The 137,605-nt window shown below is 45.9% G+C and overlaps 2 protein-coding genes and 1 pseudogene across 2 annotated transcripts; all 3 read right to left on the bottom strand.

Moving 5' to 3' along the window:
* Positions 1-4,990: 4,990 nt before the first annotated feature.
* On the bottom strand, positions 4,991-36,256 carry LOC147122698 (uncharacterized). Its single transcript, XM_086009420.1, has 6 exons — positions 36,115-36,256; positions 35,975-36,014; positions 34,751-34,839; positions 10,094-10,239; positions 8,883-8,980; positions 4,991-8,763 (listed from the first exon to the last, which is right to left on the bottom strand). Exons 1-6 carry the CDS (start codon positions 36,227-36,229, stop codon positions 8,601-8,603), a joined length of 651 nt encoding a protein of 216 aa, XP_085865546.1. The 5' UTR covers positions 36,230-36,256; the 3' UTR covers positions 4,991-8,600.
* Positions 36,257-72,405: 36,149 nt separating this feature from the next.
* Positions 72,406-95,508, bottom strand: LOC147122697 (cilia- and flagella-associated protein 337-like). Its single transcript, XM_086005266.1, has 7 exons — positions 95,472-95,508; positions 90,449-90,553; positions 88,580-88,637; positions 88,430-88,475; positions 81,438-81,497; positions 72,722-72,884; positions 72,406-72,428 (listed from the first exon to the last, which is right to left on the bottom strand). The coding sequence occupies exons 1-7, from the start codon at positions 95,506-95,508 to the stop codon at positions 72,406-72,408; spliced, it is 492 nt and encodes a 163-aa protein (XP_085861392.1).
* Positions 95,509-95,965: 457 nt separating this feature from the next.
* On the bottom strand, positions 95,966-137,167 carry LOC147122696 (cilia- and flagella-associated protein 337-like; annotated as a pseudogene).
* Positions 137,168-137,605: the final 438 nt, after the last annotated feature.

Here is a 137,605-nt window from a genome sequence, read left to right as displayed (position 1 = left end):
AAAAAACTCAAGCAAATTTGTCAAACATGACTTCCTCTTCATGAAACCATGCTGAGTTTGTCCTATTAAATTATGTTTATCCAAATGTCCCGTTACTGTCTCCTTAATAATGGACTCTAACATTTTACCAACCACAGATGTTAGGCTAACAGGTCTATAGTTTCCAGCCTTCTGCCTACTACCCTTTTTAAATAAGGGTGTTTACATTAGCAGTTTTCCAATCTGCCGGGACCTTTGCTGAGTCCAGGGAGTTTTGGAAAATTATTACCAATGCATCCACAATCCCTACCGTCACTTCCCTCAAGACCCTAGGATGCAAGCCATCAGGTCCAGGGGATTTATCCGCCTTGAGTCCCATTATTTTACCAAGTACCACTTCCTTAGTGATTTTAATCATATTTAGTTCCTCCCCCCCAAGAGACCCCTGTTTGTCCAGTGTTGGGATATTCTTAGTGTCCTCTACTGTAAAGACTGATACAAAATAATTGTTCAGCATTTTTGCCATCTCCATGTTTCCCACCATTAATTTCCTGATCTCATCCTCTAAGGGACCAACATTTACATTAGCCACCCTTTTTCTTTTTATATAACTATAGAAACTTTTGCTGTCTGTTTTTATATTTTTTGCTAATTTACTTTCATAATCTATCTTCCCTTTCTTAATCAATCTTTTAGTTATTTTTTGCTGTCTTTTAAAGACTTCCCAATCTTCCATCCTCCCACTAGATTTGGCTACCTTATATGCCCTTGTTTTTAGTCGGATACTATCCTTAATTACTTTACTTAGCCACGGATGGCTATCTTTTCTTTTACACCCTTTTTTCCTCAGTGGAATATATTTTTTTTGGAAGTTGTAAAATAACTCCTTAAATGTACACCACTGATCATGTACCGTCTTACCCTTTAATCTATTTTCCCAGTCCACTCTAATCAATTCCGCTCTCATACCTTCATAGTCTCCTTTATTCAAGCTCAGCACGCTTGTTTGAGATCCAACCTTCTCACCCCCTAATTGAATATGGAATTCAACCATGTTATGATCACTCATTCCATGGGGATCCTTTACTAGGACATTTTTAATTAATCCTGTCTCATTACACAGGACCAAATCTAAGGTTGCTTGCCCCCTGGTCGGTTCAGTTACATACTGCTCAAGAAACCCATCCCTAATACACTCAATGAACTCATCCTCAAGGCTGCTCTGCCCAATTTGATTTGTCCAGTTAATGTAATAATTAAAATCCCCCATAATTATAGCTGTTCCCTTATTACAAGCCTCAACTATTTCCTGATTAATACTCCGTCCAACAGAGTTGCAACTGTTCGGAGGCCTATAGACTACACCCACTAGTGTTTTTTTCCCCTTATTATTCCTTATCTCCACCCAAAGTGTTTCACTATCCTGCTCCTTTGACCCAATATAATATCTCTGTATTATAATGATTCCTTCCTTTATTAACATAGCCACCCCACCTCCTCTCCCTTCCTGCCTGTCCTTCTTGATTGTTAAATAACCTGGTATGTTTAATTCCCAGTCATGGTCACCCTGTAGCCATGTTTCTGTAATGGCCACAAGATCATACCCATATGTCGTTATTTGTGCCGTTAACTCATTCATTTTGTTACGAATGCTACGTGCATTCAGATAAAGAACTTTCAAATATGTTTTGTAACACTTAGTTCCTGTTTTTTCCCTTTTTAGTACTTTACTTTTTACTCCATGCCTTCTGTCCCTTCCTGACACGTTCTGTTTTTTAATTCCCCCACTGCTACCTAAGTCTATGACCTTCTCTGTTGTCATTTCTATTATTTGCTCTCTAGAAACCTCCCCCCCACTAATTAGTTTAAAGCCCTCTCTACAGCCCTAGTTATATGATTCGCCAGGACTCTAGTCCCAGCACTGGCCAAGTGGAGTCCATCCCAATGGAACAGCTCCCTCCTATCCCAGTACTGGTGCCAGTGTCCCAAGAAGCAAAACCCATTTCTCCCACACCAGTCTTTGAGCCACGCATTTAACTCTTTAATTTTATTTATCCTAGCCAAATTCTCTCGTGTCTCAGGTAATAACCCAGAGATTATTACCCTTGAGGTTCTGTTTTTTAATTTGACCCGTAGCTGCTCATACTCCTTTAACAGAACCGTCTTCCTTGTCCTATCTACGTCGTTTGTACCAACATGGACCACGACAACTGGATCCTCCCCCTCCCACTCCAAGTTTCTTTCCAGCCCAGAAGAGATGTCCTTAACCCTGGCACCGGGCAGGCAACACAGCCTTCGGGACTCCCGCTCTTGACTGCAGAGAACCCTATCTATCCCCCTAATGATACTATCCCCTACCACTACAACATTTCTTTTTACTCCCTCCACTTGAATGGCCCCCTGTACCACGGTGCTGTGGCCAGGTTGCTCATCCTCCCTGCAGTCCCCGCTCCCACCCTCACAGGGAGTAAGAACCTCGATCCTGCTTGAGAAGAGCAAGGGCTGCGTCTCCTTCAACACTACATCCTGGATCCCTGTACCTTCCTCACTCATAGTCATACCGTCCTGACCCTGACCACGGACTACATCTGCAGTAATTAACTTCATAGGTGTGACCATCTCCTGAAACATAGAGTCCAGGAACTTCTCCCCCTCCCTGATGTGTCGCAGTGTCTGAAGCTCGGTCTCAAGCTCTTTAACATGGAGCTTGAGTTCCTCTAGCAGCAAACACTTATCGCAAATGTAATCACCGTGAGCCTCAATGGGGTCCACCAGCTCCCACATTTCGCAACAGTGACACATCACCTGTTCACCCATATCTATGTAATTAATTACATTTATTATTATTAGTTATGAAGGCCCTCTGCCCCGATGAAGATGATACTATTACACCACTATTCAATAGGACTTACCAACTTAAAGGAATAAAAGAGAAGGAAGAAAACCAACCAACCAGCTGATCACCAACCTCCTCCTTGAATACTGTCTCTGGGGCCTGTTTGGTTGTCTCATCTCGCTTCTCCACCTCGGCAGTGCTGTCTAAGCCTGGGAGTGGGGAAAACAGAACAAAAAACACACCCTCACCTCCCACTTGCCCGAACTCTCCCTCTTACCAAACTCGAGCAGCACTCAATGCACAGCACTCCGTGCAAGCACTAGTCCCGCCCCTTTTATACCCAGATTCTACTTCCGGGTTAAACTCCCCAACAGTTTAATATACATTTAAAAATTAAACACACTTCAAATAATTAACTTTTTAACACACTAAATTTGCCTGTGCCAAGTCAATTTTGGTGAAATGTTTCCCTCCGGATAGTGAGGCGAAAATATCTTCTATCCTCGGAAGAGGATACTGTATCGTGTGAAGGACCGGGTTTACAGTCACCTTGAAGTCCCCACAGATGCGAATTTTTCTCTGTTCTTCAGATTTATCATTATTCAATGTTTTCTTCATGACCGGGACGATGGGTGTTGCCCACTCGCTCCAATCTACCTTGGATAACACGCCTGCTTTTTCCAAATTCTCCAGCTCTGCCTCGACTGCTGGACGAATTGCGTATTGCACCGGCCTTGCCTTAAAAAACTTGGGAATTGCCGCATCTTCCACTTTTATTGAGGTGGTGACGCCTTTCAAGGTTCCTAGTTCCTGTTGAAACACTTCTTTCGCGTTAGCCAAGATGTCTTTTAATCGTTCAGGTATGACGTCATCATCATTTTTTTTCTTACTGGTCACTGTCAGTGCCTGAATGGAGTGCCAGTCTAAACGTATCTTCCTGATCCATTCACGCCCCAACAACGGTGGACCACCATCTTGCAGAACGTATAAATACAACTTCTGTATTTCCTTGCCGTTGTATACAACAGGCACCTTTATTTTCCCTCTGGGGTATACTTTCTGCCCCGTATATGTCTTCAAGATAATGGATGTGTCTTTCAAAGGTATATGCGAAAATAGCTGCTCGTAATCCCGTCGACTTATGATGGTCAGAGCTGATCCTGTATCTAGCTCCATTTTAATTGGGGACCCCGCTATCGTGAGGGTAACCCAAATGGTCTGGTAATCTTCTTTGGCAATTACATTATGTAATTTGAGACAGCTTAGTCTCTTGTTTCCGGAGTCGCTATCGCTCTTCTGGTCTTCGGAGCTACTGTCCGTCATCATTTGTACCTTTCTGTACTTTTCCTTATTGATTTTTTTTCTGTCAGTGGATTTTTTGTTTCCAGATCGGCATATACGTGCAATGTGTCCCATCTTTCCGCATTGCCTGCATGCTTTGTCCTTGAACCAGCAGTCCCTCTGGTCATGGATGGATCTGCTGCAGCGATAACATCTCTCGAAACCCCGTGTCATTTCATGGGTGCCGAAGTCCTGTGGCTTTTGCTGTATCTCTGCAGCTCCTCTTGCTGCTGCTTCGTATGATACAGCCACACTGAAAGCCTTGTCCAGTGTCAAATCTTTCTCAGAAAGTAGCCTTTTCTGTGTTCCTTCACTTAGGAGACCGCAGATGAATTTGTCTCGTAGAGAATCTGCCAGTCCTGCCCTGAATTGGCAGTGCTTTGACAGCTTTCTTAATTCGGTGAGGTAATCAGCGTTACTTTCATTCTTGTGCTGATTCCTCCTGAAGAATTTGAATCGTTCCGCTATCAGCAGCGGTGTTGGGTTTAAGTGCTCCTGTAGGGCATCAACAATCTCCTTAAAATTCTTGTCCATCGGTTTGGCTGGAGTGATTAAGTTTCGTAACAGCCCGTATGTCCTTGCGCCCATCAGATTTAGAAGTACCGATGCCTTTTTATCATCCTCTACTTCATTTGCTGTGCAATATACCTCCACTCTTTCCACATGTGTGGTCCAATCCTCTATATCACTATCGAAAGCAGTAATATTGCCAGTCTTAGGCATCCTGAAAATCAAAAATGGCGCCTCCCGCGCTTTCCTTTCTTCCCTGCCGAGAAAAAATGGCGCCTCCCGCGCTTTCCCGCCGCTGCCGCTGCTGATAACACTGTTCTCCGCGGTTTTTATTTACACAGATATTTTTAATAGTTGGAGACTCGTTCCCGCCGGACTCTCTGGGACTTTTCCCTCCCTCTGCTTGGTCCGAATGCCGACCTGCTTTGCAGCGCCGGCCGTCTCCCAAGTGTTCCACCCTCCGTCTCTGTTTGCCTCCGCCTTCCGACTCGCTGCTCGGCCCCGCTGCAGAGCCACCCGATGGAGCCCCAGCCCGCCGCCCAGGAAGGATTAGTGCAGTACCTGCCACCAGCCTGGCTAGCTGGTGAAACCACAGGTTTTTTTTGGTTTTTTTCTTCGACCTTCTTGAGGTGCTGCCGAATTGCAGGTAAGTCCGTTTCCAATTCGTCGCCACTGTTGTATCCGTGTGTTAATGGAGACACGGAATGCAGGAGTTGGTTTAACAGGTGTTTACTGAACAAAGTCTGGAGGTGAACTAACAGATACAAGATGCTATACAGGCTTATATACCCGAGTGGTCACTACCGGTATTACAGTACACAGGGGCTCTTAAAGGTACATACACTACAATTGGCAAGTTTGGTTAAGTGGCAAATTAACTTAACATAAATGTGAGGTTATGCACTTTGGTAGGAAAAATAGAAACATCACCTACACAGAAAATAAACTGAATGGGGTAGAAGAGTAAATGGATCTAGGGATACAGGTGAATAAATCATTAAAAGCAGCAGCAATGGGATTTATTTCTAGGGATATAGAATTCAGAAGTAATGAAGTTATGTTAAACTTGTATAGGCCACACTTAAGAGTACTGTGCACAGTTCTGGTCTCCATACTATAAAAAGGACATGGAAGCACTGGACCAAATGTAACAGATTTACAATGATGATACCAGAAGTGTGAGATTACAGCTAGTGGGAAAGGTTGAACAGGTTGGGGCTTTTTCCTTTAGAAGAGGGAAGAACTGATTGAGGTCTTTAAAATTATGAATGGGTTGGACAGGGTATCTGTGGACAATGTTTCCACAATCACAATTGTGCAGTGTTTGTTTGTCTCAGCCAGGTAGTGGTAAAGGTGCTCACTTTCCCATCCCTAGCCACCCTGGGCTAGGGATAGGAAAGTGAGCCAGTGTCCCTTTCAGCTGATCTAACATTCATCTATTTAAGGGGAAGCTAGATAAGCATATAAGGGAGAAAGCAACAGAAGGATGTGTTGATGGGATTAGATGAAGTATATAAGAGCCACTTGGCCCCTCGAGCCTGCTCTGCCATTCAATAAGATCATGGCTGATCTTGGGCTCAAAGCCACTTCCCTGCCCGCTCTCCATAACCCTTCACTCCCTTATCTTGCAAAAATGTTCACTTTTAGGAGAAAGTTGCTGAGTATCAATTCACTCAAAAGCATAAAAAGATTCTGTACAATATTTCAAATGTTTCCATGAGGTTCTACTCAAAGGTTTCTATTGTAGGAAAATGACCTTTTTGAAAACATCAAAAGACAAAAGATGGTATTGTTTCCTTCTACTAAATGGGAGAGCGCTTCAAACAAAAAGAACTCTCCCAATACTTTCCTTCCACTTTAAGACCAGGCTAAATCCTGCATCTCTACTGAATTCTATGGGGAATAGGTGGCCACATTTGCTGCAGCCCACAGAACTGATTACTGCACACTAACATATTTTGGTTGGCATATGCTTCTGCTCATTCCAATAGCAGAGTGACTGGGAGATGCGTTAAGAACATAAGAAATAGGAGCAGGAATAGGCCACTTGGCCCCTTGAGCTTGCTTCGCCATTCAATAAGATCATGGCTGATCTTGGGCTCAAAGCCAGTTCCCTGCCCACTCCCCATAACCCTTCACTCCCTTATCTTGCAAAAATCTGTCTTATCTCCACTTTAAATGTATTTAATTACCCAGCCTCCACGGCTTTCTGTGACATAGAATTCCACAGATTTACGACCCTCCGAGAATAAATTCCTCCTCATCTCAGTTCTAAAAGGGCGACCTATTATTCTGAAACTATGCCCCCGAGTTCTAGATTTCCCCACGAGGGGAAACATCCTCTCTGCATCTACCTTGCCGAGCCCCCTCAGTATCTTATATGTTTCAATAAGATCACCTCTCATTCTTCTAAATTCCAATGAGTATAGGCCCAACCTGCTCAAACTTTCTTCAGAAGTCAACCCCCTCATCTCAGGAATCAACCGTGTGAATTGTCTTTGAACTGCCTCCAATGCAAGTATATCCTTCCTTAAATAAGGAGACCAAAACTGTACGCAGTACTCAAGGTGTGGTCTCACCAATACCCTGTACAGTTGTAGCAGGACTTCCCTGCTTTTATACTCCAACCCCCTTGCAATAAAGGCCATCATTCCATTTGCCTTTCTGATTACTTGCTGCACCTGCATGCTAACTTTTTGTGTTTCATGCACAAGGACCTCCAGGTCCCTCTGAACTAGCATTTTGTAATCTCCATTTAAATAATTTGCTTTTTTATTTTTCCTGCCAAAGTGGATAACCTTGCACTTTCCCACATTGTACTCCATCTGCCAAACGTTTGCCCACTCACTTAGCCTGTCTATATCCCTTTGCAGATTCTTTGAGTCCTCTGCACAACTTGCTTTCCCACCCATCTTTGTATCATTGCAAACTTAGCTACATTACAAGTAGGGTGAGAGGAGGCTCGTATGAAGCATAAACAACTGGCATGGACCTGTTGGCCTGTTTCTATGTTAATATTTGTGAGAGAATCCAAAACTAGGGGCCATAAGTACAAGATAGTTAATAAATCCAATAGGGACATAAGGAGAAATGTACTTGCTCAGAGAGTGGTTAGTACTGTATGTGGAACTTGCTACCACAGGAGGTGGTTGAGGCAAATAGCTTGGATGCTTCCAAAAGGAAACTAGATGTGTACATGAGAGAAAAGGGAATATGCTTGAAAGGCTGAGCTGAAGTAGATAGAATGAGAGGAGACTTGTGTGGAGTATAAATACCAGCACAGACTAGTTGGGCCAAATGGCGTGTTTCTGTGCTGTATATTCTATGTAATCTCACGAGTGCTTTTCAGTCAATCTTTTGAAAAGATTGCGTGGTGCATGCAAAATTATAGTATCCAGTACACACAAGGGATCTATTATGGTACCTGGATTACGTATTGTTTAACTAGATATTGGGCAGCAAAGCTACTGAATGTGAGGTATGCTTACAGAAATGACTAGAGATGTGGAATTTGAGAGAATATTTAGCACAGACCTGAAATTTGTAAAACAACATGAATATTTTGACTTTTGGAAAAAGCAAACCACAAACTAAGGGAAGGTGAAGATATTTTGGAATGATAAACCACTAAAGCTAAAACTCTGATTAGGTGAAAAGTTGTACAAGTTGCTTTCAGTGAACATTGAAGTGATTATGAACATCTTGCATTTGGTCACAATCCTAACTATTATAAAAGATTTAAAATTATGAAAATTAATTTTGTCTTGTTTTAGCCATAATGATTTAACAGACTCCATCTAGAAATCCAAATTATTCAAGCAGTAAACCTTGGAACGTATCTACAGTTATTTAAAATGACGAGGACTTTTGCAGCTTATAAATGCAGCTTAAACGTGGTGGCATGTCCCATTTTTGTTTTGGTGTTTCAGAGCTCTTAAATGGTGGTGTCAAATGGGTCGGGGAGCTCTGCTGCTGGATCAGGCTTGTGGATGTTCATGGAAATGTCAGCCAACTCATGACAATGCAGTGATTGATAAGCAGTCAGTCTTCCATAAATTTGTTGTTTTTCAATGTGCTTCAGCCTTTGTTCATGTAATCTAAAAGAAAAATCAGCTAAGATCACACTTTCTATATTTTTAAATGCTAGGGGAGGTCCACAATGGCCATGTTTCTCATGTTACATCTAGGAAGAGAATGGTGTTTTGTATACAATTACCTCCTTTTCACAACTGAATCCAACTGTTCTAACTCCCTTGCAACTTCTTGATATTTCATTTCGAGTAGGAACAGTGCATCTTCGGATTCACTTTCAACCTAGATCAGGTAAAAACATTGTTTAAATCAAATTCAGGAATTGGTCTGCGCTTGGCAATGTACCAATAATTGTACCTTCATGTATACATACCTCCAACTAACTGGTGCATCCAATTATTAAAATCTGATGTGCAAATTTGATTTGATCTTCCTCTCTAAGTTGCTGTTCTTAGCCACATTGTTGGAGGGGAGGAGTGGTTATATTTCCAGAGCGTGTGACAAATGTATCACATAATTGTTTAAGAGTAGCTGAGGTCAAGACTTAAGTTGCTTAGTCGGCGGGAGAACATTACTTCCTAACCTGCATGTTTTGTGGGCTGTGTAAATCTCTTTATGGATGAGTGATTTCATTGGCTGTTTTATCCTACAATAGAATCTAATATCTGTTTTAGCAAAGTTTTACAATTTGGTATTTGTATATAAAATTGATTAAACTAGTGCATCATGTTGCTAGTGCTATCAACATTTCATTCATGTAGTAATAATGTAAAAAAAATTGTAGAACCCATACCAACCCTACCTTTTAAATGCAAAACTAAAATACAGCAGAGTGTTAACCTATATACAATAAATCATTGACAGGGAGGGGTGGGGTGGGGGAGGATGCAGGGGAGGAGGAGAAGAGAATCAGTACCAGTAAATGGCATGACCATCTGATCCTCACTGTCTTGGTTCCCCCTCCATGAATAAATAGACTCCTTCAGTCCTTCACACCAAGCTTGATGAGTGAAATCTCTTGCAAGTTATGTAGTCTGCTTCAATTGTAGTATAATGTAGATGTCATATTTGATAACTTCCCATGGGCATATTTTCTATTCATTGTGCTCCTTCTAATTATGTATTTATTGGGGTAATATTTAAGATACATTTAATTATTTACTCAAGAGAATACATTAGATCTAAAATGGTCCAGGGCAGAATCAATACCATGTGATGGCTCACTTGGAAGATACAGAATTTCCTCTTGTTCTCTGTATCTCCATCAAACCCAGTTTGTTTTTTGTTCCCCAGCCTACCTGGCCATGACTTCTGAACCATTGCCTTAATATGAAGAAAGGGTATGAATTTTCAGGCCAGTGTTAATGCAGTTATGTTCAAAACATTCACACTTACCTTTTCATTTGTTCCAACGTCACATTGCAGATTCTGCTTTGACTCCCTGCTGATTACTACAGCTGGAAGCTGTTTTTCTGACTTTTCCTGATCTTTGTCTGATTTTATGCAATGAATATTCCACAGTTCACTTTGGCCTAAAATGCCTACAGGAAAAATACATTTAAAATTTTTTTTTCCAGGATAGTATAATCCAAGCTATGGTCTCATTGTGTTGTGGACATTGCTGTCCAATCAGGAGGAAGGGTACTAAATTGATCTTTATCCATGTGACTGTGTGATGCACCATCAGTGCAAGGTATCCTGCTTAGAAGCCAGGCTAAAAATCAACTAAACTCAAGTGTCAGTTTAGTTTACTTGGTAGCACTCTGAGTCAGAATCATAACTTGAACAAATAATGTCGATGGACAGTAGTACAGTACTGTCTTTTGGCTTAGATTAAACTGAGGTCCTGTTTTGAGTGTACATTTAAAATTTCATGGCATTATTTTGAATAATCAAACGTTCCAATGGCCTGGCCAAAACTCCTCCCTCAACACCCATCACCAAAAGTAAATTTACTCATCTGCCATTTCATGACTATTTATGGTTTCTTACTCTGCTCACTATGGCCAGTTTTGCCAACGTCACAACAATCACTTCACTTAGGTTTGTTATGTAGAGCCACTACATAAAGCAAGTTCATTGTTCATTACAAATATGAGTTGGCAGTTTGAGGGCCTGAACCCATAAACATGAGGCTATGTCTGTGGATGAATACAAATATGGAACTGTATAGGGCCAGAAGTTACTTACAAATAGCCTATACAACAAAATGTAACCTAGAAACCAGTGTAAGCACAGTCTTGGCAGATGTTCTATTACCAAACCTCCAACTCTCATTCAACCCACTGCATAATTTGGATGAAACCAAGATGAGAGTTGTCATGGAGAGAACAATGTCACCCTGCACTGGATTTTATTTAATGGTGATGTATGCCTGGGATTGGTATAGGTCATGGAAGGCTGCCAATCTCTGAAATGTTGCAATTTCTCCTTGCAGTTAAATGAAATCCATTTTAAAGATTGTGCTTTTCTAAGTATTTCTTCCCCTCTCCAAAGAATTGTTTCCCTTTACTCCCTACAAATTAATGTTTACATTTCCCACACCACCCATTCTTATGGGCCCTTTGAAATAACAACTAATTTAGTGTCATTTGGGAAATTTTGTCTTAGGCCCATAACAACAACAACTTGCATTTATATAGCGCATTTAATGTATTAAAACGTCCTACAGTGCTTCCCAGGAGCGTTGTCAGACAGAGTTTGGTGCCGAGCCACATAAGGAGATAATAAGGCAGGTGACCAAAAGCTTGGTTAAATCGGTAGGTTTTAAGGAGTATCTTAAAGGAGGATCAAGAGGCGGAGAGGTTTAGGGAGGGATTCCAGAGCTTAATGCTTAGGCAGCTGAAGGCAATAGTGGAGCAATGAAAATCGGGGATGCATGAGAGGTCAGAATTGGAGGATTGCAAAGATCTGAGGGTTGTAGGGCTGGAGGATGTTACAGATATAGGGAGGTACGAGGCCATGGAGGGATTTGAAAGCAACGACGAGAATTTTAAAAATCGAGGCTCTGGCAGCTTTTGCAGCCACGATGTGTGCGACTGTACAGAAAATGGAAGAGTCCACCTCCAACATGAGCACCGCCATCTCGGAGGCGATGACAATGGTGTGTTCCATGGAAAGGATGGCCACCTGCATGGAGCAGCAAATGCACCAGTTGAACGAGAACATGCTTGCTGTCGACAACAGATTACATACACTCATTGACCTCATCTCGAGGAGGGATACCAACATAGACTTGGGCGTTCATCACCCCACTGCTGTGCAGCAAGGTGCTCTCCAGCTACTTGCTAACAGGTAAGTGCGGGTGGCCCATGAGAAGGATAATAGCGAGAGGGGACCTAGAAGTGGGGGCTCTTCTCAAAGCACTCCCACTTACCCCCTGTTGCCTCCCCCACAGTGAGAGCCCCATGCTGCCTCGGATCCCGATGACCGAGTCTGTCACTGCACAGTTGCAGGAGGATCAGTCTTTGGCGGGGCCCTCACAGGCTCCAAAATCCAGAGGACGTCCACCAAAAGTGTCAAAGCAGTCACAGCAGGGAAGTGAGCAGCCTGCCTCTACCTCTGCAGAAGCCACAGGGGTTGCACCTCGTAGAAGCATGTGGAAATGAAAAAAGACACAATCATAGATGCACAAGGTGTTTGACAAAATGTTAATGTTAAGTTTCAGTTCTATTTATGATGCACATAAATTTATTTCTTTGCACTACTTTCCCATCTTTTCTATTTTTTCCTGCTACCTGGAAAGTGGCCTTGTCATTTGGAGTGAATGGTGAGACATTACTTAACCTTGAGCACTGTGGGTTTGTGTGAGAGGAATGGCTTGGTCATTGTAGGGCTGCTTTGTGGTGTTGTAGGAGGTGCCATATGGGTGCACTGGTGCAAGTTAAGTAAATTGGACCATTATACAGCCATCCAAGGCCTCCCGCGCACCAATGTGCACTGCTGCTGGTGCCATCTCCACCTCAGGTTCCTCCTCATATTCCATCTGTTCCTCCCCCTCATGTTCCACCTGTTCCTCCTCCTCCTTCTAAGAGACTGCGCTCTGTGCCTTGCTCCTCCTGCAGCTCCAATCCTCGCTGCTGCATTATGTTGTGCAGCTCACAGCATACGACGATGATTCTGGAAACCCTTGCTGGTGTGTACTGAAGGGCTCCTCCAGATCTGTCAAGGCATCTGAAGCGCATCTTCAGCATGCCGATTGCTCACTCTGTGACACATTTGGTGGATATGTGGCTTTGATTATAGCGCTCCTCGGCCTCATTGCTTGGCCTCCTCAATGGTTTCATCAACCACGTCTTCAGTGGATAGCCCTTGTCTCCAAGCAGCCAGCCAGTAAGTATGTTTGGAGATGCGAAGAACTGAGGTGGACTGCCGCAGCACGAAAGAGTCATGACAGCTGCCAGGGAATCTGGCATGCACATGCATGATGATCTTTTTATAGTGGCTAATGAGCTGCACATTAAGGGAGTGGAAGCCCTTGCGGTTCACAAATACTCCTGGGTGATCTGGGGGTGCCTTGGTGGCCACATGTGTGCAGTCGATGACTCCCTGCACCTGTGGAAAGCCAGCCAGAGCCGCAAAGCCGAGCACCCACTCACTATCACTGGCTTCATTAGTGGCAAAGTTCACATAATTGGCTGACTTGTAAAACATGGCATTGGTCACCTGGGTGATGCATCTGTGGGCAGCTGACTGCGGGATCCTGCAAATGTCTGCTGCAGATCCCTGGAAGGAGCCTGAGGCAAAGAAGTTGAGGGCGGTGGTGACTTTGACAGCCATTGGTAAGGAGTGTCCACCAGGACCTCTGGGCAGCAGGTCTTGTTCCAGCAAGCTGCAAATGTCTGCAATGACCTGGCGTGATAGTCTGAGCTTCCTGAAGCTCAGTCATGTCCAGGAAGCTCATCCTCTGTTGGGGGTATTGCCTCTGGCACGGTGCACCCCTGTGCCGACCCCCTCTCTCCTGTAGAACATCAGGTTGCTGAGGAGAAGGCTGTTGCTGTGGTTGCTGCTGCTGCTGGTGTGGCTGGTGCTGTTGGTGCTGGGGCTCACCTTGGTCCAATTCTGAGGTCCAAGGTGAGACAGCATAAGCAGTACCCATGCTGATCTTATCAATGCCAGGTAAAGTGGAGATCAGAGGCATAATCCTCCAATGTACTGAGAGTGACTAGTAATGTGGTGAGAGTGGCTTCCGAGGTTGCAGAAATCACCTGCAAACTCCTGAAAGCAAAGTCTCTGCACAATACAGTGTCAGCCAGAGCCTTTCCCTTAGGCAACGAAGCAGGTGTAAGGTGTGTGTATTTATGTGCTTTTTCCAGCTGTCACTTAATGAAGTAACACAGTGGCTACTGAACTCCTGCCTCCCCTTCACAGGCGAGCTTCCCTAGGTCCGTGAATCCTGTGCGCAACCAGTTAAAGTTTAAACCTCACGTTAAAAAGGCTGTTCAAGGTCTCTAAACGATCAATTAAGTGCCCCAATGAGGTCACTCGCCTCTCCCAAGCGGGTCCGTGGCGCACCTCGAAACGTGCCTCAGTGTATGGCGGAAGTTGGTGGGATGACGGCGGGTTCCCGATGTGCTGTCAATTTCCACACTTTTAACCGCCGACCCGCCCCCAAACCCGCACACGCTGCAATGTGAAAATTCCGGCCATTGTGTCTGTGCTGGCTCTTTGCTTGAGTAATCCAAAACTAATCCTACCGACCTGCTTTCTTCAGAACATAACATACCTTTATAAATAGGAAGATAGGAGTAAAGAAGTAATGATACACTTCAGTGTAGTACTGACAGTGGGTGCCGTGTCAGTGGTGCTGTCTTTTGGCTTAGACATTAAACTAAGGCTCCCTGTGTCTGCTCAGGTGACCTTAAAGGATCCAATGTCACTATTGAAAGAGTAGGGAATTCTTCTTATTTCTTCCTTTGCTTCAAGTAATTATACAATTGTATCTTAAAAGATACAATGGTCCTGTCTCAATAACTCCTTGTGGAAAACATCCACCAACCCTGTGTAGAAGTTTCTCCTCACTCTTAGTTTTAAGTTGATGACCCCTCATTACTGACTCCCAACTAGAGGAAATTGTTTTTTCCATATTCATGCTATCAAAATACCTTCATAATTTTAAAAACCTCAATTAAATCTCCTCTTAGCCTTCTCTGCTACATTGAAAATAGTGCCAGTATATTAAGTGTCTCCCTTTAACTAAAGTTTCCCATCCCTGCCATCAACGCGGTGAATCTATACATTCTGTGGCTTTGATGTCCTTTCCACAATGGGAACATAGGAACAGGAATAGGCCATTTAGCCTGTTGAGCCTGTTCCGCCATTCAATTTGATCATGGCTGATCTGCATCTTAACTCCATCTACCCACCTTAGTTCCATAACCCTTAATACCCTTGCCTAATAAAAATCTATCAATCTCAGTTTTGACATTTTCAATTGACCTAGCCTCAGCAACATTTTTTTGGTGGGGTGGAGGGGGTGGCGGGGAGAGTTCCAGATTTCCACTACTCTTTGTGTGAAGAAATGCTTCCTGACATCACCCCTGAATGGCCTGGCTCTAATTTTAAGGTTATGCCCCCCTTGTTCTGGTCTCCTCCACCAAAGGAAATAGTTTCTCACTAATTATCCTGTCAATTCCTTTGATCATCTTAAACACCTCAATTAGATTACCCATTAATCTTTATACTCAAAGAAATACAAGCCTAGTTTATGCAACCTGTCATAGGAACAGGAGTAGACCATTTCGCCCCTCGAGCTTGTTCTGCCATTCTTGAGATCATGGCTGATCTAGGTTCATTAGAAATCAAATCCATGCTGGCGCTCTCTGATCAGCTCACGTTTGTCCAAATACTCAGTCACTCTGTCCTTACTAATAGATTCTAGTAACTTTCCCACAACCAATGTTAGACTAATAGGCCTATAATTTCCTAGTTTATCTCTCCTACCTTTCTTAAATAATAGAGTGACATTGGCAATTTTCCAATCCAAGGGGACTATTCCTGAATTGAGAGAGCTTTGGAAGGTCATGACTAACGCATCAACAATTTCCTCACCTACTTTTTTTAAAACCTGGGGTGGGAACTATTGGGTCCTGGAGATTTGTCTATCTTTAATCTCATTAGTTTCTCCAGTACCTTTTTTTTACTTATATTGAATCGAGTAAGTTCCTCCCTTGATTTATTTTTAGTTCTCCTTGTATTTCTGGTACTTTATCCTTGTTATGTATTGTGTGTTCTCCTCCCACCTGTGGTGGCGCTGTCACAGGAGATAATGGTTGGGTGTTCTCTTGGTTAAGTTTAGCTCTCTTTGTTTGGAACTCTCCAGAACTTCCCTTTCCCTTTGAATAAAGCACTTCATGTTTGAATCTCTGAGTTCTGAGTTCTAATTGTGTCTAGGCAAAAAGGTACCGACACAACAAAGTGGCGATGAGGAGCGCATGAATCTGCGTACGTTACGGGTGCAGTGAGTAAACAGAAATTTAAATTTGAAACATGAGATGGCTACTATATTAGGAAACATTGGTGATTTTGATGAAAATGTGGAGCAATGGAGCGCTTATACAGAACGTTTTGACTATTTTGTCTTGGCGAATGTGGTGGCAAATGAAAAGGTCATGCCTACCTTTTTGAGTGTAATGGGGCGAAGACATTCAATTTACTTCGCAGCCTTGTGCAGCCAGATAAGCCAGGAACTAAAACATATAAGCAACTAGTGGAAATTCTTGGAGCACATTTTTCACCAAAACCTCTGGTTATTGCTGAGAGATTTAGATTTCACAAACGGAATCAAGAGGAGGGGGAATCAGTGACGATGTTTATTGCTGCTTTAAAAAGGTTGTCGGAACACTGCCAGTTCAAGGAGGTGCTGAATGACACCATTAGAGACAGACTTGTGTGTGGTCTGCAAAGTGCAGCCACACAGAAGCGCCTTCTTACTGAGGACAACCTTACTCTTGAAAAGGCCATTGAAGTTAGTGTCTCCATGGAGATGCGGAAAAGGAGGCTCACCAGTTGAGTTCAAAAGGGAGAGTTCACAAGGTGTCGTCTGAGCCTAAAGGTGCGCGGAATGGCACATGTTACCGTTGTGGGAAAACGGGCCATCACGCTAATGACTGCTGGTATACGGAGCTGGAATGCCGAAATTGTGGCAAAAAGGGTCACATTGAATGCGCCTGTAGAGGTAAAAAAAGAACAGACAGAGCTGGGAAGCATGGAAGCAAAATGTCTGTATTTGGACAAGAGAGGAAAAAGAGTGTTCATTCAGTGCAGTATGATGGAACAAGCAAAACAGAAGGGAGCGACACCTCTGAGGAGGAAGAGGTGCACATACTGATGGTTGCAGGTGGTTCAAATGGCTACTGGGTGTCACCACTGGTGGAGGGACAATCAGTGTGGATGGAGGTGGACACAGGCGCGGCTGTGTCCCTTGTTTCAGACACTGTCTACAACAAAATGCTAAAGCATCTTACCCTTCAGCCAACAAACATTGTGCTAAAGACGTATACCGGCGAACCTGTGGCCATGAGAGGCGCCATTGAGGTGACAGTTAAATTGAATGGACAGACTGCAAAACTGCCACTATATGTGGTAAAGGGAAATTACCCATCGCTACTGGGACGTGCGTGGCTGGAGAAAATCACACTGGACTGGCCTGCAGTCCGCATGATGTCAAAAGGGGAGTCAGGTCTGACTGCAGTGTTAAACAAACATGCAGAACTCTTCAATGGGGAACTTGGGAGCATGAAAAAGATCAGCGTGAGACTGGACATTAAACCTGACAGCAAGCCGAAGTTTCACAAAGCCCGACCTGTACCCTATGCAATTAGGCCAAAAGTTGAGGCTAACTTGGAGGCCTTAGTAGAGAATGGAGTCCTGGAGCCTGTGAGCGTGAGCAAATGGGCCACACCCATTGTTCCTGTCCTGAAAAAGGATGGATCTGTTCGAATCTGCGGGGATTTTAAAGTGACTATTAACCCGGTGCTGTCTGCGGAACAGTACCCTCTTCCCCTTGATGATTGATGATCTTTTTACGGGCCTGGCCGGAGGGCAAAAGTTCAGCAAAATAGACTTATGCCAGGCTTATCTACAAATGCATGTCGATGACAAATCAAAGGAGCTACTGACAATTGTGACACACAAGGGGCTATACAGGTACTGCCGCCTTCCGCTTGGAATTACGTCAGCCCCTGCTCTATTCCAAAGGGCAATGGATCAGATTTTGAGTGGACTGCCAGGAGTCCAGTGCTACCTGGACGACATCCTTGTCACTGGGACAAATGAGGAGGATCATCTTCTGAACTTGGATGCAACACTACAACGACTGAAAGAGTACGGACTCAGAGTTCGTAAAGACAAATGTGAATTCTTTCAGTCTTCAGTTGAGTACCTGGGGCATGTGATTGGTGCTACTGGCCTGCATAAGGCGCCGTCAAAGGTCAAGACGATCGTGGAGGCCCCAGCACCCCAGAATGTGAGCCAGTTACGTTCATTTCTGGGGCTACTTAACTACTATGGGAAATTTATTCCAGACTTAGCAACATTGCTGAAGCCGTTACATCAGTTGCTATGTCAAGGCAAAACATGGGAATGGACTGAACTGTGCAACGAAGCTTTCGCCCAAGCAAAGAAAGCATTGCTGAAGTCAGAGGTCCTGACACACTTTGACCCAAAGCTACCCGTGCAGCTAGCATGTGATGCATCACCATATGGTGTGGGAGCAGTCATATCCCACATCATGCCTTCAGGTGAAGAGAAACCTATCGCCTTCGCATCACACACCTTGAACAAGGCCGAGAGTAACTATGCGCAGATCGAGCGCGAGGCCTTGGGAATCGTGTTTGGAATTCGAAAATTTCATCAGTACCTGTTTGGGAGAAGGTTCACACTCCTGATGGACCACTGTCCATTGACTTCAATCTTCAGGCCCCACGCCGGAATTCCATCTCTCGCTGCAAGCAGGATGCAAAGGTGGGCTTTACTGTTGTCAGGACACACATACGACATCAAATATCGCAAATCAGACTTGCACGGCAACGCAGACGGTCTCTCGAGGCTACCCTTGCCTGTTACTCCCCCAAAGCCTCGTCAGATAGACATCTTCTACTTTAGACAAGTGGAGGGAGCATCTGTCACTGCAGTTCAGGTGCGAATGTACACCCGCAACAATCCAGTCCTGTCTGAGGTAATGGACGATGTCATTCGAGGGAGAGCTATAGGAGATTCTGCTAGGTTGAAACCTTACGTTTCAAAAAGAAATGAGCTCTCCGTCCAGGCAGGTTGTCTTCTTTGGGGATGCTGTTTCATCATTCCGCCACCTCTGAGGGAACCTATACTGCAACAGCTTCATACAGGCCACAGTGGGATGATTCAGATGAAGGAAATGGCAAGAAGCTACTTCTGGTGGCCAGGTCTCGATGGGAATATTGAGGAGAAAGCCAAAACATGTTCCCCATGTCAAAGGGTCTGGATTGTTCCACAGCTGGCAACCCTACACCCCTGGGATTGGCCTGCAGAAGTGTGGCAGCAAGTACATGTGGATTTCGCCGGTCCTTTCGAAGAGAAGATGTTTATGGTGGTTGTGGACGCTCGTAGCAAGTGGCCGGAGGTCGCTGTGATGAGGTCTACCACGGCAGAGAAAACAATTGAGAAACTTGGTGAGATGTTCAGCCGTTATGGCTCACCAGAACAACTCGTAAGTGACAACGGTCCACAATTTGTATCACAGGAGTTTGCAACCTTCCTGCATGTGAATGGTGTTCCTGTTCCTGGGACTAGGGACAGGGTCACTGGTCAAGGCTTGGCTGCTAAGCAAAGCCAGGCCTGGTTAGTACCTGGAGGGGTGACCATCAGGGAAGACCAAGTGCAGAAGGTCACGGAAGGAGCCCCGAGGAGGGGCGGTTGGTGAGAAGGTCACAGAAAGAGGAGTGGCTGGTGAGCAGGCCCGGGCGTTGGGCTGAAGATAGGAGGAATGGTGGAAATGGAATGGCGGCGCGCACCGACGCAGCGGCTTTGTTTCTCCCAGTCATGGGAGCTTGCGAGATCACATTTCGTTGTTCATGTACTTGTGCAATGACAATAAAGTTGAATTATTATTATTATTACATCAGGTCTGCGCCCTATCATCCCTCTACTAACAGCCAGGCAGAAAGGTTCGTGCAAATTTGAAGCACGCCTTGAAGGCATCACAAGGTCAGGGCTCAATCCACCAACGTCTGAACAGCTTCCTGTTGTCCTACAGGAACGAGCCGCATGCCACAACCAAAACTTCCCCCGCTTCGCTCATGATGAAGAGGCAGTTGCGGACACGCTTTGACTTATTCAAACCTCCAAGGGCAGAGCAGGTTGTCCATCGTCAACAACAAGCTCAAGTTGAAAAGGGAGAGAAAAGAGCCAAGGAGAGATGGTTTCATCTGGGAGAGCACGTCTTAGCTCGAAACTACAACACTGGACCGAAATGGGTTCCTGCTACGGTGATTGCGCAGACGGGCCCTGTGTCTTACATGGTTGAGACTGCTGAGGACGTCGTCTGGAGAAGACACACAGATCAACTGTTGCTAGGAGCAGAGACAGCCACAGAGGCTCCAACGGCTGGTTGGCCTGAACTGTTTCCGGATGATACCGCAAACCAGCATCCTTTGCCACAGTGCTCTTCTCCAACACAGGAAGTCAAAGAGACTGTTCCACCTGTGCAAACTCCTGACTTTCAACTGACACAGGCACCTTCTCCATCCAGGCCTGTGTCAATGCCTACTGCTGTGGAAGCCAGCGATGACCGCCGGTATCCTGTCAGAGGGCGGCAGCCTCCAAGACGCTTGGATCTGTAGGCTTAGCGACTTACCCACAAGACTGGGGCAGAATAAACCCCAGGGTAAAGTTAGGGTTTGAGGCAGTCTACCTCTACCCTTGGTTAGTTGAGTGCATTGAAAGTAACTTACCTGTTGAGGAATAATGTGGACCTTTCATTTAAGAGGGAAGGAATATGTTATGTATTGTGTATTCTCCTCCCACCTGTGGTGGCGCTGTCACAGGAGATAAATGGTTGGGTGTTCTCTTGGTTAAGTTTAGCTCTCTTTGTTCGGAACTCTCCAGAACTTCCCTTTCCCTTCGAATAAAGCACTTCATGTTTGAACCTCTGAGTTCTGAGTTCTAATTGTGTCTAGGCAAAAAGGTACCGACACAACAATCTGTGATGAAATATTCCATTCATCACTGCCTGTGACTGTGGTTGGTTTCAGGTTTCAGTTCCCTTACCTCAGTTCCGTCTCCTCACCATTGTATTGTATATTGTAATGTATTGTGTGTAGGGCTCCGCCCATACCTGGCCCCTATATAAGCAAGCTCAGTCTGGCCTCATATCCAGTACTGCAGACCTCCAGATGGAAGATACCTCTCTCCACTGCATGTTACCTTCTAAGTTAATAAAAGCCTTGTTTTGTTTCGCTAACATCGAGTCTCGGAATTATTGAGGCACATCAATTTTATTAACTTATTTTTCAACACAATGGATCAACTCCTAAAACCCGAACGTTTGGATTTGGACCAGCATGCTTCGGACGCATCGGCACGCTTCGGACACTGGTTTATGTGTATGGAATTCTTCCTGGACAATTCCGCAGCCGTCAAAGACGCTACGGACGCTGCGAGTATGAAACTCGGAATTCTGCGGAATTGGGTAAGCCACCGGGATTACCCCCTCATCCAAGACGCCGACACGTACCTGGCCACCTGCGACATCTTAAAGGCGCATTACCAGCAGCCTACGAATGAGGTGTATGCTAGGCATCTGCTCGCTACTCGCGCACAGCGACCTGGGGAATCGGTGGAGGAGTTCCTAGGCACCCTGAAAATGCTTGGCAAAGACTGCAAGTGCCAAGATGTAAAAGCCGCAGTGTACACTGACGAGCTTGTTCGCGATGCCTTTATCACAGGCCTCAGCTCCACTTACATCTGGCAGAGACTGCTGGAAAAAAACGGGATTGGACCTGAAACAGGCTGCGGACACCGCGCGATCCCTGGATGTGGCCCAGAGAAACTCGGACGCCTACTCTTCAGCCCGCGCCGTCCACGCCGCCACGTGTGCACCAAGGGCGCCGCCATCTTGGAAGGCATCTTCCCCGCCCGGCAGCCCGACACCGTCGGGGCCCCGCTCTTCCCCCAGAAGCCCTACGACAGCCGCGACGCGTCGGGGACCTAACTGCTACTTCTGCGGGCAGCCAAAGCACACCAGAAACCTGTGCCCGGCGAAAGGCACCACCTGCTTTAAGTGCGGTAAGAAGGGGCACTTCGGGAAGGTGTGCAGAGGGAACCCCGCCGGAAAACCCGCCACCGCCGCGTGTGCGCCGTGGGAGCGGCCATCTTGGACGCCATCTTGCCCGACCTCGTGGGGTCCGCCATCTCATGAGCAGACAGCGTGGACGCCATCTTGTCTCGATCAGGGCCCTACAGTGGTATCGGTCACAGTGGACCAGACCAGGCCGCACCCGCTATCCAAATCAATGGTGGACATCGAGGTAAACGGGTGCCGGGTTAAATGTTTAATTGACAGTGGAAGCACGGAGAGTTTTATCCACCCTGAACTGGCACAACAACTCTCCCTAAAGGTGGTCCCTACTCAGGGTACCATCTCTATGGCTGATAAAACCCAGACATCGACCATTCTGGGTTACTGCACGGTACAATTGTCCATTAACGGAACTGTATACGATAATTTTAAAGTATTAATCATGAAGAATCTATGTGCGAGCGTGATCTTGGGCCTGGATTTCCAGTGCAACCACCAAAGCATCACGCTCAAGTACGGTGGGTCCCAGCCGCCCCTCACAGTGTGCGGTCTGGCTACCCTGAAGGTAAAGCCGCCTTCGCTATTTGCGAACCTTACCCCTAACTGCCGGCCAATAGCGACCAAAAGCAGGAGGTACAGCTGGGAGGACAGGCGGTTTATCGCGACCGAGGTAGACAGGCTCCTGAAAGAGCGCATTATTGAACGCAGCAACAGCCCGTGGCGCGCCCAAGTGGTAGTGGTAAGGGGTAGCGAGAAGAAACGGATGGTGATCGACTATAGCCAAACGATCAACAGGTACACCCAACTAGACGCCTACCCGCTACCCCGCATATCAGAAATGGTGAACCAAATCGCCCAATACCGGGTGTTCTCCACCATCGACCTCAAGTCAGCGTACCACCAGCTCCCTATCAGACCAGAGGACCGCCCGTACACCGCCTTCGAGGCGAACGGACGCCTCTACCAATTCCTCAGAGTCCCCTTTGGGGTGACGAATGGGGTCTCGGTCTTCCAGAGGGAGATGGACCGCATGGTCGATGACCACCACTTGCAGGCAACCTTCCCCTACCTCAACAACGTCACCATCTGCGGTCACAACCAGCAGGATCACGACTCGAACCTCGAGAGGTTCCTGGAAACCGCACAAAAACTCAACCTCACCTACAACGAGGACAAGTGCGTTTTCAACACCACGCGTCTCTGCATACTAGGCAGCGTGGTGGAGAATGGGGAAATCGGACCAGACCCCGACCGATTGCGCCCCCTACGGGAGCTGCCCCTGCCCAACACTCCCAAAGCCCTGAAAAGGTGCCTGGGGTTATTTTCTTATTATTCCCAATGGGTCCCCAACTACTCCGACAAAGCCCGCCCCCTCTTGAAAGCATCCTCTTTCCCACTCTCTGCTGAGGCCCACGCCGCCTTCAAAAGCATTAAGCAGGATATTGAGCGGGCCACGCTACAGGCAGTGGACGAGAACACTCCCTTTCAAGTGGAAAGTGATGCGTCTGACTTTGCCTTGGCGGCCACCCTCAACCAGGCGGGGCGGCCCGTAGCTTTCTTCTCGAGGACCCTCCAAGGGCCCGAGATCAGACACTCCTCCATAGAAAAGGAGGCCCAAGCCATCGTGGAGGCAGTGCGCCACTGGCGCCACTACCTAGCCGGCAAACGCTTCACCCTACTTACCGACCAGCGGTCGGTAGCGTTTATGTTCAATAATAAACAGAGGGGGAAGATTAAAAATGATAAGATTCTTAGGTGGCGGATCGAGCTCTCCACCTTCGAGTATGACATCATTTACCGGCCAGGGGCCCTTAACGAATCCCCTGATGCCCTCTCATGAGGGATGTGTGCCAGCGCCACCGGGGATCGGCTACAGACCCTCCACAACGACCTCTGCCACCCAGGGGTCACGCGGCTGTTCCACTTCATAAAGTCCCGTAACTTACCCTACTCGATTGAGGAAGTTCGGTCTCTGACCAGGAACTGCCGCACTTGCGCTGAGTGCAAGCCTCGGTTCTACCGCCCAGATAGAGCCCACTTAATCAAAGCTACACGGCCCTTTGAGCGGCTCAGCTTAGATTTCAAGGGCCCCCTCCCGTCAGTCGACCGCAATGTTTACTTCCTGAACATTGTGGACGAATACTCCCGTTTCCCATTCGCCTTCCCCTGCCCAGACATGACCAGCGCCACGGTCATTAAGTGCCTCAACAGCCTGTTCTGCCTGTTCGGTATGCCGAGCTACATCCATACGGATAGGGGGGCGTCCTTCATGAGTGAAGAGCCACGCCAGTACATGCTGTCCAGGGGGATCGCCACGAGCCGTACCACCAGCTACAACCCCCGGGGTAACGGTCAAGTGGAGCGAGAGAATGGGACAGTATGGAAAGCAGTCACTCTAGCTCTAAGGACCAAGGGCCTCCCTATCTCCCGCTGGCAGGAAGTCCTCTCAGATGTGCTCCATTCGATACGGTCGCTATTGTGTACTGCCACTAATGCCACGCCTCATGAACGAATGTTTGTCTTTCCCCGGAAATCCACCTCAGGCGTATCCATGCCATCATGGCTCTCCACCCCAGGTCCGGTATTCGTGCGAAGGCATGTGAGGGGCCACAAGATGGACCCTCTCGTGGAGCCAGTGCACCTACTCCACGCCAACCCCCAATACGCGTATGTCCGGCACGCCGACGGAAGGGAGGACACCGTGTCCATAAAAGACGTCGCCCCAGCCGGTAACGACAACAACCACGGCAATAGCAACAACAACGATCACAGCAACTCTTACCCACCCACTACTCTTTCATCACCCCCGGAAGAACATCGACCAACGGCACCCCCACCAACTACCCCTTCAACAACCCTGGCGGCACCCCCGGTAGAGACCCAGGAGGCCACCGGGGACACCCAGCCGACACCCGCGACACCACAACAGCCACGTCGGTCGCAGAGGACTATCAAACCCCCGAGCAGACTAAATCTATAGAAGGGGTGAATGTGATGAAATATTCCATTCATCACTGCCTGTGACTGTGGTTGGTTTCAGGTTTCAGTTCCCTTACCTCAGTTCCGTCTCCTCACCATTGTATTGTATATTGTAATGTATTGTGTGTAGGGCTCCGCCCATACCTGGCCCCTATGTAAGCAAGCTCAGTCTGGCCTCATATCCAGTACTGCAGACCTCCAGATGGAAGATACCTCTCTCCACTGTGTGTTACCTTCTAAGTTAATAAAAGCCTTGTTTTGTTTCGCTAACATCGAGTCTCGGAATTATTGAGGCACATCACAATCCTCATCCTCTACTGTGAAGACTGATACAAAGTAAATATTTAGCAAGTCATCCATTCCCTGATTTCCAATTACAATAGCACCTGCGTCTGTCATTAAGGGCCCTACGTTACTCATAACCACCTTCTTTTCATATATTTGTAAAAACCTTTAGTGTTGTCCTTGATATTCCTACTTTTTCTTGTATTCCCTTTTTGCAACTTTTACACTTCCTTTGTATCCCTTTGCTGTTCTTTATATCTTTCCCAGTTTGCAGTATCTCTACTATTCTTTGCTTTCATATAAGCCCTTTCTTTTAGTTTTATACTTTATCACTCTTCCCTTGTTAACCAAGGTAGTTTAATTACAGACGTAGAGCTCTTGCCCTTTAGGGGCATGTATAGGTCTTGTATTCTACCAAATACCACCCACTGTTCAGCTGTAGTTTTATCCATTAATAGTTCTGATAATAGACCAGTGTATTATGGTCCATTCCTGCCTCACCCTTCCAAAGACAGCCTCACTTAAATACAAAACCTTGGTTCATCACTCACCCTTCTCCCTCTCAAACCTAATATCGAATTCTATCATATTATGGTTACTGTTAGCTAGGTGTTCCCTTACCATTAGATTGTCCACTAATTCAGGCTCATTATTCAATCACTCAATCTAATATGGCTTGTCCTCCTGTTGGTTCAAGAACATATTGTTCCAGAAAACTGTCCCGAATACACTCAAGAAATTCACTGCGTTTGGGACTCATGTTGTTCTACTTCCTCCATTAAAGGCTCCCATTGTAACTACTCTATTTTTGCAACATGCTTCTCTGTTCTCCACATTTATTTATCTCACTGCTTTATCACTGCTATCTGGAGGTCTATAAACAACTCCCAGCAAAGTCATGCGTCCTTTTCTATTCCTCAATTTTATCCATAGTGTTTCTACTACCTGCTCACATCATCTGATGGCCCCTCTTTCTAATGCTATAAAAGTGTCCCATGTCAATATTGCTACTCCTTACTGGTGCCAGTATCCAATGAAATGGATCCCCTCTTTCCCACACCAATCCTTTAACCAGGTGTTAGCTTTCCTAATCTGTTTATCCCTATGCCAATTTGCACGTGGCTCAGGTAATAATCCTGAGATTATTACCCTCGAGGTCCTGCCTCTTAATTTAGCCCCTATCTCCTGATACTCCCTCAGCAGGACCTCCCCCCTGTTCTTTCCTATGTCCTTCGTCCCGACATAGACTACGACAACTGGATCTTTCCCCCTCCTTTGCCAGATTCCTTTACAGCCGCATCAAGATCTGCCTAACCATGGCACCACGTAGGCAACACACCCTTCAGGACGCTCAATCATGGCTACAGAGGATGCTATCTATCCCCCTAATTATTGAATCCTCTACAACTACCATGTTTCTATTCATCTTCCCTCCCCTCTTTTTGGACTGCCTTCTACTCCACAATGTCTTGGTTAGCATTGTGGTTGTCCTTCCCACAGCCTCTCTCCTTATCTTCACAGGTAACAAGTATCTCGTAACAAGTAGGATAGGACCAGTGTCTGTGGGGTCTCCTTCTCTACCTCCCCTAGGTTCCCTCTACCCTGCTGATTGACAGTCACACACTCCCCTTCCTGCACCTGTGCTTTCCTCTGGTGTAACTGTACTCTGAAGAAAACTATCCAGATAGTCCTTCCCCTCCTTTATGTGTCGGAGTGTCTCTGACTCGCACTCCAGCTCAATGACTCTGAGCTGGAGTGATTCAAGGCAGAAACATTTCCTGCAGAAGTGGCATTCCAGGACAGTCTCGCTGTCCACAAACTCCCACATACTACAGTCCTGACACAGTGCCTGTACTGCCATTTCTAATCTTTATTTATATTAGTTAGCAGCAGTTTATTTCTAGAACTAATAGAATAACTTGAGGCCTAGATTATATTTAGTAGATGGATTTTAGCTTGGTTTCAAATTAATTAGCAATTAATTACACTGAATATTTATTTATTTACTTATTTAAGTAAGTTGATAGATTGGTTTATACTTGGCTCAAATTCCTCGGGTTCTGCTGTTCCTCCCTCTGCACTTTTTGGGTGACCAAAACTGTATAAAGTACTCTGTGGCCTAACCCATGTTTTATATGAATTTATCATTACTTCTATCCTCTATGCCTCTAAAGAAAGAAAAAGCCTGTAATTATATAATGCCTTTAACAATCACAGTTCATGGCCAATGAAGCACTGTTGCAATGTAGAGAAAGGTAGCAGCTAATTTGCACACAGCATGGTCCTGCAAACAGCAATGATATAAATGACCAGATAATCTGGTATTGTTTGAGGGATAAGTGTTGGCCAGTACTCCAGGAGAACTCACCTGCTCTTTTGCAAATAGCGCCAAGGGTTCTTTTACATCCACCTGAGAGGGGAACCACAGCCTTGTTTAACGTCTCATTCGAAAGACAGCACCTCCAACAGTGCAGTACTCCCTCTGAACTGAACGGAAGGCCGCGATTTTGCCATAGGAGGCGGGTTCGCGTCGGGTTGGTTGGTTGGCGGGTTCCGGTCCACCTGACAGTTTCAGCTGCACTGAAATAACTATTTTGACTTAACTTAAGCCCCCCGTACACGTTACCCAGCCCAATCAGTGGGTTCGAGTCTGCTGCTCGCCTCTGTTGATGTCTTCCATTCAGTTGCATTTAAGGGGCCCATGCACCATGCAGCCTTGTGGTGTTTCATTCATATTCTGATGCTTCTCAGTGTTACTAATAGCGAGATGACTGCTTCAAGAGCAAAGGCTTCTCCCAGATTTGATGATGACTCCCTCCATGCTCTTGTGGAGTGAGTGAGAGGGCGCAAGGAGGTTCTGTTCCCCTCCAATGGATGTAGGAAGCCTCCTCAACAAACCAAGGCAGCCTGGCTGAAAATTGCTGAGGAGGTGAGCGCCAGGTCTTTGTACTCACGCACCTGGGTTCAATGCAGGAAAAGGTTCAATGATCTGCTACGCTCACCAAAAGAGAGTATAACATCACACTTGCCTTCAATTTGCTCCCCATCTCTTATCATCAGCACTCTGCATTGTCAACCTACTCCTGCACATGCCAACTTACCCTTACATCCCTTGCATGCTTAACCTTCCCTCTCTCTCTATGTACAGACTCACTCCACCATTCTACTATGCACCCCTCACACTCGCTATCACTGTTATGCAATGACAACAACTAACAACGCACAGGGAGGGCCCTTGGTATTGGCACCTCACTCCATCTTTGTCTCCCTCTAAGCATCTATGCCATGGATTCTTTACACCCACTCCAACATTCTTGCTCAAACTCCACATGTCCCTCATTGCAGGAAAAGAGAGCCCACAATAAGAGGGAGGGGGGAGGACAGGAGGAGGGTCACCTTCCATGGCGCACTTAACCATCGCTGAAGAGATTGCTATCGAAATCGTCGGAGGTGCAGAGGAGCTGGAAGTGGGGGACAGTCAGACGGGCGCAGTAGAGCAAGCTGGTGACAGAATAGATTTGCAGCCCTCTCATTTAGATTTCATGAGTGACTGATATGGCATCTGATGTTCATACAGATTGAGTTCTGATCATCTGCACCATGGAATGTGTCTGCTACGTTAATATCACATGTCTAACTCATGTCTTTACTCCCCCACAGGACCATCGAGAGCCCCCCTCCCCACTGTCCAGGAGGAAGAGCCAGAAGACTCCTCAGAGGAAGCTGCAGCCTCTGAGGGCGCAGTGTCAGCAGAAATGAGCACACCCAGCACCAGCGCAGAGACGCACACCTCGGTGGGTCATTCGCGAGATAGATTAGTGTTGTCACCTGGTGTATCACAGCTCACCAGTGAGCATCAGCAGATGGTGGAGACAGGGACAGCAGAGGAGAGTCCTCGTCGGAGGGCGCGGGATGCTCCTAGCTCTGCTCAGCTGTGTGTAGACGCTGTGCCTCTGGGGCCATCCAGAAAGAGAGCGGTGCTGGAACTCCAGGAACACGTGCAGGAGTCTCTGACAGGGTTTGCAACCACTGTAACTGCGAGTGTGCAGAGAATGGAGGAGTCCATCTCAAACATGAGCAATGCCGTGGTGCACGCAATGGCGAATGTAGGTGCCACCATGGAAAGGATGGCAACCCCCATCGAGGTCATAAATCGGCAGGCTCAAATGAACATGGTGACTCTTCTAAATAGATGGTCTGCTATGGAGGATAGATGGGCATCTATTAAGGAGAGGAACCAGAGGTACATTGTCGTCCCCGTTATGGGGACTGTCAGTACAGAGACGGGTCCGCATGGTCCCACTGATGTGCAGCAAGGTGCTCTCCAGCTACTTGCTAGCACTAAAGAGCAGGTGACCCATGAGAGGGATGTTGGTGGTCGACAACAAGGAAGTGTGGGCTCCTTTCCAAGCGTTCACACTCCCATGCCACTGTGGAGCTCTCAGTCAGAGCCCCAGATTCCTCACCCAACTGAGATGGCCGTCTCAGCCCCTGCACAGCCGCAGGAGAAGCAGACTGTTGCGGAGCCCTCCCACACTCCCAAACCCAGAAGATGCCTGCCAAAGGCGTCAAAACAGGCACAGCATAGAAGTAAGCAAGGTGCCTCCACATCTGCTGAAGCCACAGGGGAAGCACCACATAGAAGCACGCGTAAGAGAAAATTAACACACAAATAGTCACAAGGGTAGTCACTTGGGTGTTTTGATCCAATACAAAGTTACATTTCTCATTGTTATTTCAATTGTATGAAAGAAATGCGATGGCAAAGATTCAAAGAGTTGGCCTATATGTGCTCAGAAATGGAAGTTGCACAGTGAGGGGTCAGGACGCCTTTCATCTGTAATGATGGTGGTGAGGGTGATAAGAAACCACAGTTTATTGTACAGATGCTGTATAGTGTGTTAAGAAGGTCAGCCAGACACTCATTTCCATGTGCCAGCCATATGTGTTTGATGCATAAACTTATGCAAATCTGGCATGGATTAGTGTATCCCTTGCCTCACGGCCAGCAATGTGCTTGCATGCTGGTGGAACTGGCACATCCGCCTCCACAAGGTCTTCCTCATCTGTCACCTCCTCCTCCTCTTCCTCCTCTTCTGAGGAGGCTGTGCGCTGAGCCACTTGTTCCTCAGGCAGCGGTAAGCCACGCTGCTATGCGATGTTGTGCAGGGCACAGCAGACCACGATGATTCTGGAGACCCTGGCTGGTGCGTACTGTAGGGCTCCACCAGATCTGTTGAGGCATCTGAATTGCATTTTGAGCAAGCTGATGGTTTGCTCTATGATGCTTCTGGTGGAAATGTGGCTCACATTGTAGCGTGCCTTAGCTTCATTTGATGGCCTCCTCATGGGTGTCATTAGCCACATCTTCAGGGGATAGCCCTTGTCTCCAAGTAGCCATCTGGAAAGTTGGGTTGGTGGATTGAACAGCTGAGGCACAGTAGACTGCCGCAGGATGAACGAGTCATGGCAACTGCCAGGGAACTTGCCGCAAACATGCAAAATGTCCTTCCTGTGGTTACACACCAGCTAGCCGTTAAAGGAGTGGAAGCCCTTGCGGTTCACAAATACAGCTGGATTGTGATGGGGTGCCCTAATGGCCACATGTGTGCAGTCTACGACGCCCTGCACCCTTGGGAAGCCTGCCATATTTGCAAAGCCAACTGCACCCATGGTTACACTTGCCTCATCCGTGGAGAAGTGGGTGTAATTGTGCGACTTTGCAAAGAGAGCATCGGTAACCTGCGTGATGAAAATGTGTGCGGCCAACTGGGAGATGCCGCTGATGTCTGCTGCTGATCCCTGGAAGGACCCTGAAGCAAAGAAGTTGAGTGTGGTGGTGATTTTGACAGCCACTGGTAAGGAGTGTCCACCCATTCCTCTGGGCTGCAGGTGGTGGTACAGCATTGTGCAGATGTCAGCGACTACCTCTCGCGAAAGTCTCAGCCTCCTTTGGCACTCATGTTGAGGAAGCTCATCCTCTGCCTTTAAGCCCTGTGTTGGGGGTATCTCCTGCGGCGCGGTGCAGCCCTGCCCTGTACAGCATCAGGTGGCTGAGGAGAAGGTTGGCGCTCCTGTTGTTGCTGCTGTTGTGCCTGGTTCTGCTGCTGCCGTGGCTGCTCTTCCTCCAATTCTGAGGACCAGGATGAGAGAGTATAAATGGTTCCCATTCTGCTGGTATATATCTCAGTTGAGGAATAGATGTTATAAGTGCTCAGTCAATGTGGGGAGAGGGTTTTCCAAGGAAGTCACAGTGCATATGGATCTCAGCTTAAACACTTACAAGTTCAATAGACCTGCAAAATGTGTAACAAAACCTCAAAACACAAAGTTCTGGCATCTGAAAGTCAGCCATGTTACAGGTCCACTTTTATGCTGCAGGAGCAGCTGTCAACAATTCAGCGAGTTGCTGAATTTGGCACAATCAGCTGGTGTGTTTGTCGCACGATGTGCAACACACTGAAAATATACTAAAATGGGAAGAGCCTCTTAAAATAGGATTATGTGGGCAGTTAACAAGCTGTGGCTCTCCCGCCGCTTGGTGTTGGGTCTGATCGGAACTCACAGACCTGACACTTTGCAAAGTTGTGTGGAGGCAGGATGGCGGCGAGTTCGCAACCCGCCATCAATCATTTAGATTTTAACTCCGAACCCACTTCCAAACCTGCCCTCTGAGCGTTGGCAAAATGACAGCCGAAGTGTCAGTCTACATCATATGGGCTCAACTCTTTTGAGTGTGGCTTGAATGCATGACCTTCTGACTCGGGCAAGAGTATACCACTGAGCCAAGGCTGACACCTATTTATAAGGGAAAGTGTGTTAAGCCATTGTGTCACCCAATATAACTGTAGTCCCTTTAAGTTGCCAGTTTGGCTTAATTGCCAGTACTCTTAACTCTGAATCAGAAGGTTGTGAGTTTAAGCCCCACTATAGACTTCAGCACATAATCTCGGCTGACGTTTGCATGTAGTACTGAAAGAGTGCTGCAGTGTCTTTTTCACATACCCAGCACAAATAACCCCTTCCACAGGCCAGCCAACGCTTCCTATGAACTGATACAATACCCTGTGCATGAAGTAATCTGGGACATAGACTGTCCAAGATAAACAATAAAAGCCTTATATTGATGATAAGCTCACTGAACATAATATGCCATCTCAGTCTTTGACTCTGTTTGTGTACAGGCAAATGAGGCTGTCTGACAGACCCTACATCTGAGGCTATAAACTATGAATTGAGTTTATTAATTATAATTAGACAGGTGTAAGAGTAAATACAGCAGATACCACTATATTATAGGAACATAGAAACAGGAGTAGGCCATTCAGCCCCTCGAGCCTGTTCCGCCATTTAATTAGATCATGGCTGATATGAACCTCAACTCCATTTACCCACCTTTGATCCATATCCCTGGATACCCTCACCTAATAAAAACCTCAGACTTGAAAATGTCCCCAGCATCCGCCGCCTCTTGGGAGAGGGAGTTCTAGATTTTCACTACACTTTGGGTGAAAGGGTGCTTCCTGATTTAACTCCTGAATGGCCTAGCTGTAATTTTAAGACTGTGCCCTCTTGTTTTGGAATTCCACCCCCCCCCCCCCCCACCAGAGGAAATAGCTTCTCAGCATCTACTCTATTGAATCCTTTTAGCATTTTAAATACCTCAGTGAGATCACCCTCAACTTTCTAAAGTCAAGGGAATGCAACCTAAGTTTATGCAACTTGTCATCATAATTTAATCTTTTTGGCACCAGTATCATTTTGGTAAATCTGCACTTTACCCCGTCTAGGCCCAGTATATCCTTCCTGAGGCACAGTGAACACAATACTTCAGATGAGGGTCTGACCAAGGCTCTGTACAACTGAAGCATAACATCCTCCCCTTTGTATTCAAACCCTTGTGAGATAAAGGCCAACATTCTTTAGCTTTTTCATTACTTTTTATACCTGTGCACTAACTTTTAGTGATTTGTGTTCCTGGACACCCAAATCCCTTTGCTCCTCCACAGTTCCTAGTCTCTCGCCATTTAGAAAATATTCCGATTTGTCTTTCTTGGATCTAAAGTGGATGACCTCACATTTCCCCACATTGAACTCCTCTGTTACAGTTTTGCCCATTCACTTAATCTGTCTATGTCCCTTTGTAACTTTCTGCTTCCAACTACACAACTTAGTGTTCCTACTAACATGGTGTCATCTGCATCATTGATATATATGGTGAAAAGCTGAGGCCCCAGTACAGATGCCTGGGGAACACCACTTGTCACATTCCGCCAATCAGAGTACATTCCCTTTATCCCTACTTTCTGTCTCTTACCTCCCAACCAATTTTCAACTAAGGTTACTACCAATTCCATGCACTCTAATTTTTGCTAATAATTGCAGAACCTTAATAAATGCCATTTGGAAGTCCATATGGACAACTTCCATAGACACTCCCCTGTCCACCTTGTTAATGATCTCCTCAAAAAATTCAACTAGATTAGTCAGACATGAGCTACCCTTCACAAATCCATGCTGACTCTCTTTGATCAACTCATACTTGTTCAAATATTCAGTCACACTGTCCTTGGCGATAGATTCCAGCGACTTCCCTACAACTGACATTAAAGATAAATGATACTTGATTTTGCAACAGAACTTTAAATTCCTCTCTAAAATAAATTTCTCTTTTGCGAAACTTCAATTTTCGTAACTTGGAACATGCCTGTGGAAAACTTGTATGTAAACGCAGGCATTCATTCAAGTGCCTGGTGTGTGTGAAGATTCATTGAGGACCTAGTTACAAGACAACAATATACCCACACCTTTGCTTTGAAGCCCAAACAGACAAAGCAATAACAGAAGTTTTTTTTCACAATTAGTCAAAAACTATGGCAAAAGGTGGCCAATAAAGCTAACCCACTGTAAAATAATTCTTATGCAGAAAACTTCTCAAATTACATTTCACATCCATAAGGAAACTGCCCAGGTGCCGACCTGAGGCCTATCATCACCTTTAGAACAAAGCATGAGCTCGTCTACTGGTTAAGCAGGATCCTGCATACAAATTTCCACACATGAAATTGATGACATCAGAAAAGGAACTCAAAGACACTTTAATATATTGGGTATAGACACCCAAAGACATGGCTACGAGTTACACCAGTTTATATTCAAAGGGGCCAATATATGCTGAGTCAGAGAAAGAACCAAATTAAAGTGACCACTGACACAAACTCCCATAAAGAAATAATAAAATTATAACATTTTATGAAATGAAATAGATCTCTACACAACAAAACACATCTTCTGAATATATTTCTGTTACACCCAAATATGGGTGGGAAATGCAGTTAATGGACCAAATAATCAAACTTTAAATATGATAAATCCAAACTACTGGCCCTCCACTCTCAGTTCAATACCATGTTATATGGAACAGCGCAGGCATCATCTGTGCAACAAAAGATAAGTAAGGACTACTGTATACATCAAAACTGATCCAGTTCTTCTGATCTTCTGGTACCTACCGATAAACTCTCCCTTGACACTCCAGAGCTTCACGGTACAATCCACAGAAGATGTAAGCAGCAACTGATGCCCTTCCACCAGCCTAATACTGTAAACACAATAAGAAAGAAAAATTGTCTGTGCTGGTTTAAAATATATTTACGCTGTACATCACTAGGCATGTGCTGGCAGAGAGTTATGAGACATCACCTCCTGGTGCTGTGCCAGGAAACAAACAGGAGCAGCTTGCATGACTGACACCCTTTCAGAAAATATCAATTCAATTCAATTTTATTTGCCATATGTAACCAGTACTGGTACAAGTACAATGGAATGCTTACTCCCCGTAGGGACACGTCAGCTATTCTTACAGCGCCGTGTTCAGAAAGTCAGTACAATGGCTTCCAGTGGCAGTGGGAGCACGATGTCCCTCAGCCGCTCCGTCCTCTTCACTGTTGCTGACTCCACGTGTGGTGGCCTGCTTCTTCCGCTCATGGTCCGGCCTCTGGCCGCCATGCTCAGCTCCCCTCCTCCCAGTCGGAATGCCTTCCCACCGAGGAGCTGCCGGCTGACGTGCTCCAGCGGGTCGTCGTGGCTGCTGCTGCACGCCGCGCTGCGCTGCCTCCGCCCGACTCGTCGAACACTTCGCTCCGGTTGCGGGAGCGAGCGCCGAGAGCGGGCCGCCCGAAGCAGGGAGAGCGCGCTAGCACCGGACCGTCTCGGCCGCCATCTTGACTCCTCTGATCACAGTATCTGATCACAGCCTGCTTTTAAATAAATCCACAAAATCCCGCAAACAACTGAGTCTAGGAAACATTCCTGAAGCAAATATAAGGAATTGATATACTAGCATTTTCAGTGTTTCGTGTTTCAACAAAGTCTTTTAAGTCATAAAACTGTGGAGTGTCAGTCGGGAACAGTACCAAAAGGAGTTATTTAAGTGCTTGCTTAAAGTTTTTATAGAGCAGAAAAGGACATGAAATACAAAGTATATTCCCTTCATCTTCTAACCTTGTGTAAAATCCTTTTCATGCCCTCAGGAGCGAAGAGGAATAAATGAAAGACATATTTTTTGTTTCTGAAAACATTGCCTCAAAATGATTAACACAATTAAGGGTTTTATATTAGGATTCTGGTGATATACCCAGATACTTATAAAGGCTATAAAGTGAATAAAATATTTGGTTTCAGGGAATACACAACATGTGCAATTTTCAATACATTCATTCTCACATCCAGCTTACCTTGTAACACTGCACTCGTGAGCTCTCCAAGATGCCAAGGCTTTGCAGGAAAATTAATTTATTCAAAAGATTAGTTAGAGCACGTTCAGTTTCAGCAATTCCTTTTCAAAATGCATCAAATATTTAATTAAATTCCTTACTTTCTGGAGGGTGTGTTTCAGGTCCGTGAAGTGCATATTGAAGAATATGAAAGATGTAGATGTGCCCATGGTGGTCAGCAGCACAAAGCAGCGAGCTGTCCTCACTAATTGCCATGTTAGTTACTGTAGCTTTATAGGCAGACTGATCAAAATATACAATTTGTTAAAATATTTTTAATGTATTTTGCACTGAGTTAAGATTACAAATAAAATGCCAGATTCCAGCAAGTATCGCAGTTTTTTTTTCTTTACCCTCAATTCGCTCCACATATCCCTTTCACTGAATTGCATTGATATGATTCCACGGATGATAAGAGTCCACCAACATTTCACCCCAAGTAGCTGTGCTTTTTGTGTGAGCCTAGACAATAAATGTTTGTGGGATATCCCAGAGGCCAACACTTTTGACCCTGACCCTGTCCTCATACACATTAACTTCCAGCATCGTAGCTGGATAGGATTTACTGCACAGAAACAGGCCATTCGCCCCAACAGGTCCATGTCGGTGTTTATGCTCCACACGAGCCTCCTCCAACCCTTCTTCATCTAACCCCATCAACATATTGTTCTTTTCCTTTCTCCCTCATGTGTTTATCTAGCTTCCCCTTAAATGGATCTATGCTGGATCAGCTGATGGGATCCTGGCTTACTTTCACCACCCTAGCCCAGGGATGCTGATGCCATCTGCAGCACCTTTACCACTACCTGACTGAGATGAACAAGCACTGCACAAACCAGTGATTGAACCTAGGACCTTCGGATTTGTATGGCTTGGTGCTGCACCAGTTCATGCATTTACCCACAGAGCAACTAGCAAGATTATTAAATATAACATTTGCTAGAAGTGCTATTAAGGGTGCACTGACACACACCAACTTAATGTTGCAGTGAAGCAATTTACACTTCACCAGATGAAAGTGACATGTGAACAGGGACTGACAGTAGCAATAACAGAGATCGCATCGAACTCCACATCCGGAATTGTAGCTCCCAGCACCTGAACTGCTGACCACTGACCGCAGTACAAACGAGTTCTTCTGCAGTTCAGGCTCAAAAGTGCAGAGTTGAGCAAGGACATAACTGGAACTTTACCAGCAAGTCAGGAAAAAAAGGTGGAAATTTAATTTAAAAGTTTTGAAGAATTTATTGTCCCTCCTAGGAATAATGCAGAAAATCTTTTTATTTGTTCACAAATTTAATTGACTTATGCACAGATATTGTGACATCATCAGACATATAGCCTGAAGCAAAAATGTCAAAAGTCCCCACAGCCATAAAACCCAGGAAGTAAGATGAGGTTTTGGAAGAGCCAAAGCAAACTCGGGAGTAATTCCCTCTCAGCTTTCTTCCCTCAGTGTAAATACACTAGGTTCCATCTATGTATTAAACTGTAGAATTAGTTTAGTGACAGAGTTTGACTATCTATTAAACATCCATCTGAATTTTATAAACACAACTGTAACCCTTACTAAATTAATACAGGCAGGATTACAGATTTTTATTTTTGGGAAGATCATTGTTCTGACGCACCTTCAACACAACATGTAAAATGCTATCAGATCTCAGCTATACTGCTGGGAGGGGCATCCCGAGTACACACATATGGGTTTACCCCTGACACATATTCACTGACTTAGTACCAGAAGGTAGTGGGCTCAAGTGCAAGCCCTAGTGAGGGATGAGTTCAAATACTAATGAATGACAAAAAGCTTTGAGAAAGAGCACTATGCTAATAAAGCACTGTCCTTTGGAATAACCTAAACACTTACGGGGCTAAATTGGATAGCCTCCGAAAACGGGCGCGCGGATCGCAGGCAGCGTGGCATCTTTGTGCTGCCTGCTCATTATCATGATATCAGTGAGCAGTCAGCGCTAACATCAGCAGGGGGCCCAAAATCATAACTTGCTAGCGCTACTTAAAGCTAGCCAGTGCCTCTTAAAGCGGAGGGGCATTGTGGCTGGACCAGGTGTTGGGAGTCCTCTTTGAGCTAAATCTGACCTGGGAAAGAGAGAAGAATGGCTGAACATGGGAGAGAGCAGGCACCAAGGTTTTCCGACGCTGCACTGGAGACCTTGCTGGAGGAGGTGGAATAGAGGAGAGATGTTCTGTATCTGCAGGGGGACAGGAGGCCCTCTAAACACACGGTGAGAAGGCAGTGGGAGCAGATAGCTGCGGAGGACAATGCCAGGAGTTTAGCCCCGAGGACCTGGATGCAGTGCTGCAAGAAGTTCAATGACCTCACACGAGTGGTTAAGGTCAGTGAATGCATCTTCAAATGTCATATCCTACCAAATGCACCACTAGTCTCACACACTGCTCAATTCACCACACTCCCATCACTCACCTACCAACAATCTCTATCAATCAGGACTCATACGTCACATTCATATGTTTCACCTCACCCTCACAAACTTAGCACTGTTGCAAGCCTCACACCCACATATTACTGCCAGCTATTCAACCATGACAGCCACATCACCCAAACATATTGCACGACACTCATTGACACATATCCCTCTCTCTTGCAGGAAAAGGTGGTGCACCGGAGGCAGGGCGGAGGGGGACAGGCGCACTTGCATGTTCTAACCCCCATGGAGGAGACTGTGCTCACCATTATTGGAACGGCCATTGCTGAGGCAGTGCGCAGCAGCGGGGCTGAGTCCATTGAAGATGACTGTATCCTCATAACTAATCCTCCTTCTCATATCCCACTTCCCCCTCATCCAAAGATCTCTTCTGACTTACAAGCTGCAGATAGTGTAAGCATGCACTTCTTACTTTCCCCTCACCACAACCTTACCCTTGTCCCTTTTTCCTTTCAGATACCTAAGAACTGCAACCTGGCCAGGCAGTGGAGGAAGACCAAGAAGAGAGTGATGATGAAGATATACCACCACTTGATTTCACACTCGCAGCCACCAGCTCAGATACTGACACTGCGCGCATCTTAGAGGAGGGATCTGCATGCGGTGAAACACCGGGCACAAGTGTGCTGCAGCCAGGGCAGGGGTCAAGAACAGCACAGGTGCCAGCTTGCCAGAGGGTGAGTTCTGCTGCAGAGGAATCAGATGTGGACTTCGATGGGCCAGGATACAGAAAAGGCTGATGGGTCTACACACCGAAATGCTTGGTGCATTGGGAAGCCTGCCAGAAGGTCTGTGCTCAATGTCAAGGAGCATGGTGGAGTCTGGCACCAACTTGGCACAGGGCTTTGTGCAGAGCTTGGAGCCCATCCTTTCCAGCATGGAACTGGCAGCCAACTCCATCAACACAGTGTCTGATAGCCGACGTCTCAGCTTCCATTGCAGCACAAGCTGCAGCCACCCAACATCTGAGTGCTGCAGTGGAAACTCAGGCTGATGTTATGCAAGCTCAGTCTGCTGCCATCATGGCTGTGGATATCAAAGGGGCTCGCAGGGTGTCACAGCAGTCCAGCAATCTGTCCTCCAACAGATTACTAGGATTGTTGAGGGGCTGCCCTGGGGGAGTGTCAGTGGCTTCATGGATCATGAACCTGCTGTCCTCTCTCAGGATGACAGCATTCGTGCTCCCATCCCTGCCACTCTGCCAGTGCCCTTGCCGTTGCCTATCAGTCAGCCAGCCCAGACTGCTGCCTCCTATGCCGAGTTGGTGCAGTCTGAAGCCGGGCCTCCTCGGCCAAGGGCTTCTCGAGGTCATCCTGCAAGGCCATCTACAGTCTCCTCCACTGAAAGTCAGCAGCCGTCCACCAGCCATTTTGCAGTCACTGGGGTAGCACTTTGTAGGAGCACTAGAACAGGCAAAGGCACACAGAAGACAGGCACTAAGGGAATGCACAAGGGTGATTAGTTTCATTTTGTATGCAAGACAGCATGGTTTATTTTGTGACCTAGAAATTGGTTGCCCTCGAAAACGGTCGCGGGGATCGCAATACGCGCCCGTTCAGAAACATGCAGGCAACAGGTGAACTTCATGCTGCCTGGTCATTTCCATGATTGTGGCGTTCAGCCCAGTGCTGAATGCACTGGTGAGTGGCTAAATGCTCAGCAGGGGGCCCAAGTTCGTGCGAGGCTAGCAACACATAAAGCTAGCCTGCATTACTTAAAAGCAGTCTGAACCTCTTAAAGGGCAAGTAGATTCTGCCTGCAGCAGATGATTGAACTGGCTGGGGAAGACAGTGAAAAACAGCTAATGATGGCACAACAGGGGAGAGAACATGCACCAACGTTCTCTGGTGCAGCACTGGAGGCCTTGGTGAAGGCCACAGGGGACCAGGAAGCCTTCCAGGCAACAGTGCAAAGTGCAGTGAGAGCAGATAGCCACTGTGGTGAATGCCAGCAATGTAGCCCTAAGGGTGTGGACGCAGTGCAGGAAGAAGTTTATCGATCTCACACGAGTGGTCAAGGTCAGTGAATTCACCTTCAAATGCCATATCCCACCATTTGAGAGCTTGAGCACTGAGCTTGGAGACAGAGCTGGGAGATCGCAAACGGAGTGAATCGCAAGCAGAGTGAGGAATTTTGTGAGCGCAAGAATCAGTGGAGAGGAGAAATTCACTGGTAGGTATAAGGTAAGTTAGGTAAGTAATCATCAGATTAGAATTTGGCTTTGTCTTGTAACATAAAAGAAACTGCATGGTTAGTGGCAGTTAACAGTTAAGAGCTATCAGCTGTAGTGGTTGCTTGAGTAGGTGGTAAAAGCTGTGAGCTAGAAGATGATTAAGCAGTTGTAGATTGTTTCACTCTCAAAAGGCACTAGTTTGCAAAAGCACAGAGCTTGGAGACAGAGCTGGGAGATCGCAAATGGAGTGAATTGCAAGCAGAGTGAGGAATTTTGTAAGCACAGGAATCGGTGGAGAGGAGGAAGGCGATAGAGACATCCGACTGAAAAGGAGGAGTGGAGCCACAGAACCCAAGGTCTCTAAGTTAATAGACATGAGAGCAGACCTGCGGGAGAGCAAGAGGAGCGGCCGCAGATAAAGGTAGGTCCAAGAGCCTGGAGGGAGTGTGAGTGTCAGGGAGCGAGGTAAGTGACATCAGCGCAAGGGAAGGAGCCGATTGGTGAGTAGTTGGTGATTTTTTTTAAGTCTTAAGTTTATTTCTGTTAAGTTACTGAATAGTCTATTAAGTAGAGGCAGGGCACCTCGGTCCATGGAATGCACATCTTGTGCCATCTGGGGACTCCAGGACGCTTCGCGTGTCCATGACAACCACATGTGCAGAAGTGTCATCAGCTGGAGGAGCTCAAGCTCCAGATTTCGGAGCTTGAGCAGCAGCTGGCGTCACTGTGGTGCATCCATGAGGCTGAGAGCTACATGGATAGCATGTTTCAGGAGGTGGTCACCCCGCAGTGTAAGAATGTGCAGGCAGAGAGGGAATGGGTGACCATCAGACAGACAAGGAGGACCAGGCAGGTAGTGCAGGAGTACCCTGAGCGCATCTTGCTCTCCAATCAGTATTCAGTACTGAATGCTGGTGAGGGCAATGGTTCCTCTGGGGAGTAGAGCCAGGTCCATGGCACCATGGGTGGCTCAGCTGTACAGGGGGGCAGGGGGGAGGAAAATTGGGAAAGTAATAGTGATAGGAGATTCGATAGTTAGGGGAGCAGACAGGTGTTTCTGTGTCCGCAGATGTGATTCCAGGATGATATGTTGCTTCCCTGGTGCCAGGGTCAAGGATGTTACTGAGCAGCTGCAGAACAGCCAGAGGTCATGGTCCATATCGGTATCAACGACATAGGTAGAAAGAGGGATGAGGTCCTGCAAGCAGATTTTAGGGAGCTAGGAAAGAGATTAAAAAGCAGGACCTCAACAGAGCTGGGACCAATGTGCTCGTGGTGGGGTTTGCTAGTGCTGTTGGGGAGGATTTAAACTAATTTGGCAGGGGGATGGGCACCAGGATGTAGCATTAGAAAGGAGAAACAAAGTGCACAAAGGATTGGGAGAGACAGATAGCACTAGAGTAAGAAATAGTATGGTATTTGGTGGAGTCAAACTAAGGGAGAATACAAGAAGGTCTAAGATAGGTTTACAGTGCATGTGTGTGAATGCACGAAGTGTGGTAAAAGGTTGGTGAGCTGCAGGCACAAATAGACACATGGGAATATGATGTTGTGGCGATAACGGAGACCTGGCTCAAAAAAGGGCAGGGTTGGGTACTAAATATTCCTGGATATAAGATGTTCAGGAAAGATGGGGAAGGAAAGAAAGGAGGTGGGGCGGCAGTATTGATTAAGGAGAATATTACAGTGCTGGAAAAACAGGATGTCCTGGAGAGGTCAAGGACAGAATCTGGTTAGAGTTGAGAAACAATAGAGGTGCCATTACACTACTAGGTGTATTCTATAGGCCACTAACTAGAGGAGCAAATTTGCAGGGAAATTACAGAGAGGTGCAAGAACTATAGAGCAATGATAATTGGGACTTCAACTATCCTAATGTAGACTGGGATAGTAATAATGTAAAGGGCAGAGAGGGGGAAGAATTTCTGAAGTGTGTTCAGGAGAGCTTTCTTGGTCAGTACGTTTCCAGCCTAACTAGGAAGGAGGCATTGCTGGATCTGGTTCTGGGGAATGAGGTGGGTCAAGTAGAAACATAGAAACATAGAAACATAGAAACATAGAAGATAGGAGCAGGAGTAGGCCATTTGGCCCCTCGAGCCTGCTCCGCCATTCGATGAGATCATGGCTGATCATCCAAACTCAGTACCACGTACCTGCCTTCTCCCCATATCCCTTGATACCTTTAGCTCTAAGAAATATATCTAATTCCTTCTTGAATATATTTAAAGACTTGGCCTCAACCGCCTTCTGTGGTAAAGAATTCCACAGGTTCATCACTCTCTGGGTGAAGAAATTCTTCCTCATCTCTGTCCTAAATGGCTTACCCCTTATCCTTAGACTATGACCCCTGGTTCTGGACTCTCCGACCATCAGGAACATTCTACCTGCATCTAGTTTGGCCAGACCTGTCAGAATTTTATAAGTTTCAATGAGATCCCCTCTCATTCTTCTAAACTCCAGCGAGTATAAGCCCAATCGACCCAATCTCTCCTCATACGTCATTCCTGCATCCCAGGGATCAGCCTTGTGAATCTTCGCTGAACTCCTTCCATGGCAAGAACATCCTTCCTCAGATAAGGCGACCAAAACTGCACACAGTACTCAAGGTGTGGTCTCACCAAGGCCCTGTACAACTGCAGCAGGACATCCTTGTTCCTGTACTCAAACCCTTTTGCTATGAAGGCCAACATACCATTTGCCTTCTTCACTGCCTGCTGCACCTGCATGCTTACCTTCAGCGACTGGTGCACAAGGACACCCAGGTCTCGTTGCACTTCCCCTTCTCCCAATCTATTGCCATTCAGATAATAATCTGCCTTTCTGTTTTTGACACCAAAGTGGATAACCTCACATTTATCCACGTTATATTGCATCTGCCACGCTTCTGCCCAATCACCCAACCTGTCCAAATCATCCTGGAGTTTCTCGGTATCCTCCTCGCAGCACACATGCCCACCCAGCTTTGTGTCGGCTGCAAACTTGGAGATATTACATCTAGTTCCCTTATCTAGATAATTAATATATATTGTGAATAGCTGGGGTCCCAGGACCGATCCCTGCGGTACCCCACTAGTCACTGCCTGCCACTCGGAAGAAGACCCGTTAATTCCTACTCTCTGCTTTCTGTCCGCCAACCAGTTCTCTATCCAAGTCAATACCTTGCCCCCAATCCCATGTGCCTTAACTTTACACGCTAATCTCTTATGCGGGACCTTATCGAAAGCCTTTTGAAAGTCCAAATACACCACATCTACTGGTTCTCCCTTATCTATTTTCCCAGTTACATCCTCAAAAAATTCCAGTAGATTAGTCAAGCACGATTTACCTTTTGTAAATCCATGTTGACTTTGTCCGATCCTGTCACTGTTTTCCAAGTGCTCAGCTATTACATCCTTTATAATGGACTCTAGCATTTTCCCCACTACCGATGTCAGGCTTACCGGTCTGTAATTCCCCGCTTTCTCTCTACCACCCTTTTGAATAGTGGGGTAACATTAGCTACCCTCCAATCCATGGGTACAGTTCCAGATTCCAGCGAATTTTGGAAGATGATCAGCAATGCATCTACTATTTCTAGGGCCACCTCCTTAAGTACCCTAGGATGTAGATTATCAGGCCCTGGGGATTTATCGGCCTTCAATCCCGTCAATTTCCCTAACACCATTTCCCTACAAATACTGATTTCTTTCAGTTCCTCCCTCTCATCAGACCCTATGTTCTCCAACATCTCTGGGAGGTTATTTGTGTCCTCCTTTGTGAAGACAGAACCAAAATATGCATTTAATTGGTCTGCCATTTCTTTGTTCCCCATTATAACTTCCCCTGCTTCTGACTGCAAGGGACCTACACTTGATTTCACTAATCTTTTTCTCTTCACATATCTATAAAAGCTCTTAAAGTCAATTTTTATGTTCACTGCAAGCTTACTTTCATATTCTATTTTCCCCTTCTTAATTAATCCCTTTGTCCTCCATTGTTGAATCCTAAACTGCTCCCAATCCTCAGGGTTACCACTTTTTCTGGCCAATTTATATGCCCTCTCCTTGGATCTTATGCTATCCCTAATTTCCCTTGTTAGCCACAGTTGAGTCACCCTTTTTGTTTTATTCTTATCCCAAACTGGGATGAACAACTTCTGTAGTTCATCCATGTGGTCTTTTAATGTTTACCATTGCCTATCCACCGTCAACCCTTTGAGTGACATTCCCCAATCAATCCTACCCAATTCGCGCCTCATACCATCGTAGTTTCCTTTATTTAAATTCAGGACCCTAGTCTCCGAGTCAACTACTTCACTCTCCATCCTAATGAAGAATTCTATCATATTATGATCGCTCTGACCCAAGGGGCTTCGTACAACAAGATTTCTAATTAATCCTCTCTCATTACATAATACCCAGTCTAAGATGGCCTGATCTCTGGTTGGTTCCTCGACATATTGTTCCAGAAAACCATCCCGTAAACATTCTAGGAATTCCTCCTCCACAGTATTTTTACTAATTTGTTTAGCCCAATCTATATGTAAATTAAAGTCACCCATGATGACTGCTGTGCCCTTACTGCATGCTTCTCTAATTTCCCTTTTAATGCCATCCCCAACCTCCGTATTACTGTTTGGAGGTCTATATACCACTCCCACAAACGTTTTCTGCCCCTTGATATTTCTCAGTTCTACCCATACAGATTCCACATCATCAGAGTTAATATCCTTCCTTTCAATTGTGTTAATCCCCTCTTTAACCAGCAATGCTACCCCACCTCCCTTTCTTTTTTGCCTATCCTTCCTAAATATTGAATACCCCTGGATGTTGAGTTCCCAGCCTTGACCACCCTGGAGCCATGTTTCTGTAATCCCAATCAAATCATATTCATTTACCTCTATTTGCGCAGCTATTTCATCTACCTTGTTCTGAATGCCCCTTGCATTAAGACACAAAGCCTTCAGGCTTGTTTTTTTAATGCTCTCAGACCTATATGAATTATTATTTACTGTGACCATGTTTGATTTAAACCGTTGAGTTCTTTGCCTTCTAATTTTGTTTTTCTCCTTCCTGTCTTTTGCTTTTTTTCTTGTTTCCCTTTCCTCTGTCTCCCTGCTCAGGTTCCCAACCCCCTGCCACTTTAGTTTAAATCCTCCCCAACAGCACTAACAAACACTCCCCCTAGGACATCGGTCCCGGCCCTGCCCAGGTGCAAACCGTCCCATTTGTACTGGTCCCACTAGCTATGGAAAAGGACAGGGAGCAATCTAGAGTAAAAATACTTAATTGGAGGAAGGCCAATTGCAGTGGGTTGAGAATGGATCTGGCCCGGGTAAATTGGAATCCAAGATTGGCAGGCAAAACTGTAATCGAACAATAGGCTGCCTTTAAAGAGGAGATGGTTCGGGTACAGTCAAGGGGGAAAGATAGGGCAAACAAAGGCAGAGCTCCCTGGATGATGAAAGAGATAGAGAGTAAGATGAAGCAGAAAAAGGGGGCGTATGACAGACGTCAGGTTGAGAATACAAGTGAGGACTAGGCTGACTATAGAAAGGTCAGAGGGGAAGTGAAAAAGGAAATAAGAGGGGCAAAGAGAGTATGAGAATAGATTGGCAGCTAATATAAAAGGGAATCCAAGTCTTCTATAGGCATATAAATAGTAAATGGGTAGTAAGAGGAGGGGTGGAGCCGATGAGGGACCGAAATGGAGACCAACACATGGAGGCAGAGGGCATGGCTGAGGTACTAAATGTGTACTTTGCATCTGTCTTTACTAAGGAAGAAGCTGTTGTCAAAGTCATAGTGAAAGAGGAGGTAGTTGAGATAATGGATAGGATAAAAATTGATAAGGAGGAGGTACTAGAAAAGCTGGCTGTACTTAAAGTAGATAAGTCACCAGGACCAGATGGGTTGCATCCTATGATGTTGATGGAAGTAAAATTGGAAATTGCGGAGGTACTGGCCATAATCTTCCAATCCTCCTTGGATACGGGGCTGGTGCCAGAGGACTGGAGAATTACAAATGTTTCACCTTTGTTCAAAAAAGGGTGTAATGATAAATTCAACAACTATAGGCAAGTCAATTTAACCTCGGTAGTGCTTCACCTTACTCTCTATCTCTTTTGTCATCTAGGGAGCTCTGCCTTTGTTTGCCCTATCTTTCCCCCTTGACTGTATCCGAACCATCTCCTCTTTAAAGGCAGCCTATTGTTCGATTACAGTTTTGCCTGCCAATCTTGGATTCCAATTTACCCGGCCAGAGCCATTCTCAACCCACTGCAATTGGCCTTCCTCCAATTTAGAAACGATAATCAGGTACAAAATTAACAGTCACTTGGACAAGTATGGATTAATTAAGGAAAGCCAGCATGGATTTGTTAAAGGCAAATCGTGTTTAACTAACTTGACTGATTTTTTTGATGAGGTAACAGAGAGGGTTGATGAGGGCAATGCAGTTGATGTGGTGTACATGGACTTCCAAAAGGCGTTTGATAAAGTGCCACATAATAGGCTTGCCAGCAAAGCTGAAGCCCATGGAATAAAAGGGACAGTGGCAGTATGGGTAAGAAATTGGCTAAGTGACAGGAAACAGAGTAGTGGTGAACGGTTGTTTTTCAGACTGGAGGAAGGTATACAGTGGTGTTCCCTAGGGGTCGGTACTAGGACCACTGCTTTTCTTGATATATATTAATGAATTAGACTTGGGTGTACAGGGCACAATTTCAAAATTTGCAGATGACACAAAACTTGGAAGTATAGTGAACAGTGAGGAGGATAGTGATAGACTTCAAGAAGACATAGACAGACTGATGGAATGGGTGGACACGTGGCAGATGAAATTTAATGTAGAAAAGTGCAAAGTAATATATTTTGGTAGGAAGAACAAGGAGAGGCAATATAAACGAAAGAGTACAATTCTAAAGGGGGTGCATGAACAGAGACCTGGGGGTATACGTGCACAAATCATTGAAGGTGGCAGGGCAGGTTGAGATAGCAGTTAAAAAAGCATACGAGATCCTGGGCTTCATAAATAGAGGCATAGAGTACAAAAGCAAGGAAATTATGATGAACCTTTATAAAACACTTGTTCGGCCTCAACTGGAGTATTGTGTCCAATTCTGGGCACCGCACTTTAGGAAGGATGTGAAGACCTTAGAGTGGGTGCAGAGAAGATTTACAAGAATGGTTTCAGGGATGAGGGACTTCAGTTACGTGGATTGACTTGAGAAGCTGGGGTTGTTCTCCTTAGAACAGAGACAGTTGAGAGCAGATTTGACAGAGGTGTTCAAAATTATGAGGGGTCTAGAGAGAGAGTAGAGAGGGGGAAAAATTCAGTTGTTTGCGCCTCCCATTAGCGCCTTAAGAGGGCGCTAATGGGGCGCAAAGCAACTAGCGCCTGGGTGCAGCGATGTTTGCGCCGCTCACGAAATTAACTAGACATTTTGCGATGGCGCTAAACACTACCGCCACGATCTCCTGCACTGGCAGATCGTGACTTCGGTCGAGTGCGCAACGCCCCGTTAGCGCCCCAGACCGGATATTGAGTGGCGCTCCCCTGCCTTACCGCCTGCCGCTAGCAACGACAGGTTGAGGGGAGCGTTATGCTGTCAGAAAGGGACTAGGGGAGTGCTATTTAAAGGCGACCGCTTCCTGCCTTTTTTTGCCGGTGACATTTTTGCACCACGCATTCTGAGAGAGAGAGAGAGAGAGACTTCTGGAGAGATTCAACGCTGTGTGAAGGAGTTTTGAGTACTGAGCAGCACTTTGCAGGTTTATTTTGCTTTGCCCTTCCTTGCTTCGCCAGCGCTCTGAGGTAGCGCCTCGCTCCTCGGCCTTTGCGCCTTAAGACAGGTGTGAAGCGCCTGATTTAGCGCTCCAATCACCTCCAGGGGCGATAAAAGCCAAGTTTGCTGTCGGAAGCGATAATTAGTGCCAGGCGCTAAACTTTGCGCACGGCCGACAACGGCGCCCCAAATGGGGTGATACCGAATTTTTCCCCCAGAAACTGTTCCCACTGGCAGAAGGATACCAGAGGACACAGATTTAAGGTCATTGGCAGAAGAACCAAAGGCGACATGAAGAAAAACTTTTTTACGTAGCGAGTGGTTAGGATCTGGAATTCACTACCTGAATTGGTATGGAGGCAGATTGAATTGTGGCTTTCAAAAGGGAATTTGATAAGTACCTGAAGGAAAAAATTTGCAGGACTACGGGTAACGGCGGAGGAGTGGGACTAGCTGAAATGCTCTGGCAGAGAGCCGGCATGGGCTCGAGGGGCCAAATGGCCTCCTTCTGTGCTGTAATCATTCTATGATTCAACCATTCTATCTGCACTACTAACCTCAAATACTGTTCAATTCACCACACCCCCATCACTCACCTACCAAACATGACTCATATGTCACATTCATAGCTTCACCTCACCCTCACAGCTGCTGCAAGCCTCACACCCACAGCTACCGGTGCCGTTTTGTGACAAAGATGGTGTGTGATGCGCCGAACGTGTCACACACCATCTTTGTCACAACAGCACCTGAAGCACTGAAAAATGAGGCACTATGGAGCCGAATTTCTAGCCCATGTATAAATTTGGTTTGGAATGTGTGTTTTGCACACTGTCAGCTATTCAACCATGACAGGCACATCACCCAAACAAATTGCAGCACACTCACCGACACACTTCCCTTTCTCTTGAAGGAAAAGGTGGCTTATATCCGGCTTTGTTCCAGTGTTGAGGATGAAAATGCTGATTGACGTCACGATCTACCTACTCTACATATGTCTGGCGCACGTTCCCAGCGCTGATGCTAACGCCCTCACCAAAATGGTGTCCGGTGTGTCACACCATCTTTATCACAAAACGCACCCGTAGCGCTGAAAAATTGGGCACTACGGAGCCAAATTTCTAGCCCAAAATTTGGTTTGGAATGTGTATTTTGTATTGGCTTTTATTTTTGCATTGTGACCAAGAGGACGATGTGAAGTTCAATGGCAGGGAAGGTAAGGAGTGTGGGACTGTTGGTGAATGGGGAATTGGGGTTGAGGTTACTGGTATCACATTCGAATTAGTTCTTCACGTGCAGGCTGGGCAGAAAGGAGCCGTCTAGGTTGCAGCTCCCTTCTGCTTATTTCGCTTCCTCCTCTTCTGCCTCCTCCTCCTCCTGCTCCTCAGCTCCTCGCCTGATAGGTGGTGGCAAGGGCTGTTCCCGCATGATGGTGACGTTATGCAGCATGCAGCAAACACCACAAATCTTGATACCCGCTCAGCTGAGTACTGCAGGGCTCTTCCAGTGGTCCAGGCAGCGGAATCGTTGCTTCAGCACACCAATGGTGTGCTCTATCACATTTCTTGTGGCAGCATAGCTTTCATTGTATGCATGCTGTGCAGGAGTGCGTGGGTTGCAAACCGAAGTCATGAGCCATGTCGGCAGTGGATAGCCCTTGTTGCCCAGTAGCCACTCTTTGGTTTGCCGTGTTGGCTGAAGTATAGCTAGCACAGTGGACTATCGCAGAATGAAGGCACATTGACTGCTGCCAGGATATCGACAGTGACCTCCATGTGGTAGCACATCCGCTGCACGTTGAGGGAGTGGAATCCCTTTCGGTTCTGGTACATGGCAGAGTTGACATGCAGCGCCTGCAAAGCAATGTGTGTGCAGTCAATAGCGCCCTGCACCATGGGGAAGCCTGCATACCTAGCAAACCATTGTACTCGTTCTGCTGCTTTTCTCTGGCAAGAGGGAATGAAATGAAGTTATATCTCTGAATAGAGAGCCTTGGTGACCTCCCTTATGCAACAGTACACTGCAAACTGAGATGTTGCCAACATCTCCAGCACCAGCCTGGAAAAAGCCAAATGCATAAAAGTTCATGGCCACTGTCACCTTCATAGACATTGGTCCTTGCCCTGCTTGGAGGTTGCAGTTGTGGCTGCAGTAATTGGCAGGTTTCAGTGAGGATCTCCTTAGTGAAGCAAAGACATCACAAACATTGGTCGTTGCTGAGGTTCAGGTAAGAGAATTGCTCCCTGAACACCCTGGGCAGATATGGCCTCCTGCTGAGAACCCTTCTCCCCTTCCTCCTCCTCCCTCTTCTAGCAGCTTGTCCTGCTCTGCGTGGCCTCTGCTCATTCTCCTAGTCATGCTCAATTCCTAGAGGAAGGCCTATTACTGCACCCATGTCTGGGAGCAACTGGTTTGTGCAGAAGCCTTGAAGTCAACAAAATGTACTTCAGCACCTGTTACACCACACCCTGTAGACTATTGAAACTGAAAACAACTATGGAAAGCACCATAAACATGTAGAATTGTCGCAACAGCCAAAAGAAATCCCTTTAAATAGCGCTGGTGGGGGTCCTTCATGCTGCTTAACACGTGTTTAGCTGTGTGAGCTTTAACAAGGGCATCGGTTGGAGTGGCATTAGGGATCCAAAGTGGCAGTTCTGACGAAAGGTCATGGACCTGAAACATTAACTCTCTTTCTCTCTCCACATATGCTGCCTGGCCTGTTGAGTATTTCCAGCATTTTCTGTTTTTATTCCTAAATGGCAGTGTTGGTGTCAAATCGGCATTATACGCCGACTGATGTCATGATCTGCCTGCTCTGCAGGCTTCCGGCAGTTGTTAACTGCGCACGTGCTAACAGCTTTACCAAGATGGCGTCTGGTGCACTTTGCGTCGGAAGTGTGCACGCGCATGCCACGGATGCCATTTTGGATTCCTAACGTCACACTCAACGCCCAAAAGGCGGACACTACTGAGCAACATAATCAAATAATATAAATATAAATTCAGAATGACTCAAAACTTACACAAAGGAAGTGAGCCAGTAGCTTTCCACCATGAAATATGTTCCAAAAATGAATGTAACCTGAGATACAGAGATATCATAATTAGAAACTGCTTTATCAGCCAGTGACCAAGCTACATTAAATTAAAGTGTCTAGGAAATATAACAATGCAATTTGCATCAAAGCACATTGCTGCAGCACAAATTCAGCACTGCATCACTTGCACATGATATCAGGTCACTGAAAATGATAAGTGGTTGTTCCAATTCTTCTCCCTTCCCCCAAAGGGAGGAGTAGAATTTCCACAAGGAGCCTCCTGATCGGCAGTCATAACTTCGGTGGAAGATCAATGGAAACCCTGGAGAATCAACGTAAACAGCTATTTACGCCATTTGTTCAGAGTTTCCGCTGATCATTCACCAAAGTTACAGTGGGAAACTGGAAGAACCCCCGTGGAAATTCTATCCGTGTATATTTAAGTGATGAGTGCAGAGATTTTATAACTAATCATGCAGAGGCATGTCTATTTACCATTCAATGACTGAAGCCGACAGTAGCTGTACCAAATTACACAAGCAAGACTTCAGCATGAATCATAGCTACATGAAATAAAAGTGCACTGGGTGCATTTCTAGTGCATCGTCTCTAGTAAGGTTAGTTTATTACACTTTCAATGACTCAGCTCATGTATTTGATGGCATTATTTACTTAGATTTTAAAGAACTATATAAAAGCTTGCTTCAATGAGTAAACATTGACCTGTTGCAGAAGGTGCTCTCCAGAATGTGGCTGCATAATAATGCACACTTGACTCTGGATAAAAAGCACAACAAATTTTCTAAAGCTACTTTGTACTTGAATTAGAACTTTTATACAATGGAATTGGCAGAAGGCAATTCTACACTATTACCAGGTATCTGATTATCTTAATTAAAATGTATTTTGTGTAAATGGTAAATATTCCATGAACAAATACATATTTATTAAAGGAATACTCCAGGATAAGACTCCACAATGGTCTCGTCCTCATATATATTCTGAAAAACTGCATGTGTCATTTAAAAAAATATATTAATTTTTCCAAATGATGCAAAAGCTGAAACTATTCGGTTAGCATTAAGGATTAATAAAGGAACTGTTGCTCTGTTGGGAGTAAATTATAGACTGCCAAATGGAGGAAAGGAGACAGCGAGTGATATGTAGACAAATGAGAGAAAAATGCAGGAACAACAGGGCCATAATAATGAGTTACTTTACCTTTATCCCAGTGTCTTTGGATCATTAATGTAAGTAGCAAGGAAAAGGAGGGGTTTCTACAATATGTTCTAGATCAGTGGGGTCTTTAGTCCAACAAGGAAAGAAGCAGTGCTGAAAGTAGTTCTAGAACATGAAATGGGGCAACTCAGTAACGTAAGAGCTGGGGAACAACTAGGAAACAGACACTATAACATAATTAGGTTCAATGTAAAAACTGAAAAGGAGAAAGTCAAAAATAAAGGTACTTGGCTGGGAAGAAAAATGAATTTCAATGAGAAGAAGGGAATGAGCCGAGATAAACACGAAAGAAAAATTGGGGGGAAAAATTGGCCGATAAGACAGTGGACAAACTGCCTAGCCTCTAGCCCTCCATTTGCTGAACCAATCTCTCACATCCATCTTGTCCCCAGCAAATTCTTCATCATCTCCCATCAAATTTGTTCCTTTGGTAACGTCCCCACCTTCACTCCCATTAGTCCAAGGGGCACAAATTTGAATGTACCCATCACACATTGGGCTTATGCATCCATTGTCAGATCTGGCGTGACCACAAAGCTCTACCAGGCCATGATCTCCTTTACTAAAATGACCACTAGCTTAGGATCATCCTTATAATGCTCTTGTGAAGCGCCTTGGGATGTTTTACTATGTTAAAGGCACTATATAGAGGCAAGTTGTTGTAGGGGAAAAAAGACAGTCCCAGACTCCTTTTCTCTACTGCCAACCATCTCTGTTAATCCCTCTCCACTGTCCCCTCACCTCTAACAAGAGCGACGAGCTCATGAATTTCCTTGCCTTCGAGATAGAGACCAGTTGCCTCTGCTGTGTTCCTTCTCTCTACCCACTAAACCAAATCTCCTCCCAGTCCTGTCCCTACTCCTGAACCCCTGCTTCTCTTTGGCTTGTAATCCATCTTCCCCTACCCTCTCCCACTTCTTCTCATCCACAAGACCTAACTCCCACTCCCTCGATCCCAACCCCACTAAACTTCTATATGATGCAGACCTGGGTATAGGAGACACAAAATTAAAATTTGCAGAGAATACAAAAATTTAAGCATGTAAAGCTGAAGGGGATAGTATGTGACTTCAAGAGAACTTAGACAGATTAGCAGATTTTGCTGATAGATGTCAGATGTAATTTAACACAGAACAACATGAGGTGCTGCATGCTTGGAGGAAAAATAAGAGGAAACAGACACTAAAATGGTAACATTTTAAAAGGAATAGAAGAGCAGAAAGACGTAGAGGCTCAGATGCACATATCTTTAAAAGTAGGAGGACAAGTTAATAATGCTGCAAACAAATAGCATACGAGATTCTAGATTTTATAAATATGGGTATAGAGTGCAAAAGCAAAGAGGTAATGCTATACAACTCATTGGTTAGATTGTAGTTACAATATTGTGCCCAGTTTTGAGCACCATAGAATGTCATGAAAATGGTACAGGAAAGATTCCAGGGATAGGAGTCTTTAGTTATGAGAGGAATCAAGAGAAACTGGGGTTCCTTTCATTGGAGTAGAAAAGATCAATTAGAAGAGCTGATAGTGTTCAAAATTATTAAAGGTTTTGGTAAGATAAATCAGGAAAAATATTTCCACTGGTCATTAAGTCAGTAACTAGAGGGCATAAATTAAAAATAATCACCCAAAGAACAAAGGGAGAGAGTTTAGGAGCATTTTTAATGCGGAGGGTTGTTCAAACATGGACTACTCAGTGGTGAAAACAAAATCCATAACAGTATTTAAAGGGAAGTGGATGCATTTAAAAAAAAAAAAAATTTTAAATGCGAAAGGGCACAGGAAAGGTCAGGGGAAGAGACTAATTGGACGCCTCTGTCAGAGTTTGAGAAAGGGGTGATGGTCCCAAATTACCTCCTTGCTGTAAAAATTGTTGATTCTAAGAAATTTTAAAAGAAATAAAATTGGAGGCATCTGAGTTCACCTTGGCCAGAATTTTTAAATTGCAGAGAATGTGGGTTTGGGAGCGGGTTGGCAGTTAAAAGCGTTGGGAACCCGCCTTCATCCTGCCGACTTCTACATTTAACTCGGGTGCATTTCGAAGCGCGCCACGGAGCTGCTCGGGAGAGGCAGGCGACCACATTGAAGAAGTAAACAGCTCATTGAGAGACCCTTAAGAGGCTTTTTAACCTGAGGTTTCAGCTTTTACTGCTTGTGCACGGGATTCACGGACTTCGTGAAGCTCGCCTGTGAAGGCAAGATGGAATCTCAGTGGCCATTGTGCTAGTTTATTAAGTGACAGCTGGAAAAAGCACATAAATAAATAAATAAACACATCTTACACCTGCTTCCTTGCCTAAGGAAAGGCTCTTGCCCAGGCAGCAGGCAAAAATAGACAAGACGGGAAACTGGTGCAAAGAAATAAATTTATGTGGGTCATAAATAGAACTGAAATGTAACACTAACATTTTGGCAAACACACATGAGCATACCCTTGTGCATCTACGATTGTGTCATTTTTCTTTTCCGAGTGCTTCTACAAGGTGCGCCCCCTGTGGTTTCAGCAGAGGTAGAGGCAGGCAGCTCACTTCCCTGCTCTGACTGCTTAGACACTTTGGCAGATGTCCTCTGGGTTTTGGAGCCTGTAAGGACCTTGCCAAAGACTGCTCCTCCTGCAACTGTGCAGGGGCAGACTTGGCCATTGGGATCTGAAGCAACACGTGGGGCTCTGACTGAAGGGGAGACAATGGGGGAGAAGTGGGAGCGTTTGAGCAGAGCCCCCACTTCCATGTCCCTTCTCACCATCATCCATGGGCCACCCGCACTTGCCTGCTAGCAAGGAGCTGGAGAGTACCTTGCTGCACATCAGTGGGGCCATGAGGACCCACATGAGGTCTATGAGCATCTGCCATTTATTCTCCATAGACAGCTATCTATTCTCCATACGTTGATAGAGTTAGATGAGGAAGGAGGTTCGAGTGGAGCATAAACGCTGACATGGACTGGTTGGGCTGAATGGCCTGTTTCTGTGCCATATATCCTATGTAATGTAATGATATGTAAAGAAGCTTTGCACACATCACAGTTGAAAGTTGTTGTAGGAAGCTCAGAGTTGGTTGGGAGAGGTGCCTGTGCGTATCTATCCAAGATTTGACTGTGAGGGTGCAAGGAAGGATGCAGACTCGGCACCAGAAGGCTGCGCCCAGGTTTTCGGATTCCTCCCAGGAAGTCCTGCTCCAGGGAGTCAGAGGACGGAGGGAGATCTTATTCCCTCCTTCCTTATCTAACTCTACGTTGGTATCCCTTCTAGAAATGAGTTCAATAAGAGTCTGCAAGCTGTTGTTCATAGCAAGCATGTTCGCATTTGACTGGGGCATCAGCTGCTCCATGCAGGTGGGCCATCTTTTCCATGGAAGAGCACATCATCGCCATCGCCTGCGACATGGTGCTGCTCATGTTGGAGATGGACGCCTCAATTCTTTGTACAATCATGCACATTACATCTTCCTCCTCCGACTGGGCAGTGGGGGAGGGGCGTGGGCAGTTGATGGACCTGTGGGAGAGTAAAGACATGAATTAGAACTGTTATGATAAGAATGTGTAACATTACTATTATGCACATGATGATATATCACTGGCTGCTGACATCAGTCACCATAAGTGACTGTTGTATGCCATGTGGGATATTTAATTCTGTCACCAGGTTGCTGGGAGGTCCCCCTTTCTCCGTCTCCAACCGCCAGCAGCTCTGCCACTCCAGTTAATTCCAGCGCCGCCTCCTCTGCTGGTGTCAAAGTCGTGTATATTAGAGGGCCACCTCTGGTTCTTTGTCTCTCTTTGTTGTTCTGCACTCTCTTTTCCTGCAAGGAGGGAAAGAAGATAACTTTGAGTGAGAGTGATAGAATGAGTGTAAGGGATGGAGGGTCTACATCTGCAGAGGGTGACTATGAGGGAGTGGCATGACATTACCAAATGGCCACCTTCTGTGGTGTTACTTTCTATGATTGCATTAGGCTGAGGGTGAGTGTCAGTGGTGGTTAGTCAAATGGGGATGTGAGTAGGTGCATAGTCAGTGAGGGATGGGTGCACCTGCAAGGTATGTTGGTGTGAGAAGTGACATGCAGGAGTAGGCTTGGGAAGGCAGAGTGATGGGGTTGGGGTGACACGCACATCAGGATGTGGTTGAATGTGGCATTGTACTCACCTTTCCTGACCTCATGAGATCATTAAATCTCTTCCACCACATTTTTTCCAGGAGCGGCTCACTACACCCCTGCTGATGACTTCTTGAGCGATCTCCAACCATGCCCTCTTGGTATCACTGGCTGGTCTCTTCCTGCCGTTACCAGGGAATAAGGCCTCCCTCCGTCCTCTGACTCCCTGGAGCAGGACTTCCCGGGAGGAATCTAAAATCCTGGGCGCAGCCTTCTGGCGCTGAGTCTGCATCCTTCCTTGCACCCTCACAGTCAAATCTTGGATAGATACGCACAGGCACCTCTCCCAACCAACTCTGAGCTTCCTACAACAACTTTCAACTGTGATGTGTGCAAAGCCTCTTTACATACCATTACATTACATTGGATATACGGCACAGAAACAGGCCATTCAGCCCAACCAGTCCATGCCAGCATTTATGCTCCACTCGAGCTTCCTCCCGTCTTTCCTCATCTAACTCTATCAGCATAACCCTCTATTCCCTTCTCCCTCATATGCTTATCTAGCCTTCCCTTAAATGCATCTATGCTATTTGCCTCAACCACTCCCTGTGGTAGCGAGTTCCACATTCTCACCACTCTCTGGGTAAAGAAGTTTCTTCTGAATTCCCAATTTATTTTTTGGTGGCTATCTTATATTGATGGCCTCTAGTTTTGCTCTTCCCCACAAGGGGTAACACTCTCTCTGTATCCACTCTATCAAAGCCTTTCATGATTTTAAAGACCTCTATTAGGTCACCCCTCAGCCTTCTTTTTTCAAGCGAAAAGAGACCCAGACTGTTCATCCTTTCCTGATAGGTATACCCTTGCATTTCTGGTATCATCCTTGTAAATCTTCTCTGTACCCTCTCCAGTGCCTCTATATCCTTTTTATAATATGGCAACCAGAACTGTACGCAGTACTCCAAGTGTGGTCTAACCAAGGTTCGATACAAGTTTAGTACAACTTCCCTACTTTTCAATTCTATCCCTCCCGAAATAAACCCTAGTGCTTGGTTTGCTTTTTTTATGGCCGTGTTAACCTGTGTCGCTACTTTTAGTGATTTGTGTATTTGTATTCCGAGATCCCTTTGCTCCTCTACCCCACCCAAACTCGCACCCACCAAGTAATAAGTGACCTCCCTATTCTTCCTACCAAAATGTAATACCTCACATTTATCCGTGTTGAATTTTATATGCCCATTCTGCAAGTTTATTCATGTCTTCCTGTAATTTGCTGCAGTCCTCCTCAGTATTAACTATCCCCCCCCCCCCCCCCCCCAATTTGGTGTCATCCGCAAATCTGAGCTGAGGGTGAGTCATCGGTGATGTCAACAGACCCACTCCAGTTAATTGGCCGGGAAACCCTCATGACTCATTCAATTGATCTAATTCAGTTAATCGCACGGTGGAGGCCGTGCTGATGAAAAGTTCGTGATGGCGACCCACTACGTGGCCACCCCTCTACCCTGTATCTCAACCCACTCACAGGTTCAAAAAAATTCCGGCCCATATTTCCGAGGCTCCAGGGCTGTTTTATATTCAATTTTCCTCATCTCCCAGCACACTCTGCTGCCAATTACTTTTAATGAGACAGGGTGGGTGATGCTGGTCAAATATGAGAGAAGAAATGTCACATTTCAGCTCCCAACCTCAGAAATATAGCAAAGATGGCAGCTACCAGGAAAGCATTCACTTCATAATGGTTTTATGTTAAAAATAAAATGTCAGTTCTCAATAAACAAAAATGACCATGGGCTTGTATTTTTCAGAATGATATTTTGAGTTAAGGCCTTAACTAGGAGTATTTCTTTAAGGGATCATAAATTATGACTGTTTAAATAAACATAATATTGAATTAATAGACTAAAAATAGAGATTTCATCATCTGAAATAATTACTTACAGGAAATAGTAATGAATAACCATGGCAGTTTTGTGAAGATTATGTACTATACCTCTAGGTCCACTAGCAACCAATGTTGCTGATGTTTTCTCACAAGAAGCTCGGGATCTGATGCACAGTACTTTATTGATACTCAATTCCTCACCTGCACGATACAGCAAAATTGATTATACACAATTTTTTCATTATTTATATATAATATCTCAAGATAAAGGGGCAAGCCCTATCGTGAGACACCACCATGGTTTGAAGCAGAAATGAAAGGGGAGAGAAGGTGTTAAAATCAGGAAATAGTGATTAGGTGACGTCAAACGCAGGTTTTAAAATGTTCAAAAATGTAGGAGGAAAGACAGACTGAGGGACATAAAGACAGACTGAGGGACATAAGGAGTTCTACAGATTTGAGGTCCTGGGAAACAATGTTGAAAAGGGGGTTTTGCAGTCAACGCTAAATTTTAACTCAATGAGGATTTTTGAAGCATGCATATATATTTGGAGCTTAGACAGAAGACTTGACTTTCAATAATTCTGAAAGCATAATTTTGTAATAACATCCAGAAGATCCCTCAACTGGATTGTTTTAACCAAACAGGAAAATATTGCTCGATATCATTGTTTCTTGATTGCTGGTCTCAGGTCTTTAACCTTCTTCTTCACAATGTCATTTAAGCTGTCTTGATTACTTATGCAAAGTTCTACAGCATTTAGCTATATTTCCAAAATAGCAATGCTACCAGTCATCATTATTTGGCCAATTCCACTCGCTGCTGTTTGTAACTATTCTTTAATGGTACTCGTAGAACCATCAAAGTTTAAAGCATCGAAAGTGACCATTTGGCCCATAATGTCTGTGCTAGAGCAAGTTAAACTAATCCAATAGCCCTGCTATCCCCATAGGCCTGTATCTTGCTTCTCAGAGTAGTTCTTAATTATATGAAGATGTGGTCAAGTTTGACTTTTGGTTGCTTTGCTGAGATGAAGATTTTATTAGATGCAGAAACCAGGAATATTTCTTTTTCTGAAAACATCACTCTGCACTTGAATTTTTGGGCCAACATATTTTGGTAAGTCAAGGGGAAAGAACAATGAGCGACTTAGAATAGTATATGACATTAAATTGATCAGTAAAGGGAGCTTCACTTCTCATTCAGTGCATTGCTTGATTTTCCACTTTCTACTTCGGAGTTGTTTTCAGCTTCCTTAGAAACATTCATGAATATAGAGGCATATGATAGTAGCTATAACAGAGATGTGGTTTAAGTTTGGACAAGACTGGGAACTTAATATGCAAGTACAGAGCCAGGGAATAACGTGTGTGGGAGGGGGTATGGAGGAAAGAACAAAAGGGAAGGTCTGTGATAGTGTGGCTACCCTACCACAGAACCTCCCTTTTGTTCTTTCCTCCCCCACCCCTTTTTCCTTGGTTCTGTACTTGCTCATAAACTGTTAAATCGATAACTTCTTTCAGTTCTGATGAAAGGTCAACAACCTGAAACGTTAATCCGGTTTCCCTCTCCACAGATGCTGCCTGACCTGCTGAGTGTTTCCAGCATTTCCTGTTTTTTATTTTAGATTTCCAGCATCTGCAGTATTTTGCTTTTGGGAACTTAATATTCCTGGTTATAACATTTTCAGGAGAGATTGGGAGGGGAGTGGCAATGTTGACAAAGGATTCTATCACAGTGCGAGTATGTAAGGATATCCTTGGGGTTCCATTAAAACAAAGTCCATATGAATACGATTAAGAAATAGGTAGGAAAATGGTACAATTCTTAGTGTGCATTACAGACTGGGATAATGGTGGAGGTCTGAAACTTCAGAGGGGGGTATATGATAAAATTAGAGCTTTCAGTACTAAAGATAATGATGAAGTATACAGAAGGCATAATAGGAAGATGAAAAGGGAGGATAGAAAAGCTAAAGGGGAATATGTAAAAAGACTAGCAGATAATATAAAAGGAAATAGTAAGGGCTTTTATAAGAGTATTAAGCATAAAAGAATATTTAAAAAGAGAGCACTCTGGGATGAAGGAGGCAGTCTAATTATGGAAATATGCAGAGATAGTAAATAAATATTTTGCATCGGTTTTTACAAACCATGTGGAAGTGAGAACATAGGTTTACTACAGAACAATATGGAACAATTGAAATAATTAACTGTAGTAAAGGAATTGATTCTGAAAATATTAGCATAAAACAAGGTGAATAAGTCACCAGGCCCTGTGGCATGGGAATTAGGCTGTGGAAAGAAGTCAAAAAGGAAATAGAAGAGACCCTGGTCACAATTATTCAATCCTCCTTAAATATGCAAACATGTGCTGTGGGACTGTATGGTAACCAATGTAACACCTCTGTTTAAGAAGATAAACTGGATAATGACAAAACAGTTACTCCAAAGTCAGTTGTGGACAAACTCTTAGGGCTGTATTTTGCCAGCGCTCAGCGTGCAGGTTTGGAGGCGGGTCCGCTGTCAAAATCGAAATGAGGTTCACGTCGTTCGGAGATCACGTCAGGTAAGTAGGTCGGGTTCTCTGTCTCCCCATTGCTGTGAATAGGTGACAGCTGCAAAAGTGGTATGAAAGCTACCATTTCACAGCTGTTCACTTTCCAATGTCAGAAGCTTGAGCCTTCAGGACTTGGAAGACACTCTTGAGCTGTACAATAGCAAAATACTGCGGATGCTGGAAATCTGAAATAACAACAAAAAATGCTGGAAGTACTCAGCAGGCCAGGCAGCATCCGTGGAGAGAGAAACAGAGTTAACGTTTCAGGTCTGGGACCCTTCATCAGAACTGGAAAAAGCTGGAAATGTAACAGATATTAAGCAGGTGCAGAGACGGGGGGGGGGGGGGGGGGTGTTTTAGGAGGGGAGGAAGGAATTGAAAGAACATACTGTGAAATGTTGCAAATGGGAATGGCAAAATCACACAGCATGAAAAATGGGGCCAGGGATTATTATCTGAAATTGTTGAACTTAATATTGAGTCCGGAAGGCTGTAAAGTGCCTAATCGAAAGATGTGGTGCTGTTCCTCGAGCTTACGTTGAGCTTCATTGGGACAATGTAATAGGCCGAGGACAGAGACTATGAGGTTGGCGGCCATGGAGGGAAGATCTCCAGAGGAGATGAGGTCAGTGACAGTCTTGGAAACAATGGCTTGATGATTGCTAGTGGGGTCATGGTCCAGGCGGCGGTAAGAGGAGGTGTTGGAGAGTTGGCGTTCAGCTTCCGCACGGTAGAGGTCGGTTCGCCAAACAACAACAGCACCACCCTTATCAGCAGGTTTAATGATAATGTTAGGGTTGGATCGGAGAGAACGGAGTGCTGCAAGTTCAGAGGGAGGTAGGTTGGAGTGAGAGAGGGGATCAGAGAAATGGAGACGGCCGATGTCACGTCGGCAGTTAGCAATGAAAAGATCTAGAGAGGGTAAGAGGCCAGAGAGAGGGGTCCAAGTAGAATGAGAATTTAGAAAGCGGGAGAAAGGGTCAGCCATGCGGGGTGAAGACTCCTGGCCAAAGAAGTGGGCATGGAGACACAGGCGACGGAAAAAGAGCTCAGCATCGTGCCGAGCTCGAAATTCATTCAGATGGGGACGTAAGGGGATGAAGCTCAGGCCTTTGCTGAGGACTGATCGCTCGAGGTCAGAGAGGGGAAGGTCAGAGAGGATAGTGAAAACACGGCAGGATGCAGTTTAGAAGTGTTTGGAGTAAACTCTCTATCCACTGTCACCTCCTTGGAGAAAGCTCTCTCACCATTGACAGATCGCTTCTGTCATCTCAACTTCAGCTGCCATCTATTCCAGCAACATCGGTGCCCCTGAAAAAATCTCACCTTGTGTGGTAAACCACTGTTGTCGTTCACAACCGTTCACTATTGTTACACTGTTGTTATCACTGTTTACACTGTTGTTATCACTACACAAGGTTACCTCTTGCCACGCACACTGTTATACCTGGGCTGACCTCAGCTGACTCCGCCCATGGCTCCGCCTGCTTGCCCAGGTATAAAGGTGATTGCTTGGCCAGTATTCTTCCTTGCTGGAACCGATCACCCACGAGGGTGGGCTTTGTTATTTAGCCAATAAAAACCTATAGTTACTATCTTAACTCGTCGCTTTTCATGGAATGAATTGATAGGTATATCAATTTTATTGGCTAAATTTTGAAATGGATGGACAGCCCCAGCCAAACGACCAGCCAGACGGCCAGCTACAACAGCCATAGCCAAACGGCCAGCCAGATGGCCAGCTACAACAGCCCCAGCCAAACAGCCAGCTACAACAGCCTCAGCAACCGACCTGGCTGCGAGCCCTCCGACCGCTGTACCTGGATCTAAACCCACAGGCAGCGAATTCAGCCCTCGACTTCGATCACTGGCTGAGCTGTTTTGAATCCTACCTGGTAGCCTCCGGCGTGCCTTTGGAATCTAAACTACGAGTTCTGACCGCCCAGGTGAGCCCTAAAGTATTTGCACTCATCCGGGACCTTGCTACATACGAGGAGGCCCTCAACCTGCTAAAAGAGCAGTACCGGAGCCCAGTAAATACAATGTATGCCAGACACCTCCTAAGATCCCGCTCGCAACAGCCAGGAGAGTCTGTAGATGAATTTTTACGGGCGCTACAAACACTCGGCAGGGACTGTGACTTTAAAGCTGTAACGGCTGCACAACATGCTGAAGGAAATATCCGCGATGCCTTCGTGAAAGGCCTTTAGTCCGACTACTCATGGCAAAGACTGCTAGAATCAAAGGACCTTGACTTGAAAACAGCTGCAGCCCTCGCTCGCTCCCTGGAAGTGGCCCATCGGGACCTCGAGGCGTACTCCAGGTACAGTGCTGCGCGACCCTGGGACTCGGGCCCGACCCCGGCCGCAATACCCCTTGCACCGCCGCCCCTGGAGCCTACTACGGCGTCGGTGTCCCGGAATCGATCGGGACCGCCACCCCCGGGACCTGCTGCGGCAGCGGAGCCCCGCGATCGGGCCGCCAGCTGTTTTTTCTGTGGCCAGGCGAGACATCAAAGGGCGCGCTGCCCTGCAAGGAACGCGACCTGCTCCGGCTGCAAAAAGAAAGGCCACTTCGCAAACGCCTGCAGGGGGAAAGCCACAGACGCCAGCAGTGCCTCATGTGAGTTGTGGGGGCGGCCATCTTTGATCAAGGCCACAGACGCCAGCATTGCCTCATGTGAGTCATGGGGGCGGCCATCTTTGATCAAGGCCACAGACGCCAGCAGTGCCTCATGTGAGTTGTGGGGGCGGCCATCTTCTCCGCCATTTTGTCCAACTTCGTGGGGATCAGCGTCATGGGCGCCGCCATTTTGTTCGCCGCACTCGGCCGCCATTTTGTCTCCAGACCCAACCACCGCCTCACCTGCAGACTACAGCAGCTCACTCAACCATACACTGGCCTCCATCACGCTTGACCAAGCCCTCCCGCATCATCTGTCCAAGTCCATGATGGACATCGGCACGACCTGCCTGTTCGACAGCGGAAGCACGGAGAGTTTTATTCACCCAGACATGGTGAGCTACTACTCCCTCACTGTCCGGCCAACGCGCCATCGGATCTCGATGGCGTCGAAGTCACATTCAACTGACGTCAGCGGCTACTGTGTGGTGACCCTGTCGGTTAGGGGCACGGAATATAAAAACTTTAAACTTCTCGTCCTGCCCCAGCTCTGCGCTGCCGTCCTACTAGGGCTGGATTTCCAATGCCACCTCCAAAGTGTCACTCTGGCATACGGTGGACCCCTCCCCCCACTCACAGTCTACAACCAGCAGGTTTTAAACCGCCCGCCGCATACCACCTGCGGCCTCTCCACTCTCAAAGTCCCGCCCCCCTCCTTGTTCGCTAACCTCACCTGCGACTGTAAACCCGTCGCTACCAAGAGCAGGCGGTACAGCGCCGGGGACAGAGCTTTTATTAGCTCTGAGGTGCAGCGACTCCTGAAAGAGGGCGTCATCGAGGGGAGCACCAACCCCTGGCGTGCCCAGGTCATAGTCGTTAAGACCGGCAATAAACACCGCCTGGTCATCGACTACAGTCAAACCATAAACCGGTACACCCAGCTGGACGCATACCCCCTTCCCCGCATATCTGATATGGTAAACCAGATTGCACATTACCGGGTATTCTCCACCATCGACCTTAAGTCGGCCTATCACCAACTCCCTATCCGCCCTGAGGACCGCCAGTATACCGCCTTCGAGGCGAATGGCCACCTCTACCACTTCCTTAGGGTTCCCTTCGGCGTCACCAACGGGGTTTCGGTCTTCCAAAGGGAGATGGACCAGATGGTTGACCAGAACGCGCTGCAGGCCACGTTTCCTTATCTAGATAACATCACCATCTGCGGCCACGACCAGCAGGACCATGATGTTAATCTGGAGAAATTCCTCCGTACGGCCCAACGGCTGAATCTCACTTACAATAAGGAGAAATGTATATTTAACACCTCGCGCCTTGCCATCCTCGGTTGCGTAGTAGAGAACGGAGTGATCGGCCCCGACCCCGAAAGAATGCGCCCCCTCATGGAGCTCCCCCTTCCCCACTGTCAAAAGGCACTGAAGAGAACCCTGGGGCTCTTCGCTTACTATGCCCAATGGGTGCCCAATTATGCGGACAAAGCCATACCCCTCATGAAGTCAACCTCCTTCCCCCTGACACCAGAAGCATGCGCAGCCTTCTCCCTCATAAAAGGAGACATTGCGAAGGCCACAATGCACGCAGTGGATGAGTCCATCCCTTTCCAAGTGGAGAGCGATGCATCCGACTTCGCCCTAGCTGCAACCCTAAACCAGGCGGGGAGACCTGTAGCCTTCTTAAGGACCCTCCAGGGCCCTGAGATCCGACACTCTTCTGTCGAGAAGGAGGCCCAGGCAATTGTGGAAGCGGTACGACGCTGGAGGCATTACCTGGCAGGCAAACGATTTACCCTCCTCACCGACCAGCGTTCGGTTGCGTTTATGTTTAATAACAAGCTGAGGGGCAAAATCAAGAATGACAAGATCTTGAGGTGGAGAATCGAGCTCTCCACCTACGAGTACGATATCTTGTACCGGCCTGGTAAACTCAATGAGCCCCCTGATGCTCTATCACGAGGTACATGCGCCAACGCGCAAGTTGATAGACTGCGGACCCTCCACAACGACCTCTGCCACCCCGGGGTCACTAGACTTTACCACTTCATTAAAGCCCGCAACCTGCCCTACTCCATCGAGGAGGTCAGGACCATGACCAGGAACTGCCAAGTCTGTGCCGAATGCAAACCGCATTTCTATAGGCCGGACAGAGCAAGCCTGATCAAGGCCACCCGCCCCTTCGAGCGCTTGAGCATCGATTTTAAGGGGCACCTCCTGTCCTCTGACCATAATGTGTATTTCCTCAACATTATTGACGAGTACTCCCGTTTCCCCTTTGCCATCCCCTGCCCAGCACGGTCATCAAATGCCTGAACGACCTCTTCACCTTGTTCGGGTTCCCGAACTATATACATAGCGACCGGGGCTCATCCTTCATGAGCGAGGAACTTCGCCAGTTCCTGCTGGCAAGAGGTATTACGGCAAGCAGGACCACCAGCTACAACCCCCGGGGGAACGGCCAGGTGGAAAGAGAGAACGCGACAGTTTGGAAGGCCGTCCTCTTAGCCCTAAAGTCTAAGGGCCTCCCAACCTCTCGCTGGCAGGAAGTCCTCCCGGCAGCGCTCCATTCCATCCGGTCACTGCTTTGTACTGCCATTAACGCCACCCCTCATGAGCAAATGTGCGTTTTCCCCAGGAAGTCGACTACGGGAACCTCGCTACCAACATGGCTGACTTCTCCGGGGCCCGTCCTGCTGCGGAAGCACGTAAGGACCCATAAAACGGACCCCCTGGTCGAGAGGGTGAACCTCCTGCACGCCAACCCCTAATACGCCTACGTGGCATACCAAGACGGGCGGGAGGACACAGTCTCCTTGCGAGACCTCGCACCCTCGGGCACCCCGGAGATACCACCGTTACCCCCCACCACTCCCCCCAAATCCAGCTCCTGTAGGCGGCATGCCGGAACCCCAGGAGCCTCCGTCGGCCACGCAGACACCAGCATTAACATCGGATACTGCACCACCGCCGCCGCTGCTGCGCCGATCAGAAAGGCTTACGAGGCCTCCTGATAGACTGACATACACGAACTAGTAGTACACTTCACCCCGCCGGACTCAATTTTAAACAAGGGGTGAATGTGGTAAACCACTGTTATCGTTCACAACCGTTCACTATTGTTACACTGTTGTTATCACTGTTTACACTGTTGTTATCACTACACAAGGTTACCTCTTGCCATGCACACTGTTATACCTGGGCTGACCTCAGCTGACTCCGCCCATGGCTCCGCCTGCTTGCCCAGGTATAAAGGTGATTGCTTGGCCAGTATTCTTCCTTGCTGGAACCGATCACCCACGAGGGTGGGCTTTGTTATTTAACCAATAAAAACCTATAGTTACTATCTTAACTCGTCGCTTTTCACGGAATGAATTGATAGGTATATCACCTTGGTCCTCTAAACCCCTCCACGATCAGCCCCAGTACCAACATCACCAGGCACACCAACAACAACACCAACCTTCTCTGCAATCACCTGATGCTGCACAGGATACAGGGCATCAGCACCCAATCACATTGCTGCCCGGGTCACCAGCGATGGCATCATCATGGCCAGATTTACTTCACTTGACGCTGCCACATGATGCGCCAGGTTGACACCACCCCACACCAGCACCATAAAGCATCCCTATAATGTCCAAGCCATTTGTTTCACACACATCACAATTGGGGGGGGGTGGAGTTCTGTCTCAGCATTCACTGGAACTCACTAAGACACTTCCAAAGGTGAGCACAGATCTGTCCAATAAGGTAAAGTGTTGAAAATATAGATTTCAATGTTTGACAACACATTAACAGAAAATTTACATGAACATTGCATAAAACACCCAAGTGCCTACCCTTGTGTGTTGTTAGTTGGTATGATTGCACTAGGATGAGGATGAGTGTGAGGGGTGCATTTTTTAGAAGGCATTTCATAAGGTGTCTCATAAGAGGCTTGTTAGAAAAATTCAGACGAAATGTAGCAACATGAATAGAAAATTGGTTGATTGATAGGAAACAAAGTGAGCGTTAATGGCTGTTGCTCAGATTACCTGGGTCCACTTTTGTTCTCAGTTTATATAGATGATGATTTGGACTTGAGCACAGGGAGTACAATCTCAAAATTTGTTGATTACACAAAAGTAGGAGGTTTGGCAAACAGTGCAGAGGACTGTAAAAGGCTTCAGGAAGACATGGAAAGACAACAGATGTGACTATATGTGAGGTGATGCATTTTAGGAGAAAAAAAGGAATGGTTGTATAAACTGAATGAAAAGTGTGGATGAATAGAGAGACCTAGGGGTTCAAATACATAATTCCTTGAAAATGCAAGTACAGATAGATAAAACCATAAACATCCAGTACATTTTGGTGTTATAAATAGAGGCATCGAGTAAAAATGTAATGATAAATTTACAGTGAAACCTGTATAAACAGACACTCCCAAAAGGGGACATCTATTGAGAGACCCAAATAACTTGCATAGTAAAATATGCAAGAGCCACTCTGAAACCACGAGCACTCGCAAATTATAAACACCTTCAATACACCAAGCCCTTTAAAGCTTATAATACAAGGCACAGCCTGTTGCAAACCTGCTGTATCTGGAACTTTCACTGAGTCGGGATCACTGACATTCCCCTTGCAACTTGCTTCCTTTCTGCCCTCAAATTTTCTTGGCCCCATTACTATTGTGAAGTCAGTGTATGCAGGTCAGCACGAGTATGCAGGAGGATTTCGTGAAAGAAACGGCTTTTGTGGAATGGGGATCTTTTTATCCAGCATCCCTGGAATTGAATGCTTGTAAGGCGCTATCCCAGTTGATCATAATCTCAGCTGGTTCTTCAAGATTGTTGGGAAAAATTTTACAGTACATACAATGACCATTTCAAAAATAAGAACACCTGTAAAACAGGGACAGCTGATATGAAAGCAAAATACTGCGGATGCTGAAAATCTGAAATAAAAACAGAAAATGCTGGAAATACTCAGCAGGTCAGGCAGCATTTGTGGAGAGAGAAACAGAGTTAACACTTCAGGTCGATGACTTTTTGTCAGAGCTGGAAAAAGTTAGAGCTGTAACAGATTTTAAGCAGGTGTAGGGGCAGGGAAAGGGGGGAGGGGAGGAAAGAACAAAAAGGAAAGTCTGTGATAGGGTGGAAGGCAGGAGAGATTAAAAGACAAAAGGGATGATGGTGCAAGGCAAAAGGAGATAGTAATGGGACAAGTAAAGAAACAAAAGATGAGTCTAGAAGAGGTGTAAATGGGGATGGCAGATTCATCAACAGCTGCCATGTGAAAAACTAGGGGCAGAGGTTATGGTCTGAAATTGTTGAACTCGATGTTGAGTCCAGAAGGCTGTAAAGTGCCTAATCTAAAGATGAGGTGCTGTTCCTCGAGCTTACGTTGAGCTTCATTAGAACACTGTAAGAGGCCGAGGATGGAGAGGTCAGAGTGGGAATGGAGCGGTGAATTAATGTGACCGGAAGCTCAGGGTCACGCTTACGGACTGAACGGAGGTGCTCTGCAAAGCGGTCACCCAATCTGCGTTTGGTCTCCCCAATGTAGAGGAGACCGCATCGTGAGCAGCGAATACAGTATACTGAATTGCAAGAAGTACAAGTAAATCGCTGTTTCACCTGGAAGGAATGTTTGGGGTCCTGGACAGTGGGGAGGAGGTAAAAGGGCAGGAGTTGCATTTCCTGCACTTGCACGGGAAGGTGCCATGGGAAGAAGAGGGGTTGATGGAGTGGACCAGGGTGTCGCAGAGGGAGCGGACAGCTGATGCCATCCCTAAGGTGTCCGTAATTTACAGGTTTCACTACATATAAAATATTGGTTAGGCCGCAGTTAAGAGTACTTGGTAGTGTTGGGCACCTTATAAAAAGGACATTAAACCTATAGAGAACATAGACCTAGAAATTCAGTATAGCCACGTTTGGGGCGCTACAGCCGGGCGGCCGCTAAAGTTTGCGCCCGGCACAACTTCGCGCCACCTTCGCCGATATTCAGTGGCATCGCCCCAAGAGGTTGCTGCTGCGCTAAAACAGGCGATGCACGACTATCATTAGGCGCTAAGCCGGCGGCCCGGGGCGAAACCCCCGAGGGCGGGCGCAGCGCAGGTGCGGCGAGCTGCTGATTGACGGCAGACACTCTGGCGCCGGTGAGCTCTTAAAGGGGGAGGGTGGATTTGTTTTTTTGAAAGGCCGAGACTGCTCGATTTGTGTTTTGGGGGGGGGGCTTCTCTCCATTAGTTTGTTATGTGGGAAGGGCACAGAGGTATCAAAGTAATAAATGTTCTTAAATCACACTGTCCATGCTTTCTTTTGGAAGTCCTGGTTGCCCTGCTCGGCTGAGGGCTTGTGGAGCAGCTACATTCACCTTGTGCCACAAGCCATTCCCTGAGAGGGGGCCTAGAACCGACATTCAATAAGCCGCCGACGGGCGGCCCTTGCACTTTCTGCCTCCCTCCTGTGCTGGTCCTCCTCCTCCTCCTCCTCCTCCTCCTCCTCTGGTGGTCCTCCAATGTCTGGTGGCAGTGGCTGAGTCCTGCGGATAGCCAGGTTGTGCAGCATGTAGCACACAACCACGAAATGGGAGACTCGCTCAGGCGAGTACTGTAGGGCTCCTCCGGAATGATCCAGACAGCGGAACCCTTGCTTCAGGACGCCGACTGTTTGCTCAATGAGTTTCCTGGTTGCTTGATGGCTGTCATTGTATCCCTCTTCAGCAGGGGTGCTGGGCGCACGGAGCGGGGTCATCAGCCAGGTGCACAAAGGATAGCCTTTGCCCCCGAGAAGCCATCCTCGTGGGTGAGGCTGGGCCTGGAACATGTCTGCCACAGAAGTCTGGCGCAGGATGAAGGCATCGTGGCTGCTGCCTGGAAAGCGGGCATTGACAGCTAGGATGAGCTGCCTGTGGTCACACACCAACTGCACGTTGAGCGAATGGTAACCCTTCCGGTTGCGGTAATCCTCGGCATGCTCTAGAGGTGCCCGCAAAGCCACATGCGTGCAGTCAATGGCGCCCTGCACCATGGGGAAGCCCGCTAATGCTGCAAAGCCCATTGCACGCTGTTGCTGCTTGCCAAGGGCCATGGAGAATGAGATGAACTGACGTCTCCTTCTGAAAAGGGCATTGGTCACCTGGCGGATGCAGCAATGTACGGCAAACTGGGAGATGTTGGAAATGTCCCCAGCAGCGGATTGGAAGGAGCCGGTGGCATAGAAGTTGAGAGACACCGTCACATTCACTGCCACCGACAGAGACGTCCTGCTCCTCAGCTGTGGCTGCAGGTCTCCGCGAAGCAGGTGGCAGATCTCAGTGACCACCACCCTTCGGAATCGCAGCCTCCGAACACACTGCTCGTCAGACATGTTCAGATATGAGAACTGCTGGCGGTATACCCTGGGTGGGTAAGGCCTCCTTAGCCGACGCCTGTTGCCCCTTCTCCCTCTGGCCATGACTGCCACTCTCTCACGGCGTCTCTGAGCCCTTTGAATGCAATGGAGAAGGCCAACGTTTGCACCCATTGCAGCCCCCATTATATGTTTCCAATCAATGCTATGGCTCTGAAGTTAAAGACAAGTGGAAAGCTGTGGCCTGAAGCCACAAGTACCTGTGCGAGTGTTGAGCCAAACCAGAAAGCTCTCTACTTTTGTCTCTCTGCAAAGATCCGTCTCTCACAAAGAAGGAGTGTTGCAAAATGGCTGCCATTTCTACTGCAGGAGGAGTGCCCTTTAATTAGCGCCCCCCGCGCCCCGCAGCGACTGGGAACCGTTCCCCTCTACCAGTCGCTAGGGGCGCCAGGCACGCAATAGGCCGGCGCCACTGAATTTCCGGTTTGGGGTGCACAAAGGGCGTTGCACGATGAAATGACGTCAGGATCTGCGCGCGCAGCTGAGCGCGTACAAAGGCTTTGCGTCGCCGCTAAATCTTTACTGAAGTTGGGGAGAGGCGCAGATCGCGCAGCGCCCGGCCGCTAGCCGCCTAGCGCCCCACATCTCCTCCTCCTAAGGCGCTAGCGGCTGGCGCAAACAACTGAATTTCTAGGCCATACAATTTAGATTCACCAGGATGAGGCAAAGAATAGAAAATTATTGTTATTAGACTTAAGATATTGGGAACATTTCCACAGGAACGGAGAAGATTAATAGAGTTTTAAAAATATGAAGATCTTTGATAGATTAAATAGGGAAATTCTATTTCCTCTGGTCAGGGAGTCCGTAATGAGGGATCATCAATTTAAAATTATCACTAAGTAGGTAAGGAATGAAGTTAGGAAAAATCTATTTATATGCAGGGTTGTTAGAGCATGAAATGCATTGCTACAGGGAGGGATGGGACGAACACTATTGCATCTTTTAAGGGAAAATTGAATAACTATTTGAAGCAGAGGAAGATACAAGGCTATGGGAGAAAGTGGGAAGTGAGATTAGATTTGGATTGCTCTGATAAAGAGCCAGCAAAGACACGATGGACCAAAAGGCTTCCACCTGTGCTGTAAGCTTCTATGGTTCGTTGAACTAAAATGCTACATTCCTTTAGTTGTATTTCTGCACCATATCTACAAATAAAACAAGATTAAAAGTTTATTATTCACTTTAGCTCATGCTGGAAACATATGTGTTCCATATGTTTACAATTCTTATTAATTTGGGGGGGGAAATATTTTTGTTTTCCAAAGTATAACTTCTAACTTTTCAAGGAATTGTATCCATCTCCCCCAATGGGTCAAACGTCTTTGGACTGCCCAAACAAGAGTAAAGTACCCACCTCCTGTAAATTAAAGCAAACGAGAAACTCAAATGTGACCTACCAAATTATTATAAAGTAATTCAAACACAACCCATACTGTACCTGACAATTCCTGAAGCACTGCACTGGTCGGAGAATGAAGATGACAGAAGATGAGACCTGAAATGAAGTTCCAGATAATAATTTCACCGTCATAACTTGATGTGGCCAGCAGATTAGGAGCACACAGGACTACGGACAAAATGTCATCCTTGTGGCCATTTTTCTGTAATTATTTAAAAATTTGAACAAAAAATTAAAACCATTTAAAGTACTCATATAGATTGGGAAAATGATACCTGTTAAAAAATCTATTACATTAAGGCTGAATTTTCCAATGTGGGAATGTAAAGGCCCTTTTGGCAAATGTAGTTAGTGCATAACCACTAGCAACCTGTAAAAAAGTTATTTTCCAAATTCTCCACAGGATAAATTACCACGAATGGTCTATTAACCCACCAAGTAAAATACAACATACCACTACTCATCAGCATAGCAAGTTGGCGCTCGAACATTCTGCACATACGGCAGCCACTTTGTTTAATGCAGCAAGTCAAAATCTGATAAGGTGACTTAATGTGGTATTTCAGATATTTATAATGTCACCGTTATAATGTGTTACATCAGAGATTTATAAATGTGACTGTTAGTGTGATGTATTTAGAATGTGACCATTTCAGTGTGATTGTTACAAATTTCGGGTCTGCCTTATTCTCTTGGCTACAGTTGTATTGGTTACTCCATAAGTGGTCTGAGCGTCTTATGCTCAGGAGTATACCCCAATATCTAATGAAACAAAGCACAACCCAGGGAGGTAACAATAGCACCCCCTTGTAATTTGAACTGGATATTTTGCACGTGCCCTTGCATGCACTTCTCCAATCTGTTCAAAGGCAGACTCAGAAATAAATAAATTGTGCATCCTGTCCCTTGCATCGGCTTACTTTCTCAGTTTTGATGCCATCTTTCTTTCAGACTGCTGTGTTTTTAGCTCCCAGCTCTGGACCTCAGGCCTCCTCCTCGCAGTCCCTTGTTTAATATCTGACTCCCCAATGTATCCCTTTGTCTCTGTGGGGGCAATTTTATGACATCGGAGGAGGCAGGTTTGGAGGCGGGAAAAGTGGGAAAATCAGATTCAAAGAGGTCGGGTTCGGAACCCGCCTCCAACCTGCCTCCGCAGGATTTTGCCGGTGCCAGTTTTGGAAGTCGGGAAACGCTCCCGCCTCCAGCTGGCCATAGCGATATTAAAGATCCTTAAATGCTTGTTAAGGACCTCTCTAAGCCTATTTTGAGAGGCCCTCGTGATTTTTCCAGCTTTTCGGCGTGATCCATGCACCTCCTAAACCACGCCAGGTAAACCTGGTGGGTTGACTCGTGGGTGGCCTCCTCACTGCTATAGGTCTAACAAGACATTGTTTATTGCAGCAAGGATTACTTGTAGGTGCCAGACCTTGACTTTAAAAGGTCTCTGAGCACTTTTAGAAGGCCTTCCGAAGTCGGAGGTGCTGCAGCTTGACTCCATCAACTGTGGAACCTCCTCGGAAGACCCTCTCCCCACTTGAAACCTATCAGTGGAGGCGGGTTTCAAACCCACCCAAACTGAGCGCTTCCCCAAAGGAGGCATCTACAAGCAGCATGGGAACCATTTGTTTTCTTTCTGCATGGACCTCAGATGAGGAAGAGGAGGAGGAGGAGGATCTGGAGGAGGAGGGGGAGGAGGAAGTCAGAGCACCGGTGTATCGACCAGTGGCAGCGGCCAGATTTGCATAGGTTGCCAAAGTTGGCACATGTCCTTTGCTCCATCCTAGGACATCATTGACAATGGACATGACTCTCTGGTCTCCTTTCACTCAGGCTACCAACCTGACAACGCAAGTGTGGCGGTGCCCGCAATGTGGAGCTACCTAAGGCGAAAGAACAGATGGCATAACGCCAACAATTTGGCTTCAAATAATTTTAATGCTTTCCAACAGGGATGGCATTTCATCAACACACAGAAACAATCTCCCAATCTGCACACAGATCTGGAGGTTATATCCCTTGCCAGCTGTACCCACACAGCCTTGGTTTCTTTGGCAGGCCTCTTCCTCCGAGATGAATGGAAGAGCACCTCCATGCTAACTGTCATCCCCTCAAACAACATTTGCAGTGCCTCATCCGAGAGCCTCGGGTAGGCCCTTGCCTTGAAATTAGGCATAGTGGTTTCTCAAAAGATGTTGGAGGTGGTGCAGGAGACGCAGAAATGCTGTGGAATGAGCCAAGGGACCAAGAAGCCATAAAATCAGACTGGAAAAGTGATGTCAACAGAGGTGGGTTTCAGTCCCAAAACACTAATTGAGCAAGGGCATCCCACACCTCTGAAATCAAGTGGCCAATCAGGGGAAAATCGCAAATTTTTGAAACCTATCAGTGGAGGCGGGTTTCGAACCCACCCAAACTGAAAGCCACCTCCATCTCGCCTCCAGTCGGAAAATCCATGTGTCCAGCCAAGGGGAGGGCTGCGACACTGACCAGCTTCCTTTCCTCTCCCCTTGGGTGTGAGTTTAAAAAATACCTACTTTTCTCAAAATGAATGGGGGCCATTCTTGCAATAGGGCCTCGGTGAGACAGTTATCCCCTTGTGACATTTTACAAACTAGCCAATCTGCCTTTATTACATATGTTCAATGTCTACTGCCTATGGTTTTATTTTATTTTTAATCTGTACAAATTCACTTTGTTCTAAAACACAACACTTAAACATAATTCAATGCAAAAATTATTTCCGTGAAGAATAAATCTTAAAATGTGGCTGTGAGTTATAATAGAAACATAGAAACATAGAAGATAGGAGCAAGAGTAGGCCATTCGGCCCCTCGAGCCTGCTCTGCCATTCAATGAGATCATGGCTGATCATCCAAACTCAGTACCCTGTCCCTGCCTTCTCCCCATATCCCTTGATCCCTTTAGCCTTAAGAAATATATCTAACTCCTTCTTGAATATATTTAATGAATTGGCCTCTACTGCCTTCTGTGGTAGAGAATTCCACAGGTTCACCACTCTCTGGGTGAAGAAATTCCTCCTCAACTCTGTCCTAAATGGCTTACCCTTTATCTTTAGACTGTGACCCCTGGTTCTGGACTCTCCCACCATCGGGAACATCCATCCTGCATTTAGTCTGTCTAGTCCTGTTAGAATTTTATAACTTTCAATGAGATCCCCTCTCATTCTTCTAAACCCCAGCAAGGATAAGCCCAATCTCTCCTCATACGTCATTCCTGCCATCCCAGGTATCAGTCTTGTGAATCTTCGCTGCACTCCCTCCATAGTAAGAACATCCTTCCTCAGGTAAGGCGACCAAAACTGCACACAATAATCAAGGTGTGGTCTCACCGAGGCCCTGTACAACTGCAGCAAGACATCCTTGTTCCTGTACTCAAATCCCCTCGCTACGAAGGCCAACATACCATTTGCTTTCTTAACTGCCTGCTGCATCTGCACGCTTACCTTCATTGACTGGTGCACAAGGACACCCAGGTCTCGTTGCACTTCCCCTTCTCCCAATCTATTGCCGTTCAGATAATAATCTGCCTTCCTGTTTTTGCCACCAAAGTGGATAACCTCGCATTTATCCACATTATACTGCATCTGCCCAATCACCCAACCTGTTCAAATCATACTGGAGTTTCTCAGCATCCTCCTCACAGCACACACTCTCACCCAGCTTTGTGTCGTCTGCAAACTTGGAGATATTGGCCTAGAAATTGAGTTTGCCTCCGCCAGGGCTGTAGCGCCCGAAATTTAGCGCCAGCGTTAATTGCCGCTGCGCCCGCCAAAAATTCAGCTGCGCCGCGCCCAGACAGCTGCGGGCGCTAATGGAGGGTGTCAGCGCCTCGCAATGGGCGCTGAATGCAGGATTGCGGCGCTAATCCCCTGCTGCGGCACCCGATGCGGTGCGGCAGGCTGGGGTACTGCAGGCCTCCTCCTTCTGTTAAGGAGGAGCTGCCTGCAGCCGACCGCTGGCCGGTGGAATCGCACGAAAAATGAGCCCGGCACCTCGGAGAAGTGCCGGGCTCAAGGCCCACACACATCTGTGCCGCGGGGGGGTGGTGGAGGAGTCCGGGGAGGGAGGTGTGGGCAGGCGGCTGCCGGGAAAGCGGCCGGCCGCCGCGCCACCTTAATGTGCCGGCGCTAAGTCCAGCAAGAAACTTTTGAAAAATCGTTGGTTGCGGCTGCCACGGGCGAGGCGGCCGCAACTGAATTTCGGCGTCCGGCCGCGTTACCACGGCAACCGGGATGCTGCGCACACCGATGACGTCATCGGTGCCGGCGCAGCACTACCGGCTAACGCCGATGGTAGGGCCCAAATCAATTTCCGAAGCGGCTATAATTCCGGCGCAAGGCCCTCTAGCGCCTCTAATTGGGCGCTAACCCCACTCAATTTCTAGGCCATTACATCTAGTTCCCTCATCTAGATCATTAATATATATTGTGAATAGCTGGGGTCCTAGCACCGATCCCTGCAGTACCCCACTAGTCACTCAGAAAAAGACCCGTTTATTCCAACTCTTTGCTTCCTGTCTGCCAACCAGTTCTCTATCCAAGTCAGTACCTTGCCCCCAATCCCATATGCTTTAACTTTACACGCTAATCTCTTATGCGGGACCTTATCAAAAGCCTTCTGAAAGTCTAAATATACCACATCCACTGGTTCTCCCTTATCTATTCTACCAGTTACATCCTCAAAAAATTCCAGTAGATTAGTCAAGCACGATTTACCTTTTGTAAATCCATGTTGACTTTGTCTGATCCTGTCACTGTTTTCCAAGTGCTCTGCTATTACATCTTTTATAATGGACTCTAGCATTTTCCCCACTACCGATGTCAGGCTTACCGGTCTATAATTCCCCGTTTTCTCTCTGCCACCTTTTTTGAATAGTGGGGTAACATTAGCTACCCCCCAATCCATGGGAACTGTTCCAGAGTCTATAGAATTTTGGAAGATGACCAGCAATGAATCTACTATTTCTAGGGCCACTTCCTTAAGTACCCTAGGATGTAGATTATCAGGCCCTGGGGATTTATCGGCCTTCAATCCCGTCAATTTCCCTAACACCATTTCCCTACAAATACTGATTTCATTCAGTTCCTCCCTCTCATTAGACCCTATGTTCCCCGACATCTCTGGGAGGTTATTTGTGTCCTCCTTTGTGAAGACAGAACCAAAGTATGTATTAAATTGGTCAGCCATTTCTTTGTTCCCCATTATAAATTCCCCTGATTCTGACTGCAAGGGACCTACGCTTGACTTCACCAATCTTTTTCTCTTCACATATATATAATGCGACTGTTGTGTGCTATAGCAGACTTATAGAATGTACAATTATAGTATCAGTGAGACATTTATAATGTGATTGTTGTTATCAGAGGTTTATAATTTGACTATCAATGTGATATATAATAAAGTGCTATTTACAGGAAACTCTTTTCTATCTGGCACCGACGTGTTACTGGTTTATCAACATTTCCGGATGACGGAGAGGGTTATCTACCGAGGCTATTTTTAACAAAGTAAAATTAAAAAATCAAGAAATGTGCAATATACAGTAATTGGGTACTCACCTACAGATGTTGTGTTAAATGGATGGTGGAAGATGCTTGATTAAGTACAGTACTGCCAGTTAAGGGTAATCCATAACTCTTTAATTACTTAACAGTAAAACAAAACTTATAAACGATTGTACAGTACAGTATAAAGTACTGTGGTTGACTATACACTTATTCCAAGTCAACTGGTTCATCAGGAATATCCATGTCAGCTGGGTCATCATGTTCATGCACTTCAACAGATTCTTCAGGCACTTCCACTGCTTCAACTCTTTTGGAAGCTTTCCTAAACATGTCCCTGATGTCTGCTTGCTTAGTGGACTCTTGCCTTTTTTGTAGAAAGGTGGAATGCAGAATATGGAGGTGCATAACTTCTTGGGCAGAATAGCAAGAATGGCTTTCAGCAAATTTGAGGAATGAATCTTCTGCAGCTTTAGCCCAAGAAATCATCTTCTCTTCAGAAATCTCATCCTCTTCACTTTTCATCTCACTTTCCATTTATTTTTTTGGATTCAAAACATTCTCCATTATTTCATCATCACTTAGCATATGCACAGCAGCAACTTCTCTATCTGCATCAACCCACTGCTCAATATCACTTTCACTGAGGTGACGTAGAGGGTTTGCTGGGCCTACATTTTTCACCATGCCAGCCATTTCCTTTACTGTACTCCTCTTGGGACAAACATTGAACCCATGAAATTCCTCCTCTGAAGAAGAACCTTCAGCAAACATTACAGAAGGCCACAATTTGCGCCAGGCTTGTCTCAAAGTGTGATCTTTCACCAAGTTCCAGGAACATGCAGCATTAAAGATGGCATCTTTAAGATTGTATTCCTTCTGAAATGCGTGAATATTGTCATCTTGGCTTACCAGTTTACGTAGGAAGTCTTTCTTGTAATGATACTTGAGATTTTGGATAACGCCCTAGTCCATGGGTTGTATGAGAGAAGTTACATTTGGTGGCAAATAAATGGTGAAAATATTTCCCGCAACCAACTCGGATTCGTGCGGATGGGCTCTACAATTATCAAGCAATAAAATGCATTTGCTATCTTCAGGTTTCCCTATTCTACGGAAATGTTCCCTCACAGATGGAACAAAAATATGATGGAACCAATTCGAAAAGATTTCCTTATCCATCCAAGCATTTCTTTGAGCTTTGTACTCAACAGGTAAGTGCCTCACATTTTTAAATGCACGGGGATTTTTATACTTCCCAATGACAAGAAGTTTAACCCGGTGTGATCCAGCAGCGTTCGCACATGTTAGCACGGTTACACGATCTTTATTTTTCTTGAAACCTGAAGCATTAGCCTCACTAGCCCCAGCAAGCGTTGATTCTGGCAAAACCTCCAAAATAAGCCAATTTCATCGGCATTGTATAGCTGTGCTGGTGACAAATCATGTTGCTGCACAATCCGATTGAAATAATCGCAGTATTCTTCTGCGGCATCGTGATCAGCTTATTTCTTCTCCCCGGAAATATCGAGTCGTCGTATCCCGTGCCGTACCTTGAAGCACGTTAGCCATCCCTCGGAGAAAGCACACTTGTCAGTGAGCTCCATCTTTGCGTAGAAATCCTTCGCTTTTTCGATTAGCATGGGTCCGGAAATCGGAACACCCTCTGAACGCTTAAGAGAAAACCACTCATAAAGCACGGTATCCAGCTCTTCAAGCTTAGGCTTACGAAGCGTATGCTATTTCTCTACACTCTTAGATGTCTCCGAGCTTGAATAAAACTTGAGCAGCTTATCCTTCTGCGATTTGATGTCGTAGATTGTTGACGAACCGATTTTGAATTCATTCATAATGTTGATACGCTTCTCTCCCCTTTCTAGTTGTTGGCATATGTCGATTTTCTGTTTTAAAGTTAACACCACTCTCTTCCTTTTGCTTGGACCAATTTTGGGGATTTCCATAATGCAATGTAATGACTACCAGCAGCGTGGGAGACACACAGGCCTAGAAATTGAGTTGACGCCGCGCCAGGGCTTTAGCGCCGGAAATTTAGCGCCGGCGCTAATTCCCTTGCGCGCGCCAAAAATTCAGTAGCGCCGCGCCCAGACGGCTGCCGGCGCTACTGGCGGGCGTGAGCGCCTCCCAATGGGCGCTGAGTGCCGAATTGCGGCGCTAATCCGGCGCTGCGGCACCCGATGCGGTGCGGCAGGCTGGGGAAGTGCAGGCCTCCTCCTTCAGTTAAGGAGGAGCTGCCTGCACCCGCCCGCTGTCCGTTCAAATATTGAAAAAATGAGCCCGGCACCTCGGACAAGTGCCGGGCTTGCAGGCCAGACGCATCTGTTCCGCGGGGGGGGGGGTGGAGGAGTCCGGGGAGGGAGGTGCGGGCAGGCAGCCGACGGGAAAGCGGCCGGCCGCCGCGCGACCTTAATGCGCCGGCGCTAACTCGGGGAAGACTCGGTTGCCAGAGTCTTAGTTGCGGCTGCCACGGGCGAGGCGGCCGCAACTGAATTTCGGCGCTGGGGCCCGTCGGCATGGCAACCGGGACGCTGCGCACACCGATGACGTCATCGGTGCCGGCGCAGCGCTACCGGCTTAACGCCGACGGAAGGGCCCCACTCAATTTCCCAACTGGCCATAACTCCGGCGCTAGGCCCTCTAGCGCCTCAAATGCGGCGCTAAGGCTACTCAATTTCTAGGCCACAGTACCCCTGTAAAATGGCAGATCAGAAGAGACTACCGGTAGCGCGGGAGAGTCAGACTCCTGTTACAGGGGTTTTGAGGTGTTCCGACTTCCGACAGTGCCAAGAAGCCGAGTAGTGGCAGTTTGGAGAACTACCCCCACTGACTAACTCGGCCATCGCGGGAGACTCGGACTCGGCAACATTGCCGGTTATTGAGGTGTTTTTTCAGAGCGAGAATTTTGCCGGTTAATAGAGAATTCTGGATATTTAGGTGCCGTTTAAATGAGAGTTTCCTGTACCAGGTATTTCAGAGAATATTGCAGCGATGTGCTGTATCTCAGAATGTGTTGCACTGTTTTTTTGTAAATTTGGGATCACAACTCACAAGTTAAATGAAGTTTATTTGGGTATACAATTTTGGCTTCCTGCAGAATTCCTGTTAATATTGCAAAATCTTTTACAGTTACTGGTGCAGGAAGACAACAATAAATAAAAAATGGTTAACACCGTAACATGCAGAGAGTTATATGGAACAATCATTCAGCCTTACTGCATCATCTGCCCAGTGGAGTGATGGGTACTGAGTATCACAAAGATCACCCTGAATGTCCTGTAAAGAAAGCATCAATTGAGTCAGAATAGAAATACCTGTAGTTCAAACAACTTTGTAAACAGAAGGCATGATAAAACCTATAACAATCCTGCGGCTGCCTCCTTTTTTACTTGATCATACAATTTATTTTTCTTATATGATTTGTCTGGACAAATATATACACACAGTAAAAAAAATTACATAGAAAAATAGGAGCAGGAGTAGGCCATTTGAGCCTGCTCCACCATTCAATATGATCATGGCTGATCCTCTATCTCACTACCATATTCCCGCACTCTCCCCATACCCCTTGATGCCTTTTGTGTCTAGAAATCTATCTATCTCCTTCTTAAATATATTCAGTGATTTGGCCTCCAGTCTTCTGTGGTAGAGAATTCCACAGGTTCACCACCCTCTGAGTAAAGAAATTTCTCCTCATCTCAGTCCTAAATGTCCTACCCCGTATCCTGAGACTGTGACCCCTCGTTCTAGACCCCCCAGCCAGGGGAAACATCTTCCCTGCATCCAATCTGTCTAGCCCTGTCAGAATTTTATACATTTCACTGAGATTCCCGCTCATTCTTCTAAACTCTAGTGAATACAGGCCTAGTCGGCCCAATCTCTCCTCATACGACAGTCCTGCTGTGGTGTATGTAACCTGTTCCACCTTAAGAGAACTTAAGCCTGTTCCACCTTAAGAGATGTACTACTTTCTCTGGCTGCTGTATACGTAATACCGGTGGTGACCACCGGTATATAAGTACTGTGTAGTGATATTGTATTTAGTATAGTCCTGACCTCCAACTAGTAAAGACCTGTTGAACTTTATTCTTGTAGTCTGTGTCAGTAATTAATCTTAATACAACTGGAACACACAGACTTAACAGTGGCGACGAGTCCGATTCTTACCCTGCGGCAGTTTATGTCCACGGCGGCTTCGTCCACAGAACGGGCGTCGAAGAGAGGCATCCACCCTCATCACCTTGCTGGAAGACACGTCGCGCGGCAGGCATCGAGAACCCGGAGTGCAGAAGACATCCTGAACTTGAAGCCTCCATCAGCGGCAGTCAGCTATCTTCTTTCTACTTCGGTGGTGGGTAAGCCGGTCAGCGACGCGAGCAGAAAGTCGGCCGCGTTGGCTGTACAGACGGGGGGAGGAAGACGGAGGAATAAGGGCGGTGAGATCGATCGCGACCGGAGATAAGGGCCGGGTCGCATTCGGGCCGAAAGGCGCAGCGCGGGGACATCGATCGCGGCTGGTGATAAGGGCTGGGCCGCTTTCAGGCCAAAAAGGCGCAGCGTCTGGGGCGACTGAAGGCGCGAGAGCCACGGTGAAGGCGAACGCAGCCGGTGCTAATAACCGGGCTGCAAGAAGGGCTGCGAGGCGCGACATCGGGGAAGCGCGAATGCCCGAGGGAGCCGCGGTGAAGCGGAGACAGCGTCGGGGGAGTTACTAACCGCTGGGAAAGGGGAGCAGCAGCAGCACGCCAAACGCCATTGCAGCCAGTGGGTGAAGACCGCCAAGCGCGGGAAAACCACCATTTTGTAGGCGGAGGACGAAGACAAGAGCGGGAAGCCGCCATCTTGGGATAAAATAAATTGCAACGATGCCTAAGCATGGGAACATTGATACCTTTGATGGCGACATCGAAGATTGGGCCATGTATGTAGAACGCATACAAAATTATTGTAAAGCAAATAAAATCCCAGATGCAGAGAAAGCACTAACGTTATTGAACTTAATGGGTGCGAAGACATACGGGCAATTGAAACACCTTTTATCACCAGATGAACCGGCGGATAAGACGTTTGAGGAGATTGTTACTGTCCTGAAAAATCATCTAAACCCCACGCCGCTGATGCTAGCGGAACGATTTAAATTTTACAGCAGAAGGCAGCTGAAGGATGAAAGCAATGCTAAATATTTAATGGAATTGCGTAAGCTGGCAAAGTACTGTCAGTTTGGAACGGGACTGACAGACGCGCTAAGAGATAAATTTGTGTGTGGATTATTAAAAGAAGATACACAAAAGCGACTGCTCGAGGAGAATGAGCTGACGCTTGAGAAAGCGGTCACTATGGCAGCAGCACACGAAGCCGCAGCGAGAGGCACGGCAGTAATGCAGCTACGGTCACCGGAACACAGTACAAATAAATTGGGTTTGAGTACTGTAAAATGTTATCGTTGTGGAAAGACAACACACGATCAGAACCAGTGTTGGTTTAAAAACCAAGAATGCAGAACATGTGGCAGGCTTGGCCACATAGCTAAAGTATGCCGGTCAGGAAAGAAGACCAGCAACAAAAAGTCACCGCAAGGAAAATACATAAAGGTGCACAAGGTGACAAAGACCAGTTCGAACGAACAGAAGTCAGATTCAGACGCTAGCAGTAATGAACTGGGTAGCTTAAGAGTACACAACGTTGGTAAGGATGCAGATCTCCAGACAATTTGGGTCACTCTTCAGATAGCAGGAGTCCAAGTAAAGATGGAATTGGACACTGGATCGGCATTGACGGTCATGAATAAGAAAGATTACAAAAGGTTATTCCAACATATTCCCCTACGGGATACGGAGATTATATTGAAAACATACACGGGGCAAAGAGTGTACCCCATCGGAAAGATAGAGGTAAAAGTGGTCCACAAGGGCGAAGAAAGCCAAGTAATGGACTTATATGTGCTACCTGAAGGAGGTCCACCACTACTGGGATGGGAGTGGATTAGGAAAATGAATATGGACTGGCACTCCTTAAAAGCACTAATGGTAGATTCCGGGGAAACAGATGTCAAACCTAAACGATTGTCCAAAATATTGGATGATGCTAAAGAGGTGTTCCAGCAAGGACTGGGAACACTGAAAGGAATTACGGCAAACATCAAGATTGATGAACATGCACAACCAAAATTTTTCAAAGCCAGACCGGTACCCTATGCAATACGACCTACTGTAGAAGCGGAACTGGAAGCGCTAGAACGTTCAGGTGTACTGTCTAAGGTAGATTGGAGTGAGTGGGCTACGCCCATTGTTCCCGTTATGAAACGTCCTTCGAGCAACAAGCCAGGAGAACCAGGGAAGGTTCGCATCTGTGGAGATTTCAAGATCACCGTTAATCCGGTGCTTCACACGGTGCAGTATCCGCTTCCGCGGATTGAGGATATTTTTGCTTCGTTGTCTGGCGAGAAACACTTCACCAAGATAGACCTGGCGCAGGCGTACTTGCAGATGGAGGTTGATGAAGAGTCACGCCAGTACCTCATGATCAACACGCATAGAGGTTTGTACCGGTATAATAGGCTGGTTTTTGGAGTGGCATCAGCTCCGGCAATTTGGCAGAGGGCCATGGAGCAGGTATTACAGGGAATTCCAGGCACACAATTTTAACCGGACGATATTCTGATTACAGGTGATGGTGATGAAGAACACCTCGCAAACTTGGAACTGGTGCTCAACAGACTGAAAGAGTATGGACTTAGAGTTAATCGGCAGAAATGTGAGTTCTTTCAGAAACGGATCTCGTACTGTGGTCATGTCATTGACCGGGAGGGGCTTCATAAGTCTCCTGACAAGATAGAGGCAGTTGTAAAGGCTCCCGCTCCGGATAATGTCTCTCAGTTGAGGTCGTTTCTGGGATTGATTAACTATTACCATAAGTTTCTACCGAATCTATCCATGGTACTGCACCCGCTGAACGCTCTTTTACAGAAGGGGGTACCATGGGAATGGAGCGAAAACTGTAAGAAGGCATTTCGCAAATGCAAAGAATTGATCACCTCAGAGGAAGTGTTGGCTCACTTCAACCCGACACTGCCTATTCGGTTGGCTTGTGATGCTTCTCCATATGGTATTGGGGCAGTACTCTCACACAAGTTGCCAAATGGCACGGAAAGGCCAGTCGCGTTTGCATCCAGATCATTGACCTCCGCTGAGCGCAACTATGCGCAGATCGATAGGGAGGCTCTCAGCCTTGTATGGGGAGTGAAGAAGTTTAATCATTACCTGCAGGGCCAAAAATTCACACTTCTGACAGACCATCAGCCGTTGGTATCCATTTTTAACCCTAAGAAGAGTGTTTCGGTGATGACAGCACAGCGACTCCAGAGATGGTCCCTTTTCCTAGGGGCACATCAATATCAAATAGAATTCAAAGGTACAAAGCAGCATGGCAATGCTGATGGGCTGTCGCGCCTGCCACTACCTGAAGCAGAAGAGACGACGAAAGTTGACCCTGTTGAGTTATTTCATTCGACCATCATCGAGTGTTTGCCAGTCACCAATGCAAGTATTGAAAGAGAAACCAGGAACGACCCGACACTGTCCCGAGTTTATGAGGTGACAGTGAAGGGATGGCCAACACATGGTGATCCTCTGTTACCGGCATTCTCGGCAAGGCGAGACCAGCTGTCCGTCTGCCATGGTACTTTGATGTACGGGACAAGAGTGATTATTCCTCCCAAGTTACGGGAAAGAGTTCTAAAGGAACTGCATGAAGGTCATCTGGGGGGAGTTAAGATGAAAAGTCTTGCTAGGGCTTATGTATGGTGGCCGGGCATTGACCAACAGATAGAGAAGTTGACAAAAAGCTGCGCTGGGTGCCAAAAAGTGCAAAATGCACCTCCGATCGCACCGCTACACCCATGGGAATGGCCTTCAGCCCCATGGCAACGCGTACATATTGACTTTGCTGGTCCATTCATGGACTCCATGTTCCTAATTGCGGTGGACGCACATTCCAAATGGCCAGAAGTGATCAAGATGAATACCACTACTTCAGAAAAGACAATTGCGGTGTTAAGAACAATATTCGCAAGGAACGGATTGCCAGGACAGATATGTTCGGACAACGGACCACAGTTCGTGTCGGAAGAATTCCAAAAATTCTTAAAGAAGAATGGGGTGAAACATGATACCTCTGCCCCATATCATCCGGCGACAAACGGGTTGGCCGAGAGATTTGTCCAAACATTCAAAAAGGCAATAAAGGCCATGAACGATGATCAGATTCCATTACAACACAAGGTGGGCAATTTCCTAATGGCATATCGAAACGCCGCTCATGCAGTGACTAACCAAAGCCCTGCCATGATGTTTTATAACAGGAGGTTGCGGTCCAGGTTGGACTTGTTAAAACCAAATGTGCGGAGGGAAGTGGAAAACAAACAGTTCCGGCATATTAATAACAAGTCCACTCGAAGTTTCGACGTAGGACAACCAGTGTTGGCAAGGGGCTATGGAAACGAAAAATGGCAGTCTGGAACAATTCGGGCCAGACAAGGACCTCTGATGTACACAGTAGATATTGGTAACAATGTGATAAGGCGTCATGCGGATCAACTGGTAGAATCAAGAGCAAGGGTCGAACCCATGGTTGCGACAGAGACAACTGTGGAAGACGTTAATGAACCTGAAGCAACAACAGAAAATGCTGGAAAAACTCAGCAGGTCAGGCAACATCCGTGGAGAGAAATTTGAGTTGACGTTTCGGGTTGGACCCTTCTTCAAAACTGGAAAGAAAAGAAACTAGATCGAAGGCAGGGCTGCGATCGGACAAAAGAATAAAAGAAACGAAAGAAGTAAAAGAGATTAGAAGCTAGACGAGATGGTAATAGGCTGGGATTAGGTGTAAAGTGTACTGGCAGGGCAAAAGATAGCTGCCAGGTGTGAGAGAGAAACAAAAGGAAAGGGGGGGGGGGAAAGGAGTGGAACAATTACAAGAGAAAATGAAATAGGGGCCGAGCTTATGATCTGAAATTGTTGAACTCGATATTGAGTCCGGAAGGCTGCAGACTGCCTAATCGGAAGATGAGGTGCTGTTCCTCGAGTTTACGTTGAGCTTCCGTGGAATAATACAAGAGGCCAAGGACGGTGAGGTCCGAGTGGGAATGGAGCGGTGAATTAAAATTAACCTGAAGCATCTACCTCGGCAGGGACTGTACCTGATGATGACGTCCAATACATAGGAAACCAACAAGAAGAGTCACCTCAGCAACAAGAATCAGAGACCACTGAAAGGCGTTATCCAAACCGAATCAGAAGGCCTCCTGAGAGACTGAACCTTTGAACTGTTTATACTTGAAGTTATATATGTATATATGTTATTATGTTATGTTAAATGGGGATATGACTGTTAAGCTAAAAAGGGAGGATTGTGGTGTATGTAACCTGTTCCACCTTAAGAGAACTTAAGCCTGTTCCACCTTAAGAGATGTACTACTTTCTCTGGCTGCTGTATACGTAATACCGGTGGTGACCACCGGTATATAAGTACTGTGTAGTGATATTGTATTTAGTATAGTCCTGACCTCCAACTAGTAAAGACCTGTTGAACTTTATTCTTGTAGTCTGTGTCAGTAATTAATCTTAATACAACTGGAACACACAGACTTAACACCTGCCATCCCAGGAATCAGTCTGGTGAACCTTCGCTGCACTCCCTCTATGGTAAGTATATCCTTTCTTATGTAAGGAGACCAAAACTGCACACAGTACTCCAGATGTGATCTCACCAAGGTCCTGTATAACTGTAGTAAGACATCCTTGCTCCTGTACTCAAATCCTCTTGCAATGAAGGCCAACATACCATTTGCCTTCCTAACTGCTTGCTGCACCTGCATGTTTGCTTTCAGTGACTGATGTACAAGGACACCCAGGTCCCTCTGTACATCAACATTTCCCAATCTATCACCATTTAAATAATACACTGCCTTTCTGTTTTCCTACCGAAGTGGATAACTTCACATTTATCCACGTTATACTGCATCTGCCATGTATTTGCCCACTCACTCAACTTGTCTAAATGGCCTTGAAGCCTCATTGCATCCTCCTCACAACTCACAATCCCACCTAGTTTTGTGTCATCAGCAAATTTGGAAATATTACATTTGGTTCCCTCATCCAAATCATTGATATATATTGATATTTGATATTACAACCCTTGTTTGCACGTACCGGGAAAACATTGATCCTTTTGTCCCAGCCAACAGATATAATAAATCTTTGAAAAATCAGAGACAGAGAGAAGGGGAAATATATTGGTTAGAAACAGAAGACTTTCCACACTGTTTCTCAAACAAACTTGAAGACATATCATGCGCTTACCCGTTTTTGTATATTTCAGCATAAATGCAGTCATTAACTTCTTCAGTTGTATCCCCAGCTGAAAGAACATAACATAAGAAATAGGAGCTGGGGTAGGCCATTCAGTCCTTCGAGCCCGCTCTGTCATTTAATAAGATCATGGCTGATCTTCTACCACAACTCCACCTTACCGCACTATCCCCATAGCCTTTGATTCCCTTAATATCCAAAAATCTATCGATCTCTGTCTTGAATATACTCAATGACTGAGCACCCACAGCCCTCTGGGGTAGAGAATTCCAAAGTTTCACAACCCTTTGAGTGAAGGGATTTCTCCTCAGCTCGGTCATAAATGGCCGACCCTTTATTCTGAGACTGTGACCCCTAGTTCTTGACTCCCCAGCCAGGGGAAACATCCTCCCAGCATCTACCCTGTCAAGCCCCTTAATAATTTTATATGTTTCAATGAGGTTACATCTCATTCTTCTAAACTCTAGGGAATATAGGCCTAATCTACTCACTCTCTCCTCATAGGATAATCCCCTCATCCCAGGAATCAGTCTAGTGAACCTTTGTTGCACTCCCTCTAAGGCAAGTATATCCTTCCTTAGGTAAAGAGACCAAAACTGTACCCAGGAGTGGTCTCACCAAGGCTCTATATAATTGTAGTAAGACTTCTTTACTCTTGTACTCTAATCTCTTTATACTAAAGGCTAACATACCATTTGCTTTCCTAATTGATTGCTGTACCTGCTTGTTAACTTTCTGTGATTCGTGTACAAGGACACCCAGGTCCCTCTGAATACCAACATTTCCCAGTTTCTCACCATTTAAAAATATTCTTGCTTTTCTATTTTTCCTACCAAAGTGGATAACTTCACATTTCTCCACATTATACTCCATCTGCCATGTTCTTGCCACTCACTTAGCCTGTCTATATCCCTTTACAGGCTCTTTGTGTCCTCAAAACTTACTTTCCCAACGAACTTTGTATCATCAGCAAACTTGGATACATTATGCTCATCTAAGTCACTGATATAGATTGTAAAAGCTGAGGCCCAAGCACTGATCCTTGCGGTACCCCACTAGTTACAGCCTGCCAACCTGAAAATGACTCGTTTATTCCTACTCTTTGTTTTCTGTCCATTAACCAATCCTCAATCCGTGCTAATATATTACCCCCAATCCCATGAGCACTAATTTTGTGTAATAACCTCTCGTGTGTAACCTTATCGAATGCTTTTTGAAAATCCAAATACACTACGTCCACTGGTTCCCCTTTATCTACCCTGCTAGTTACAATCTCAAAAAACTCTATTAGATTTATCAAACAGGACTTCCCTTTCATAAATCCGTGTTGACTCTGCCCAAATTATTATGATTTTCTAAGTGCCCTGTTACCACGACCCTAATAATAGATTCTAGCATTTTCCCTGCTACTGATGTCAGGCTAACTGGTCTATAGTTCCCTTTTTTCTCTCTCCCTCTTTTCTTGAATAATGGGATTTGTTACCTTCCAATCCACGGGGACCTTTCTAGAATCTAGGGAATTCTGGAAAATCAAAATCAATGCATCCACTATCTCTGTAGCCACCTCTTTTAAAACCCTAGGTCCAGGGGATTTGTTGACTTTTAGTCACATTTATTTCTCCAGTAGAATTTCTTTACTAATACTGATCTCTTTAAGTTCCTCATTCTTGCTAGACCCTTGGTTCACCACTATTTCCGAAATGTTATGCGTGTCTTCTACCGTGAAATCAGATATAAAGTATTTGTTTAATGTCTCTGCCATTTCCTTATTCCCCTGAAAGGTCTGGTTATTAAATCAGTTAATGGTTTCCTGATGTGTAAAATTAGATAAAGAAATCCAGCACTCATTAGCCACTGTACCTTGTCTCAGGGTCTGTATACATTGCCCATTCTGATAGTTCCACTTCTTCACACATCCATCTCTGCTACCCGTTATCAGCCTAGAAACAAAGCATTTGTGTGACTCTTAAAATGTGTAAAGGGTAATCGGAATACATCAACTGGTGCATATTGTAATAATTCAATGGGCATTGTATGAACCATTAAACTATGCTCACAAACATTTAACTGAGGTGAGAGCTCATTCACATAATGCTGAACATGTTTGTATTTGACACCAGCCATCAAACAAGGTGAAAGCTTTAATAGATTATTTGAAAGTGACTGCAGTACCTGCCAGTATCCCACAGGAATTTCCATTTCTATTCCACAAGCTTCTATCAGATCATATCAAAATCATGTAATGTGTATAATGTTCTATGGCATCTAACATGCATTTTTTTAACTATCCTTTGAGATAGTTTTATGATTTTCTAACAATATATATTTTTCTGTACAATTCCCCTGCAATCAATTCCATCTAAATGGGAGTTGAAAAACCTTGTGTGCTGAAGGAGGTTGTGTTAAATATTCATGGCATGAAACACATTCACTGTATCAAAAGTTTCACTGCTGTAAATTTTAAGAGAGTGAGAGAGAAGACAAGGCGACAACAGAGTCTCCACCTCTAAACCAGCCATTCAGAGGTACAATCAAAAAATGCTGGAAATGCTCAGCATCTGTGGAGAGAGAAACAGAGTTAATGTTTCAGCTCAATGACCTTTTTCTCTCACCACAGATGCTGCCTGACCTGCTGAGTATTTCCAGCAATTTCTGTTTTTATTTCAGACTTCCAACATCTGCAGTATTTTGCTTTCCTATTCAGAGGTACAGCGCTCTGAAGAGCAGGATCCCTGCAATACCACACTGTTTTCTCCTAGAATTAATTAAATAATTATTTTTACAGTACTATATTCAGGAGAGGTTGGGTACCACGAATGCCAGAAATTAATAGGCCTGCGCTCCATGGTTTCGGTATTAACATATAATAGTATGATCAGAATGATATGGAAAGGTAAAATACGTGCTTTGATTACCAATCAAGGTGACTCCGTTCACTATCTCAGAATCAGTTAAAAATAAGTTTGTTCTGTTATTTAGTCCTGTTTAAAAAGCTTAGAGTAAAATACAACGAACAGCAAAAATTAAACAAAAATCGCAAACTGAAAACGGAGATGAAAGTTAGCCTCACAAAACATTAAGCAAGTGAGGTTGCAAATAAAATCAAATAAAGAACAATTTTGAGTTTTGGATACCTTGATTAAAAGGGTGTGTATACTTACAACAGGTGAGATTGATAGATATGAGGGGACCTCTGAACTGCGTAAAATTTCCCTTATTGTAATCAGCTTAATGGATGGAATAAAATTATGTCCCCTGCCTCCTTTTGTGATAATACTGGATTAAGAAATTATGTAACTAAAATATGCTCAAATAAAATGTAGCACATGTTAAATTTACAATTCTAAACCAGATGCAAATTATTCAAAACATATGGAATTATATAGATTTTACAGCACAGAAACAGGCCCAACAAGTCTATGCCGGTGTTTATGCTCCACACGAGCCTCCTCCCACCTTCCTTCATCTCACCCCATCAACATATCAAACATAGAAACATAGAAGATAGGAGCAGGAGTAGGTCATTCAGCCCTTCGAGCCTGCTCCGCCATTCAATGAGATCATGGCTGATCATCCAAATTCAGTACCTTGTCCCTGCCTTCTCCCCATATCCCTTGATCCCTTTAGCCTTAAGAAATATATCCAACTCTTTCTTGAATATATTTAAAGACTTGGCCTCAACCGCCTTCTGTGGTAGAGAATTCCACAGGTTCACCACTCTCTGGGTGAAGAAATTCTTTCTCATCTCTGTCCTAAATGGCTTACCCCTTATCCTTAGACTATGACCCCTGGTTCTGGACTCTCCGACCATCGGGAATATTCTACCTGCATCTAGTTTGTCCAGACCTGTCAGGATTTTATAAGTTTCGATGAGATCCCCTCTCATTCTTCTAAACTCCAGCGAGTATAAGCCCAATCGACCCAATCTCTCCTCATACGTCATTCCTGCCATCCCAGGGATCAGCCTTGTGAATCTTCGCTGAACTCCTTCCATGGCAAGAACATCCTTCCTCAGATAAGGCGACCAAAACTGCACACAGTACTCAAGGTGTGGTCTCACCAAGGCCCTGTACAACTGCAGCAGGACATCCTTGCTCCTGTACTCAAACCCTTTTGCTATGAAGGCCAACATACCATTTGCCTTCTTCACTGCCTGCTGCACCTGCATGCTTACCTTCAGCGACTGGTGCACAAGGACACCCAGGTCTCGTTGCACTTCCCCTTCTCCCAATCTATTGCCATTCAGATAATAGTCTGCCTTTCTGTTTTTGACACCAAAGTGGATAACCTCGCATTTATCCACATTATATTGCATCTGCCACGCTTCTGCCCAATCACCCAAACTGTCCAAATCATCCTGGAGTTTCTCGGTATCCTCCTCGCAGCACACACACCCACCCAGCTTTGTGTCATCTGCAAACTTGGAGATATTACATCTAGTTCCCTTATCTAGATCATTAATGTATATTGTGAATAGCTGGGGTCCAAGGACCGATCCCTGCGGTACCCCACTAGTCACTGCCTGCCACTCAGAAAAAGACCTGTTAATTCCTACTCTCTGCTTTCTGTCTGCCAACCAGTTCTCTATCCAAGTCAATACCTTGCCCCCAATCCCATGTGCCTTAACTTTACACGCTAATCTCTTATGCGGGACCTTATCGAAAGCCTTTTGAAAGTCCAAATACACCACATCTACTGGTTCTCCCTTATCTATTTTCCCAGTTACATCCTCAAAAAATTCCAGTAGATTAGTCAAGCATGATTTACCTTTTGTAAATCCATGTTGACTTTGTCTTAGTCTTGGGGATCCACTTTGATGATTATACACAGGGATATTAGTAGTGGTAGATTTTGCCCATCTAAACCATGGCCCCAATATTTACGGAGCAACAGGGAAAGTTGCGGGTGAGGCCAAAAACAGCTGAAGAACCCGGCAAGGTCGGGGATGCAAAGGTCCTGCTGATCTTAACGGCAATCAGGAGGGGGGGTGGTGGTGGGAAGATTGGCAATCGGGATGGGAGGAAGATCAGCAATTGGGAGGGCTGAGGGGAAAGTCGGCACTGGTAAGGAAGCTCCGGTGAGCAATCGGGCAGGATGGGAGGCCTGTGGAGGGGGAGGGAGGGGAGGATTGGAGCTCCCTTGAGGGGCCGAGGTGAGCACTCCTGCTCCTCCTGGCCCATAAGGAGTGCTGAAAGAACCACTTTGGGGAGTTGGCAGCTTCCACCTGTTTTACTACCAAGCTTACCGACCCCGGGAAACCTGCACAGCACTAGTAAGTTTCAAATTGGGCTCCCAATTACACTGCAGGAGCCCGATTTAAATATGTTACTAAACGTCCCGCCTCTCCACAGCGGGACACTCAGACGCGCCAATATCCACCACCGTAAAAATGGTGGCAAGCAGATGCGCGGCATGTAGGGGTTGGGTTATGCGGATTTTACTTTTTAACCCCACCCCTGACTCTCTTCCACCCATCGTTGGGTGTAGATAGCGAGGTCCAGGTATTCAGGTCATTTTGAAATTCTTTACTTTTATCAGGCTGACTCCCAAAGAAGGGTGTAAACTTTCTACATTGTCAAAATAATGAGAAACTTCACAATCATCTGTTAATTTCTGCTCACTGCCATGTGCTTCATGCACCTGCCTTAAGAGTTCTACTCTTGCTCAATCCACTTCCCGCTCTTCCCAGCCACAGCGTGCCTCTGTATTAAACTTAAGCTTCCACTGACAGGCACGGAAGGTTACTGGAGGTTGGAGCATTCCCAGCCTTTCAGCACCACACAAGAGAATTTATGGCAGTGCAAAAACACGGATGCCTTCGGGTTACCAACTCTGGTTAGACATGTTCCTGAATGTTTCCTCCCACCTCCAACCACCCATCCCAGTCAAACAGACTTTTATCCCATCTCCAATATTTTAACTACTAAACAAAAGTGTTAAAAAAAAATCATTAAAACACATTGGGGGGAAAATTCATTATAGCCCTGTTTGGGGCGCTAAAACTTTGAAAGTTGAAGAATTAGCGCCAGGCGCTAATCATTGTGAACTCCCGTGAAATTCAATGTTAGTGCTCCAAGAGGGAAGTAGGCCGTTAAATCAAGTACTAACCACTTCTCTCAGGGTGTTAAAGTGTGTGAGCAGTGCGGTAGCGGCAGAGCGCTGAAGAAAGTGCAGTGCAGCGCTACCGGCAACAGAGGCACCTTACCTCGCTTAAAGGGAAGGGCCAATGATGGACTGAAACATTCTTCTTCTTAGTTCTGTGGGGCCAGGGGACCTGTGCGACTTCCATTACAGCCCCAAACACTCTCAGAGAGTGGAGGGCTTAGGCATTGCGCAGCAACGAGGCGACAAAATCTTTCAGCAGGCACCAGACTGGCGCAAGGAATAAACTTTGGCCTATCTGACCACCGCTGCCTTTAATTATCGCTCCCCAAGCGGCCAGCGGAGGCGACAACGCCTCCTGCTGCTGTCGTTGTTGACGCCCGGCGAGGCAGCAGAGGGCGGGAGCCAATTTCGCTAGAGACCGGGGCGCTGCACACCTAATGATGTCACGATCTCCGGGGCGCTACAATCCGAGGCGGTAAGTGTTAGCGCCACCGCAAAACCGGTATTGAAGTTCGCGGGCATTGCTGCTTTCGTCGCGCCTAGCTGGTAAACCCTTAGCACCCCGTTACCACCCCCCGTAGGCGCTAATGGGAAGCACTAACATACTGAATTTCATGGCCGTTTTTTTTAATGCCCCTATGATTTTTCTCCCGGTTGATCGCAGCCGAGTCCTGGAGATTATCTTTAATTACCGGAGACTCCAGGCCAATCCTCGATGGTTGGCGACACTCGGCTGCCCTCTCACCACTGACTGGCCCTCCCTCTTAGCAGGATTCACCTGTCATGTTTCCCTTCTTCTCCACATTAATATCCATTTGAAATCATTATCATTTTGCTTTCTGTACTGAAACTGCTGTATAAACTAAATGGTTTCACAACAGCTGTGCCTCTGAATGCTTACACCCAAATTCCATCTATGAACATAAACGTTGTATTAGAGAGAGAGAGAGAGTCAGTAAAGGAAGAGCTGGGTCAACATTTACAGAGTGAAAACAACTTATTGGTCAAGCCAGCTGAAGAGAAAAGCAGAATAGAAGAAATACACTATGTGAACAGTCAAGTGAACGAGTTATCCAGGAAGCGCCATGCTTCAAGAAATGCTCCAATGAAAAATTGACAACAGATTGAGCTGATTTTGGATAGAAAGAAAATTTAGGCACAAACATCCTGCTCCCAGATCGAAAACTTTCTAAAGATAGGCAGCAATTTCATCATAGCAAAAATGTTATTCAATTCAGATCAGTTATAAATGAATCGTAAAAATGAGATTTTTCATTTAAATGTAATCACACTGTACCCAAATTCATTATAACCAAGTCCCACTATTGGAGCATTTAGGTCTGTCACACTGTACCTTCTTTCACTGGTGTCAAAGGTCATGCAAGTTATAGCAGCATCTCCATGAGCTCTGGTGAATTCAAATACAAGGCGGCCAGTGTCCAGATCCCACACTTTCACATTCTCGTGGAACAAATAGAGGAAATTTTAAATCATAGGAATTTGGAAAGTACTTCAGCTTTCATTAAATATTAGTTAATCTGTTTATTGTACAATAAAAGCCATTTATAAAACAAATAACCTACCATCCGTTATATCAAAGTTATCTTAATATATGGGCCCGTATTTTCCGATCGAAGGCTTCCTGCGTGAGGAGGCCTCCGATCTGGAAAAAATCTACGGACATACCCGAGGGCTCCGGAGGTCCAGACACTTCCGCTCCTGGGCCTGTCCAACTCGAAATGTGCAGGGCCCACGTATCCCAGAGGTGCATGCGGTTTGCAAGCGTCCCTGGGATCAAGTGGGCCATGGGAGCCAATAGGAGAAGGGAATCTCCCTTCATACACTTGACAGACCTGTCAAATATATAAATGGAGACCACCCCAAAAACACAGTAAAACATTAAATAATTTTTTTATAAACCATCACGTTTTTAAAATGAGTTGAAATTACAATAAATTAAATATTTTAAACAAAAATTAAATTTTCTGAAAAAAATTAAGTTTTTTATGGGGCTAAAAATAAACTTACCTTTTTTAAAAGTATTTTTAAATTATAAATGAGTCAAATTAAAAAAAAAAAAATTTCAACTCTTATGCTGGTAAAAGCAGGCCTTACACCTGCTTTTACCAGGCATAAGATTTCTAAGGGTTTTCAGCGGGTAGAGGTTCTACAGAAAGCGGAACTCTCCACCCGCAGAGGCCCTTCTCTAGGGCAGGCGTCCGATCTGTCAAGAGCATTCCTGACAGATCGGAAATACTGGTTTTCAGCGCATGCGATTCGCATGCCTGAAACCGGCATTTCCGATGTCCCTACGGGTGTGTACACAGCTCGTACAACACCCGTAAGCATCGGAATATACGGCCCATGAAGATTTTTCTGTTGCTTTACCAACAAGAAAACCTCTTATAATCAAGCAAAGTAGGACTGCTACCCAATATTGCTGCCTCTAGCTCACTGATCAAATGCAATTGCTTTCCCCACTGACCCACGAGAAGTTATCAGCTGGTACAAGAACCAAATATTGTATATTAAACTTGCCCTCTACTTAGCATTTACTGCTTTTAATGTACATCAGCTGGTTAATGCACAAAGTGATAATTGTCATGAATCTTATCGTTCATGAAGAAATGACTCATGAAATAACACTGGGCGGCCAGCTGGTGGCGCCATCCAGGGAGTATAAATACTCGGGCGTGGGACCAGCTTGCCCAGGACGTTTTTGTAACCAGGAACTAGTGATGTAACTAGAATCTCATGGTTGTGAAACAGTTGATTAAAGCCTTGTTTTATACTCAACCAAGTGCTTAGTGAGTTTTCTTACGTCAATAATTTCCTCCACAGCTTAGGGATGCAACAGGACAAGTGGGGAGATACAGGAACAGTAAGTTAAAGGCAGTAGAATTACTTAGGTGGTTTAGAGCAGTAGCTAAGAGTCAAAATACCAAAACATGAAATGACAAAAACTGCTTATAATGAATGGGTTGATGTCCTTGGATACAATAGCTTTACTTGAAGCAGTTTACACTGTAGTAATATTAATCCAGTCTGATACTAAACAGGATTCCTAAAACCAACAAGCTTGGATTAAACCAATGTGATCCTACGTGGATTAACAAACAAATTAAAAGTAAAATAAAGAGAATAAACAACCTTTAAGAAGAGGTTCATTGGGATGAATATAAGAAAATGCAGAAACACATTAAAAAGGTATTCAGAGGGGCCTAGAAAAAAACAACAGCACAATACTAAAAATGTATATCAGTACTATAATTGTAAGTGGAAGGTCAGAGAAGTGGTGAGAACCCAAAAAGGTGCAAACGGACTTGAAACTGAGCACAAACACAAGATAGTTAATATTCTGATCGATTACTTCCTCCAGTAAACAAGGGAAGATAGATAGAAGTAACACATCCTGTCTAAACAAAAATAATAAATAAAATCAACAACTTCAATATAAATGAAATTGAAGTCCTAGATAGGTTAAAAGGGCTCAAACCAAAAACTCCCCAGGGATAGGTGGTATTTGTTCCAGAGTGCCGAGTGAACTATGGAGCCACAGACAATCGTTATGAGGGAGTCATTAGACACTGGCGAGGTACCACAGATTGGAAACAGGCTCATGTAGTACCCATGTTCAAAAAGGGTGACAAAGCAGACCCAGGCAGCTACAGACCAATTAGTCTAATGTCCATTCTGGGTAACATAACAGAATTGATTATCAGGAGCAAACTTGATAACTTAGTAAACAGCTGTCAACATGGATTCTGAAGGGGAAGATCCTGCATGACCAAATGTCTTTGAGGAAGTGATAACCTAAGTGAACTGTGGAAAACCCTACAAGAATGGTGTACCTAGATTTCCAAAACATAAAGCTGTAGGGGTTCAGGGTAAACCCTAGTAATTGATAAGAAATTGACTGAAGAATAGAAGACCATGAGTACTCATTAGAGGAGTTGTCAGGGGGAAGAGGGAGGAAGTATTGATGGGGGTGCCTCAGGGGTTGCCACTTCTGTTTCTAATTTACATAAATTACTTGGATTCAGAAACTCATTTTCAGGTGATACCAAACTAGGAGGGGCGGAGGAGGGAGCTTAGAAATTAGCTTAGAAATTACAGAATGGAGGATACAATATCTAAATGTGCAGAATAATGACAGATGAAAATAAATGCAGATAAATGTAAAATACTGCACAAAGGAAGAAAAATAAGCAGCACAAGAACTCCATAGGTGTTGAAATAGCCAAGGGCAAAATTGAAAGAGACTTCAGAGTCCCAGTAGATTTGACACTCAAAATGTCCAACCAATCAGAGCAACAAAGCCAATAGAATGTTGAACGGCATAGCCAAAACAGTGGACTATAAGTCAGTACCGTGCTCTGGTCAGACGGTATTGTAATGTATTATCACATGGTTTGGTATGAGCATGCTCAGTTCACTCCGGCCTAATAAAGCAAGCACATGAACTAATAACTCATCGAGTCTCTGTCTTTCATTTGTTCTACCCAAGTATATTACATTTTGGTGACAAGGATGGGATTCCAAAGCCATTTTTAAAAATCGTGGAAGGACACAGTGTTCAACCTTCAAGTGGACAATTTTAAGGTGAATTTGTGACACCTAAACTGAATTTTTATGATGTTTTACCATTAATGCTCAAGCAGATTCATCTGTGGTTTGCCTTTGCGTGTATGTATAAACAGCAACAGTGGTGTTGATTCTCACAGGTACACAGGTAGCGTGCTGAGTCACTGTTCGACGGGATCGGGACAATCATGGCCGCACCTATGTGATTCATCGGAAGCCTCGGCATGTATGACCGAGCTCGTGAACCATTCAATTCTTACATTGAGCGGATGGAGATGTTTTTCAGGGCCGATAACATTATTGAGACGGAAGGTGTAGATGAGAATGTTCAAGCTCAAAATAAAGTAATTCGTGAATGGAAGAATGCAATTTTTCTAACGGAGATCGGGCCAGATGTCTACAGAATGTTGACAAACCTACTCGCGCCAGGGAAAGTGAAGAATGCGTCGTTTGAAGACATTGTCGAGAAACTCAAGGACCATTTCGACCCAAAGCCATTGGAAATAGCAGAGAGCTATAAGTTTGGTACCAGAAACCAAAAACAAAGTGAAACCATCAGTGAGTACATTGTAGCTCTTAAGAACCTGTCTTTGCACTGTAACTTTAGCACATTTTTGGATTGTGCGTTGTGAGATAAGTTTGTGTGTGGACTGGTGGATGAGCGCACACACAGTCCAAGTTACTGAACATTCCGAACCTAACGTTTGACATGGCATGCAAAATTGCCCTATCTATGGAGATGGCATCTAAGAATGCTAGGCAGCTACGTCCAACTCAAGTGACCAGTGCAGCTGAGGTCTACAGTCACAAAGCCACCGCCAAACCTAAAGCTGCGAGACTGAGTCAAAAGCATGTCGGTGAGAGCAGATCAGTGAATTGTTAACGCTGCAATGGAAATCACTCACCACAGTCCTGCCAATACAGAAATGTGAAGTGTTTTCACTGCCAGAAGCAAGGCCATGTTTCAACAGCTTGCAGAGCTAGATCAAAAGCAGGAAGTAAGAACCATTCTAGTGGCAATGTAAAGCAGCGACAACAAAAGGGAGGAGTTCACAATATTGAAGTGAACACACCTGATGTTGAAGAACTAGGCATCTACAGTATCTATGCCACTAGTGGTAATACTAGCAGTCATCAGAAAGACTTCCGTACAAAAGTTTTGATCAACGAGCAATATATTGATATGTGTATCGACATGGCAGCGAACTGCTCTATCATGAGTAAGGACAAAAATGAGAGTAAGTTTAATCAAGTACCACTTACAAAGTGTACCGTAGAGTTAAAAATCTACTCTGGAGAAATCCTAGAGACATGTGGACAAATGGAATGTACAGTTGAACACAATGGCCAGTCAGTAAAGCTGCCTATTATTGTAGCAAGCTACAACAGGCCAACTCTCATCAGCAAAGACTGGTTGAGAAAGTTAAAACTAGACTGGAAAAAACATCTTCAGTTTGGATGCTTCAAAGAAACAACTTGACACAATGCTGAACAAGTACGAAAGCAGGTTCACAGACAGTTATGAGGGCATCCACTGGGTATGACGCGCATATCTGCATCAAGTCCAATGCGAAGCCTGTCTATTGAAAGGCAAGGCCAGTCCCCTATGTGTTGAAAAGTCAGGTGGAGGAAGAGCTAGCAAAGCTCAGAGAACGGAGTGCTAGTAAAAACTGACAAAAGTGAATGGGCTACCCCGATTGTGGTAGTGTCCACAAAAGCAGACAAAACTGTACGCTTGTGCGGTGACTACAAGGTTACTATCAACCAAGCAGTTGACAATGAGCAGTACCCATTACCTACATCACAAGATTTGTATGCTGCACTCTCTGAGTCAAAGGTTTTCTCTAAGCTTGACCTGTCGCACGCTTACGCTCAGCTGAATGTTGACAAAGAGAGTCAACAGTATCTCACCATCAACACACAGGTGACTGTACTCATACATATGGTGTAAAGTCCTCTCCAAAATCTTCCAGGCTACGATGGATAAGATTTTGCAAGGAGTTCCAAATTGCTTATACAATCAAGATGATGTGCTGATCGCAACAAACAGTGAGGAAGAAAATCTAGAAGTGCTAGATATAGTGCTTCAAAGGTTGAATGCCCACAATGTCAAATTGAAAAGGAGCAAATGTGCTTTTGTGCAGCCCGAGATTGTGTACCTTGGTCTGAAAGTTGATGCAAATAGCTTGCAGCCACTGAGGGAAAAGGTTGATGCTGTCATCAATGCTCCAAAGCCACAGAACGTGTCTGAGTTAAGATCTTTCCTTGGAATGGTCCAGTACTACGCATGTTTCTTACCAGAGTTAGTGACCATGTTAGTTCCATTGCACAAGCTCCTCAAGAAGGATGTCCAGTGGAAGTGGACGAAAGTGCAACAGGAAGCTTACGACGCTTGTAAGAGAAGTCTCTCTAGCAATGCTTAACTTGTGCACTACGACACAGGGTGTGAGCTCAAGTTAGTGTGTGATGCTTCCAGCTATGGTGTGGGAGCTGTCATAAGCCACGTAATGGATGATGACCAAGTTCGCATCGCGAACCCTCACAAAGAGCGAAAGAAACGATGCGCAAATTGAAAAGGAAGCAATCACCATAGTGTTTGGAATCAAGAAATTCCAACAGTTCCTCATCGGCAGAAAGTTTACCCTGATAACCGATTATAAACCACTCCTAGCAATATTGGGGCCCAAATCTGCTATCCCTGCAATGGCCGCATCAAGAATGCAATGTTGGGCAGTATTGTTGTCACAATATGACTACACGATTGAATATCGTACTTCAAAGCAAAATGCAATCGCAGATGCCTTGTCCAGGTTGCCACATGAAGACTCGTGTGTTGGGAATGAAGGTGCGATTTTCACGTTAGGTGCAGTTGACAAAGACTTTCCCGTGAATGCAACTGAAGTTGCAGATGAGACTCAAAGGACTCAGTACTAAAAAGAATATATGAAAACACCTTGAATGGATGGGCTGGTCAGTGTATGGACACAAAATTGAAACCATTCCATAACCGTCATACTGAATTGACTTGTGAGCAAGGTTGTATCAAGTGGGGAAACAGAGTGGTGGTACCTACTTCTTTGAGAGATAGAATTCTGGCCGAACTTCATACTGAACATCCAGGGATCGTCAGTATGAAATCAATTGCAAGAAGCTTTGTTTACTGGCCTGTTTTGGATAGTGATCTTGAATCACTTGTCAGCAAATGCAGTGTTTGCCAAAATTGCAGAAACAAACCACCCAAAACTCCACTACAACCCTGGTCATGGCCAAGTAGACCTTTTCAGAGAGTACATGTAGACTTCTGTGAGAAAGCAAATGATTATTTCCTGGTACTTGTCGATAGTCACTCAAAGTGGATTGAAGTGAAACACATGGGTTCAAATACTACAACTGAACGTACCATAGATGAGTTGAGGTCTATCTTTGCATATCATGGCTTACCTGAAGAGCTTGTTTCTGACAATGGCCCTCAGTTCCATTTTGCTCTATTCCACGAATTCAGGAAATGGAATGGTATCAAACACACTCACATTCCACCATATCATCCAGCTTTAAACGGAGCAGCCAAAAGGTCAGTCAGAATAGTGAAAGAAGCTCTCAAAAAGCAAGGGTTGTTCGGGACTCAGCATGAAGCAACATTTGGCAAATTTCTTGCTGAAGTACAGAACTACTCCACACACTGCAACTGGACATACCCCAGCAGAACTCTTGGCGAAGAGGAGATTGAGAACACGATTGAGTCTTGTTCAACCAAATTTGGCCCCAAGAGTTGAACAGAAACAGTTGAGTCAGAAACGTTATTATGACACCAATCAGAAAGAACGCAGTTTCAAACAAAACGAGTGTGTTCGTGTTCTCAGTCCCCCAACAAGTTGAGTTCACACAAGTGCGATGTAGGAACCATAGTACAGGTTGATGGAACCAAGAGATATTTGGTTGAAATTGGTGACAAAATCCAAAGTGTTCATGTAGATCAAATGATCTCTGCTAGAGATGAACCAAGACACGATCATGAACCACTTGATCATGAACTCATACATGAGTTTGACTCTGTTCAGACTTCAGTAACTGAAGTACCCGGTTCAAACAAGTCTGAGATAGAAACAGGATCATCTTTCAGTTCGGAACCAAAACAAAACAGCCCGAAAATTGGTTCAACACCAAAACCTTCTGTAAGGGGATCAGGAAGGTGCCGCAAACCTGTTATTCAACTGGATTTGTAGTTCATTTAAAAGAAAAAATGTCAGGAGTTTTTGTTATGTGGTACATGTAATGCTGGGAAAGGTGGGACTATAGTTTTGTTGTATTTGAGAGGGGAATACATACATTTTTTTAGGGAGAAAGCAGTGTAATGTATTATCACATGGTTTGGTATGAGCATGCTCAGTTCGCTCTGGGCTAATAAAGCAAGCACATGGACTAGCAACTCATCGTGTGTCTGTCCTTCATTTGTTCTACCCACATATATTACAGGTACCTTCAGTACTGTGTCCAGTTCTAGTCGCTGAGACACACGGGGGACATTCAAGCTCTAGAGGCACTACAGAGAAGGGCCACGAGGCTGATCTCGTGTCAATTGTCTGAGTTATGAGGAAAAATTGGAGAAACCTGTGCTTTTAGGTCTGGAAAGGAAGAGTTTGAGAGGCGATCTTATCGAGGTATGTAAGATAGTTATGGGAATGTAAAAGGTAATCCAGAATATTACTTTAAATTAAATTGCGAGATTAGGACAAGGGGACACAGGTTGAAGCTAGTAAAAGGTAAATTTTAGACTGATGTCAGGAAACTTTTCTTTACACAAAAAGTGATCAACAAATGGAATAGACTTCCAAAAAGAGCAATGGAGATGAAAACCCAGGAAACTTTTAAGGAACAATTAGTGCTGAATTGATGTGACTTTAGGATATCTCTGGAGGATGACGCAAAATGGGTGAAATAGCCTTATTTAGAGATCTTCAGTAAAACCATCATTCAAAATGAGTGGTAGGTTTAATTCAAGAAATACTACATTCTGCTCAGCACTATAGCTCATTTCCTTTCTGCTGTAATGAGAATGTTTTAATGTAGAACATCAAACACTGCTGAGTAATATTTTGTTTGCTTTTTCTTCATCCTATTTCAAACATTTGTTCTGCTTTATAAGCCTTTTAGATCCACCTAGACCATACACCTTTTCCCTAGCTGAGAGCGGATCTCCTATTGTGCCTTTCTCAATGCTGTTGTAGCTTTTTGGTCTGATTTTCCCTCCTTCCCAGAGAAATTATAGCATAAAGGAGGGTCCATTTGGCCTATCGTGCCAATGCCAGTGTTAGCTCTTCAACTGGAGCTACCTATGCTAATTCCATGTCCCTGTCCTTTGCATATCCTTTTATATTCTTCTTTAAAAATACTTCCCTTTTAAATGATGTTATATTCTCTGCTCCAATAACCATTTGTGATAAAGAATTTTGGGGGAAAAATTAATTATAGCCCCGTTTGTGGCGCTAAAACTTTAAAGTTGAAGAATTAGCGCCAGGTGCTAATCATTGTGAAATTCAAGAGGGAAGTGGAGCACTAAATCAAGTGCTAACCACTTCTCTCAGGGCGCTAAAGTGAGTGAGAGGTGCGGTAGCGGCAGAGCACTGAAGAAAGTGCAGTGCAGCGCTAACGGCATCAGAGGCTCCTCCCCTCGCTTAACGGGAAGGGCAAATGATGGATTGAAACATTCTTCTGTGGCTAGGGAACCAGCGCGACTTCCATTACAGCCCCAATCACTCTTAGAGAGTGCAGGGCTTCGGCACCGTGCAGCAATGAGGCGGCAAAAACTTTCAGCAGGCACCGGGCTGGTGCGAAGAATAAAGTTTGGCCTATCTGACCACCACTGCCTTTAAATAACGTTCCCCAAGCAGCCAGCGGAGGTGACAACGCCTCCTGTTGCTGTCGTTGTTGACGGCTGGCGATGCAGCAGGGGGTGGGAGCCAATTTTGCATCCGGGGCGCTAGAGACCGAGGCGGTAAGTGTTAGCGCCAGTGCAAAACCGGCACAGAAGGTCGCAGGCATCGCTGTATTTGCCACACCCGGCCGCTAACCCCTTAGCGCACCTGGCAGGCATTAACAGGAGGTGCTAATATACTGAATTTCACAGCCTTTATGGTCTAATAACCCTTTGTGTGAAAACATTTTTTCTAACTTCTTCCTTTGTTCTTATAGTGATAATCCTGAATCTGTGCCCCATTGTTATCAATTCACCAACCAGTGGAAATAATCTATTACTAGTTACCATCTTAACCTTTTATAATTGTGAAAACTTCGACTAGATCCACTGTTAATTTTCTCTGTCCCCGTGAAAAAGCCCCAATTTTTCAAACCTTTCTTAATAACTATAACCTCTCATTCCTGGATATCATCCCAATTAATATTTGCCTTTCCGATTCCATGGCCTTAGTGTCCTTCCTATAAATGGGATTCCCAGAATTGCACACAATATTCCAACTGTTGCCAAAGCAATATCTTATACAAATTCAACTTCCTTAATTTTATATTCAATGCCTATATGTACAAAAGCCAGAATCTTATTTGCCTTTTTTATCTGCACTTTAAAGTTTATGGCCTAGAAATTCAGTATAGCCACTTTTGGGGCGTTAAAGTCGGGCGGGCGCTAAAGTTTGCGCCCGCTGGAAAGTGGAGGCCACTTCGCCGATATTCAGTAGCTTTGGCCAAGGAGTTTGCTCGAGCGCTAAAACTGGCGTTGCACGCCTATCTTTAGGCGCTAAGCCGGCGGTGCAGACTGATACCGCCGAGGCCGGGCGCAGCGCAGGTGCGGTCATGTTTTGATTGACAGCAGACACCCTGGCGCCGGCCAGCTCTTAAAGGGGGAAGGGTCGACTTGGTCTGCTGCCACGCCCTGGATACTGCAGCCCTCCAGCTAGGCCTAAACACTGCTGCTGGAGAGAAATAGCGCCAGCAAGGATGCAGAGGGCCCGTGAGCGAGCGCATCGCTTCTCTGCCCATGATTTAAAGGTGCTGGTTAGGGCTTTGGAGAGGAGAAGCCATATCTTGTTCCCGGACAGTGGCAAGAAGCCTCCCAAGAGGGTGTACAGGAGAGCCTGGAGGGAAATCGCCCAGAGGGTCACAGCCAACAGCGATGTCCCCAGGACTGCTGACCAATGCCGGAAAAAGTTTAACGACCTCACTCGAGTTGTCAGGGTGAGTACCCTTTCCAGTGTCCTCCTCATCCTTGCATGTGCACCTCACATTATGGGCAAAGGGACCTCAAAGGCCTAATGGCCAGCCCTCATCCAGCAGCTATGGCACTGGCATGAACATCAATTGCACTTTCTGCACTTTACACACTGGCCAAGCTATTCGACCATGGGAGGCAGTGCACACAACAACAGGGCACCACACTGGCCAAGCTATTCGACCATGGGAGGCAGTGCACACAACAACAGGGCACCACACTGTACTTAGAGGCCGTCCTTCCTCTTGCAGGCCAAGCTGGCCCAGAATCTGAAGAGCCGGACTGACACCGGGGGAGGCCGTGCCCAGTTCCAGCAGCTCAGTGACCTGGAGGAGCGCGTGGGTCGACTCATGGGTGCCCGGGTGATTGGCCCCGTTGCAATTGGAGATGCCGACCCTGTGCTGGGCCCCAATGGTAAGGACATGACCGTTTGGACCTCTCTCGTTCCCCTTGCGCTTCAGATCTACATCCTTTGCCACTGTCCGACCAATGCGCAGAATGCCACCACTCATGCCTCCCTCGCTGACGCCCTGTCCTCACTCTAAAGCTACTCTTGTGCCTTCCTGCTTTCAGCTGGTGAGGAGGAGGTCCCTGAAGCTGCGAGTGTCAGTCCCTCGGAAGAGGAGGACGAGGAGGAGCAAGAGGAAGGCGGCACATCGGGGGAACCCTCATCCGCGCCAGGGGATGGCAATGGAGGGGACACGTCTTCCCTGGAGGAGAGCCAGGGGGAAGTGTTGCAGGGGGGTGTAGCTCCTGTGCCCAGTGGCGTCCAGCCACGCGGGAAGGGTCGGGCAGCTCGGCTGCCTTCTCCCCAGAGGGGGGAAGTGTTGCAGGGGAGTGTAGCTCCTGTGCCCAGTGGCGTCCAGCGACGCGGGAAGGGTCGGGCAGCTCGGCGGCCTTCTCCCCAGAGGGGGGAAGTGTTGCAGGGGAGTGTAGCTCCTGGGCCCAGTGGTGTGCAGCCACGCGGGAAGGGTCGGCCAGCTCGGCGGCCTTCTCCCCAGAGGGAGAGTCCGGCCTCCAGTCCGGAGACAGTCCTTGCCCAGGAGGTGCGCCTCCTTGATCAAATGTCCGCGGACTCGGATCGTCGGCACACCGAGTTCATGGGGGTTGTGGGACGGATGCCTGAGGCCATTGAGTCCCTGGCTCATAGTGTGGCCGATTTCGGGGCCTCACAGGCCAGGGGCTTCGAACAACTCACGGCAGCACAGGCCAGGGGTCTCGAACAATTCGGGGCATCACAGGACGCGAGTCGGGCACAATTCGGGGCATCACAGGACGCGAGTCGGGACGACTTCAGGGCAGCACAGGCAGCGAGTGGAGAGTTGATCAGTGGTGCCGTGCAGTCACTGGCTGGTCTGATGCGGGCACAGACCAGGGCAGTACGGGCACTCACTGCTGCCACACTCGCTGTGTCACGCACGCATCGCCAGGGCACCCGCCAGATTGCTGCGCTTGCTGCAGTGCCAGCCCGGCCGAGTGCCAGTGTCTCTGGTGACCAGCGAGCACCTGGCATCAGCCAGCTTGCCCCCATTGCTGCAGCCGCCACTGCCACTCCCTCAGCAAAGCTGCGACGAGCTGCTGGAGAGACTGATGCTGCCCAGCCACAGCTGCAGCAGTCAGCAGCCGGCCCCTCGAGGGCCGGAGCTCGTCTAGGCCGACCCCCAAGGGCATCTGCCGTCACGCAATGTGCCCCTCAGGAGCCTTCCCCCAGCCTTGCAACACCCACAGGGCCCAGGTTGAGGCGGAGCAGCAGGTCGGCCAGGGGCCGGAAAAGCCTGGACAAGGACTTGCCCTCTCGGCACACAAAGTAGAGTGTGTTGGCAAATGTTTTTTTATCTGGGGGTGTTTGTGTTCTCTATGGGGGGGGTTTATTTTGGTAAGGCCGAGGATGAAGGCAAATGTTTTTTTATATGGGGGTGTTTGTGTTCTCTATGGGGGGGTTTATCTTGGTAAGGCCGAGGATGAAGGCCATTGTTTTTTTATATGGGGGTGGTTGTGTTCTCTATGGGGGGGGTTCTTTTGGTAAGGCCGAGGATGAAGGCCATTTGGATGGACAAGTTTTGTTATTCCTCCCCAGGTTGTGGTAGTGAGATATGTTTTTGACTGTTTTTTGGGGGTGTTGTCTGTTTTTGGGTTTCATGTGGGAAGGGCCCTCAGTTTGTTCAATAAAGCTTTTTCTTTATTCAGCTTGTCCATGTGTGATGTTTCAAGTGGTTGTTGCGTTAACCGGCTGAGGGCTTGCGGAGCGGCTGCATTCATGTGCCTTCATTGCCGCAAGCCATTCCCTGACAGGGGGCCTAGAAGTGTCGTTCAATAAGCCGCCGACGGACGGCCCTTGGACCTTGTGGCTCCCTCCTGGGCTGGTACTCCTCCTCCTTCTCCTCCTCCTCATGGTCCTCCTGCTTGTCCTCCTGAGGTGGTGGTCCAACGTGAGGTGGCAGTGCCTGAGTCCTGCGGATAGCCAGGTTGTGCAGCATGCAGCAAACGACGACGAACTGGGAGACTCTATCCGGCGAATACTGGAGAGATCCGCCGGAGCGATCCAGGCAGCGGAACCGTTGCTTGAGGACGCCAATCGTTTGCTCTATGATGTTCCTTGTGGCTTGATGGCTTTCGTTGTATGCCTCCTCAGCAGGGGTCCTGGGCGCGCGGAGCGGGGTCATGAGCCATGTACACAAAGGATAGCCTTTGTCCCCGATAAGCCATCCTCTTGGGGGAGGCTGTGCCTGGAACATGTCAGCCACAGTAGTCTGGTGCAGGATAAATGCATCATGGCTGCTGCCTGGAAAGCGGGCATTGACAGCTAGGATGCGCTGCCTGTGGTCACACACCAGCTGTACATTGAGGGAATGGTAGCCCTTCCGGTTGCGGTAATCCTCGGCATTGTCGATAGGTGCCCGCATAGCCACATGCGTGCAGTCAATGGCGCCCTGCACCATGGGGAAGTCGGCGATCCTCGCAAATCCGACTGCACGCTGCTCCTGCCTCTCTAGGGTCATGGGGAAGGAGATGAATTGGTGTCTCCTTGTGAAAAGGGCATCGGTGACCTGCCGGATGCAGCGATGCACGGCGAACTGGGAGATGTTCGCTATGTCCCCAGCAGCGGCTTGGAAGGAGCCGCTTGCATAAAAGTTCAGAGCCACCGTGACCTTCACTTCCACCGACAGAGACATCCTGCACATCAGCTGTGGACGCAGATCTCTGTGAAGCAGCTGGCAGATCTCTGCAACCACCTCCCTTCTGAAGCGCAGCCTCTTAACACAATGCGCGGCAGTCATGGTGAGATAGGACACCTGCTGGCGGTATTCCCTGAGTGGGTAAGGCCTACGTTGCCGACGCCTGATGGCCCCTCTGCGTCTAGGCATGGCTGCCCCTCTCACACAGCGTCTGCGAGCCCTTCGCACATAATGCTGGAACTGAGGGTTGGAACCCCATGCAGCCCCCATAATATACTTGCAAACAGTGAAATCACAATGAGTCAAATTTCCAAGCTCTGGCCAGAAGCCAAAAATACCTCTCCTATGTTGGCCCAAATCAGTAAGGTCTCTTCCTTGGTCTCTGTCCAGAAATCCGTAGCACTAAAGTCATTGCAGCAAAATGGCAGCCCTTTATAGTTCAGTCTAAGTGCCCTTTAATTAGCGCTCCCTGAGGCCCGCAGGGCCTCTGCTGCGTTCCACCTCACAGTTCTTAACAGCGCCACGCCCACATTGGGCGGGCGCCACTGAAGTTCCAGTTTGGGGTGCACAAACGGCGTTGCACGACGAAATGACGTCATAAGTTGCGTGCGCAACTGAGCGCGCGCAAACACTTTGCGCCGGCGCTAAATGTCAACTGAAGTTGGGCGTAGGCGCAGATCATTCTGCGCCCGGCCGCTAAGTGCCTAGCGCTCGAGATCTACTCCTCTTATGGCGCTAACGGCTGGCGAACGCAACTGAATTTCTAGGCCTATGTTTCTGCATCCCTAGATCTCTTTCTCCCTCAACTGTCTTAGCAGTCTCACTGCTTAGTGCATACATTCTTTCACTGTTCTTTTTCCTCAAAACGTACTACTTCACTTTCTCTGCATTGAACTGCATCGGACATCTACCTGCACACTCCAGTAAGCTGTCCACCTGTTCATATGGTCCTTCATTCTCCTGCATTCTTCCTCACAGTTTGTCTGTCAAGAGAGGACACTGCATAGATCCCTGGGTCACATCAGAGGCTGGTTATCCTGCGGCAAGTGACACACCTCCTGACTCCCAAAAGCCTTTCCACCACCTACAAGGCACAAGTCAGGAGTGTGATGGAATACTCTCCACTTGTCCGGATGGGCGCAGATGTAACAACATCCAGGACAAAGCAGTCCTCTTGATTGGCAGCCCATTCACCACCTCAAACATCCACCCCTTCCATCACCAGTGCACCGTGGCTGCAGTGTGTACTACCTATAGGATACACTGCAACTGGAAGTCACACACCATTCAGACTTGGACATATATTGCCATTCCTTCATTGTCACTGGGTCAAAATCCTGGCACTCCCTATCTAACAGCACTGTGGGAGGACCTTCATCACATGGACTGCAGCGGTTCAAGAAGAAGGCTCGCCACCACCTTCTGGAGGGCAATTAAGGATGGGCAATATATGCTGGCCTTGCCAGCAATGCCCACATCCTGAGATGAATTTTAAAAACACCACTATCCACAGACAACTAATCTGAAAGACTTATCCCTACTCTTTGTTTTTTATCCTCTAGCCACCCCTCTTTCCATGCAACTACATTCCCTTAAATACCACTGGAGAGAAATTGGCTAACCCCCGAAAACAGGTGTGCGGATCGCAGTACGTGATTAACCTGCGCCCGTTCATTGCATTGCAGGCAGCATATTAAATTGGTGCTGCCTGCTCTTTTAAATGATTGGTGCATCACCCAGCGCTACCCACGCCATTCATTGACTGCACACATCAGCAGGGGCTAGCGTTACTTAAAGGCAGCCTGCACCTCTTAAAGGGGAGGTGCATTCTGGTTACAAGAAGCATTGGGAGTTTTTTCAAAAGTCAATCTGGGCTGTGATACTTTGAGCAATGCTTCATCATGCAAGAGGGCGAGCAGCAAGGTTTTCAGACAATGCACTGAAGATCTTGGTGGAAGAGGTGGAAAAAAGGAGAGACGTTCTGTATCTGCAGAGGGGCAGGCGGCCCTCCAGACATATGCTCAGGAGGCAGAGTGAACAAAAGCAGCGGAGGTTAATGCCAGGAGTGTTGCTCCAAGAACATGGATGCAGTGCAGGAAGAAGTTTAACAATCTGACACGAGTTGTCAAGCTGAGTGAGTTCATCTTCAAATGGCATATCCTACCAACTGCACCACTAGCCCAGTGCTTCTCAAACTGGGGTCCGTAGAGACTTTCCAGGGGGTTCCCAAAAAAACCCCAATCAAGGATGGACAGTGAGCCGGTGGGAAGTGACCAGGTGCTGCTGAACGCAGCGGTGAACAGTTACCATGACGGCGGTGTGATGAAATATGCCATTCATCACTCATCTGTATTCTTTGTGTGATTGTGCCTGTGACTGTGGTTTAGTTTCAGTTTCATTTCCCTTACCTCAGTTCCGTTTCCTCACCTTGTATTGTATTGTGTGTAGGGCTCCGCCCATACCTGGCCCCTATGTAAGCAGGCTCAGCGTGCCTCACATCCAGTACTGCAGACCTCTGGATGGAAGACACCTCTCCACTGTGTGTTACCTTCTAAGTTAATAAAAGCCTTGTTTTGTTCCGCTAACATTGAGTCTCGGATTTATTGAGGCACATCAGGCGGCGGCAGCAGCAGCAGCTGTGCGCTGCAGGAAGAAGCAGAGAAGGAGAAGGGAAAATGACTGCAGGTTTCTGAGAGCTTCGGGAAGGAGCTGTGAGTTGGGCTCACAGTGGTGGCCCGGGGTTAGAGTGAAAGACATATCGCTGAAGAAACTTGAAGCCACCAGTATGATGGGGAGGCAAGCGAAAGCCGCCAATGTTTTGTGATAATAGCTGAAGCCTCCGAATTGCAGGATGATGATGTCGATCTCCATGCCTCCTGCGAGTTACTCCCTTTCTGACACCGACCCAAGTTTCTGTAGAAATGAGATTTATGCGTGAAGTTGCTGCTGCAGTGTCTGCCAGCTATTGGAGCGAGGAGGACAGCACATCTAAGGCAGAGCCCGTCCTCATCCAACAAAATTAATCAAAACAGTAAAATCAGGTCACACCTCGAGACTGCATTCTGTTTACCAAGGGAGAAGAGAAGACTCATTTATATCACCTTGAGAACCAGTTCCATTTCAATAAATGAATGATGACACAGGAGGATAATTGAAGTCAGATGTACAAGTATGAATAGAAACCTACTGCAATATGTAATTTGAGACAGTAAGATAATAAATGGAATCAAATACTATTAAAAAGACAGCGGGCCAACAGCAGCTGCAATGCCACCGCCAGCAACAGGAGACGGAGGTAGAAAGGCGCAGGGCCAGCTGTTCAGAGAACAATCGACTGTCTGTAATCAAAGATCCCATCCTGACTACCAGCCAGTTGCAGCAGCGCCGGGTTACGGCCAAAAAGAACAGGCCCTGTAAGTCGGACATACATTACATTAGATCTGTCCGTCCAAGGTTAAGGGCTGGCTAACGAGCAAATCTGACACAATAATCTGGCCAGCACTTGAATACACTGAATAACCAATGCATTCGTAATTTTAAAAAAATCAATGCTTTAAAATCACTATCATTTTATACATACATACTTGAGGGATTCCCATTTTGTAGATGTCAGCATAGCTATATTGCAATTCATTGTCAGAAGATCCTGGTACAGTATCAATAAAAGGGGGCAATAATAATTCAATTGGGGGGGTCCATGATTACTGATCCATTTGAAAAGGGGCCCTTCTAGCAAAAAAGTTTGAGAACCACTGCACTAGCCTCATCCACTGCTCAATTCAATCAGTACTCAACCCTAAATGCTTTATCTCACCCTTACACACTTAGCACTGTTGCAAGCCTTGCACTCACAGCTCCCAAACATATTGCAGGACACCCACTGACACACTTCCCTATTTCTTGCAGGAGAAGGGGGCCGATAACACCAGCCAGCAGGACAGAACTGGAGGAGGGCAGGGTGTTCAGGGAGCAATTCTCCTACCTGGACCTCAGTGAGGAACAATGTATGAGACGTCTGTGCTTCAATAAGGATGTCCTCACTGAAATCTGCCACTTGCTGCAGCCACAACTGCAACCTCAGAGCAGGGCAAGGACCGCATTGCCAGTGGCTGTGAAGGTGACTGTGGCCATGAACCTTTATGCGTCTGGCTCCTTCCAGGCTGGAGCTAGAGATATTTGCAACATCTCACAGTTTGCTGTCCACTGTTGCAGAAGGGAGGTCACTGAGGCTCTCTGGCAAGAGAGAATGAAATGTAATTGGCTCTCTTTGAATAGAGACCAGCAGGTGGACCGAGCATGCAGCTTCGCTAGGATTGCAGGCTTCCCCGTGGTGCAGGCTGCCATTGACTGCACGCACATCGCTTTGCGGGCGCCACACGTCATCTCTGCCCTATACTGGAACAGAAAGGTCCAGCTGGTGTGTGACCATAGACAGCGAATCATGTAGGTCAATGTCCAGTATCCTGGCAGCAGTTATGATGCCTTCATTCTGCGGCAGTCCGCTGTGCCATTTGCATTTGAGCCACCACGGCAAACCAGAGGGTGAATATTGGGCGACAAGGGCTATCCACTGACGACATGGCTCATGACTCTGGTGCGCAACGCACGCACACATGTGCAGCATGCATGCAATGAAAGCCATACTGCCGCACGAAATGTGATAGAGCAGACCATTGGCATGCTGAAACAATGCTTCCACTGCCTGGACCACTCTGGAGGAGCCCTGCAGTACTTGGCAGAGCGGGTCTCAAGATTCGTGGTGGTCTGCTGCATGCTGCACAACCTCGCCATCATGAGGGGACAGTGCTTGCCACCAACTAGACGGTGAGGAGGAGGAGGTGGAGGAGGAGAAGAAGTAAAGAAGAAGAAGAAACTTAGACAGCCTCTTTCTGCCCAGGCTGTACCTGAAGAACTAGTATGAGTGCAGTAACCGCCACCCCAATTCCCCATTCACTAGCAATCCCACACCTTACTTTCCCTCTGTCACTGACCATTACAGCGTTGGCTTGACCACAAAAGAAACAGCAAGGGCACTGGCAGAGTGGCAGGGGTGGTAGGACATATGCAGTCATCCTGAGAGAGGACAGCAGGTTTGTGCTCCATGGAGTCACTGCGGTGCCTCAGCAATCCTAGTAATCTGTTGGGGGACAGATTGCTGGAGTGCTGTAACACCCTGCGAGCCCCTTTGAACACTAATCTACAGCCATGATGGCAGCAGTCTGAGCTTGCATGGCAGCACTCAGATGTTGGGTGGCTGCTGCTTGTGCTGCAACGGAAGTTGCAGCATTGACCATCAGATGCTGCATCATGGTTGGGTTCACAAATGTGCAAACAGAGTTGGTCACCACTTCCATGCTGCAAAGGACAGGCTCCAAGCTCTGCACAAAGCAGCTGTGCCAAGTTGGTGCTGGACTCCTCCATGCTCCTTGACATTGAGCGCAGGCTTTCTGGCAGGCTTCCCAATGCACCAAGCATTTTGTTGTGCATATCCATCAGTGTTTTTCTGTAGGCTGCCCCATTAAAGTCCTCATCTGAGTCCTCGACAGCGGAACCCATATGCCACCTCGTCCTCCGGCGAGCTGGCACCTGCGTTATCCTTGCCCCCTGCCCTGGCTGCAGCACACTCGTGCCCGGTGTCTCACCACTTGCAGATCCCGCCTCTAATTTATCCTCTAAGATATGCCCAGTGTCAGTATCGGAGCTGGTGTGAAATCAAGTGATGGTGCTGTGTCTTCATTATCACTCTCTTGTTGGTGTTCCTCCACTGCCTGGCCAGGTTGCACCTCTTGGATATCTGAAAGGAAGCAGCCACAAAGGTAAGGTTGTGGTGAAGGGAGGGGGGGGGGAAGTAAGAGGTGCATGCTTACACCATTTGCAGCTTGTAATTCAGAAGAGATTGTGAGATGAGGAGGAAGTGGGATGTGAGAAGGAGGATTAGGTATAAGGATACCGTCATCTTCGATGGTTTCAGCCTCGCCGCTGGCCACGGCCTCAGCAATGGCCGTTCCAATAGTGGCCAGCACCATCTCCTCCATGGAGTTTAGGACATGCAGGCACGCCTCTCCTCCTCCGGTTAGCTCCTGTTGCCTCCGGTTATGCGCCACCTTGTCCTGCAAGAGAGAAGGAAGTGTGTCAATGAGTGTCATGCAATCTGTTTGGCTGATGTGGCTGTCATGGTTGAAAAGCTGGCAGTGTGTGCAAGCTGTGAGATGTGGGTGTGAGGTTTGCAGCATTGCTAAGTGTGTGAGGGTGAGGTGATGTGATGAATGTTAGGTATGAGTCCTGATTGACAGAGATTGTTGGTAGGTGAGTGATGGGGGTGTCGTGAATTGAGCAGTGGCTGATGTTCGTGGTGCAGTTGGTAGGATATGGCATTTGAAGATGTATTCACTAATCTTGACCACTCTTGTGAGGTCATTGAACTCCTTGCGGCACTGCATCCAGGACCTCAGGGCTTGACTGCTGGCATTGACCTCCACAGCTATCTGCTCCCACTGCCTATTGACCATGTGTCTGTAGGGTCTCCTGCCCCCCTGAGGATATAGGACATCTCTCCACCTCCTCCACCAAGACCTCTAGTGCAGCATCCAAAAACCTTGGAGCCCACTCATTCCTCATTTTTTCCCCAGGACAGATTCACTTCCTGCACGACTCCCAGCACCTGCTGCAGCCACAATGTTGGCGGCTGCCTACATTTCAATTGACGGGCGCAGGTTAATCGTGCATTGCGATCCCAGCCCCTGTTTTTAGGGGCTGTCCAATTTAATGCCCTAGAGGTTATGTGTCAGCCGTGGCTCAGTGGGTAGAACTCTTGCCGCTGAGTCAGAAGGTTGTGGGTTCAAGTCCCACTCCAGAGAGTCGAGCACAAAAATCTAGGCTGACATTCCAGTGCAGTACTGAGGGAGTGCTGCACTGTCGGGGTTGCTGTCTTTCGAATGAGGCATTAATCTGAGGGCCCGTCTGCCCTCTCAGGTGGACGTAAAAGATCCTATGGCACTATTTCAAAGAAGAGTAAGGGAGTTATCCCTTGTGTCCTAGCCAATACTTATCCCTCAAATAGATTATCTGGTCATTATCACATTGCTGTGTGCAAATTGGCTGCTGCATTTCCTACATTACAACAGTGACTACACGTTAAAAAGAACGTATTTAATTGGCTGTAAAACACTTTGGGATGTCTGGTTGTCGTAAAAACTGCTATATAAATGCAAGTCTTTCTTTCTTTACCCATAACCAAGATAAGACTACTTGGCCTATAAATCGCTTATCGTGTTCCCTTTTTTTTTTGAGGAGGTGTGGAACACCTGCCACCCTCCAGTCCTGGGCACGATTCCCATCTCTCATCCTTCATCTTTTTTTGTCACTGGGCACCACCCCTCTCTTGATGAAAAGAGGAATTCACCATTTGAGGAATCTTAGAGCTGGACCTGAATCTCTACCTGTGGTTTGCAATTGTGGGGCTGGGGAATCCCACCAACCCCATTCAAAAATAAATTACATTTAAACAATGGTGTTACTCATCAGAAGTACTTTATCCAAAGTCAAATGGCATCACAGAAATTACTTTCAAGGGAAAACAAGTGATCTAGTGCAAAGTAGAATCTGTAGTTCAAGGAGTAAGAGATCCATTTTTAATCCTGCTCTCACTCAATCTTAGTCAGATCATCAAGCACAGGATCAAGTGAAGATAAGCACCAGGGCAAACAAGGAGTGGGAAAATCATGAAGGAGGGGCCCACATGCACTGACAAAGCACAGCCTAGTAGCAGAAATAAGAGCAGCACTGTTAAGGCTAATGAGGAGGCCAAACTACCCAATACTGCTGATAGGGGAAGATCATCATATAAATGTGGGAGGAACAGTCATGACTGGGATATGGAATGAAACAATAGGAAAAACTGTAAAAGTAATAAATACTTTTTAAAAAGCCCTTGAATCTATTTCTAATTACAAGCTCTGTTGGATCACTGCATTCTCAACAAAATATTTTTTCTTTAAAGAGTTTGCTTACTTACAGATCCTTCACAGCAGGTGACGACTTGTCTCATTAACTTATTGTATTGACAACATAGAACAGGTTTCTTGTGTGATGTACCTTTATTCAGCTCCTCTCTGCAGATAAAATACCATTGGATTCATTAACTTTAAATCAATATTACCTGTCCCAATATTACTCCAAACAGAAAACAGAAAATATATAACATCATTATGCTTTTCTCGTATAATTATAGAAAAAACACTGTCCCAAGTCACTAAAATCAATATGTTGGAACATACAAAAAATATTCTGTTCAGAGTCCTCAGACAACATTTCCATCAATTTTACTTCTTAGTATTATACTTCTTCTTAGTGCCTCTCAGAGAAACCTATTTCAATTTCTTCTATCCGTATGATTTCATGTGGCTGTAATTGATGCCCTTAATAATGCCCACACTTGTTCACCAAGTGACTTTTCACTGCTTACCTGCCCTGGAGCTGTAGCAGTGCCAGTGAATCAGTTGCAATGTAGAGCGCCTTCAGTGCCTGAGAATAATAACAAGCGGCCAGATCGCCACTGATCTGACTAGCTTTAGTGTTCACAGTGATGAGACATATTTGATCTTCAATATCCCAAATCTAAAACACAGACATCAATATGAAACGATTTGATAACACCGATGAAATATGATTGCTGTGAAGACATGCAACATGATGATTTATAGGAGAGAACAATGCAGAGGAGAACAGTTTCAGTGTAAGGTACTTTCCTATCTATATGATACTAAATACAGTAAAACCTATATTATCCACATTCCTATTATTCACCAGAATTTCTGCAGGATATAAACTTGCTCAAGAAATCACCCCATTGTACAGCTTTTTTATTTGTAATTCATTTCCTTATCTTGGTGAATAAGACTATACAACATTTTTCTTATTACTTGCACTGTATTTATGTTCATTTCAATGCCAAAGATATTACTGCATATTATGAATCAGACCAAAATTTGTGGACACCAATTTCCAGCAGATCCCATCCATTGCGGTGGATAATAAAGGCTCAGTTTGTAGGTGTAAGGAATCTCCTACTTTGTAGTACATACTATATTATTTGTGTATCTGTTGCTTCAGTAAAAACAAAAGCTGTATAAGGTTTGGTTCAAATGTATAAGTTCTTTGACTTTTCTGTAGTCACCAAAGGAATGCATGGTTAACTAGGTGACCTTCAAACCGAAACACAGCTGGTTTCTAATGCTCTAACTAATGTTGTCTGATATGAAGAACATAAATATTGAATATCATGGAATTAACCATGCATCGTCTTTCTGCAACCAAACAGGCTCACAAACATATTTAAAATCATGTCTTCAGCTACCAATCAGCCAAACTGTTCAGAAGATCTTTTCAATCTGGTTTCAGCGACCATGTTGATATCTGAGCCAGACCAATTTATCCTCATATAAAATTACAATGAGCTTCATCTTGCCCTTGATATGATAAACAAGTTAACAGACAGCAATGAGATTTGTCTTTCACTTCTTCGTCATTAGGAATGATATAATAATTATTGATTACTGGGCTGCTCAAAAAGAATTTCGGTTTTCTTCAAAGAGACTTGCCCATTTTGATAAATCTGTCTTTAACCGGAGGTATAAAAAGCTGCCTGGATGAGGTACATTTACTGTAGTCTTTCACAGTATCATTAATTGACATGGCTGAACCACCATTACGTCACAATGGCAAGGTGGAGCTTCAGGTTACGTTAAGCCCAGATCCAGTAAAAGGACTCTAGAAAAAAAACTCTAATTCCAAAATGCTTTGTTGTTTTGGTTTCAGAAAACACTTAAGTATAAGTGAGAGTTAAGTGCTATATTGCTACTTTATCTGATTTATTTTGCTTCTGTAGAGATACATGTCTAAAAAAATAGAATTTGTAGTTTAACCTGAAACATACGGGCCTAGAAACCAAAGCCAGCAGTATCCTCTGAATATGACCACATCGGGGCCTGATCTGTGATTTTAACCTGAGGCCTGAGTGGTGGCTTCTGCGCCAGGCCAAATATCTCAGGAACAGGAGCCAAGGCCAGAAGAGACCCAGTAAAGTAAGTTGCTTCTTGTAGGCAAGGAGGAGCAGGACTGGCCTTCCCTGCTTCAGGATTCCCCCCACCCCCTGACCAGGAATCCCCCTCTCCCTTGCCTGTCCACTTACCTTAGTGCAGGGGACCATTCCCTCTAGTTCCCGCTGGCTGCCTCTGACCACACGATTTTAATGGCTGGGCAGCTGCTTCCTGCTGACTTCCCGGCATGTGACCTACAAATGAGGCCCGGCCATTAAAATCGATCGAGCCTGATGGGCACACTGCTCGAATTGTTGTGTTCCCGCCCGAAGTAAAAAATCGAGGCCCTAGCCTTTTATTTAGTGCTGCAAAGGAGCCATCATAACTTTCACAGAAATATGGGGCAGTTCTCAAAACAAACCACCTTCACAAAAAAAGTGTTTGACAAACTTTTTGTTTGCCAAATACACAACTCAACAAATCATATTAAAGCTTTTCATTCCATAATGAAAATGCCACTGGCACATTGCAGGCTGATAATGAAAATTATACAGAAAGGCGCTAGCTCTGCTCTCTCCTGGTGGCAAATACGTCCCTTGTATACGTTTTATATTTTACAAGATGCTTTCAAGGAAGGGTTGAATGAAATTATATATTAATTTAAAAAAAGATGAAGAATGTCACTTCTCAAACCTTAATTATCTTGTCTACGGAGATAGAAAATATCCTACTGTCTCCTGCAGCAATGCTGAGGAAGACGATGGGTGAATTGTGTCCATGCAGCATACCAGTTGGTCGTCTGTGTAAAAAGATCAACATATCAAATCACTCAGAAATGAGACTGTCAAACTCACTTCATGTAGAACCTGCAACAGCTGTCAGAGAGAGGAGACTTCCTTATAATTTGATTAGTCAGTCAGTGTCACTATAACATCTCCTCCCAACCAATCTACCTCCATAAATGTCTGGTGTCGAAGTGATTTTCACACTGCTGAGTTAGCCTCCCAGTGGTATTCCCTGACTTTGGCTGTGATAGTAGAAGCAAGCAAGCATTTATGGAATCAATTCATGCTAGTAGACGGTGCGGTAAAATCAGATGGAAGTGGAAGAGGGACACGAGACATCAAGCAAATATGGAGAATTGTTCTCGGAGCAGAGCGTGAGTTAAAGTTCGACTTATAATGCTATAGCCCAGATTCCCTGACACATGCTCCAACTAACAAGATGCCAGAAGCACAGCCTCGCTGAATTTACCCCATGAAAAAAGAATGGTTGACTGAGAGAAGCAAAGAAAGAAACTGCAGAAGAAAAGCAGATTTTTATTTGTTAACACATGGACACACAGGGAAACCCATGTTTAAGAACAAAACCAAGCTACTAAGAAATCCACACAACTGGAATTTCTGTTTGCCTAGTATGGATACACCACACTTACCTAAGTCTAGATATCTTAAACATAAGTTGACAAGAACCAAGGCCTAGGGGCCTCAAATGTGTATAGATTTATTGCTAAAGTTTAACCAACTGAAACTGCACAACCTACCAGCACACAGTCTGATAAACTTCCTACGGTTTTTCCTACCCTTTAGGTCATTGGCTTGCAGAGACATCCAGCTCCCAGTAACTGGACAGTCCCTTGAATGGCTCTACTGTGTAAGGCTCGCAAAATTATACAGATTCCCCCAAAATAAGAAAGAAGAGATATTGGACTGTTTGAAATAATATTGAGCCAAAGGGGACCTAAAATCAAAACCTCAGGAAGATTTGGTTAGTTTAAAAGGCATGTTCAGGCCTGTGGAAAAAAGCTGCAACAAAAGGAATGGGTGGGACAGACAGTTTGAGTATTGGAAAAGGGGCCAGATTGTCTGAGAATGTTCTGGGCCATCCCAGTCATTCTACATAAAGACAATAAGCCCACGGAAAAGACTGTTCCCGCCGAAACTTACAGGGCCACCAGGAACATGAATAATACAACACATGCCAACAACCAACAAAAGAGAACCTGGCCCCAGCAGGAAAAAGCAATCAAACAACAGTTTAAAACCACTCAGAAAGATTTCCAAAACACTTTGCACATTTTAAACTGATTTCAAAGCAATCCCGAAACCAGTTAAAATCCCCGAAACTCGATGAGAATTTAAACATATTAAAATTAACGAGCCTGCCAAAATTAACAAAGGACCAGAGGAGATTTGGCAGTCAGATAAGCCAGGCCTCAAAACAGTATCATTGAGGCCTGCCTGTTCAGATCAGATTAGAAGATCGGGAGCATGTTGCGTTCGAGAGACAGTACAGTTCACACAGTTGAGGACACGGCTCCAGAAGGTTCAAGTTCAGTACAGGAGAGAGAAAGTATGGTTCAGAAAAGGTATCATCATCACCGTACTTAGTCGGGGGATTGGAGACTTGAGGAAAGAAGAACGAAACGGAAGGAAAAGGAAATCGCGGCAATCAAAGGCCTCAAGAAACCAACAACTAACAATATTACCACCAACTAGGTAATATTGGGCCATTGCGACCAACAAGGAACCAACCACCAAGAAGTCGAAAATTCACAAACTTGTTTCCACTCTACAAGCTAGTCTGACTTACCCCTGGGTAAGATTTGACACAAAAGACTCTAAAAACTATACCTAACCAAAGAAAATTGGGTACTTACCCGATAAATCCAACTACGCATCCAACCGCATCAGCGGACAGGCGAAGACTGAAAACCCAATGCAGGTGCAGTCTTCCACCACATCCGGGGTACAGCAGGCCCCAACCGTCACAACTAAAGAGAACCCGGAAATCACGAACCTCTACAATCTGTCAAGAAAGTCGTTTGGTGAGCATTTCCTGGTCCTCTGGAATTCAGCCTAGTTAGGATAGTGGGATTGGGAGGGTAAGGTATTTTTGTCTATTGTAATTCTCCCTCGCATATTACGAAGTGTTCCCCCTTTTAGAGTATAAGATTTTATTGTAATATATATTTTCCTGTCTCAAAATAAAAATCTTAATTCTTTTGACCAACTCAGGTGTCTGTTGCAATTTCATTACAACCCCCAAATAAGTCCAAAGTCTAGAACCAAGGGAGTGGGAACGATTCGAACTGCTCAGGGAGTCAGAGGTGAAGCTGACCACACACACCACCCCTTACAACTGCTACCTGTCCCAACACTTCCAGTGCACCTCCAGCATTGACTTCACCTCCAGCATTAACTTCACCTCCAACTGCCGCATCTCTGATTTATGCCAAAGTTCCACCCTCGGTCCCTTCCTTTTCTTCATTTACATGTTGCCCCTTTGTAATGCCATCAGTAGGCAAAGGGTTGCTTTCTACATGTGCGCTGACAATACTCTACTTTTCCATCATTTGCCTTGATGTCACAACTACCTCCATGCTGCCAGACTGCCTGTCTAAGATCAAGTTGTGGATGAGCCAGAATTTCCTCCAATTAATTATTGGGAAGACTGAAGCAATCATATTTGATCCCCACCCATTACCATTGATTTAATTCCCCTTCCCGACTGCTCTCTCAGGCTGCACCAGATGGTCTGCAAACTTAGTGTCCTGCTTGACCCAGAGTGGAGCTTCAAACTCCATGGGGCGAAATTGGGTGCCTTTCCACCTCCCGGTAGCGCCCCGGACCCGAAATTGACTTCTGCCCCCTGCAGCAGCACCGGGCGAAAACACCGACAGCTGCAGGAGGCATGTGTCGGTCAGCCAGCCGCTTCGGGGGCGATGATTAAAGGCAAGGTGGCTGAGGTAAGTAAAAAAAAAAAATACCTTTCTTGTTCCGCATTTTTTTTGCGGGTTTCTGCCTGGCACTCTGCTTGAGTGCCGAGCTGATTGCGTTGGATCGCGGCTGCCTTGGTGGTCCAGGTAGGTAATTTTTTTATTGCCGAGCCTGCAGCGATGACCTTCCCTTTAAGGGAGGGAAGGAACCTTTGAACGCGGCAGCGCTGCACGGCCCAATGGCCCAATGTGCAGCGCTGCTGAAGTCTCCGCCCCGCCTGCTGCCGATTGTGCTCCAAGAAGGAAGTGGAGAGCTTGATTTAGCGCTCCACTTCCTTGTTGGAGCGCAAAAAATATTTTTGGCACTAATTTTCCAAACTTTTAAGATTTAGCATCCCAAACGGGGCAATAATGAATTTCTCCCCCCATATCTTAACCATCATGAAGACAGCTTATTTCCACCTCTGCAACATTGCCTGTCTCCACCCCTACCTCACCACACTGCAGCTGAAACCCTTATCTTTGCCACCTCCAGACTCAATTAGCATATATCACAAAGGCTCCTAAATTATGGCCTGTTAGCAGATTGGTGCTCTATGTGCTTCAGACAAGAAATAATCTTAAAGCCTACTTAATTGATAATATCGCTCCGCACCTGATCAGCACCAAGACTACCAGTGCACCAGATTGTATAAACAACCCCCATGTTACAAAGAGTTATGGCAGTCTAGAGAATCAAATTGAATTTTTAAAAATATATTTTAGGTGAAAATTTTTAATTTTCCCTCAGGTTTTCACACCTAACTCAGACATGAAGGGCTCGATTTTCCAAGCCCCGAGGAGGCGGGCATGGAGGTGGGACAGCACGTAAAATCGGAGAAAGTGGGGGAGGATGGCAAACCCGTCCCCAACCCGCCTCCGTGCCCTTTTGCCAGGAGGCGGGAGGATGTGCAGCTTCGGGTCCCGTCTCCTGGAGGCTGGAAAGGCTTTTAATCCTTTTAACTGCTTGTTAACAGGTAGTTAACAGGCAGAAAAAGGGATTAGTGCCATTTTACCTTCACAGCTGAAGGCTTCCCGATCTCGGAGAACCCCGCCAGGTTGGAAGAGACGTGGAGGAGGTCTGCGGTGGTCGGAGGCACCTGGAAGTAAGGTGTAGAGATGAGTGATGGGTGCAAGTGTGGAGTGGTAAGTATGCAAGGTGAGTGATAAGTTTAAAAAAGTGTTCACTTACCTTTTTTTACTTCTATAGCCTTTAGCCGTGCTGGATCGGGAGAGCGGACATCCACCTTGTCAATCCATCAGGCATCTGAAATTTACTTTTTTACAATTTTTTTCAGTCCTCAGCACAAAAACTAATCAAACTCAAGAGAATATCAGTGTTTGACAGCTTCACAGAGCTGTCAAACGCTGTCATTTCTTCTTTCAAGAAGTCTTGACAGATAGCACGTCTGATGTTGACGTGATCTGTCAGTGACTTCTTCCCTAATTGGCTTGCTGAGCCCACAGGGCGGGCTTAACAAGCTCAATCAGGGGAAAATCCCTCTGAATGGTCAGGCGAGGATGGAGGCGGGACATTTACACGACAAGCAGCAGTCCCGCCTCCAAGTCGCCTCCATTGACAAAATCCAGCCCGAAAAATTAAAATAAGCATAGGATAATAGAAAAAAACATGGAATTCAAAAAGGCCATACTGTACATCAAGTCAGTTCCTTCCAGAGGTTATGTACAATCTCCCCTATGATGGCCTCTAACCCAATCCATTTAATCTCTAAAGGAAATGTTCCTCATAAATGCTCCACGATACCCAACGATTAAGCAAAACATCAGAATATTCATCCATCTTCCTAGCTCCACTTTGTCTAGTAATACATAATGACCCTGAAATTCCATGGGGATTCTCCCAATGTCTCACCATAACTCCAGTGGGATACTGGCAAAACCCAAGAGAAATAGCAGAGACCAGAAGAACTCCTGCAGAATTTCAGAGCCCATCTATTTTATATGATCAAATATGCAGAATAAGTAGCAAAAGGAAAATAGGTTTTACCATCTACTTCACTAACTCTTTTTTTTATCCGTTCCTGGGATCTGGGCGTCACTGGCAAGGCCAGCATTTATTGCCCATCCCTAATTGCCCTTGAGAAGGTGGTGGTGAGCCGTCTTCTTGAACCGCTGCAGTCCGCGTGGTGAAGGTACTCCCATAGTGCTGATAGGAAGGGAGTTCCAGAATTTTGACCCAGCGACTATGAAGAAACGGCGATATATTTCCAAGTCAGGATGGTGTGTGACTTGGAGGGGAACTTGGAGGTGGTGGTGTTCCCATGTGCCTGCTGCCCTTGTCCTTCTAGGTGGTAGCATGGGTTTGTGAGGTGCTGTCGAAGAAGCCTTGGCGAGTTGCTGCATTGAATCTTGTAGATGGTACACACTGCAGCCACAGTGCGCCGGTGGTGGAGGGAGTGAATGTTTAAGGTGGTAGATGGGGTGCCAATCAAGCAGATTGCTTTGTTCTGGATGGTGTCGAGCTTCTTGAGTGTTGTTGGAGCTGCACTCATCCAGGCAAGTGGAGGGTATTCCATCACACTCCTTACTTGTGCCTTGTAGTTGGTGGAAAGGCTTTGGAGAGTCAGGAGGTGAGGCACTCACCGCAGAATACCCAGCCTCTGACCTGCTCTTGTCGCCACAGTATTTATGCGGCTGGTCCAGTTAGGTTTCTGGTCAATAATGACCCCCAGGATGTTGATGTTGGGGGATTCGTCATTGGTAATGTCATTGAATGTCATGGGGTGATGGTTAGATGCTCTCTTGTTGGAGATAGTCATTGCCTGGCACTTGTGTGGTGCAAATGTTACTTGCCACTTATCAGCCCAAGCCTAAATGTCAGCCAGGTCTTGCTGCATGTGGGCATAGACTGCTTCATTATCTGAGGAGTTGCAAATGGAACTGAACACTTTGCAATCATCAGTGACCATCCCCACTTCTGACCTTATGATGGAGGGAAGGTCATTGATGAAGCAGCTGAAGATGGTTGGGCCTAGGACACTGCCCTGAGGAACTCCTGCAGCGATGTCCTGGAACTGTGATGATTGACATCCAACAACCACAACCATCTTCCTTTGTGCTAGGTATGACTCCAGCCAGTGGAGAGTTTTCCCCCTGATTCCCATTGGCTTCAATTTTACTGGGGCTCCCTGATGCCACACTCGGTCAAATGCTGTCTTGATGTTAAGGGCAGTCACTCTCACCTCACCTCTGGAATTCAGTTCTTTCGTCCATGTTTGGACCAAAGCCCTAATGAGGTCTGGAGCTGATTGGTCCTGCCGGAACCCAAACTGAGCATCAGTGAGCAGGTTATTGGTGAGTAAGTGCCGTTTGACAGCACTGTTGATGATCCCTTCCATCACTTTGCTGATGATTGAGAGTAGACTGATGGGCGGTAATTGTCCGGATTGGATTTGTCCTGCTCTTTGGGGACAGGACATACCTGGGCAGTTTTCCATATTGTCGGGTAGATGCCAGTGTTATAGTTGTATTGGAACAGCTTGGCTAGAGGCGCAACTAGTTCTGGAACACAAGTCTTCAGCATAACAGCTGGGTTATTGTTGGGGCCCATAGCCTTTGCTGTATCCAGTGCGCTCAGCCGTTTCTTGATATCACGTGGAGTGAATCGAATTGGCTGAAGACTGGCATCTGTGATGGTGGGGACCTTAGGAGGAGGCCAAGATGGATCATCCACTCGGCACTTCTGGTTGAAGATGGTTGCAAACGCTTCAGCCTTGTCTTTTGCACTCACATGCTGGGCTCCGCCATCATTGAGGATGGGGATGTTCGAGGAGACTCCTCCTCCCGTCAGTTGTTTAATGGTCCACCATCATTCACGACTGGATGTGGCAGGACTGCAGAGCTTTGATCTGATCCATTAGTTCTGGGATCACTTAGCTCTGTCTATAGCATGCTGCTTCCATTGTTTAGCATGCATGTTGTCCTGTGTTGCAGCTTCCCCAGGTTGGCACCTCATTTTTAGATACGCCTGGTGCTGCTCTTGGCATGCTCTTCTACACTCCTCATTCAACCAGGGTTGGTCGCCTGGCTTGATGTTAATAGTAGAGTGAGGGATATGCCAGGCCATGAGGTTACAGATTGTGGTGGAATACAATTCTGCTGCTGTTGATGGCCCATAGCACTTCATGACCAGTTTTGAGCTGCTAGGTCTGTTCTGAATCTATCCCATTTAACATGGTGGTAGTGCCACACAACACGATGGAGGATGTCCTCAGTGTGAAGATGGGACTTCATCTCCACAAGGACTGTGCGGTGGTCACTGCTACCAATACTGTCATGGACAGATACATCTGCGACAGTTAGATTGATGAGGACGAGGTCTATTGAAGCATATTGCAGCAAGTACTTGTCCTCAGGTTGGAATTGGATGTAAAGTGTAAAAATTGACACATACATACAGGAACATGCATCTCAACAGTCACTAACATAACACTTCCAGACATTACATTTTTCATATGTTTCCTTACCTTGGGAGATTAGGGTTCCACAGTCGAACAGTTCTGTCTAACCCGCCTGTGACAACCAGGTTCTTTTCTTTACAGAAGTCAAAGGTTTTTGCTCCTTTTGAGATTAAAAATACTGTCTCATCACAACTCAATCTCCTCTGCAGAACAGTTGCTGCTGGCTCGGGGTGTCTATTCTTATTATGAACTGCATCTCGAATTTCTTTCATCTTCTGCTGAAAGCTCTTTGTGCCTCTGACACAACCTATAATGTTTATTTTAAGTACAATGTCAAGAAAGCATTTAAACAGCTCATAAATGTTCATTTTTGTAACTGTTGTACAATATGCTTAGTTTCATTTTTTTAATTCTTAGGATGTGGGTGATGTTGCAGGGATGCATTTATTGCCCATTCCCGAGAAGGTGGTGGTGGGCTTTCTCTTTGAACCGCTGCAGTTCTTCTGGTGATGGTGCTCCCACAATGGTGTTAGATAGGGCATTGCAAGATATTGACCCAGCAACAAATAAAGAACTTGGAAGGGACATAGAGGTGACATTGTTGTTCATCCTTCTTGGTGATAGAAGTTGTAAGAGAGGGAAGTGTTGTCAAAGTAACCTTGATGAGTTGCTGCAGTGCGTCCTGTAGATTGTACATACTGCAACCACGGTGCACCAGTGAATATTAACTCCAGTGCCAGGGGTACTGATCAAGTAATCTGCTCTGTTTGAAGATCGTGGGGAGTTGGCTCGGCTTTCTCTTGTTTGTGATGGTCAATACTTGGCACTTAAGTGGTGCAAATGTTACCTACCACTTGTTAGCCTAAGCCTGGATGTTATCCAGGTCCTGCAGTGGGCTGGCATGGGCTGCTTCATTATTCGAGAAGTTGTGAATGGAGCTGAACACAGCGGAAGAGTTGGCAAACAGCTCCACTCCTGACCCTATGATGGAGGGAGCATTGTTTATCACGCAGCTGAAAATGACTGGGTTGAGGACACTTTCCTGAGGAACTTCTGCAGTGATGGATGCCTCTGACATGCTACCAAGATATTAGTAAAAATCATTGCTAGAACAAAATTCACCTACTTATCTTACCTATAACTAGTGCAGTAGCTTCCTCATTGCAACTTGATATAACTGCATTGATAGAGCGAATGTATTTAATCTGTAAAAAAAAATCAAGCAACTAGAATTATTTTTCAAATTAATTGATAAGATTTCTTGACAGAAAAGAGCCATAGAGGCCCCACAAATTAGCCTGTAACACTTTACCTCTGTCACCCAATCATTATGAACCTTCCAACGTATGTAAGAGATTTGCCCACTACCTGCGAGTTTCTCAATGGTAATACTTGGAATTCCATCCACTGCCGGACCCTTTGTCCAGTTCCTGCAGAGTAAAGCACTTTCGGGAATTAATATTAAGTTTATGATTTGCTGTGGCAGCAGAAATAATATATTCTTTCAAGAAATATAGGCATGAGTTAGGATAAATGTATTTTCAGTTCTGTCATTGTTCAAAAGCAAAATGGTCTTACAGCAATTTGATTGGTTCAGTTTGACTTTTTTTTTTAATTGGTGTATTTTCTTCAGACTACATGGTTCTGATTTATTGTGGCTAAAGGACTTTGTAAAAACACTATTTGATTTGATAGGTTCAGTTTCTGTTTTTTTGGATTGATAATATTTTTGTCACTTCTCTTAGTTACTGAATTGTGATTTCTTGGTGATTTACGTATATTAAACGTAACCAATTAGTTGTGAGAAATTTGCATATAATTAGTCAATGCCAAGTGTGCTACAAAATGCAACACAAGAGGGTGATGGACAAAAGTGCATACAGACATAACGCTTTTTATAATATTAGCAAATCACCCACGGCACTGACCATGGTAAATCAGAGGAAGGGCTCATTTATAAGGGTTGGATCATTATATCATATAAAACACAATCAGTTAAAAATTCTCTAGGGGTACTTCAGTAAGAGACCAGCAAAACCCAGAGAAATGGCATAAATGGCTGCTTACAACATTTCTCAGTAGATTCCACTGATCTCCTGCTAAAGTTACAGCAGGATAGTGGGAGAACCTGTAATTTCAGGGGCAATGAATCATTTTGCTGCTAATATGTAGATGTGTGTTCCTTGTAGGCTGAATCTTCAGTGATGATTTGCCAGCAGTTCTGCGCAGCTCACCAGTTCCATGAAAATAAGGCCCGAGGCCCATTATCAAGGACAGCTCTGGCTTCATTATTCAAATACAGGGATCGTACCCTGCACGCCGGAATTTCTAGGCCACTGTATTTCTGAAGTGGCAGAAATTGGTTGTCAGATATTAATCATAAATGCCCCAAATAACTGCATTACACAATATGAGCAGAAAAGTTCAGGATAGAAGCAATAATCCAGTTCGACTGTTTCTGAAAACGGAGTTATTTCCCCTACCTCAGGCTTTCCCCCATCATTGACACAAGGAAGATATTGACACATCCCTGTGAAAAGTAGAGCATTGTTTTTATTTACTGTAACATGCTAGCCTCTATTTCTGTTTTTCCATACTAATTTACTAAATCACCAATCACTCTGCTTCATAAGTAGCTATTTTACAGCAACTTCCACAAGAACTGCAATGGTCAATACAAATAATTAATTTTCTTAAGCAGTGTACAGAGTCTTGGTCAGAATCAGAAATTACAGGACCCGCTATGCTGTTTTTAGGTTAACCAATTTTAAGTCCTCAACATGTCTTCAGACCCAATGAAGGCTCATGGCTTCAGGTCAAATACAGGCAAGGAAACTTGCTGATTAGAACCTACCGCCCTCCCTCAGCTGATGAATCAGTACCCCTCCATGTTGAACTCCACTTGGAAGAAGCACTGAGGGTAGGACACAGAATGTACTCTGGGTGGGGGACTTCAATGTCTATCACCCAAGTGGGTTTATCGTACCACTACTGACTAAGCTGATCAAGTCCTGAAGGAAATAGCTTCCAGGTTGAGCTTGCAGCAGGTGGAGAGAGAACCAACACAAGGGAATAAACTATTTGACCTTGTCCTCCCAAATCTAACTGTCGCAGATCCATCTGTCCATGACAGCATTGGTAAGAGTGACCACTGCACGGTCTTCATGGAGAGGAAGTCGTGTCTTCACAGAGAACACCGTCGATCATGTCGTGTGGCACTATCAAGTGGGATAGATTAAGAACAGATCAAGCAGCCATCCATGAGGAGCTGTGGGTCATTAGCAGCAGCAGAATTGTATTCCACCACAATTTTTATCCTCATGGTCCTGCATATCCTTCATTTCTCCATTACCATCAAGTTAGATGACCAACCCTGGTTCATTGAGGAGTGTAGAAGAGCATGCCAGGAGCTGCAGGCGTACCTAAAAATGAAGTGCCAACCTGGTGAAGCTCCAACACAGGACTGCATGCATGCTAAACAGCAAAAGCAGCGTGCCATAGTCAGAGCTAAATGATCTCACGACCAATGAATCAGGTCAAAGTTCTGCAGTCCTGCCACATCCAGTCGGGAAAGTGTTCGTAACTATTTTCAGCCAGAATTACTGAGAAAATTATCCTTCTCGGTCTTCTCCTAAAATCCCCACCATCACAGATGCCAATCTTCAGCTGATTTGATTCACTCCACGTGACATCAAGAAACAGCTAAGTGCACTGGACACAGCAAAGGCTACGGGTCCCGACAATATCCCGGCTGTAGTGCTGAAGGCCTGTGCATGGCACATGCTTTGGTCAGTCATTAATGAATTTTGTAGAGGGTTTGAAATAGATGCGGTGCCCCCCTATTTGCATATGCAAAGAAGCTAATGCCTGTTTCAGCTGCAGGCCCTGGACGCCTGTACAGAAGCCTTTCCCAATATGGTGGGCACCACACGTCTAGCATGCAATGTTCGCATGCATGCCACCCGCCATATTGGGCGCTTAGGCACCCAATTTACACCTGTAAAACGGGCGCGGCACCAACAAATTTCTGGGCCATTTTGTTTTACTGAAGCTTTGTAAATGCTTCAATTAAAATTAGCTTTCTAATGATTTTACAGACAATATTTGACTACATGGTTTCCCCCTACCTCTTCTGCCATCAACCACCCCCCAACCCCCCAAAATAAACAGTAAAAGGTAAAAAGAAAATTAAAATCATACAAAAAATTCACTGTCCCTTTAACAGCTCCTACCCACTGGACCTTACCTTATGTCTCAGTATCCCTGGGCTAGGAAGTTGAAAGAAAACGCAGGATTCCTGCCCCTAATCACTACCACATCAAGCCTGCTGGCCGTAATATTATACGAATGTTAGGTTGAGGACATAAATGGCCTGGTAACGTCCTCACAATCAAATAGTCTGTCAAGGCTTAGATGACAGTGGAGATAGATAGACTCTTGGACTCTAGGGGAATCAAGGGATATGGAAATCGGGCAGAAAAGTGGAGTTGAGGCTAAAGTTGAGCCATGATCTTATTGAATGGCGGAGCAGGCTGTATGGCCTACTCCTGCTCCTAATTCTTATGCTCTTATGTTCTTAGGTGAAGAACCGCCACTAGGGGGAGGAACAGTAATGCTGCTAGGACCCTACAACTGCATGTCAGCGTGAGTTGCCATCTTTAGGAGGGGAGGGGGAAGGGCAGAAAATTGGAGAAGGAGGGTAAAAATTATGCTTTCAAAAATGTTAAAATTAAAATATGCTGCCAAAGGATTTGTTTTACTTATCTGATTGAACAAAATTAAACGAATTTAGCACATTCCATAAAAACATTGGAGCCAAAAATCCTTGGCCCCTTCAGTTGTCCTGGGGTCCAGGTTGAGCTTAGGAGGCCCAGTGGAGATGGGTACTTTGGCAGGACCTGGGAACAACGAGCCTCCTCTCAGAATCCCACCCTTAGTCCAGGGGCTTGGGGCTTCCATCCACCTCAGACATGACCCCATGATGATAAGGGGGTGTGGTCAAGAGAAAGGAATTTCCACGTAGAATTTCCTCGGCCCCAGCTTCCCTACTTTCCATTGACCTGTATGCCAAATTTATTTTGGCACACAGGTCAGCTCAGCATCAGAAGTGGAGCTCAACAGGATTTTCAGGCCTGGATCACAGGGATGCTGCTGACAGGGATAGGCCTTGCTGTCAAGGAGGGGTCATCAGCCTCATTTCCTGCACTCAGGGGGGGCCCACCAACAGCCACCCCAAGCAGCCATCTGGTACTACATTTCCCGTGCCCCTCCTCTGGCATCCATAGTGCCACAGGTGCCAGTCCAACTTATATTAGCGATGTGACCCTGTCCTGACCCCAGATACTCCAGCAGGTTCAGGAGTGGAGATCTCCAGCACACAACGCCAGCAAAGCAGGAATGAGGCTTTTTGGCCCCATTGTGTTGATCAACTGAACTGATCTATAACAACAATTGATGGATTTGAAACTTTTGCTAGTGAAGATGCACCAATCCAAATGTTGAAAACATACCTGTTCATCGCCATATAGGATCACACACTCATCATCTCCTGTGGAACTAAAGAAAACAAGATTTAAATATAAACCTTGACATCAAAATGTGAAACACAGAGCACTGCCACAGGTAACTTTTTAAAAATGAATTCTTGACATCCTATGTGACTGTGGCCATGGTAAACTATCCCTCCTCATCCTTCTTGACCTGTCTGCAGCCTTTGACACAGTTGACCACACCATCCTCCTCCGATGTCCAGCTGGGTGGGACTGCCCTCACCTGGTTCCATTCTTATATATCCAGTCGTGGCCAGAGAATCACCTGCAACGGCTTCTCTTGCTGCTCCCGCATTGTTACCTCTGGAGACCCCCACGGATCTATCCTTGGCCTCCTCCTATTTCTCATCTACACGCTGCCCCTCAGCGACATCATCCAAAAGCACAATGTCAGGTTCCACATGTACGCTGATGACACCCAGCTTTACCTCACCACTAGCCTTCTTAACCCCTCCACTGTCTCTGATTTGTCACGCTGCTTGTCTGACATGCAGTCCTAGATTAGCAGAAATTTCCTCCAACTAAACACTGGGAAGACCAAAGCCATTGGCCTGGAAATTGCGGTCGGAGGTGTGGCGTCCGCGTACGCCTCCGAACCGCAAGAAAACTCCGTACTTACCTGATGGCTCCGGAGCTTCTGATTCATGCAGTCCTGGGCCTGCAGGCGTACGCCTGCGTAAAGGCCCAACATCCCAGGGGCGCATGCGGTTCACAAGCGTCCCTGGGATCACGTGGGCCGGCCCAACCAATGACAAAGGAGGATTCCTATTATCCGTACGTAAATGGAATCCCCATAAGCATAATAAAAATCACCCAATGAATACAATTTCACAACACTGAAATAAAAATAAATGATCACAGGTTCAAAATTAATTCAAATACCCTTTAATTAAACAAATAAAATTTAATTTTTTGAAAAATAAATTTAAACATTTTTAACCAGGACAAAATTAACCTAAACTAATTTTAAATGTAAGCGAATGTTTAAATCATTTAAAAAAAATATTTTAACATTTATTTAAACCCTTACACTGGTAAAAGAAGGCCTTACGCCTGCTTTTACCAGGCATATGGATTTGGTGGGTATTCGCTGCAGCAGTTGGGCAAATAGCCCTACCCTGCGCCAGCGAAAATGAATTTCCAGCGGATGGGTCCAATCTGTCGAGGAGAAACTTGACAGATCGCAAGTTCCGGGTTTTCATGCATGCGCATCACACGCGGAAACACGGAATTTGTGGGGCACTTACGACGCCGTAAGTCATCGAATCCGGCCATTGTCTTCAGTCCCGTCACAAATTCGGTTCCCTAGCCACTGACTCCATCCCTCTCCCTGGTTACTGTCTGAGGCTGAATCAGACCATTCACAACCTTGGTGTCCTATTTGACGGCGATGAACTTCCGATCACCAAGACAGCCTACCTCCACCTCTGTAACATCGCCCATTTCCATTCCTGCCTCATCTCATCTGCTGCTGAAAACCTTATCCATGCCTTTATTACCTCTAGACATGACTTCTTCTGGCCGGCCTCCCATCGTCCACCTTCCATAAACTTACACTTATCCAGAACTTTGCTGCTCCTATCCTAACTCGCACCAAGTCCCATTCACCCATCACCTCTATGCTCATTGACCTACATTGGCTCCGGGACCGGCAACACCTCGATTTTAAAATTCTCATCTTTGTCTTCAAATCCTGCCATGGCCTCACTTCTCCCTATCTCTGTAACCTCCTCCAGCCCTACAACCCACCGAGATTTCTGCATTCCTCCAATTCTGGACTCTTGCGCGTCCCCAATTTTAATTACGGCCGTGTCTTCAGCTACCTGAACCTTAAGCTCTGGAATTTCCTCCCTAAGCCTCTCCACCTCTCTCTCCTTCTTTAAGGCACTCCTTAAATCCTAACTCTGTGACCAAGCTTTTGGTCACCTGTCCTAATATCTCCTTGTGTGACTCGGTGTCAAATTTTGTTTGATAATGCTCCTGTGAAGCACCTTGGAATGTTTTAATAAATTAAAGGTGCTTATATAAATGAAAGTTGTTGTTGTTGATGTGGACATCACTGGCAAGGTAGTTGTTGCACATGTGAGAAGGTAGTGATGGGCCTTCTTGAACCGCTGCAGTCTGCTTAGCAAATGTTTCTTGAAACAATTCTACTGCATAACTGGGATACTGCCTTAAAGTACTGACGAGGATTTTGGAAACATTTTGAAATATTTATGTGAAAAGAACATTTATAGCATTAACCTTTTTTGTCACTGTCTTGATTTGAGGAGTTTTTCAGTTGTTATCCTTGTTTTAAATCCATTTTAGTAGGTTCTGGTAATTATGGCGTAGCATGGTATCACCCACCTAATACAGAGTGGATGGATAAGTGTGATGCCCTATATGATCAGTCAGCTATCATGAGACGGTACTAAATAAAGGCCAAGCACTTCCCAAAAAGGAGAAAAAAATAAGAGGGCATGTCACTCAGGGTTACTCTTGCACACCACCTGGTGGCCTGATAGAGCAGCTTTGGCAGGTCACCAGTCTGCCCTCAAGTGGCTGGCCTGGGAGACCTGAAGAGAGAAGTAGAAAGTTATTTTTTTAAGAGATGATTGTGCTTATTGTGAAAGTGATAATATGTGTAGACCCACTGTTAGCACTCCTAGGCCAGGTGTACACAGAGTAGAGCTCTCTCTACTCTTCCCCAACTTCAGAAGAATACATCCTTCTGCACAGGTAGATTTTTTCCAGTTTCTATACCAGCCATCACTGTAGCTTCTAGTGAGAATGCTCGTTTATTACTAATTAACAATGAATTATGGGTAGTTTGTGCAATAGGTCCTTACCCTTCGGGAACTGGGTTGAGACGGTGGCATAGTGGTTAGCACTGTTGCCTCACAGCGCCAGGGACCCGGGTTCGAATCCGGCCTCGGGCGACTGTCTGTGTGGAGTTTGCACATTCTCCCCGTGTTTGCGTGGGTTTCCTCCGGGTGCTCCGGTTTCCTCCCACAGTCCAAAGATGTGCGGGTTAGGTTGATTGGCTATGGTAAAATTGACCCTTAGTGTTAGGGGGATTAAATACGTGGGGTTACGGGGATAGGGGTGGGATATGTGTTGGTGTAGGGGTTATGGGGATCGGGTGGGATATGTGTCGGTGCAGGCTCGATGGGCCGAAATGGCCTCTATCTGCACTGTGGGGTTTCTGTGATTCTGTGATTCTGTGTGAGACTGCCCAAGTTCATCTCACATAGCACCCTTACAGCCAGAAGAGAGAGGGGACTTCTCCCCCATTCAATCTGGACTAATTTAAACCAGAAGGAACTGGATAATATGTTAACATTGCATCCCACAGCCCTTCATAAAATAATTCTTAAAATGGAGGGGAAATGTAGTACAGATTTTGATTTGATTATCTGTTTATAATATTTGTGTTGTGCATTTATGTATACTTTCAGAATTTATTTGAGTGGAGTACCAGAGTAATCCATCAGATTTTGTCATTCTCCTGATGTTATTCATGTGGAAATATGAATACTACTGCCACCGTTCTAGGATTTAACAAGTGTTGCAAACACTTAGCAGGTATCCTGTAAAGAGGAATAGAATACATTAAGCTCTTCCTTAACAGCAGTCACATTAAGTAGTAATATTACCTGTAGTCTAGTCGAAGAGGCATAGATTCGAGGCCAATTATTTGACAATAGGGTTCAAAGTTGGAGAGTTCATACATACGGATTTCTCGATCACTAGGCACAAAATATGATTATGATTTATTAATATTTATGTAGTGATAACATAATCTGCTTTGAAATATCAATCATTACTGTTGCTGAAGGACAGTACTGAGGACCTTGGCACTACCAATTACTATACTGTCCAGAGAAAATAAATCTAAGCAACTTGATATTGTCCCATCTTTGTTATAATTAATCTGTCACTCTTTATTCTAATTTATTTTGTGTCTTTTCAATTATATCCTTTACTGATGAGTAGTTCTTATTTTGAACTTCTCAATGTCTTGTACACACTCATGAAAAAAAATGAAAGGAAATCAAAATTAAACCGCATGTCCATCTATATAACTAAAATGTAACTAGTGTATACCTGTCACACTACAAAATTACACTTGCAACATGCATGTCACATTGTATGTCACAGTTGCTTGATTGGCTCAAATATTGTAT

Source organism: Somniosus microcephalus, chromosome 2 (assembly GCF_052327205.1).
Source record: "Somniosus microcephalus isolate GS21.2 chromosome 2, FLI_Smic_1.0, whole genome shotgun sequence".
NCBI lineage: Eukaryota > Metazoa > Chordata > Chondrichthyes > Squaliformes > Somniosidae > Somniosus > Somniosus microcephalus.
The sequence above is the reverse complement of the archived record's forward strand: the minus strand, read 5'-3'. Positions and strand labels throughout refer to the sequence as shown.

Excerpts from the sequence above, each read along its gene's own strand:
- LOC147122697 (XM_086005266.1), bottom strand. The coding sequence starts at position 95,508 with ATGGATATTAATGTGGAGAAGAAGGGAAACATGACAG. Across the intron at positions 88,638-90,448 it reads TATACAGACCCTGAGACAAG|CTGGGGATACAACTGAAGAA; the intron begins GTACAGTGGCTA and ends ATGTTCTTTCAG. Across the intron at positions 72,885-81,437 it reads TCCACTGGGCAGATGATGCA|AAAAATGGCCACAAGGATGA; the intron begins GTAAGGCTGAAT and ends AAATAATTACAG.
- LOC147122698 (XM_086009420.1), bottom strand. The coding sequence starts at position 36,229 with ATGGCAATTAGTGAGGACAGCTCGCTGCTTTGTGCTGCTGACCACCAT. Across the intron at positions 10,240-34,750 it reads TGTCAAGGGAGAGTTTATCG|GCATTTTAGGCCAAAGTGAA; the intron begins GTAGGTACCAGA and ends TTTTTCCTGTAG. Across the intron at positions 8,981-10,093 it reads ACGTTGGAACAAATGAAAAG|GTTGAAAGTGAATCCGAAGA; the intron begins GTAAGTGTGAAT and ends TACCTGATCTAG.